General features: G+C 41.2%; 6 protein-coding genes across 9 annotated transcripts; 1 reads left to right on the top strand and 5 right to left on the bottom strand.

Moving 5' to 3' along the window:
* Nucleotides 1–21,491: 21,491 nt before the first annotated feature.
* Nucleotides 21,492–28,541, bottom strand: trappc3 (trafficking protein particle complex subunit 3). The gene is made up of 5 exons (XM_030741564.1): nt 28,375–28,541; nt 27,551–27,648; nt 24,837–24,936; nt 23,105–23,287; nt 21,492–22,102 (listed from the first exon to the last, which is right to left on the bottom strand). The coding sequence occupies exons 1-5, from the start codon at nt 28,414–28,416 to the stop codon at nt 21,983–21,985; spliced, it is 543 nt and encodes a 180-aa protein (XP_030597424.1). The 5' UTR covers nt 28,417–28,541; the 3' UTR covers nt 21,492–21,982.
* A 1,014-nt stretch (nt 28,542–29,555) lies between these two features.
* Nucleotides 29,556–49,222, top strand: smap2 (small ArfGAP2). Of its 2 annotated transcripts, none has more exons than XM_030741457.1 (9): nt 29,556–29,934; nt 44,112–44,245; nt 46,984–47,148; nt 47,313–47,372; nt 47,605–47,662; nt 47,897–48,054; nt 48,177–48,357; nt 48,446–48,882; nt 48,955–49,222. In XM_030741457.1, exons 1-9 carry the CDS (start codon nt 29,829–29,831, stop codon nt 49,078–49,080), a joined length of 1,425 nt encoding a protein of 474 aa, XP_030597317.1. In that variant the 5' UTR covers nt 29,556–29,828; the 3' UTR covers nt 49,081–49,222. The 2 variants fall into 2 exon arrangements, with proteins under 2 accessions (XP_030597317.1, XP_030597316.1); XM_030741456.1 differs by having other exon boundaries at nt 48,443–48,882.
* An 8,169-nt stretch (nt 49,223–57,391) lies between these two features.
* Nucleotides 57,392–95,509, bottom strand: rims3 (regulating synaptic membrane exocytosis 3). Its single transcript, XM_030741260.1, has 7 exons — nt 95,357–95,509; nt 79,469–79,794; nt 59,916–60,057; nt 59,715–59,827; nt 59,137–59,238; nt 58,906–59,045; nt 57,392–58,319 (listed from the first exon to the last, which is right to left on the bottom strand). Exons 2-7 carry the CDS (start codon nt 79,731–79,733, stop codon nt 58,107–58,109), a joined length of 975 nt encoding a protein of 324 aa, XP_030597120.1. The 5' UTR covers nt 79,734–79,794; nt 95,357–95,509; the 3' UTR covers nt 57,392–58,106.
* An 8,163-nt stretch (nt 95,510–103,672) lies between these two features.
* On the bottom strand, nt 103,673–108,188 carry nup42 (nucleoporin 42). The gene is made up of 7 exons (XM_030741301.1): nt 107,941–108,188; nt 105,927–106,212; nt 105,760–105,848; nt 105,604–105,680; nt 105,300–105,386; nt 104,804–104,906; nt 103,673–104,416 (listed from the first exon to the last, which is right to left on the bottom strand). The coding sequence occupies exons 1-7, from the start codon at nt 108,101–108,103 to the stop codon at nt 103,893–103,895; spliced, it is 1,329 nt and encodes a 442-aa protein (XP_030597161.1). The 5' UTR covers nt 108,104–108,188; the 3' UTR covers nt 103,673–103,892.
* Nucleotides 108,189–109,301: 1,113 nt separating this feature from the next.
* LOC115788483 (gasdermin-E-like) lies at nt 109,302–114,936 on the bottom strand. The gene is made up of 10 exons (XM_030741517.1): nt 114,733–114,936; nt 113,306–113,541; nt 112,998–113,190; nt 112,577–112,754; nt 112,227–112,347; nt 111,382–111,531; nt 110,972–111,093; nt 110,609–110,729; nt 110,422–110,492; nt 109,302–110,211 (listed from the first exon to the last, which is right to left on the bottom strand). Exons 2-10 carry the CDS (start codon nt 113,511–113,513, stop codon nt 109,975–109,977), a joined length of 1,401 nt encoding a protein of 466 aa, XP_030597377.1. The 5' UTR covers nt 113,514–113,541; nt 114,733–114,936; the 3' UTR covers nt 109,302–109,974.
* Nucleotides 114,937–117,615: 2,679 nt separating this feature from the next.
* Nucleotides 117,616–143,438, bottom strand: LOC115788197 (oxysterol-binding protein-related protein 3-like). 3 transcript variants are annotated; one of them, XM_030741141.1, is made up of 22 exons: nt 143,350–143,438; nt 137,343–137,514; nt 136,879–136,995; nt 136,097–136,150; nt 135,889–136,002; nt 135,545–135,697; nt 135,345–135,435; nt 135,138–135,241; nt 133,841–133,930; nt 133,583–133,742; nt 133,313–133,437; nt 133,071–133,199; nt 132,410–132,503; nt 127,295–127,530; nt 126,084–126,221; nt 125,653–125,716; nt 125,097–125,175; nt 124,843–124,987; nt 124,223–124,367; nt 123,977–124,103; nt 118,946–119,068; nt 117,620–118,755 (listed from the first exon to the last, which is right to left on the bottom strand). In XM_030741141.1, the coding sequence occupies exons 2-22, from the start codon at nt 137,403–137,405 to the stop codon at nt 118,659–118,661; spliced, it is 2,448 nt and encodes an 815-aa protein (XP_030597001.1). In that variant the 5' UTR covers nt 137,406–137,514; nt 143,350–143,438; the 3' UTR covers nt 117,620–118,658. The 3 variants fall into 3 exon arrangements, with proteins under 3 accessions (XP_030597003.1, XP_030597002.1, XP_030597001.1); XM_030741143.1 differs by lacking the exon at nt 133,841–133,930 and having other exon boundaries at nt 117,616–118,755; nt 133,583–133,661; XM_030741142.1 differs by lacking the exon at nt 133,841–133,930 and having other exon boundaries at nt 117,617–118,755.
* Nucleotides 143,439–144,179: the final 741 nt, after the last annotated feature.

Genomic DNA, 144,179 nt, shown 5'->3' with positions numbered 1-144,179 from the left:
GTCTGGACTTGTTTTAAGGTTTTATTTTATTTTTTCTTATCATGCTATTTTCTTTTATGCATGGGATTTATCCAAACAAAAACATTGGAATATGTAGACATGATGTCACAAAGAATGAAATGGTAACACGGTGCAAATTCTGTCTGGCTAAATGTTTTTATCTATGACCCTCAAGGCGAGCATAAGGAGTACCACTGAAACTGCCTGTTATCGCTCCCATGTACAATAAAGGAAAAGCCCGCCCTTTGTCATGCCCACTGGTGAGGAAACAAATACAAAATAAAAGTTCAAAGTGTTCTGCAGACCAAAACAAACATATGGGATCAGATTAGCATATGAATGATTTTTCAGGTTTTGATTGGGAACATTCCATATAAGCATTTACATTTGAAAGGTACAATCCACAAAATACATCAGCTATGGGGGTAGGGGGGTGGGGGGGGGGGTGAAATAGGGTAAAAGTGGAGTCTCTCCAATTAGAAAATAGAAAACACATGTACTACAGCGAAGTTGCCAATGTGTTGTAAGTCTACAGACTTCAAGAATGAAAGCTCACATGACTGCTGTGCTATACATGTGCTGCCCATAATCACAAGGCTGAAAATTCATGTGTGTTTGCACTCATATACACACAAATCCACACACATTTATTTGCACCCCTTTGGATCCCATGCCATGATTAGCACCAGCTCAGCTTCTCTGGGGAGTTCAGCAGGTAGGGCAAACTCTCTTTAAGGGCCAGCCACTAAAATCTCCGGGGCTTTGCAGCGCATCATTGGCCCAGAGCTTCAAAACACAACCCAAATCCTGGAGATCACCCTGAGAGGGAACATCTGTGGACTGGGACAGGCTGCAGATAAGAACAGACTCAGACAGTGTGTGTGTGTGTGTGTGTGTGTGTGTGTGTGTGTGTGTGTGTGTGTGTGTGTGTGTGTGTGTGTGTGTGTGTGTGTGTGTGTGTGTGTGTGTTTGTGTTTTTGTTTATTTAAACTGGGCAAAAATGAAACTATGCAAATTCTAAATGGCTCATGGATATTTAATCAAATTTAACTTTGGCTGTTTTAAGCTGTAATGTATGTCATAATTTTGTTTGAACAATAAAAGGAGCAATAAAATAGGTGTATAAAGCACTTACAGATAGTTACATTAGTTCAGTTACATTAGAATTATATTATGTGATTGAACTGAATTAGCAGATCCTGCTTTAGGTACCAACGACAGAAGATGCTCACCATCACACCATCTACTTTCACTGACGAGGATTTTTGGTTTCATTGTGAAATCAAGTTTATTTGGTGATCAGGTGCAGTGAGGTGTTGAATAAACTGCTGACAAATTTAACCTGTTAAGAGAAATTATGGTCAATACTTGTAATGACTAACCTTTAAGGAAATGAATCAAAATTAATAAATTATTGCTTAGTTATAGCAAAACAAATTGTCCCGTATTTAGAAATAGGAACAAAAATACATTTAAATTTATGACAAACAAAGTTGAAATACAAGTGTATGAACATAAACTGAGACCTAACTATGCTGAAAAGTTCATATAAACACTGGAAAAACAAAAATGTCTAAATGATTGCAGTATTATCTAAAACTAAATGGAGAATCATTTCTACATTAACTGTGTTGTTCCATAACCATACACTCTGTGGAGGTATGGGGAAATGTACAAAGCACACAACACTAATACAGTTTATCTGCTGCAGATGGATTAAGAATAACAAAAGGATGAGATCATTACAAACCAACTTACAGATTATTCAGGATCATTGATCTCAACAATGAGTGATACTGTACAAAGCACAAAACAATCTCATTACACACTAGAAACAGTGTAAACTCAGAGGGAAAGGTATGTCAGGACAAATATTAATAAAGAGCTGTGGCAGAGAATCAAGATTTTGCTGTTCACTGTGTAAATAAAAAAATGATTACAAATCAGATCACAACTGATGTGGCATGTCCTGACGTAAAACAAGAAAGAAATAAACAAACAAACGTGTTTACAATTTTATTCCTGTCAAACTTCATTATTTTTCATAGATTAAGCTAAAAGTATGGGGACAGATTGTAGGTTTTTTGCAACAGGCTGCTAGTCCCTTCCGTTTGGATACCGAAAGCATCCACTCAGACGGCTTTTTGCATGCAACAATGTTATCAAGCAAGCAGGCTAAGATCAACCAGCTAGCTGTAAGTTATCTACACTTCATGAATCCAGTCATGGTTAGTCTGATTTAGCAGCTAGATCAGCCCCAGAGGTTAGTTAACCTCACTCATAAGACAGCTCATAATAATATGAATTACAGTAATCAGGTTTGTTTTTAGCTCACAAAAATCAGTGCTAAAAATGCTTTTCAAAAATGCACAATACACATAATAAAATGAAAACTGAAAAAATGTTGAAATACTGAAAAACACGACTGTGATGGCCACTGGGCTGGCCTTGTTTTCTTATTGCTGGTGTCTACCTTTTTCAGGTAACTACTGGGTGGAGCCCACCCAATTTCAGATGCAGCACACCTGAGCATGTCAAGCTCAGGTGCACTTTAACCTACGGGAGACTCCTTTTTGGTCCTCTTGGAGGCTGCTTGGCTGACAAAGTGTTTTGGTACATTCTCACTCACACATCCTCTATGCATTCAAACATAGGATGCACACTGACATGCCTGACAATCATTCTTTATCTTTTTTTTTTTTTTAATTGTCAAATTAATGTTTCGGTAAGCTGTAATTGGTAAAATATTTTTTTGTTTTAACACAGCAGCAAATTGTAACTTTAAAGTCTCATTACAAACAGACTAACAGATGTGAGCTGGATGCTCTGTAGGTGTCTCAGTAACTCACTGCTCTCTAACTGTCTTTCTGCTCTCCTCCACCAACAGGTTGCTCATATCTTCCACAGTGATGTGAGGTGGGATCTGTTTTTCCGCTGCAGTCTGAGGAACTCCCTCATTATTGCAATCTAAAAATAAAAGGAGATATTCAAATAAGACCACACTGTTTTGCAGACTTCAACATATTTAATGTCAGTTTTGGCTTGGATAGATAGTGGATCTTACCTGAGTCTTGTAGCCTTGAACATGCCAACATGTGTTAACAGCTGTTTCATATATAGGTGTGTTAAACAACACCTGGCATAGAAATAAGAAGTTACTCATCATTAGTTAATTTGATTCTCAGTTTGTTAGCTTTTAAAAAACATCAACCTCTTTAAAGTGTTTAAATGCAGTACAAACAAAAAGTCTCGCATACCCTGATGGGTTTGTAGATTCCTCTACTCGCTTCCATCGAAGTGCTGCTGTTGTGTATCGCAACAGGGAACAGTTTGTCAACTCAAAGATATTTTCATGAACAATGATACCTTCTTTTTTGTAATTTTGTACTTGTACACCACCACAGTGGATTCTGTGCAAGTGCACATTTTCAGCTTTAATTCAAGCGGTTCAATAAAAGTATTGCACTAATTGTTTAGGAATTATAACCATATTTAAACAGAGTCCCTCATTTTTCAGAGGCTCAAAAAGAGTAACTTCACAAAATACTTCTTTCCACCCTTAATCTTTACCATGATGCAGTTTTATTTGTCCTTAAACAGGTGGCAGGTTACAGAATGCACACATCCTTTTTGTGAGTTTGGTATAAAGACTTGGAAAACACACTTTGTGCTAAGGCTGCAAGTTCCCACTTCTCCCAGCTCCAATGGCAATAATAGCCAAACTGTAAACATTTACACACAGTGCAACTACTTGATTACTGTGCACGTTGTACAGTCAATGTCCACAAATCTACATCCATGTCTCCTACACATGCTGCGCCGGCAGCCAACAGTAACGTTGACAGCTTAAGCAGACTCAGTCTATTTGTTCCCATCAGGTGCGATGACTGGCAGGCTGAGGGGTTAAATCCCCAACTCCACTCTAAACAGAAAATGGGTGTATATTTAAACAGGTCACTGCCAACTAGCCAAGGAAAGCAGGTCTCAGTAGCCACCTCAGCAAACAGCTCAATTAAAAAGGATTTACCACTGATTTCTGGGTTAAAGTTACAGTGGAAATATTTGGAGAAAGCATTGCTATCAACATGAATTACCACTGACATGTTTGCATGTTTCAAAAAAAAGGGAAGGAACGCAAGCTAAACTTGGGGATACTTAAGAAAAACAAAATAGCAAGAATTGGAGAAATACAGAGAATCAAACAAATGCATGGTTAAGGTGAAAGTGTGGTGATGATTTTATGAGGGGGCCAAAGACTTCCTTGATATGCATTTCTCACTGGGGAGCATGTTGAAGGCTGAGTATGCGCTAGCATGTGGTTTTTCCAAGGCCAAGTTGATCCAGGCTGGCCCATCTCTTTCTCATGGATACATTGAGTTATACACCACTTCTCAGAGGGAGGGAGAGGCAGGGTTTTCCTGTTCATGTGGAAAAAAGGGAGGGAAGAATGAGTGGAGGTAACCTTAGCCGCCGAGGTGGCCCTCTGGTAGGGCCCAAATTCTGCTATTCTCCTTCCTGAATGTCTCAGCCCCTCTCACTTTTACAGACGCATACGAGCAAACTGAACACATGGGGCGAGGCACCGTGTGTGGGTGTTGGTTGGTAGGGTGGGCTCTGTACACAGAGAAAGCCTCTCCCCGTTTTTGACCACAGTTAGGGTACTTGCCAGTGGGTGTCTGGTTAAGAAAATAAAACAGTGCGTTGGCCACGTCCAGGCTCGTATATAAAGCATATGTCTGAAAACACAGGAATCCAAATTCCAAAGGCAGGAATTTAGCAGAGCTCTTTAGTTCTACTTCACTGCAGCATTTCGAGCCAAAGTGTGATTATCTCCCTAACAAATTGTTTGAGAAAAACATGGTTAAAGAGCCTGATTTGCAGCATTGTGGAGTATTGGATTTATCTATGACTGTCAGACTCAGGGTTATTTGTCTCTGTCTGTATCTGGTGTGCACTTTCTTTCTGCTCTCTCCATCATCATGTCTTGCTCTTTCCTTTTCACCCCATCTTTCCCTTTCTCCCTTTCTCTCCCACTCTGGGACACTGTGCAGGCAGCCCTCTGTATTACTGCTCAGGTCCCAAAGAGGGATTACTGAAGAGGGATGTGGATTCCATAAAGCGCTCAGCTTTATAAACGTCTCCCAATCCACATTCGGCACCTGGGTAAATATTATCCCAGCAATGCTGTGTTGACATCCTCAGAACTCATTCACTGTATGTGACTACAAATTTTCCATTTTGATCAGTGCTGTGCTGCTTAGTGTGTTTATTAGAGGACACATGCAGTAATGATAACGGTAGCAAATTAACCAGCTGAATTTCATAGTAATTTTTCACGAACAAAAGCATCAGATTTCTGAGAGAAGCCATCAATGAACTTTTCACATCTGGCTATCATAATGCGAAGGTTATTAACTGAGTTCAGTAAACTCTCAGTTTAAGACAGCAGAATAATTTCTCTGTATTTTTATTCTTAGACTGACATTGCAAGATTCACAGTTCAAAATAAATCTTATTCATCTTGGTGCAGCCTCTCAGTTCACCCGCTGTCTAAAACAGGTTCTTTTCCCTTTCAGGTCAACTCTGTTTTCATTGGCTGTAAATGGGCAATTTGAATAGCAGGTGGGTGGGACTACTCACATACAGATCTGTATGCCTGAGAAAGCTATATTAAGGATTTCTGCCCTCACTGACATCAGACAGAGCCAGTAGGTCTTACAGTTCAGCTCAGTCTGAAGACTGAGAGTTAGCTCATACTCATACTGTTGTACACTGACCTTATTATCTGCAACCATGGCCATGGCTAATATGAGCATCCAACACCATAACAGTATTTACACTATATGACAGAAAAGCATAAGTCTCCTTTAACTTTTTTTTTAATTGAATAAATGTCCTTGTTCCATATCAGAAACCTGAGCTGATGCTTTCTATAGTAGTTTAGAGTTGAAATTATGACAGGAAAAAATGTTTGAGTGTTTGGCTACTAAGCATACATATTTTGCTAATAATTTTTCAGTGGGGGATTACTGTACATCTGTTAAGTGGGCCATGTTTATGGGCTACATTTATGTAACCTAAGAAATGAAAGTGGGACGTTAATAAATTCATCTGGGAGTAAAATGTAGTTACTATATTGCAGCAGCTGAACACACCATTCAGCCTCTGCTTGACACAGTTGCTCTTGTATCTGAAAAAGGCACATCTTCTAAGCTCTTTAAAAGCTGAAAAGCTCTCTTAGACACCCCAGAACACCACTTTGGTACACTGAGAACTGGCGTGCTGTGTTTAGTTGCAGCTGCTAGGGTGAGACTGGACATTTGCCCCTGTCTGGAGCAATTTTTCCAGTCACACGCAGCATATTGTGTTTGTGAAATAAGTAGCTATTTTGAACTGAATCGGGAGGAAAAAAAACACATCTGGGGCTAAACCTCAAAAGTCACTTTTTTTAATATGTGACCGAGACAGTTTATTTGAGTTAGAAACGGTGCTCTGGTATGAACTTCGCCGACCACAAATACCAAAACTACAAATGATCTGAGAGAAGTTTGTGAGGATGATGAAGACAGGAGGGTATGGTATCTTATGGGTAACAGTACTTGTATCTATACAATGTCTGTTCTAATTATCACAGTACCTTATTTTGAATGGTTCCAATGATGTAATGAATTAGTGACAGCACATAAAAACTTAAATCACCATTTAATGAAGAACCATTCATGAGACCCAAACAACTGCAACAGAAGTATGTGACAACTTTGGCCACAGAAACTCTCCCCTCCACTTGGAATGAATTCTGTTCGATCTCTGAGTAAAAGAATGTGTTGCATTTTTAAGTACAACCACAGTCACGTTTTTTAGGATTTTATGATGCGAATGTGTTAACTCAGAGGCAGACTGCACTGTTAATCACTCCAGACTTGCTGAGGAAGCAAGCCAGTGGTAGTTATGGACAAATAGAAAGGGAGGAATGAAAGAGGAAAGTCTTATATCATTTTAAATGAGGATGATATTCCTTGATTTTTAAAGAATCTATAATTAAAGTGTTTAATAAATTAATAGCGTGTCATTGGCTTGCAAATCAAATGCATTAGCATCAATCCAAGCCCAATTTTAAACCTCACATGAAGTCAACAGATCTTTGTCTAGATTTAATTTGATCAATAAAAATTGTCCTTTTAGTTCAATCACAAAGCGAGGCCCAGAAGTCTAACATGCTCATTTTTAATGGGCTTTGGCAGTTCAGAACAAAAAGCGCTCGAGTTACCGCAGCTGCACTCTGCACGGATCAATTTGGGAAACCAATTTGGAAGGATGGATCCAAGATAGAGATGGGATCCAGTGGACTCGATGTGACCTGGACTACCTCAGCCAGTGCACACTGACAATGATGGAGAAGAAAAACAAAGGGCCAAAGGGAAGGAGGGAGGGAGAAGAATCGCAGAGGAAATGAATATCTTACAGTAACACATGGTGTGAAAGAAAGAAATGTCTTTCTCGCTGACCTCCTTGTGTTTTTCATTCCTCGCCTCTGCCCCCTCCCTCTCAGCCATCCTCCTCCACCCCTCACTTGTGCTCCATACCGATTGAAATATGCAAGCATAATAGTCTGGGAAATAGGATCAAGAGGTTTATGAAGAAAAGTGTATTTGGGGTTGGGGCTGATATGCAGCGGTAAGTACTATTTTCGATCAGCAAAACAGATTCGTGCACTGAAGGTAAATTGAAATTATCACACTGCAACCACAAAACCACAAAGAAAAAATTATGCAGAAGCTGAGTGTGTAACAGATGAGAATAAAGGAGCATATTGAAGATTGGAAAATTAATCAATGCTTTAGACTTGAATGACTTAATGGGCAGAGGCCAGTTTTATTGATTGCAGGCCTCATAAGCTTGATGCAGCTAGCCAAACTTTAACTGCTAGCTTGCCTGGCAGATGATATTTATGATAATACAGAACATGCTACTCAAAAAATATTCAAACAGCCACGTTTTTCAGACAAAAGAACATCGTGTGGCGACAAATATAGCAAAATCCCCAGTCTGGCAAAATTACTCACTTTAGTGAATGTTACTGATGATCTTCTCATAGCTTCAGACAGTGGACTCCTCTGTGTGCTTGGACTGCTAGCTCAAAGTGTAGCGTTCAAGACCACTGATCACAACATTTTACTACAGAGACTGGAATACATCATTGGGATTAAAGGAAATGAAGGAAGACGTGCTTTTTTGGCTGTAGGTGTGAATGGTAATCTGTCTGTATGTGTTAAATGGATGGGTGACCTTTTCAGAGTTGTAACAATTTCCACAGGAGGAGGATCCAAATGCTGGACACCAGGAAGCAGAAAAAGATTCCAAAATTCCTAATCTTTAAGTCATACACAGGGAATCAGATCAGACAGCATGGCAAACACTTCAAATGAGAGGCAGGAAAAAAGGCAAAGTCCATTAAACAGTGCAGATGTCACACACAAGAAGATAATTACAAACATTACAAACAAAAAGACACAGTGAGCACTAGGAACACTGGAAAGCTTGACTGCAAGAAGAAAAGTGAGGACTGCAAGGCAGGAGGTATATAAGGAGACCATTATGACTTATCTGGAAACAGGTGAGTCACCAAAAGGTGGGAATCAAAAACTAGAAGTACAATTAACTGAAACACACTTTTCACATCATGCATGCTTCTCTTATGCTACAGTCACTCTAGGGAAAACAGTACTTGGAGACCACGAAACAACCAAAATTATTGAGGATGTGTGCAATGAACTTGCAGTCTCATTGTCTGTGAAATGGCTGTTTAGAAGATGGGATAAGGTCTGCAAACACTCGCAATCAGTTGCCATCTTCAATGCAACTTTAGTGCATCAAGACAGCAATAGAATGGCAACAAGATGAAGACAGTCTGCTATCAGTCAGCTATCAGTTTGCGATTGAATGGGGTCAAGTTGGCAATTACATGCAATCTGTTTGTGATAATACAGCAATTAAGTGTTACTTTTGTGTAACCAGGTTGTTGTGTTGCAGATTTTCTGCCCAGGTCCCTCTTGAAATAAAGGAATAATGAAATGAAATGAATGAAAAATGATAAACTGGTGACCATCGCAAATCTGTTGCTGTCTACATACAGAGAAATTTACATTAAATAATTTCACATTCAGAGTCAAGCCAGAACCTCATTTGAAACTGTGATAGTTGCTGTGGGACAGATGCTGCAGGACAGCGATTTAACTGCAAAATGACATAGGCACCTGGCAACCTTGCTTATATTTAGGAATACAACCAGTTGGCAACCAGCTAGGTCAAGTTCCCTATTGCAAAGATCCACGTCACAGATGAGTTGCACCCAAAAGATGTGGACTGAGTCACACTGATTGCAGCATGTTTGCAATCTGTCTGCATTTATAAATCAGGTTTGCAATTATTTGCAAACCTTTGCCAATCAGTCTAAGAGTGATTGCACTCAGACCACAATCATTTGAAGACAGACTACCTCCCACCAGGCAATCATCTTGTGAGTGCAACACCATCAATCTCTGGGTGACCCGTTGGTCGCCACAACCACTTGCAATCAATCACTGGAAAAAATGCACTGCAATCACTGGGCAACCACCAATTTTTCCTAGTCACAACGAGGTTGCCGCCCTATTTTTATTCTACTATGACTGAGCAGTTAGTCAATATTATTTGAAAACACTGCATACATTTCCATTACTGTGCAGATGATATCAGTTACGGGTATCACTGGTGAAAAGAGGCACAGAGGTCTTGATGAGCTGAAATTTTCTACTTCTAAATTCAGACAAAACTGAAGTTATTGTATATGGGCCTAAAAATCTCAGGAACAAGGCATCTAGCCAGATATTTACTCCTGATTACAACTGCATCTAGTACCACTGTGAGAAACTCTGGAGTTATTTTTAAGCCACACATTTAACCTTGGACCGCCTTCTTTCTTCTGTGCAATATCATCAAAATTAGAAGCATCCTAGCTCAGAGCTGATGCTGGAATACTATTCAATGCATTTGTTACTTCTAGGCTGGACTATTTCTTATTTCCAATTACTTCCATACCATACTTAAAACACCCCTGAAAAGCCTCTGGTGTAAAACTTATAGGATGCAACAGATAAACATCAGTTAATGCCATGGGTAAATGTCATGTTATTTGCTAACGGCAAGGTCAGTATCAGTTCAAATAAACATGTTCAAACAACCTGAAAGATCTTGGGATCCTAGCTATCCCAAGATCCTTCACAGCCTTAGATGGTCTCTACAGTTTCACCTCAAATCTGGTTTAGGTAATAAAGGTAGAAGGATGATGGCACATCTCCCCTCTTCTGCATTACAGCTTTGTCTGCCTTCACTCACCCAGAAGGATAATAGACACCAATTATCTTGCACCACTGATTTCGTAATTACTTTATAGGGATCACTGCAACACACAGATTCCCATCAATGCTTGTCAAGAGAAGCCAATCAGATCCCTAAATTAGACTGAAATTATACACCTAGCAGGGACTAATTGCTGAATTGCTAAACTTACAAAAATCTTCTTTCCAAAACCAACAAATGTGGTTCATAAGTGATAGAAACATCCTTGATGGTCTTGATAATGTCTAGCTTGTTCTGATTATATCTTCTGATCATAGTATCATATTATCCCTGCAGAGTACTTCACTCTCAGATTGCAGCTTACTTTGGGTTGCAGAATTTATAAGTAAGCCAAAGCCTTCCAGTATCAGGGCCCCTTCCTGTGAAACCAGCTCACAGTTTGGTTTCAGGAGACAGACACCCTGTCTACTTTGAAAGTTAAGCTTAAAAGTTTCCTTTTTGATAAAGTGTGTAGTAAGGGTTGGATGAGGTGATGATGAACCATCCTTTTGTTATGTTGCTATAGGCTCAGGCTGCTGGGGGACTTCTTGTGATTCACTGAGCTTTTCCTCTCCACTTGCCTTTTTTCACTCCCCATGTGTTTTTATACCACTGCTGAATGTCAGTAACTTTTGCCTTTTCCCTCTCATAATTCATTAGTCCTTGTCTCTCTATGCTCGTCTTTTTTTCTCTTTCTCCTCACCCCACAACTGGTCGGGGCAGATGGCTTCGCCTCCCTGAGCCTGGTTCTACTGGAGGCCTTTTCATGTTAAGAAGGAGTGCTTCCTCCCCACAATCACCAAGGGGGATCATAGGGGATCGTCTGATTGTTGGGTTTTCTCTCTAATATTGTAGGCTTTCTAACTTGCAATATAAAATGCCTTGAGGGAACTGTCGTTATAAATTGGCATTATATAAATGAAACTGAAATGATTTGAAACTTGTCCTAAAGTTTAGCTGCAATGGAAAACAACTACAAAGTTAGTTTCTGAACTTTACTTAGTTTAGATTCAATCTAAACTCTATTCATGATGCCCGATGGGATATCTGTTTGTGAATGGAATCAAAATTCAGCAAGCACCCCTGATCAGGGGCTATTGTTAGGTAAATCAGGCAGAGACTGACTGACCTAAGTTGGCCTCAGATGACGACTTACATTTCCTATGCTTGGTAGACAGGTCAAACAACTGCATCCTACTTCCTCTTCCTACAGGCATGGACATTCCTCCCACCTCAGTCTCCAGGTGTCCTAAAATGGAAACATCAGACAGGAAGTACTGTTAACATCCTGGTATTTGAGCGATTTGATACTAGGTTTACACAGACTGTATGTGTGCATACCCAGACACACAGAAAAGTGAAGGGATTTTCAACCACTTTGGAAAATTAAAGTCACTCTCTGTTACTTGGCCTTTAGGGCACAAGTAGTAAGGGTGGGTCCATAGGTGGTGTGATGTGACTCTGCACACATCATACCACCACATCATTTTGCTTTTGACCATGTCACTCACTTCCATTAGTGGCCAAAATGTGAAAATGGAAACATCAGATGGAGTTTTCCAAGCATGTTAATTCTTGCTTCTATTTTAAGGTACAGTGTACCTTTTCTAAATGAGGGTACACAAGTCTATAAAGAGGTGCTAATGAATGACTCACATTTCGTGGAACCCTCCACTACGTCTGTCATTCTTTCCTTGCTGCGTCCACACCTTGCACCACTGATTACTGACTACAGTAATTCTGTTATTTTCATCACTGCAACAATAAATAATAATCACAGATCATGCTAGCTTTCTCTTATCACTGTGTAAGATTTTGACAACTCCTTCACCAACCCATCTGTCAGTCTTTCCATCACCAGTCCCACACTCTTCCCTGTTTAACTATTTCTGGGCTCAGTGATTTAGGCAGATGAAAGTATCTTCTAGGCAGTGTCTGTTTTCCATTTTTGTTTACGCAATAAAAATCCTCTGGCTAAAGTTGCTTGATGTAATTCATCATAAGTTGAGCAATACCCTGCAAAGTGAAAAATGTTTAAAAAAGGAAAATCTCATGAAGGTGAGAAAAATAACTTTCTAAAAACAGTTTAAATGGTTTGTAACATTATAAGGTATATGTGATGAGTTTGAATTGGAAGTTATACAGTAATGAGCCAAAACAACTAGCACAGTTCGTTAAGGGTCCAGTGTTTAGGGTTTAGGGGACTAAATTAGATCCAAATGTTTCATGTCCTTATCCATAAAAACAAAAATCTTAACTGGTTTAGATTTGGCCACGCTTCCTTTCAAGGTCATGTTTTCATCCACCTCTGAACCATTTCCAGTTCTGCTGCTATTTTCAGAGTGCTCCATTGAAGTCCTTTTTTTACTACTTGCGCTTGAACATTTGCAGTTTCACCATGGATTTCAAACTTCTGTGTCTAAATAAGCCAACTTTTATTTCAGTAATCATTACTGCTTATCCAAGCTACACCGCCAAGACCAAGTGGAAGAGTCCCACTTGTCCAAACCCAAAGACAGCGCTTAAGGTGAGTGAACCTGTTTTTTTTTATCATTATCAGTTTTGAGGATATTCAGAGCAAACCAGCCAAGCTGGTTGTAATCTGCAACCTCATGAGTAGATGCTACTAAATTCTACACACTATTCTTAAGGAGTTGTAGCCTCTGGTTGCACTGGGCTCTATACAAAATGTATATTATTTTGAGCACAAAGGTGTTGAGTGGAGCATCATGTGTCACAAGGAGCACTGTGTTAGTATTTTGGCCAGTAGTGGTGGGTCAGGGGTCACTGAGGTGTGAAGAAGATGAGGGAAATGAAACTGACAGCAGTTTGTTATTGCATAATTACAGCTATGTTCAACCCCAGATTTCTTCCAAACACATTCACCCCCTGAATTATTATTTTATGTAGGTTTTTTTTTTTTCCTCTCTTCACCGTTGTGTGCCAATCTCAGTTATATTCTCCACCGACATGTTTTCTCAGTCAGTGTTATTTCTAATATGGTTAGAGCTGGAAAACCAAACAAAGCCTGACACAGCACTCAATCACCTGGTCTGATGATGTCATGATGTCATAAGTGTCCCACTATGACTGTGGTCCCACCTTCCTCCCAGCACATGTCAGAGGTTGGTGAGCCATGTGCATGTGTGTGTGTGTGTGTGTGTGTGTGTGTGAGCAATCTGTGACATTTTTGGGGGGCTGAGTAGTGACAGGGCTAGTTTTTAAGTCTGCCTCCCCCCCTTCACAGGTTGTAAAACTGCTCCAGATCATGCTGTTCTGGAGCTGGATGTGAATGGGGGTTATGTCTCTGAACAGTCCACTCTTTGAGCTCCCATTGCCAGGTTCCCCCCTTGCAGATCAAACCATTCATGGTGGAAGTGTCGTCATCGGACTGATTGGTGCTCCTGGCCTAACGTGTTAGAGTACATTTTGCTGTTCATCAATCAAATCTAGCTTTCCATTACAACCAAGTAGACCTGAAATTTGGTATTTCCGCTTAGTCTTCTCAGTAGCTGAGCTGAGTATATAGACTGTGCTACATTCATATTCCACTGACAAGTTCAGCACTTGCAGTTTTTTAGAGATTCTTATAGCCTTAAAGCCTTACAGAGCTGCCAGTAGCAGCTCTGTAAGGCTATACTTTGGCCAGCACTTGAGTGTAAAGATGCTGATGTGTGTGTGGGTAATGTTTACCATCAAGACAAAAATGCTCCATTGACATATTAAAGCGGTAGTCATGTAATTAAAGCATTGATTTGTGGCGAGCATCTTTGCTGCTTAGGAAAAAATTCTGGATTCCCTGTCATGTAGACAAAGCCATGATCTAGTTACTCATGCCAGATAACCGGACTGCTTGAAAGAAAGTGTCATCACTTTCGTCTTGGACGATCCATGTCCTAATTTTTCTCACAGCGTCATCTATTTGCGCTCATTCACATCTGCCAAGAAGCAGATAAAACCAGAGAAAGAGAGGGGGGGGAGAAGAAAAGAGAAAGAGGAAAATTTTTGAATGTTGGATGCCCCCTCACAGCTAAAGTCATGCTTTTGCCTTCCAAAACACATCTCTGAGGACATCCAGGTCTCATTCACTTAGCCCCACTGACTTTTGTGTCCACTGAAAATGTCTCCATGCTGTGCGCTGTATACTGAGTGCAAAAGAAACCAAATGTGGTATTCTGAAAACAGATTGTTTTTGCGATTATGTTACACTGCCCTTTGTTTCTGTGGAATACAATTTTGGTTTCAGTTAGTACGGTTGAATTTCTAAATCAAAGCAACACTTTGATAGAATTAAAGGAGGGGAAATAGGAAATAATTATATGGTCTCAGAACATATTACCAAACATAATAGGTTGATGTTACAATGGAACATGAAACCACAATGTGCTCAAATGATGGTGGCTGAAAATGCTAACAAACACAGAGAGAATCTCAACTGGTGACAATCAACTGCCCCGCTGTTTACTGAAAACAGTGAAACCCCTCTGCTGACACAAGGCCAGCTTCTGGTTTAATCTATCCGAAGAGAAAACATTTAATGGCTCCATGTGGGGTTGTTTGGTGTTTAATGTGTGGTTGTAACATCACCTATTTTCTTTTCCTGTTTCAAAGCATATGACGTTCCTTTAACCGGATAACCGATGTGGATTCTGACAGTTGGGGGCCTGGATGCTGACCTAGAGCATGAGAGGCCCGGAAACCATCCAACAAAATGCTACACAGCTTTGGAGAACGCCCTCCCTTCCTACTCACTCCATCCGTCCCTTTGGAGCAGGACCTTGTGGGTAAGATTTACAGTAGATCTGTGCGCCACTGAACCCAACTTTGGCCAGCTAATTGGAAAAAGGTTTGTACATTATGGCCCACAGAGGGTCCTTTCAGCACCTCCACATTGAATGAGTCAGGAAATCACAAAGGACGGCGCACAGGTGAAGCAGATGTACATATGAGTGTGTAAGGATATATCCTCTACAGTATGCATGCATGCACACGAAAACATCACGTTTTCAAAACCATAAAAATTAAGAGCTTTTGGCACGCTGCTCACATTACTGAATGACATGAACAAGAAAAGAAGAAAGTTGAACTTTAAGTTACATGTTTGGCACAAACATTGCCATTGGAGAATGCACTGACGGCATGCCAAATATATGTATGTGTGTGTTGTATTTGAAGGAAAATAAATACAGGCAGGTATACATGTTGAAATACAACTCATTTCCTATACTGAAAACACTGTGTATTTATGGACTGCTCCACTGAATGTGTGAGGGCTGCATCTTTCTCAGGCAATTTAAATTCTACAGTGTTTCTAATCTCATTTTACATCTGATTTCCATTATGGATCAGTGAAGAGGCACCCTCTGTAAATACGGCCCGTTGCATAAGTCCCTCATCACTCCAAGGCCTTTGTGTCTCTGTCCAGCAGGTGATCAAGAGGTCTTCAACTTGGCAACAATAGAAAGACTTTGAAGACTTTACAGTTGGGAAGATACACCATGACAGACTCCAGCAGTAATGGGATTGAGAAATATTACACCTGATGAAAATAATACCAATAGTGACAGTGCAAACAATAGTCTGGTCTTGTCATTTATGACAACAGGTTGATGTCCCAAAATGATTATTATACCTTGAAAGGTTACAGTTTAATTTACCATAATTGAGAAGTTAAATATTATATAACTATTATTAGCTACACTAGGAGAAACATGGAAAGGTCCTCCACTTTGTTCCTAAATACAAGCTGTTTTTCAAAATTATTCTCCCCCCAGATGGCAATAGCTGTGGTGCAAAAAGACTTCTGGTCCTATAGAAGTCTGTGGGAAAACAGCTTTCTGAATTGAATTCTGTAAGCACTTTTGTGATGAGTTTATGGACTCATTATGAGTTTATAGATTCATTCAAAACAGCCTTAATCTATTTTTTATACTGATTAAAAAGATTAAGACTGTTTTGTAAATCTTGGTCATACTTTGATTCGAAAAGGAGAAATATCCATTGTACGCGGTTTTACAATCAGACCCATCCCACCATGTCACATCTGGATTTTTGAAACCAAGATGGTAGCGGGGAAAACTCTAATCTCAAGACTTCAAAACAGGGCTTCAGAAACCAATGACATACCAGTAGCCATGTCCGTCTTTTATACTGTCTATGGTTGGGTCAAAGTGTTACCGTGTCCTGTCTTTTTTGTCAGTACAATTAATGACATTTTATTATTTCTTAGCTGAAATGACAAAGTGCTAACATTCTAAAATAAGATAGTGACCATGATAAATACTGTGTGTTATGCACTAATATATTAGTGAGCAATTGTAGTGAGCATGTTAGTATCCTTGAGTTAGCATTTATCTGACTGTACTTCCTCATAAAGCTGCTAAGGTAGATAAGTAGTAATTTCCCAGAAAAGCCAAGTTTATTGTTATAAAGGAGGATTTAAAAAATGAACTAAAGTGTTCAAATGTGAAGAAAAAAAATCCAAATTTAGCCTGTAGAAAGTTGTTCAAATAGCTACAGTTTTTGTTTTGTTTTTTAGCTAATACAAAATGGCAGACATTTGCAAATAATACTAACCATACAGCAACAAGCTGTGAAAGAACAGGCATGTGTAACATTTTCAGCACAAAACATGAAGAAACACTGGCCTTATGTTATCATTTACAATAAAAACACATACATAGATTACTTACCTGTTAGCTTGCATTTAAGCCTACAGAAGCAATACAAATGTGCTGACTTATGTTGACTATAAAGGCCATGTTTTGTTTTGTTTTTAAGTATGAAATGGATGGAATTATACTGGCTGCAATTTGTTCAAGAAGGCCTGAAACTTAACATGGACATTTAAGACATCTACAATGCCACATATAAATTGTCTAAGCAGCCTTGATCAAGATATAACATTTGCTATTTGATTGCTCCATTTGCTATTACTATTAGATTTCTGCAAAAATAACACTTCCATACAATTTGCTCAACATTTAAACTGTATTATGCAATCTTGATCAAATGTCAGTGTGCTTAAATGGAGAGTCAAACTTTCAGGCCTGAAATATTTAGCCTGCATGAAAGGACATCCCTATCACTGATTGCAGGAGAGCCCTTGCAATCAACCTCACTTGTACCAAAATTCCTTCAAACAGGCAGATAATAAATGTTTTGCTGAAGATATAAACCTTAGAGCTTGTGTCGAGATTTATGCCTTGCATATTAGCATGGATATCATGCTTTGAAATATAGAAAGAGGTCCTGCTTGCACGATCGGAAGTAAGCTGCCCTAATTAGTGTACGGTCTGTTTTGTCACTCCAAGATATTAATGTGACACACACACGGTCAGCTCATACTTGGCAGCAGTGAGCAGCGACATCCCGTCCAGTGCAGCTGGTATGCAGCCTCTAGGCAGTCCTGCTTTTCAACTGAAATTATGTGTTACTGCCTCAAAGATTCATAGAGAGCTTACATATATGAATTTGGAGGAATAATGTCTTAAAGTGTAACGTAAGGTGCTGTTTGCCCTCAAGGTACCACTTGTTTTTTTGGGGGGTTGTTTTGTTTTGGTTTTTGTGCTTTCTCTCCCTCTCATTCTGCTTGCTTCATCTTAAAGCGAGGCTGTTCCAAGCTGGAAAGATCTGCCGTTGTTACATAAACTCCGGCTCGAGCAGGCTGCAGGGTCAAGTAAAAGGAAAAGAGGGAGAAAAACAAGAGCTGAAGAATATTGTGGGAAAATAAGGCCCAAAGATAAAAAAGGATCTGGAATGGGTAAAACCTGTATCATCAGGAATTTCTAAAAACCTCCTCTTCATCAGATCCTGGAGAAAAGAGGAAGAACAAAAGAGCAGGAGGAAATTGGAAGCAGAGTGAAGGCAGCTTAGCAGCTCCTATCCAAAAAGCCTGGAAGAAAGGGAAGAAGGAAAAACTGAAAACAAAGCATTAAATGGCTTGGAATCATCCAAGGCCCGCCTGAAACCCTTTCTGGAGCCAGCCAGGTCGCCGCTGATACAGAAAAGAGCTGACTTCAAACCTGACATGTCTTCCTGTTGAAAAGACAGAAACACAAATCTCTTGTAACACCGGCGATCCGTGATGTTATTGTATGGGTTACCTGGTGCTGAGCTATGTTTTTATTGTTGAGAATCGAGGGGTGTGTTCTGCTAGTTTTGTTTCTCGTTTCCCCCTTCCTGCCAGCATGCTTAATGACTCAAACATAACTCTGGGAAGCCTAATAAGTTCTCACTTTCTATTGGATGTATAACCCCTGCTAGATGACTGAACAAAGCATGAGTTATTAGATTTACAGGAAGTGCTCAACAGTTTGTCTGGAAGTGGGTGATGAATCATATTCCAAATAACTTGCAGATGCTGTAGCAGATCTCAGTGGGCACATGCTGTGACTGAATACCAAATCAACTTATAATTACCTCTCAAAACCGCATCCACATTTATTTACTGAGGTGTTTATGCGCATAAATCCCAATCGAACATCCCCTCAAACCGCTAAAATCACACAGAACAACAGGGTGGTGTGTTTCTGTAGACAAGTGTAGGTCCTACTAAATATGCAATGACAACTCTTGTGTTTGCGAGAGCACCTTTTCAGGTGTGCCCTGCGGGGGTGCACGCTCATTAATTCAACCACCTCTTTCTACTGTTTCACTGCCCAGAAGCATTATTCAGTAAGTCAGGGTTTTATTTACCGTGAATACACTTGTTTGCTGACTCACTGTATTTTCTCCTCTTCAGAGAGTGCCGTCCATCCTGCTCTCATCTCAGCTCTTCCCACTGACCAGATGCAAAACACACACGCTCTGGAAACCTCTGAAAATCCTGGGTGGGTGACTCTTTAGTCAGCCTTTACTTCACCTGCGAGACAGCACGTTTCCCAGCAGATACAAGACATTCCCAAAAACTGCAAAATAAACAGGTTGAATAATGGAAACATTGAGAAAGTCAAGGGGGGAAAAAAAGGTGAAGGCAGAGAAAACGGGGGTGGAAATGGATGGAGTGGAGGTAGAAGAAAGGGATGCGGTATTCAATAAGAGCAGGTCCATTACCAGGCTGTGTGCTGGGCTTTACTGTCACAGCGTGCCTTCCACCATTTGTTTCCCATAAAGGCCACATGGAAATGTTTAGCTGGCTTAAAGCAGATCAGCGCACGCTGTCTCGGGCCCGTAACATTTGCTACTTGTATTCCAGGTCTGTCCTAATAAAGTTTTCTGAACAATATAGGCAGCTGCAATAAATAATATTAATAAATATTTTTGAAATGGAAGCGTGTCTGCCTGTGGGAGACCGTGAACAAACTGCCCGCATATTAGGAAACATCCATCTTTGACTGTTTAAAACTATGAGACAAAAAGAGCGTGTGTGTGTGTGTGTGTGTGGGGGGGGGGGGGGGGGGGGGGGGGGGGGGGGGGGGGCGGGGGTTAAATATGAATAGCATCATCAAAGTAGTTCCTTGTGGCTCAATGAGCCTTAAGTGCCTCAAACAACCTTTTTTTCTCTCTCTTCTGTGACAACATCTGCAGTCCTGCAAAGTGAATAGAAATCCCAGATGCTCAGGTCGTAAGGAGTGAAGTCATAACAGAGCACTAGTTAGTCTTCATACTTTGTTTAATGGGTAAAACTGTGAAAACAATCAACACAAAGCTCTCACCAAGGTTTGGGAAACAAAGTCGGCCATTTGCGTGATTGGTCCTTGTAGAAAGTATTACTGTAGCACCCTATGTGCAAGTATTGCGGTGGTAATAAATTCATCCTCACTTTGGCCTCCGTGACCAGCATGTGTCTGTGCATTTGTCAAGGTAAATTCCTGCAAGCATATGGCAGAGGGATACAGGTTTTCACAAGTACACAAACCCAGCTGTCCATGCATCCCTCAGGTATGCAGCTCCAAACCTGCCAAGTAATTTACATTGAGTTTCTGCACATATGAAGAAAAAGAAAAAGTTCCTGAACTTCTCTGCATCCAACATCCACATGACAGGCCTACAGGGTGCATAGACACATGCACGTAATGTGTTGAGAGCCTGCCTAACGGCCCGCCGAGTTTATTGATGGTCCTCTGCTTTCCATTCTTAATCCTTTTAAATGAGCAGTAACCCAGACAGGAGTAGGCAGAGGCTTAAGACAGTGCATAATAATAAGAAATCCCTCCCTTAATACATCTTGTAAAGTACAGAGACGACTGCATGTTGTCAACATTCCTCTCATCTTGAGCCAGATCAAAACTATTGGCACCAGACTGGATTGTCTTTCCATATTCATTATCTGAAAAAAAAAGCCCTTTTATTTATGTTTTTTTGCAGATCCAGCCAGTACTCCCACAAGTAAGGGAATGTATTTTTCCCCACTACATCCATCTTTGGCAGAAAAAGCTAAATGTACATCATTTAAGCCACATGCTAGTGGAGCAAAGCTAATGTACACAGCAGCCTCTGGTGGCTGCTTGGAGAATTTACTTCATGTCAACTGAATTTGTCATGGGCTCCTGTAATAGCACAAGTAGCTATAAAATAGAATGTGTAGGGCCTTGAGGTTTCCAGCAGCTAATGGCTGACAGATTTCTCCAAAAGGAAATCCCAATCTGACAATCTCTTCCTTTAAGTGCTTTCAGCAGACTCGTGAGTTTGGTACTGTTATTGTTCTGTTATACAATAAAACATAAAATATAAGGAATTAGAGAGCATTTACTAATGTTCTCATGGTATCCAGACCAGATTTTTTTTTTTTCCCCTTTCAAATGTGGGGCCAGGGATGGTTGGTGTGTGTGTGTGTGTGTGTGCGCACATCTCATGAATGGTTGCCTGTGTTTTCAGTTATTGATGATGTGTGCTGTGGATATAACTGAGAAGTTCTGCTCATTACTTGTAGGGGAGCCATTCACAGGTGTGACAACCACAACTGGTGACTTTTCTGCAGCCACACTGATTACTTCTGTGGGCCCTGAACAAACATAAGAGAGGAATTAAGGTCTGTTATTGTTTGCCAACTCCAAACAAATAACTTCAACAGTACACTGAAGCGTGTGTGTGTGTGTGTGTGTGTGTGTGTGTGTGTGTGTGTGTGTGTGTGTGTGTGTGTGTGTGTGTAAGAAACAGAGTGGTTAAAACTGTTCAAGGTCCCCAAGCAGGATTTAGGTGTCAAATCTCACAAACAGATGAGAAAAACATTGCATCAAATCTGTAATTTACTTGACATTATCATAAATTAACATGCCAGATAATTGGCAGCAATACAGTGATTTCATTTAAACAAAACAAACCAAAAAAAAAAAAAAAAAAAAAAACACAGAAAATGACCAATTCATGAGAAAAAGACATCTCTGTTAACATACAAGGCTGAGCATCAACAAGAGTCTCTTTAAACATGGGTTAAACATGGTCAGAGAAATTGCAGCTACGAGTCAATTGAGATCTTTTTAGTGAATCTTTCGGCCTCTCCGTCGACTCGTGGAGATGTTATGCTGCGAGGAAAGTAACACTCCTGTTAAAGTTTACCACGCAGTTTGACGGTGGGAATTAAGTTCATCTTTTAAAGTGTGAAAGTGTTCCGTGTTTAAATTAGTCCTCCCTCTGTGGGACACAGGCGATCTTTGTGTTTCCATCACTCGTCTCCCGCAGGGAGGTTTTCTTCAATCCTCTTAATGAACTTCATGCGGATTTCTGTCACACTGTCCCCTCTAAGAGTGTCCTGGGCAAATTTCACGTCCACCGCCATCTGGACCTAATTAAATTTGTAAAGAGTTAGTTATCACAACACGAAGGTGGACAGACTTTCATCCTCATTTGTTCATTTTACCTTTCTACTATTACTGTTGACATCAGAGGTTTACATACACACATCATGGGCATCAATATCACAGTGAACACCAGTGTCAGTGAGTTTTACACCGCCATGGACTGAGAGGGTGCCGACCAAGAAAGAAGCCCCTGCTCGAAAACTGACACTTTCACACCTTCAAGAAAAAGGTTTTATGGTCAGACAGTCAAAGATTGAGCTTATTGGCCACAATGACCAGATGTATGTTTGGAGGAGTAAAGGTGAGGCTTTCAAACCTAACACCACTGCACCAGCTGTCAAGCATGGTAGTGATATCATCATGTTCTTGGGACATTTTGCCCCAGAGCATGATGGATAAGTGAAGCAGGAGGGCTACATCCAAAACAGCTTGACAGCTGAAACTTGAACAATGATCCCAAACACACATCCAAACTGGTGTTGGAGAGGATAAAGGAGGCTAACATTAAGCTCCTGGAATGGCCCACCCAAAGTTCCAACCTCAATCCTATTCAAAAATTTGAGGAGTACACTTAAAATTAACTACCAATTCTGCCAAGAAGAGTGGTCAAATATCCGTCCAGAAGTATGCCAGAAGCTTGTTGACGGCTACCAAAAGTGTTCGGTCAAGCTGCTACTTGTTAAGGGACATTTAACCAAATATTAGTGGGGGTGTATGTATACTTTTGATTCTGTGTGGATTAGAAGAAACCCAAAATACAATTAGATGTAGAAGTCATTAAAGATATATGTTGTGCTTCATTCTGCAGTAGTAAAAAAAAAAAAATAATTAAAAGCCCTAAATTACCATGACATTCATGCCCATGATGAGTGCACGTAAACTTTTGACCACTGCAACCATATAGTCATTGCTTTATTATATTTTTCCATACATATCCGAAATGTGCTACAAACACAAAACCTTAAAACTTCTGAGGTTTATCTTACCATCTCCAGGGCTCCTCTGAGGACCCCACACAGAAGGTTGGAGTAGATTAGTGCACTGTGGTTATCTGGCAACTCCACAAAGTCTACCAGCGGATTATTCTCGAGGATAAGGGAAAACTCATCTCCTGCAGGGCTCCAGTTGGTCACACTGGGGGTGATTCCGAGGTACATTTTAAATGCAACCTAAAAATGACCAAGATATTAACAAAGGACAGATGGGAAAGAAATCAAAGCAGAGGTTAATCTACAGAGTAGATGATGGTTCACTGCAAACTAACTAATCTTTTAACTTACTCTGTTACTACTACTCCAACATTATTGTCTTACCCTGGCAGCTTTTTTTTCACTACATTAACCACTTACAAATATTTTCTGATTAAAAAAAAAAAGAAATTTAATTTGCTTCTCCATCACTTTGTCACAAGAGGGACAGCAGACTCTCATTCTCTGACAAATAAAATTTGAATGGAGCAGACAAAATCCCAGTTGCACCACTCCAAATAATTCCTACTTTAAGTAAGACTGGGCAGATTTGCACTCATATGTAAAATGTTTGCAGTCCTTATTCCAGTTTTTAACGTCACTAGCCACAGAATAATAATAAAAATATGATCCACAGCTGTAGAAAATCTATTGTGGCCACATAACAGACCTCTTCTGTATCTAACTCAAGAATGACTGAGGTGATTTTAGAGTTTACCTAGAGGTCACAAGATATCCTAAGGCAATCATTCACTGCACCTTCCAAACCGCTGTCCCACAGTGGTCCTCCGTTTACAGACCTGACCTTTCTCTTCACGACCATGAGCCAATTCCCTGAGCTGGACAGTTGTTACATCTGTGGAATGACTCCCTTTGCACACAGCAGTAACACCTCCAAAGCAACTCGAGGGCTCAACGAGCAGTCTGAGAGCCGCCTTCCTGGTCTGTCTGTGTCCTTTTGTCATACGGCGGTCATATGGAAAAACTGACAGCCAGGTGACTTAGTATAAAACCAGACTCGCAGCACTGTTGTCAAAGCATAACAAAGACCCATTTTGCTAACTTCCAGCTATTTTCACAGCTTTGCATGATTCACATATGAAAATAATTCTTATTTTTCTTTATTGAGTTCCTCCCTGCGTGAAGGAAATTGTTTTAGAACCTCTCCTTTTAAGAGCAGCATTCTTCTAATTGGCTGCCCATTGCTACCAGAAGATCTGAACAGCAGGTGGGTGGGCTTTCTGTGGTCACAGCCGGACCTGTGTGCCCGAGATGACATTAGGGATATCCTCTCTTACTGATATCATACAGAGCCAAGAGAAGGGAAGAAAAAAAAAAAAACTGAAACTGAGTGTTTAGAGCTTTTGGCACATAGGGTAAATGTAAATGTGTGACAAGAATAAGGAAAAGCTTGAAGCCAAGGACAGCAAACCAGAGGTGTATCACTGAATTTGTGTCACATTTCACAACAAATTTCCACACAAAATCGAGAGGAATGTGATTTTGGACCGAAGTTTAGAAAAATGCTTCATTCTACTCTTTAAGCTTTTCTTGTCCACTCAGTCGTATCATTTTTACTCACCCCTCCTGACACCCTTCTCTACTTTCACCCCTCCTGCGTTACGATGTTTTATTAGAAATTTTCCCTCTAATCTGTCCCTTCAGTCCCCCCTCCCTTTCCCCTTTTCCTCTGTCTATCTTGGGAGAAGTCCATGGTCACGCTCTGATTGGCCTGGAACCTTCCAGTTACCTTAGCAATGACATCGGCTGTTTCTCGGAAATCCTGACACCTGCCGATGCTGGAGCGCGCCAGGAAGTCCTCAATCAGACGCACGCCAATGTTATAACCCCTGTGGAAGTCAGAAAGTCAGAGAGAGAGAGAACATGAGAAGCCAAAAAAAAAAAAAATGCAGACAAAGTCATGTTTCCTTTTTATATTAAAGGAAAAATAGTTGGGGCAAATCACAGGCTAAACTGCAGCAAACCGTAAAGACAAGGCAGACAGCTTCAAATCCTTCAAAATATTTTTGGTTCACACACTTGCCAAATAATGACAATTCCGATTAAAGAGTCAAGACAACTTATCCCAGCAGCTCAGTCTGAAGCCAATGGGTGCATCCCAATCCTAACATGGTCTGTCTCTGACCAGTTGGATGGCATCTTGCAGAGTGGGCAGAGTGGATTTACTGCCTTCTAAGGCCAGGTAAGGCGAGCCTCATCCTGACAGCTCAGGGCTCCCACCCAGCCAGAGAAGCAAAGTACATGCAGTCCAAAGGTCTGTCAGCATGACAGGATAATTTGAATTTCTTAAGTTAGAAACCAATCATTTTTGTCTTAATCTTATTCTGGGGGAGTACTGTCTCCAGCTAGGCCTTTCAGGGATTATTTTCCTGTCTTAAAATTAAATATCTGCTTCTTCAAAAGACCCCATCCTAAGAACTTATAAGAGCAGAACTCTCTCTCTGTTCCAGTTTATGTCAAGCTATATTATGAACTAAAAATAGGAGAACGTTTAAAGAGTATAATAAAGCTGTCAGTTAAAGAAAGCCGCCCACGAGGCTAAAAGAAAATCCAAAAAGATCCATGTTTGAGAGCAGCCACTCAAAACCACAGACTCAACATATGAGGCAGAAGCACTCAGTGTTGTCACAGATAAACAATCAATGTACACAATACTAATACGCACTTCCTATGAGTCTTTCAAAATATAAAATTAGGTATGTGACATAAAACGTTTTATGTTTGTTACATTGTAGCTATGCAATGTGCTCTTGCACATATTTAGTGGTACATACAGGAACTTACCAACTACAGAGAAAACAAAGGGTGCATTAGCATATACACTCACTGCCCACTTTATTAGGTATACCTTTTAGTACTGGATTGGACCCCTTCTGTCTTCAGAACTGCTTCAATTCTTTGTGGCATAGATTCAACAAGGTGCTGGAAACATTCTACAGAGAGTTTGTTCCATATTGACAAAATAGCATCACACAGTCACTGCAGATTTGCCAGCTGCACACACATGATACAAATCTCCCATTCCACTACATCCCAAAGACATTCTATTGGATTGAGATCTGGTGACTGTAGAAGCCATTTGAGTACAGTGAACATACTGTCATGTTCAAGAAACCAGTTTCAGAATTATTTGAGCTTGGTGACACAGTGTTTTCCTGCTGGAAGCAGCCATCAGAAGATGGGTACACTTTGGTCATAAAGGGATGGATATGGTCAACAAAACTATTCAGGTAGGCTGTGATACGTAAATGGTGCTCAGCTGATACTAAAGGGCCCAAGTGTGCCAAGAAAATATCCCCCACATCACTACACAACCACCAGCCTGAACTGTTGATACAAGGCAGGATGGGTTCATGCTTTCATGTTATTTTTGCCAAATTTTGATCCTACGATGCAAATGTTGCAGCAGATATCAAGAGTCATCCTGCCCGGCAGTCTTCTGTAGTCCAGTTGATCCTGTGTGAACTGTAGTCTCAATTTTCTGTTTTTAGCTTACGAGAATGGCACCTGAGGGGTGTACTACGAAGCCCGATTAATAACTTAGTGAGTGTGTGGAACAAGAATTACAAGACCCACTAAACACCCCTTTTTATGTGAACGCACACAGAGCCTGAAGCAGAAAGCCCGGCTTCACAAAGACAGTCGACAAGCATCACCATGATACTCGATATCTCTGACTGGGGTTTTTGTTTTTTTTTCAGGCCAGCTAAGGCAAAGAAAGTCTGGCTGTGTTGAACTTCATTCATAGTATATTTTTCTGTTGTGGCCTTCTGCTGCTGTATCCCAGTTTGAGAAATATTGTGTGTTCAGAGATACTCTTCTGTTTACCTTGGCTTATTTGAGTTACTATTAGAGTCCTAACAGCTTGAATCAGTCTGGTCATTCTCCTCTGACCTCAAGATATTTTCACCCAGAGAACTGCTCCTCACTGGATATTTTCTCTTTTTCTGACCATTCTCTATAAACCCTAGAGATGGTTGTGCGGGAAAATACGAGTTTATTAGTAGTTCCTGAAATCATCAAACCAGCCTGTCTGGCACCAACAATCAAGCCATGATCTTTCTTCCCCATTCTGATGGTCGCTTTGAATTCCAGCAGGTCGTCATGACTGTGACTTCATGATCCAGATTTTGCGTTAAGGTGTACATCATATCACTGTATAAGCAGTGATAGAAAATGTACCCTCTTGTATTTCTAATTTAGTAATGCTTATTCATTTGTTTCACCTGGCAAGTGCATTTAACAGTATTGACACCATTTTCAAACGACAGCTGGGTGTGAACCCCAAAAGAGGATTTATCCAGACTTGAGTTTAATTCACAGTTTGTTAATCAAACTGTCACGAATCAAGCATAGATATCTGTCTGTTATGGTTACATAGATTCATCGCCTTTACTGCATGTGGAGCCAAAATTTGCTTCTGAGCAAGGAGGGAGTACTCACATCTTATCCAACTGTTTATTGACCTCCTCATCATTCTCATAGTCTTTACAAAGCTGGGTGACCAGGGCCCCATAAGTCAGTGTGAACAACTCCGAGTTCTAGAAGAAAAAAAGATAAACCACACAATTCTCATGTTATGTTTGCCCCGTGCATTTGCATGAACGAGATATATATAATACACACACTCTATGAACAACTAGAAGTTAAGAGATCGTTCCAGGACAGCTCGCTTGGCAGCAGTTATGAACCGAATTATTTGGCACGTTTTACAAATTTAATATCAACTATTAATCATTCAGTTTTCACACCAAACTCTAAAAGCTGTAAGAGCCCAATGCCATTATTATTACATAGCTGAGAAGATGGAGCCAAGGCTGACACGAACGGCAGCTGCGGCTCCTGCTCGGTAAACAGTATTTTAAAGCTGTTTTCAAGAAGTTGTCTTCCAGTTTAGTCAGCTCGGTGGTTGAATTTAAGATTTCCATTAATTTAAATGAAAATATCTTTAATGAATAACTTTTACATTTGCGTATTATGTTTTTACTATTATTATCTGGAAAGACTATTTAGCTTGTGTGCTACGACGGAGTCCACTTCCTGTCAAAGCAAAAGCCGGCATTATTCGACCCTGAAATACATGTTAAACAGGTATAAATATCTTTCTTATATCTAACCACATATGTCAGCTAAAAACGCGTAACTGTCAAGCAGCTCAGTTCACAGAGAAACGACTGAGCCAGTTGTTAATTTAGCCGTGCAGCCACGGTTAGCATCCTGCTAGCTAAGCTTGCTGTATTGCTGTTAATCCTGTGGGAGTCGCCTACCATCTTCTTGCTGTCTGTTGCACGGTTGGATTGCCTGGACATTGTGTCGGGTTTTACGGGCTTACACAGGTGGTGCGCGCGATATTAATCCTTTATTTATTTGATTCGGACTAAGCAGTTATTTCCGTAATCGCCTGTTAGTCTCACACGCTGCGACAAGCGTCAATGTCACCAGAGAGAAACGTGAACGTCCGGTTTTTCTTCAGAGTAAAAGATTTATTGCTGAAAAATTTGCCAGAAATGCATTAAAATTAAAGCAAACGATAGAATAAGGAACAAAAATTGTTTAAAAATACCTGTTGCTGTTACCGTCACATCCAGGTATACGCAGCCTCTTAGGTCTAATAGCATATAATACACTTGAATTTGAAAGCCAAATGCATCTTTTCCAGGAGTTTTGGGCTTATGTTTGACGCAGATTTTCAGTCAGCGTCCTGGGTAAATCGCTAAAAATTGCAAATGTCAAGAAGGCTCTTAAGTTAGTTGTTCTATGGAATTATTTATCTTCCTTTTTTATTTTATTTTCCTGAAATATAGTTTATGACTTGTCTTTTCTTTTTTCTTATGTTTTACTCTTGTCTTTTGTTGGATGCGCTTTTCTTTTTTCTTTCTCTCTTTTATGCTCAACCTTGTGTATATTTGTTTTATAAATAACTATTGTTAATGCATCGTTTGTTTGTACTACTGTTCATAAATAAAGTTCGTTATATTTAAAAAAAAAAAAGAAAAAGAAAAGAAATGTTTTTCAGTCGCCTTTTTCAGCTGCTTGTTACCGCCCTCTTGCTTCTTGGAGGGGAACAGAGGAGCGCAATTTCTTAGTCTCAAAAATATTCCTATAATTGACCACATGATGGCAACATAGGCAATATATTGTGAGTTTAAAAGCCTGTTTTGTAAACTAGTAACATTTCCTTACAAATAAAAAAATTATATTCGTTAAAAAGTATTTTTTAATAAATGTAATGACTATATATAAATATGACTGTGTGTGTGTGTGTGTGTGTGTGTGTGTGTGCGTGAGTGTGTGTGTGCGCGTGTGTGCATGCGTGAGAGAGAGCGAGAGAAAGAGACGGAAAGTGAGGGAGAGGAAGAAAGAGGAAGCGGGAGGGGAGTCACAGCGAGCGAGAGAGAGAATTTATTAGTGATAGGTAACAGATGTGCTTCAAAGTCAACATCACACTTTGAATCTCAGACATCACATGGCATCCTCCTCCTCCTGATTGGGGTATTGTCACTTCGAATAAGCCGCATGCTGGTTGGCTGAAAGGCAATCATCCCATCGTTGTGAAGCAAACTCTCTGCGCTCCACAGCGAGGAGGAAGACGAGGGACGGCGGAGCGGATCGCCTCTGCTCCCACTTTCATTTTTGTGAAGGGCTGTCTGGCAATAGCCGGCACAGACCGTAGGCGCTGTGGTGGTCCTGGTGGTAGTAGTGGTGGAGGAGGACCGGTGCGATGATGACGGGCAAATCTGTGAAAGACGTTGACAGATACCAGGCTGTCCTCAACTCTTTACTGGCTCTGGAGGAGAACAAATACTGTGCTGACTGTGAATCGAAAGGTAAGTGGTTTCCATCAGTGTCATGTTTCCCGGTTCGTGCCTGCATGGGCGCACTGCCGGCCCGTGAACCGACCCGCTTTGATCATTTACTACGCTGGAAAATGCGGCACTGCATTCACCATCCCTCGACCAATTGCATTGTACTATGGTGCAAGACGCGGGGCCACATCCTCAAAAGGCTGGAGCATGGCATGCAGTTACACCACGCCAAGATACCTCAAGTAATAGGATCTAAGAAGGGTTTACAGGGTGAGAACTACATCACAGGATGGAGCGAGAGAATGTGCTCATTAGTGAAAATGACTCCAATTATTGAGGCCCAGGCTGCCTGATAGCCGGTATGGAAGCTGCAGGGAAGCAGACACAGAGATGGAGTTGAAGACACCTGTGCTGACTTTGAGTCGCCCTGAACAGACTGTTCCTGCAGGCTGAGTGCAGACAGTGAAACCCAACTCCTAACAAAGAGGCACTGCAATGTATCTTACAATACACTGAGCTGCAATTCTTACTTACATTGCAGGGAAGGTTATTCTGTTGCTTGGTTTTAGTGGTGTCAGACTGTGTTTTGTGTGTCTAGCACGGTTCGTTTTATATACTGTAGACAAGAATCGCCATAACCAGACCGTGTCTCGGGTGTTTTATGTGTTCATTTTTGTGTAAACTCACGGAGGCCTTGAACTGTTTGCTGAACCTTTTTTTTTTTTTTTTTTTTTTATGCAATAGGGGTGGGTAAACACTGGTGTTTTGGTCGCAAATACACTCATCCAGACTCTGAGTCAACAAACAGTCTATTCAAAGGTTGTTCATTATTTAGTTTTTGGATGAGCTGTCAACAAGCTGATGAGGCTGCGGTATACTGGCTTATGTTAGTGAAAGAGCTCTTACATATTTTTCAGGAAACAAACTAGTTTTGTCTACATACAGGTTGTGTGGGTCTGGTGGTGGATTTCAGGCACATACAGATACAACCGGTGTTGGGATTAATGAGATTGTGTAGCTCAACCTCAGTCACTGTAAGTGTTTGAGGTGAAGCCTTCTGTGTACGTAAATCACTGTCTTGGTAAATACAATCTTCATGAACAATATGTGTAGACAGCTTCTAGTTTGAAAAGGAAGTAAGAGTATTCAGCATATATACAAAAGTTATTTATGCTGAATGCAGTATTTGTCTCATGGTTTGAAAATCCTCATGTATATACACTCAATCATTTTATTGAGCACACCTTGCTAGTACCTGGTAGGGCTCCCTTTTTGCTTTCAGAACTTCCTCAATTCTTGATGGCACAGACACAACACAGTGCTGGAAACATTTCCCAGAGATTTTGGTCCATATTGGCATGAAAGCATCACACATTTGCTGCAGATTTGTGGGCTGCACATCCTGACGTGAATCTCCCGTTCCACCACATCCCAAACGTGCTCTACTGGTGACTGCGGAGCCCATTTGAGTACACTGTCATGGTCACAAAAACCAGTTTGAGATGATTTGAGCTTTTGTGACACCAAAGCAGCCAACTTCTGATGTTACAATGTGATCACAAAGGGATGGACATGGTTAGTAACAATACTCAGGTAGCCTATTGCATTTAAACAATGCTCAGTCGGCACTAAGGTAAATGGACTGATGCTTATTTTGCACTTGTTTACTTGAGCACTCAAAGCGCTTTATACAATATGCGTCATTCACCCATTCACATAAGCACTATTTTCTACACGTAAGTGCTTTCTATCTAACATTCACGCTCCAATGAACACATCAGAGAGCAACTTGGGGTTCAGTATCTTGTCCAAGGATACTTTGGCATGCAGACTGGAGAAGCCAGGAATCAACTCTCAAAGCGGTCTGGCCATTCTCCTCTGACCTCTGGTGTCAACAAGGCACTTTCACCCAGAGAACTGCTGCTCACTGGATATTTTCTCTTTTTCTGATATTTGGTGGTTGTGTCTAGCAGATCAGCAGTTTCCGAAATACTCAACAACTGTGTCACGTTCAAAGTCACTTAATATCACCTTTCTTCCCCCGTTCTGATGCTCGCTTTGAACTTCAGCAGGTCGCCTTGACTGTGTCTACATGTCTAAATGCACTGAGTTGCTACCATGTGATTAGCTGATTACATATTTGCAGTAACGAGCAGTTGAGCAGGTGTACCTAGTGATGGGGCCTGTAAGTGTATAAAGTTCACTGACAAGTAAACAGCGTAGCGTAGTCCAGATAAGAAAAGCAGCATGTGAGATTACCTTAGTTCAGTGGTTCTCTAATTGTAGAGTGGGCTGCAATGGTGGGGAGTGGAGACTGTGCCACATTCAGCTGCCAAATGCAAGGAAAAATGATCTGGCATGCTGATGCTGGCATTTTTTATTATTATTATTATTATCATTATTATTATTTATTTATTGGTCATGTAGCTGCTAAAAAAAAAAAAAAAGCAACAAAGTAGATTTTGTTTTTGGACATGAAACCCTAATTAAAGTGGACCTATTATTCTTTTTTGTGATAGACATTTTTTTGTTTTGTTTTCCTTTTTAAGCACAACATTTGTACATTACTTTAGTAAGACACCATGCAATCACAAGGTCTTGGTTGTATTTAAACTGAAGAAGTCACCAGGTCTATAAATGTTAGCTTCATAATGCAGGGTTTTGTTAATGTTCCTCCAGCCTTTGGGTGGTCTTTTAAACAAGATATTTAGAACTGATGCCGATGTTGTTCAACTTCAGGCAACCACACCCGTGACTGCTCAGTAGACGTTTCAAAAACAGCACAGTATGATCAGCCTCCTGCAGCTTATTTACAGACTGTTTGAAGACTCAAACACAGACTTCAGAAGCCAACAGGATAAATGATGTCTTAGAACATCATTTTTGCATTCGCGATGCTAATTTTGACCTTTCTCGCACAAATCAGGCACATGTGGCGAAAGAAAGGGCATTTAAGTCAGCTGTACAAGTTTGATTACCAAAACTTCTCACAAACTAAAACTCGTGGCCATCAAGCATGCTCGTGCTGTGCTTTTATTGCCTCCATTCAGGCAACAGCAACAGCCAGAGCCATTATGTGTATGAGCTGTCCGTCCACCCCATGGAAACGTCTGAGAAATTTCTTTTGATTTGGCTCAAAGGCTCGTTTGGGCTCAAGCGTGAACGCGTTAGATTTTCAGTTTGACAGCTCAAGGCCCCTGCAGACCACACAAAAAAGAAGTTTTCTGCCAAGATTTCACACACTAATCATGACAAAATCTTACACAATTATCTAAAAGGGTGGCCACACAGGTAAGACACTTGCAGCAATGTGACAACCAGAAACTGTGGAATGGCAGTTAAAATTTAGTGACCTACAGCGACAACAGGAAAAATAACCACTGGCGAGTGAGGTCAGGTCAGGTTCTTTAATCTATGATTTTTTTTTTTTTTTTAAATATGTATTCCTAAACAAAACAATATGTTTTTACAGTAAATATGAATAAAGTATAAAGTATTAAAGAATAGCAAATATTATTTTGCTAGAAAATACATTTATTTTGAAAATCATCCTTAATGTATTGCTCAGTTTGAACGGTTGTAAAGTTCTCTCACCTGCTGTTTTTTTTTTTCTTGTTTTTGTTTTTAATGAAACTGATTAATGATTAAGCTGACTGTGATCTCAATTGATGCTTGAAGAGAGTTTATTTTACCTCTTTGCTGAGTAGCACATTTCTCAAACCTGTAAGTGCGCACTCCAAACCACACCTCCAGCACATTACTGCCCTCCCCTGCCCTCTCTCTCTTGTCAGGGTTATTTTTTTTTTTTTTTGTCCATATGGCTCGTGATGAGGTTTGGTCTAATCTTGTTTGCACCTGATTGCTGTTGCGTGTTCATTCCCTCCCTCCCTCGCTCAGGATGAACAAAGAGGAAGTAGTGGGACGTATGGAGCCAAGAACATATTTATACCAGCAAATGAAAACACACAAGAACAGCACTCTCAAACAATCTTCATCTATTATATGCTGCTCCGGTGGAACAATATCTCTGTTTCTCTGTCTGTTTCTCTGTGCTGCATGACATTGTGCGTTATCTGTTTATTTTTACCCCTTCCTCATAAAGTGACACCCCTCCAGTAAATCCTTGATGCTGCCAGGAAATAATAAAGAGACAGGGGGAGAGAGAGTGAGGCAGGGTGCATAATGTAGTCAACACTTCAACCTCTGGCTCCAGTCTCAAGGGGCTTTGTGTGTGTGTGTGTGTGTGTGTGTGTGTGTGTGTGTGTGTGTGTGTGTGTGTGTGTGTGTGTGTGTGTGTGTGTGTGTTTCAACAAGCATAAAAGCACACCTCCCTTATTGTCTCCATTGTACTTGTGTTTACTCGTACACTGGACCCCAGTTGCTGTGGCGATATCACCTGATGATGTCAGGCTTTCTACCTCTGCCATGAGCTCTCAGCCCCCTCCTCCCCTCAGACCCTTTTAATCTCACCCAATGAGAAGTCAGCAAAGATTTCTGTCCAAAAAAGAAGGTGATTTGACGTGTGAGTCCCCTGGCTGGGAAAGAGTACAGAGTCTCTCAGTACCAGAGAGAGGGTGGCACTGAGCTAGAGTACACAGCACATTACTGTGTGTACACCTCTCTAATACACTGCGATGGCCAGATTAAGCTGCAAAGGGCCACTGGCTAAATAAGCTGCTGCGTCCCCTTTTAACAACCCTGATCCTCCCATTACACCCGCAAATCGTATCACTTTGCAGAAGGACGTGTGCATCTACGTGTGTAAGTCTCATGCTAGTAACAGGATGTCAGCATTAAAGAAGGCCTCTGTCAGCTGAGCTGTAATGTTAGCCAGCTGCATGCTTCCTTACCAAGAAAATAGTTCATATCTGAAACTGCTCACCACAGCGTTTTGGAGCCCTCCAGTCATGATTTCTGCAAAGAGATGTTGCGATTGGGTTGTCAAAAAGTTTTTAACCATGTAGTTCCATTAGATTGAAAAGAAGGCACACATCTATATTGCCTCAACCAGATAACTTCAAAAACAGAATGCTGAAGCAGAGGAAAAACACATAAATTTGATTTTGGTGCAAACTATCCCTTTAAGAATGCTGACAACATAAGCCGAGCACCTGCATAAATATTAATACGATTGCTTCTAGCTTTGTAATTTTGTTCTTAGATTCTATTAGAATAGCTTTGCATGATTCACAGTCCAAAATTATCCTTATTTATTTTCTGGGCTTTGCAGCCAGCCTCTCAGCTCATCCTCTGTCAGAAACATGGCATTTTAGCGCATGTACTTGCTAATGTAACATGCCAGCTAACGTGTGCTAATTTCCTTCTTCCACCGCGAGAATTAATCTGATGTTCAGCATTTGTTCTGCATGACTTTTCTCCCAGATCTTTCGTGCCCCACCTATCCCTGCACCCCACAAATGGGGCGTGCCCGACTGTTTGAGAAACACTGCTTTAAAGCCACCCTGCCTTTTAGGCAACTTTCTTCTGATTTGCTGCACCCTCCCAAACAGAAGGTTTAACGAGCAGATCAGTGGAGTTTCTGTATTCACAGCACTAACTATGCATGTGCGGTAATTACAAGGGAACCCCCTGAGTAGACGAAGTAACCCCTTTATTCCCAACTTCCTCTGATTGCTGAGTGATGCCATTGTGCTTAAAGTCATAGCTGTGTGCCCAAGATAACCATATTAGAGATGTCTGCTCTGTTTACATCATGCAGAGAGAAGAGTAGAAAAAACTGCCTGAAACAGGACAGTTAGAGCAGTCTAGAGTACTTGTACCTACACTAACCATTATTTGAAACTTTGGCCATTTTTAACATGAGGATTGATGGCTGTAACAATCTATACATTACAGAAACACAACATGTATCTTTTAAGGTGTTTAAAAAAGATTTTGCCCATAAAAATATAATATGTAAAGAGGCTGGGTGGCTTCTAGTCGCCTGTGGCCCCTGAGTTCTCTGCTTGTCCTGGTTAGTGATGCAGTCTTGTACAAAGGTGCAGGAAAAACACACAACGGTATATTAATAAGGTCACACATCAGTCTGCTGGGGCTTTTAGCTGTGAATTTCCTGCACAGGAAGCAGGACAAATGTCAGGAGCAGCTTAAAGTGAGAGCTCATTAAAACCTCAAAATTATATAGCTGTAACCTTTACAAAGCTAAGTTATTTCACATCTATCCATCCATCCATTTTCTTCTGCTTATCCAGGGCCGGGTCGCGGGGGGCAGCAGCCCAAGCAGAGAAGCTCAGACTTCCCTCTCCCCAGCCACCTCCACCAGCTCATCTGGAGGGACCCCAGGGCGTTCCCAGGCCAACCGAGAGATATAATCTCTCCAGCGTGTCCTGAGTCTACCCCGGACATGGGGTATTTCACATCTATTATGATGTTAATGTTATACTGTTCCTCCATGAATTGCCACCTTATCATGGTGGAGGGGTTTGTGTATCCCAGTGATCCCAGGAGCTATGTTGTCCATGGGCTTTTGCCTCCTTGTAGGGTCTCCCATGGCAAATTGGTCCTGTGTGAGGGGCCAGACAAAGAGCAATTCCAACGACCCCTATGGAAGATACATCAAGGGAACAGCTTTCTCTGCCCGGGATAGGGTTACCCCCCCACCCCGGAGCCAGGCCTGGGGAGTGAGCTTGAGGAAAAGCGTCTAGTGGCCAGACATTAGCCCATGGTGCCCGTTGGGGCACAGCCTGAAGAGGAAACATGGACCCACTCTCCTGTAGGCCTACCACCTGCAGGAGGTGTCGTAGGAGTCGGGCACAATACATGTTGGGTGGCGGCCAAGGGCAGAGCCCCTGGTGGACTGATCCCCAGCTATTGAGGCTGGCTATCGGGACATAAAGTGTCACCTCTCTGGTGAGGAAGGAGCCTGAACTAGTGTGTGAGGTTGAGAGATACCGCCTAGATATAGTCAAGTTCACCTCAGCACATGGCAGCCAGTCTCCTGGAGAGGGGCTGGACTCTGTTCCAGTCTGGAGTTGCCCTTAGTGAGATGGGTATTTGTGTATCCCCTTGGCTTACTGCCTGTACATGAGTTTTCACTGGTGGACGAGAGGGTTGCTTCCCTGCGCCTTTGGGCCAGGGAACAGGTCCTGACTGTTGTTTGCACTTATGCACCAAATGACAGTTCAGAGTACCCACCCATTTTGGAGTCGCTGGTTCAGGTACTCAAAGGTGCTCCATCTGGTGACTCCAGACCTGGTGGGGCATGATGGGGAGGAACGGCCTGCCTGATCTGAACCTGAATGGTGTTTTGTTATTGGACTTCTGTGCAAACCACAGTTTGTCCATAACAAACACCATGTTCAAACATAAGGATGTCCATAAGCACGCGTGGTGCCAAGACACCCTAGGTCGCAGGTCGATGATCGATTTTGTAATCCTATCATCAGATCTGCGTCCGTATGTTTTGGACACTCAGGGGAAGAGAGGAACTGAGCTGTCAACTGATCACCACCGAGTGGTGAGTTGGATCAGGTGGTGAGGGGAGGACACTGGACAGACCTGCCGCACCTAAACATATAGTGACGGTGCACTGGTAACGCCGGGCAGAGGCCCCTGTCAGTGAGATCTTCAACTCCCACCTTCGGCAGAACTTCAACAGCATTCCAAGGGAGGCTGAGGACAATGATTCCAAATGAACCATGTTCCACACTTCCATGGTTGAGGCTGCTGCTTAGAGCTGCAGCTGCAAGGTGATTGGTGCCTGCCGTGGTGGTAATCCCCAAACCAGGTAGTGGACACCGGAGGTGAAGGGAGCCGTCAAGCTAAAGAAGGAGTTTATTGGGCTTGGTTAGCTTGCCCGACTCCGGAGGCAGCTGACGGTACTGGCAGGCCAAGCGAAACGTGAATTGGGTGGTTGGTGAAGCAAAACCTCGGGTGTGGGAGGAGTTCAATGACGCCATGGAAAAAGACTTTTGGATGGCTTCAAAGTGATTCAGGCAAACCGTCAGTCGACTCAGGACAAGAAAGCGGTGCTCTACTCACATGGAATGTAGTGCAGGTGGGGCGCTGCTAACTTCAACTGAGGCTATAGATGAGCAGTGGAAGGAATACTTCAAGGACCTCCTTAATCCCACTGACACACCTTCTGTGACAAGGGACATAACTCACCCATCACTGGGTTGAGGTCACTGAGGTGGTTACACGACTCCTTGGTGGCAGTTGGTGAGTTCCTGAAGGCTCTGGATGTTGTAGGGCTGTCTTGGTTGACACGCCTCTGCAACATTGCGTGGAGATCTGGTGGTGCCACTGGACTGCCAGTCCCCCATCTTCAAGAAGGGGGACCGGAGAGTGTGCTCAAACTATCAGGGGATCACACTCCTCAGCCTTCCCAGTAAGGCCTTCCAAGGTGCTGGAAAGGAAGGTCCATCTATTAGTTGAACCTCAGATTCAAGAGGAACAATGCGGTTTTCATCCTCGTTGCAGAATGCTGGACCAGCTCTTTATCCTCTTGAGGATATTCAAGTGTGTGGGGGAGTTTGCCCATTCTGTCTACATGTGTTTTTGTGGGCTTGGCGAAGACATTCGACTTGGGGTATCCTGTGGGGGGTGCTGCGAGAGTATAGGGTGTCTGGTCCGTTGTTGCGGGCCATTCAGTCCCTGTATAGCAAGAGCTTGGTCTATATTGCCGGCAATAAGTCGGACTTGTTTCCTGTGGGCATTGGACTTTGCCAGGGCAGACCTTTGTCACCAATTCTGTTCATAATTTTTGTGGACAGAATTTCAGATGTAGCCACGTGGCGGTAGGCGTCTGCCTCAGTAGCCTCAGAATCTCAACTCTGCTTTTTGTGGATGATGCAGTCCTGTTGCCTTCATCAGGTAGTGGCCTCCAACTCAGAGTGGAACAGTTTGCAGCCAAGTGTGAAATGGCTGGCATGAGAATTAGCACCTCTACATCTGAGGCCGTGGTCCTCAGCCAGAAAATGGTGGAGTGCCCACTCCGGCTCAGGGACGAGTTGCTGCCCCAGGTGGAGGAGTTTAAGTATCTCGGGGTCTTGTTCACGAGTGATGGGAGAATGGAGCGGGAGATTGACAGACAGATTCAGGGTGCATATGCAGTGATGTGGACGCTGCACCAGTCTGTCATGGTGAAGAGGGAGCTGAGTGTCAAAGGGAAGCTGTCGATTTACCAGTCAGTTTACATCCCTACCCTCACTTATGGTCACAAGCTTTGGGTAGTGACCGAAAGAACGAGATCATGGATACAAGCAGCAGAAATTAGCCTCCTCAGAAGGGTGGCTGGCTTAGAGATAGATTTGGGAGGGGCTGAGAATAGAGCTGCTGAAAGGAGCCAGCTGAGGTGGTTCACCTCCTGGGCGCCTCTTGTGTGAGGTGTTCTGGCCATGTCCTACTGGGAGGAGGCCCTGGGACACGCTGGAGAGATTATATCTCTTGGCTGGCCTGGGAATACTTTGCCCCCCCACCCCCCACCCCTGATGAGCTGGAGGAGGTTGCTGGAGAAGGAGGTCTGGGCTTCTCTGCTTAGGCTGCTGCCCCCGCAACCCAGCTCCAGATAAATGTAAGAAAATGGATGGCTGGATCTTAGGATACATTTTTGGTACTCTGGATAGTGGTTATTTTGATATCGGGAATAGCTCTTACAGCCACGCCAATAACACAGATGACTGTGATGCATAATAATCTCATTACATTACAGAAATAACCTTTTGGGGGGGTAAAAAAATATGTGGGTGATAAGTTAAAAAAGAAACATAAAAGCAGAACTAAAAGTTTGGAGTGTCTTACTCATCTTTTGATATGTAACAGTGTTTGGCCTCAATTACTCACCTGCAGGATCACAGTCATGATGTTTGCATGGTAACACAGATGGTGGGTGTGTCTTTTGTAAATTATCAATAGGTTCCATCTGCTTCACTCAGACTGGGTCACTGGGTGGCTCCAGGGTATCTGGATTGGTTTAGATGCTGAGGGGTAAGTGAGGATGAGACAAAAGTGTGCATATGAGCATGTGTTTGTGTGGCAGTGGAGTAGGGTGTGAGATCCGCTGATGACTGAGGCTCTGTGGGATTAACTGGGTGCATGCAGAGAGCACCATTTATCCTTGTGGGATATAGGCTAATGGGCCATATGTACCTGCTCATGCACAAGTGCGTATGCATTTGAGAGTCACTGGCCGAGTGTATGAGCCAATGTATTTGTGTAACATGTGCACCTGTGTGTTATAACCATAAGGATTTCAATAGGGTTTTTAATAGAGGTACGTTTAAGATAAGGGGTTAATGACTAAAAGTTGCCACTACGGGTGTGTAAAAAGTGTTCAAATACTGATAAAAATGTATGCAAGTGACAGTGAAGGTCATTACAGATCTCTGTATGCTCTTGCTGCTCATCATACCCACTGTACACCCCAGCAGGTCATCACACAGCTAAAGTCCACCATTTGATGACTATAAAAATCCCCTCCTGTTTGTCTCTGTATTTGGCTCTAACTGTCTCTGCCTTCTCCACCACTAATGGGCTTCAGCCTGCGTGTTTCACAACCACAGCCTTTTTTTTTTTTTTTTTTTTTTTTTTTTGCCAGGGTGATTCATCAGTTGTCTCTGCTTTTGGATGATTTGCCATGTAAAAACTGAGAAAGGGACTTATTAGTCAGACCTGGAGAATTTAATTAGACCTTTAAATGGTGTTGGCATTTACTCTTTTGATCACACCAAGAACAGAGGAAATGTATTCACTGCTGTTACTGAACGGTGGAGCAATCGACACTCACTGTGATGCCAGCCACAAAGAAAAACGGATTTGTAGAGATTGTTGGTTCAGTCTCTCCTTCCCTTTTTAGACGTCTCTTCCACCTACTCTCTTCCTACTATAGCTGTTCAAATCACCTGGAGGTGTGCAGTGCTGCTGGACAGACACACTGTATATGGGTTCTTACTCAAGCAAAGAATTGATTGGAACCAAAGAAGGCTGTTTCTGTGTGGTGTGCAGGTGTGATGTGCTTTAAATGTAGCCTTCACCTCTGTCCTCTCTTCTCCCCTGGCTCACCAGATCAGCACACTCCTATACGCACCTGAGGGCCATGACGCCAAACATTCGCAATACCCAGCTGGAAGCAGATTAAACCTTCACATTAGGAGCACACGCAGTTCAGGGAGAAAAATAAAAGGCAGTGTGTGGAAACAAGACACAAAAGCCACGCTGGAAGCTCAGTTGAACTGTATAACGGTGCTTTTAACTGAGCATATTTGTCCCATCTTTGTATGTTCCCTCATGTCAACTCTGATAGTTTCAGCAATCTTCCTCCAGGAATTTGCTGTTATCTGCGAGTCCCTATATTGAGGCGATGGTTGCTATTCTCTCACTGATGAATTCAAAAAATGCAGCGAAAAAGTAGCCGGAAATGCTCAGGAAGAATTGACGGTATTGAACAGGCCAGTCACAATAGCTGCAGCTGTGTCAAAGCAACGTGTAGTTACATTTCCAGAGAGGTGCATGTCAGGTTACGGCGTATGTTACATCATAAGGTTTCAGAGGGGTTCGCAGTGTTAACACAGCTACGGTTTAGTTTCAACACAGAAGTATAAATCCCTTGTAAGCAAGCACTATTGTTCCCTAATTAACAGTAAATAGAAATTGCAGCTGAAGCTGATTGTATTGACATTAATAAATAAAGCAATGTGTGAGATTGCTGACTGTTGGTCACTAGTGGGCATGCATGCTTCAGTTGTCTAGGTAACCCTCTAATGTAGGGGTGGGCAATTAATTTTCTTGATGGGCCACATGAGAAACTGGGACTGTTGTAGAGGGCTGCACCAGTAAACTACATCTTCTTCTTCCTCTTCTTTCAGTTACTCCCTTTAGTGGTTGCCACCTTATAAAGAGATAAAATTAATATTGAGCAGAATTGAGTTCAGCTTATTGGTGCGGCTCTCCACAACAGTCCCAGTTCCTCCTTGTGTGAGTGACATCAGTGTTATCCTTTGCTCCCATTGGTAGTTGCTTCAGTCGCTTCCCTCAAAGTTGAGAAAAGTTTACTCAGGACCCACCCACTTCGAGTTGCTAGACCAGAGTATTGTCATTTTACACTGATGCTCTGACCTATTGATAGAGCCCGAATTATTTATCCGTGTTGCATAGTTTGTCTACCAGAGGGCACTCTGCAACTTCCATGTTGGCAACACAAAACAGCCAGCTGATCTGAACAGTCAGGCAGAGCCTAAAAATAAATATAGAGCTACACACAACAAATGTTAGGGAAATCTATTTATGTTTTATGTGTCTGAACGAAAAAATATTGGCTGATACATCGTAATATCAGATATCAGATCACTGAATATTAAGTATCAGTATCGGTCTTAAAAATCCCATATCAGTCAGCCTCTACCTGTAGATGTAAAGTTAAGCTGTCAAAAAGTGTCTGCGCCAAATATTATTGTAATCCATGCCATAATTGCCAAGACAGTTGAGTCAACAGCAAAAAGATCACCCTCATAGTGATTATTGAGGAGAGGTCAGAGTGTCAACTAGGGTTCATCGTCTGGGCAACAGTTATTGAGACTCACATATTTTTTTGAGAGGTCTCAGTTAATAATGTGCATTGCTAACACTGGTGAAACAAGACTGTCCAATATGCAAAGAAAAAAAAAAAAAACATTGCTGGGAGCAATTGGGTGAAATCCCAGAAAACATGGGTGGAGAAAATAAATCAAAAGGGAGAAATGGAACTGGGTGAAAGAGATATGCGCAGACAAAGGAGAAGAAGAGGAGGGAGGCAGCCGTAGTGAGGAAGATAAGAAATGGCAGCCAGAGCACAGAGGGAGCATTAGAATAAGGGATGAGAAGGACGAACTAATTCCAGTGTTCAGGGTGTTCGACACAACTGACAGTGTCTCTGTCTTTCTCTGTGTCGCTGCCACTGTGTACAGTGGCTAAGCAGGCTTTGCAGAGTAATTCTACTATTATTAGCCAGGATGACAACTAATGCTGCAGCTAGACGATCAGGAAGAAGAGTGCAGACTTTTTTTTGTTTTGTTTTGTTTTTGTTTTTTTGCATTTGTGTTTCCCAATTTAAAAAGATTGAGAAAAGTGAAAACACACAGTGGCCGCCTCTTAGGACTACAAACAGAACTGTGTTCTTTTAGCAGGATCCATGCAAGACAAGAGGCTATTCTTTGCATGTGTACCCAGACACAGTGTTTCCGCAGAGGAAAAGAGGAAGGTTCTGCGTGTTTTCCCCTTCTCAAACTCCACTTCCCCTTTCATTTGCGTAGAATGGCCTTTTCTTAAACTCTGCACAATGACTTTGTCTGACGGAAGTGGAAAAATCCAAAGCTGCTCTTCCCCCTAGTGGCGTGAAGGTCACAGTGCATGCACTTAGCAGCAAGGTTGCAGGGGAAAGGCTCACAGCGGAGACGAGCAGAAGTGGAGGCAGAGAGTAGTTTGGCCAGCTAGAAGGAGCTAGGGTGGGGCGAGAGCAAAGAGATACAGGCAAGAAAAGAGGAGGAAGGCGATATGGTAAAGATGGGAGAGAATTACAAATATTCTCTTTGAAGCTGAGTGTAGTCCCTGAAGAGGATGGTTGCATATTTTGAGCAGAAAAATAGCCTGTCTGTGTTGTTTTTACACACACACAGTTGCCTCTTCAGGCAATGATCTTGACAGCTCTGCAGATAGAAGGAAGAGTCACAGACATGTTTTAAGCTTAAATGAACTAGTCTTCACAAAACTCGAGTGGATCCATACGTTTGTCAAAATTGTCTACTCAGATCACATTGCGCCCACACATACAGGCTCTTGACCAAATGAGTAATCATCCCTGCAGGTATCCAGGCCCTGAGTGTGTGTGATTGCTTGTGTGTGTGTGTATGTGTGTTTGTGGGACTTTGTACTACTCCTCTCGCCTCTCAGCTATGTAGGCTAACTCTCATATTGGATCCTATTATGTGTCAGGCCACCACATGACTTACACAGGATTAGATGTGTTCCCTGCTGACTTCAAATTCATAATTGAGGTTTCAGACTCGTCTCTTTATAATTGGTCTAAAATTAATCATAGTTTTTTTTTTCATGTTTCTTTAGCCTACTCACTTAGTCCTCTTTCTTTCTTAATCTAAATCTCTATTATACCTCTAGATTGACCCATCACCCCCACCCCTTGCATCGCTCCTCTGTGAAGACTCTCTCCTCTAAATATCATATCCCTCCCTCTCTCTCTCTTCCAGGTCCAAGATGGGCATCCTGGAATTTGGGCATCTTCATCTGTATCCGCTGTGCTGGTATCCATCGAAACCTGGGGGTCCACATCTCTAAGGTCAAGTCTGTCAACCTGGATCAGTGGACACAGGAGCAAGTCCAGGTCAGAGCTAACAACAGAATCTTTACCTGTATATGAATAAAAGGTCCACTGTCACAATATTATCATCAACGTTTCATCAAGCAAAAGATTCAAGATTCAAGATTCAAGAAGTTTATTGTCATGTACACCGCAAAACACTGTGGTTATGCTGAGCAATGAAATTCTTACTTGTGACTGCTTTACAAACAATTGAAATAAGCAACTAAGTTCAAATAAAATTTAAGAACTAGTATATTAGGAAAGTAAAAGCAGAAAATAAAAATAAATAAATAATAAAGCAAGTGCAATATATACAGATATATACAGATGAAAGAAAGGCAGGTAATCACAGTTTGGTAATCAGTCAGTGGTTCAGTAGTCTGATGGCCTGTGGATAGAAACTGTTTTTTAGTCTGGTTGTTCTTGCTTTTACACTCCTGTAACGTCTGCCAGACGGCAGGAGTGTGAACAGTGTGTGCTGTGGGTGGGTGCGGTCCTTGATGATGTTGTGTGCCCTCTTTATTACCCGGGTATTATAAGTGTCCTGTAGTGATGGGAAGGCAGCTCCACAGATGAATTGTGCTGTTTTGATGACACGCTGGAGAGCCTTCCTGTCCTGACTGGTGCAGTTTCCATACCACACCGTGATGGAGTTTGTCAGGATGCTCTCCACAGTGCATCTGTAAAAGTTGCTGAGGAGCTTAGGGGATAATCCGAATTTCCTCAGTTTCCTTAAGAAGAAGAGTCTCTGCTGAGCTTTCTTGACAGTCTGTGCTGTGTTGTAGGTCCAGGTGAGGTCTTCACTGATGTGGGTGCCAAGGAATTTGAAGGTCTTCACTCTCTCCACCTGAGTCCCGTTGATGAATAATGGAGCATGCTGGTCTCTTCTCTTCCTCGGGTCAATAATCATCTCCTTAGTCTTCTCTGTATTTAAGGAGAGATTATTTTCCTGGCACCAGGACACCAGCTGGGCCACCTCTTCCCTGTAAGCTGCTTCCTCTCCCCCAGTAATCAGCCCAATGACGGTGGTGTCGTCAGCAAACTTGACGATGGAGGTGTTGCTTTGGGAGGGGATGCAGTCGTAGGTGAAGAGGGTGTACAGGAGAGGACTGAGCACACAGCCTTGTGGGGTCCCAGTGCTCACTGTCTTTGTTTCTGATGTCCTGGTACCAACTCTGACTGCCTGAGGTCTGTCTGTAAGGAAGTCCAAGACCCAGCGGCAGAGGGAGGGTGGTATTCCAAGGGTGAACAGCTTTTCAACCAGCCTGCTTGGGATGACAGTGTTGAAAGCTGAACTGTAGTCTATAAACAGCATTCGAACATAAGTGTCCTTATTTTCAAGGTGTGAGAGGGCTGTATGGATGGCTGCATTAACAGCATCATCAGTTGAATGGTTCTGACGGTATGCAAATTGCAGGGGATCTAATGTGTCCGGAATGGATCCTTTAATATGGGACATGACCATCCTCTCAAAGCACTTCATTACAAGTGAAGTGAGTGCAATGGGACGATAGTCATTCAAAGAGGTTGTGTTGGTTTTCTTGGGGAGGGGCACTATAGTGGTGGACTTGAAGCATGTGGGCACAGATGATTGGGAGAGGGACAAATTAAAAATATCTGTAAAAACCTCGGCCAGCTCTGAAGAGCAGACCCTCAGAGCACGGCCAGGGATGTTGTCGGGGCCAGGTGCTTTTCGGGGGTTGGTCCTCCTCAGGGCCTTGCACACCTCAGTCGATGTTACAGTGGGTGAAGAGCTCTGTGTTGCCTCCGGTAGTAGAATCTCTCTACGTTGGATGGAGTTGAGGGTGTCAAAGCGAGCATAGAACTGGTTCAACTCATCTGGTAGGGCGTTGTTGCAGGCTGTGATCCTGCTGTTCCTCTGCTGAAAGTCAGTGATGTGTTGCAAGCCCTGCCACATGCGTCGGGAATCAGAGTGTTTGTAATATCCCTCCAGCTTCAGTCTGTACTGCCTCTTGGCTTCCCTGATGGATCTACGTAGGTCATATCTGATCTTTCTGTAGCCCTCCGTGTCACCAGAGGCAAATGCAGTTGAGTGTGCATGCAGCTAAAGCCATGATTTTTCTGATTTCCAGCTTAGGGAGGGAGTAGTTTGGATTTGTAGTCATTAATGAAGCCATGTCACCTGTGAGAAAAGCCATGGGTTGCAGAAGCCAGGTGAGGGGCATCCAATCAGAGGAAAGTTGGCTATTAGGGAGTGGGGCCTTTAAAGAGAGGGCTTGTTTCAGACTGACTTTCCATTTTGAGTCTTTATGCTAAAGCAACACAAGTTAATCATGTGCTGGCTCTATCTTTACATTTAGCATAAAAACTTAAGGGTGGTATTAGTTTTCTTTGTAGAAAATGTTGTTTTCTTATTTTTATTACAGGTGGTCTAATAAATGTGTTCGTGTTTTATATGAATATATACAGACCATATCTGGCAGTTGGTATTTTCAGTATGGTACAGTATAATAGAGGCTTTTCCACTGCTGAGTAGCCACTTTCACATTAGTATGCAGCTCATCTTGTCTGGATCTGATAGACAAGACAGTCAGCGTGACTCTTCTCAGTGCGATGGGATTTCTTTGGTCAGCACTTTTTCTTTACTTCTCTACTCTCACAGTAAAGACTCCTGCTCTCTCACATGACTACACTTTATTTGTATCACTTGAAATGCAAGGACACCTTGGATATTGCACTTTAACGTTACAACATTTCTTTACAATGAGTCTCGTTTTCTCCTCTGTTTGTGTCCCCAGTGCGTTCAAGAGATGGGAAATGCCAAGGCCAAACGTCTCTACGAGGCATTTTTACCTGAGTGCTTCCAGCGTCCTGAGACAGACCAGGCTGCCGAGATCTTCATCAGGGACAAATACGAAAAGAAGAAATACATCGATAAAGTCATTGACATCAAGATGCTCAGGGTGAGTCCGCACAAGCAGATATAAACGTTTGTTCTTGGGTCTCCAGCAGAATCTGCAGAACGGGTTTAGAGAGGGAATTTGTCTTGCTTCTCTTTTCATCCTATCTTCTACCCTTGAGCAACCTTAAGCGTCAGCAAACAAAATCATTTCTTTTCTCTGTGCAGAAAGAAAAGAGTTGTGACAACATCCCAAAAGAGCCAGTTGTATTTGAGAAGATGAAATTGGTAGGTACATCACTCCATTCTGTGTTCATACCATAGTCCTAATTTAAAGATGTCAGAGTTGGCGTTCTGGCCTTTGTTGTCTTGGTTTTGTTGACTATATTGTAAAGCTGCTAAGTTAATAACATTTCCTCAAAAAGCAAGCGAGTGTGAAAAGTAAAAGTATCTCCGTACAGGCTCGTTGATCAATGCAGAACTGTTGCATTAATTATATTGATTTTCTCTGTTGTGGCAGAAAAAAGACATCAGCCCGAAGACAGATTCCCAGTCTGTCACAGACCTGCTCGGACTAGGTATTCTGCCTCATACACCTGCATGCATACGCTTACACAGAGTACAAAAAAAATCAGAGCAGCAGGAAACTGCTGTCTTAATATAGAACTGCTTTTATGTTGCTAGTCTGCATCCTAAAAAGCAAATAAACACACCAGACATCTATTTTAGGACAGAGAGTTGGAATCTTAATTAGATGAATTGTTTTGAGCATCGATACCTGAAAAGGTTATTATCATCACCACCTCTGTTAGATGCCCCAGCTCCAAGCCCTGCGGTGTCTAATGGTGGAGGATGTGTTCCAGACAGTAATGAGAGCCCAGTGGTGTCTAACGCAGCCCTGGCACACTCTGCCCTGGATCTCTTCAACTCCCTCCCAGCCCCCTCCTCTGCTTCCTCTACAAAAAGCACGGTAGTAGATAAGACGCTGTGCATACCGTATACTGCCGTGTTTTTATTTGCTTCTTTTTCACCTTTGCTTACATTCTGACAGATTTTTATTTTTATCTTATGTCTGTTCATGTCACCCTCCAGCCTGTTTCCAGCGCTATGCCTCAGAGCAGAGTGACTGCCTCAGTGCCTGAGAACCTCAGCTTGTTCTTAAACCCAGCACCCAAAGCAGAGGAGGGCACTGTCAAGAAACTATCCAAGGACTCCATTCTTTCCCTGTATGCCTCCACTCCCTCGGTACATGCCAGCAGTATGGCTGCACATGGTGAGAACTCAATAGATCTCTGTCAGATCTGGATATTTACAGTCATATAGTCTGATCATCATTACTGGTGTCTGATTGTTCTCAGCAGGCTTGTACATGAACCAAATGGGATATCCAACACACCCGTACGGTTCATACCATTCTTTGGCCCAGGCAGGGGGAATGGGGGGCACTATGATGACATCACAGATGGCCATGATGGGACAGCAACAGAGCAGGATGATGGTGGTGCCACAAAACAGCATGATTGGAATTCAGCAGAACTGCGTGATGGGGCAGCAGAATGGCCTGATGGGCGCTCAGGGCGTCGTGGCTCAGCCTAGCGGCGTTGTGCCGCCACCCTACATGACAGGAATGATGGGACAGCAGCAAACCGGAATAATGGTACAGCAGCAGAACAGTGTTATGGGACAGCAACAGAGTGGGCTGGTGGGACAGCAGCAGGTTGGGGGTTTGGCCACATTACCCCACCAGCAGGTTTACGGGGTCCAACAAGCCCAGCAGCTACAGTGGAACATCAGCCAGGTGTGTGTTTTTGGGTTCTGAGAGTTGTGAAAGCAGTGAGCGTGCTTCTAAAGTTTGCTTCGTGCCTTTCAGGTGACTCAGCACATGGCCGGCATGAATCTTTACAACACCAGCGGCATGGTGGGATACAGCGGTCAACAAACGGGAGGTTCAGCAGCTCCAAGTTCGGCGCACATGACGGCGCATGTGTGGAAATGATCTCGTCTCTCCGAGAATCGATGGAGCGCCAACGACCCGCAAAAAAAGAGAGGGAAAAGCTGTGGATCAGACTCTCCATAAAACATTTTTTAATGCAAGGGAGGAGGAGGAGGAGACTGATGTGGAGAAGAAGAAGAAGAAGAAGAAGGTTTGAGAAACCACTACTACCTCTCTCTCTCCTCTCTGGCCGCGCTTTCTCTTGCCGTCTCATGCATAGCCATGTTCTGCAGATTTCCATGTTTGCCTTCAGGACCTTTTCATATGACGACCAACAGGGTTCCGAGGCCACTGGTTAGGACTCCAGAGCTTTCTTTGTACCATTATGAGAGAGGGCGTGCGCGCAAAAATGTTTGAGGGCGTCAGCAGCTGTTGAGGTTTTGGAGAATTTTACCATTTCATATTTAATCAGATAGCACTGAGGTCAGGCATTGGGGTTAGCCTAGCTTTAAAAGCTCAAGCAGAGTGAGATAGAGCGGAAGCTTAAATAGGTGGCTGATATTTTAAATGTATTAACCCCTCATTAACAGTATTTACCCAGCTGATGGAGCTACATTTTAACAGCAACCATACTTACAAAGTGGGACAACTGCAACTTTATTCAGCCAGTTTTGAGGTGAAAATTTCGAGCTTTATAGAAGCTGCTTCTAATTCAATTAAAAATCCTTAAAAACATCTAAGCTAGGCTAGCCTAACAGCCCCTTCATGCTGCATGCAGGAGACAAAAACATGTAACCATTTTTAACCCGTCCAACAATATTTAATCCAAGCAACAAAGCCTACCTAAACAGCCCTTAATTATGATGTCTTCATCTCAGTTTATAGAGGGCTTCTTTTTAGAATCTATAATCTTAACTTTTAAGTGTCAAAAGTCCTGAACTGGATTTTGGGAGACCAAAGATCAACACTAGCTTTATTCTAAGTGCACAGTATTCCTGTATGCTTTTTCCTGTTTAGCCACTTAACTAGTGATTAGCAGAAAACAAACAAACAAAAAAAAAAACAGTTCAGCAGTCCAGCATTACCATCACTAACCACTGTGCTGTTCTTTCACCAAGGCTTAGGGACACTTTTTAAAAGAAGTATTTGCATGCAGTGTCATCAGCGCCCGCACACCTCCAGTTAAGACTCTACCATGTATATTAGTGGCCTCAAATAATGTTGAATGTCTGTAAATAGGAAGAGAAGTGGAGAGGTGGGAGTAGAGGCGGAAACTTCAAGGTACAGGTCGGCCGTGTTTCAGATGCTTCCACTGAATTGCATGAAAAGAATGTTTATCTAGCTCTGATTGTATGTACTGTACTTCCTGTCTGTTCAGATTTGCGAATGTGTCTCTGAATGTTTCTCCCGCTGCCGTACGTCAGTCTTTGACCACAGCCGACACACAAAAAAAAAAAAAAAAAAAAAAAAAAAACCAGAAACAAATCTCAGTAAACACGTGCTCTGTATGTTCATTTTTGATATTCTGCGTCAAGAAATGTACGCTCTCGAACATCCGCGCCGTCAGGTTGGGGGAAAACTGTGAGCAGGCCGATGCTTTTTCCAGGGTTTTTTTTTTTTTTTTTGGGTGGGGGCAATTTGACCAAACCACATTGTGAGGCGAAAAGTGATTGTACAACCACAATCTGTCACATCTGTTTTAGCTGCCGCTTGTGTGCTTCTCCCACACAAAATCATCTCTGTGTCCTGATTTCTCTTAAAAGTGTTGCTAAATCTGCCTTTTCTGATGAATGCTTATGGAAATACCATGTATTTCTTTAAAAAAAAAAAAAAGTTTTTTCTTATGTTAAACCACTTTGGTGTCAAGCTGCTGCTTTTCTTGTAATGGGTAACAATATAGGAGGTGCCTGCGTGTGGCACAATAGGACTGATTTCAAACTTATCTCATTTGGCTGGTGGTTCATGACGGCAGTAGTGTGACAGCAGCAGTCACCTTTTCCACTGAGGGGAGCATTAATATAGGAGAGAATCTTCCAGCACAGTAACAGCAAATCTGCCAGTCAACAGAAGTTTCTGGAAAGGCAGTAAAACAAATTAATTTTCCTTTTTTGTGTGTGTGTGTGTGTGTGTGTGTGTGTTTGTGTCCAGTATGTTTTCTGTGAAATAAAAGCAAATAAAGGAATTTAACTTTTTATGTACTTGTCGATCAAGATATTGTATATTATGATTCTTTATCAGATTATCGCCACACATCATGTTTCTTAAACAAGATGTTATGTGTATTTAGTTTGCCATCCCCCCCCCCCCCCCCCCCCCCCCCCCCTTACACAACTTCAATAAAATGTAACAACGTATATGTGACATACGATAATTGTCTCTGCAAAAACATATGAATAAATATTGTTTTGGTTAAATTTGATGTGTTGTAATGATTTCAGGTTTTTAGCTGTTCGTTACCAGGCCTTGTCTCTAGTCTCTTCTCTTTATTCATTATCACCATCAACCCACACAAATGCCTGATCATGTGATTCTTCTGCATGAATTGTTTGCATTTTGCAGAAAATCACCCATCATACTTGATTGCTGCCTCCAAAAAGAAGGACTCCGGCTGCATGGAGTTTGCTAGTTATGATGACTAGAAGGATGACTTTCCTTTATGATAAAGCTTATAGTTAGGGCTGGATCAAGTGACCCCCAAACCACCCCTTAATTATGCTGCCATAGGCCTAGGCTGCTGGGGGGTTCCCATAATGCACTGTTTCTTTTCATTCACCTTATTTACTCTGTTTATACTTCACTCTGTATTTAATCATTAATTATTATTAATCTCTGTCTCTCTTCCACAGCATGTCTGTTGTCCTGTCTCTCTCCCCTCAGCCCCAACCAGTCATGGCAGATGACTGCCCCTCCCTGAGCCTGGTTCTGCTGGAAGTTCTTCCTGTTAAAAGGGAGCTTTTCCTTCCCACTGTCACCAAATGCTTGCTCATAGGGGGTCGTTTTGACTGTTGGGTTTTCTCTGTATTACTGTAGTGTCTTTACCTACCTACAATGCAAAGCGCCTTGAGGTGACTGTTTGCTGTGATTTGGTGCTATATAAATAAAATTGAATTGATGTTTTTGTGGCCAGAAAGGTCACAGAGTTCATGGTAGTTTGAGAAGAGAGATGTTAATGTTGCTCTGTATTCACAGGATTTGAACAACAGTAAGTAGCCTTCCTTATGAGCTCTCCAAAAGCAAGTAAAACTGCAACAGTGCAATTTTCTAAAGCTTGTTTCCACTGCCCACTAGTGGCCAAAACCAAAGTGTTACTGTACATATTCATATGTGGCTAATTCTTGAGACAGGCCACACTCCAAAGCATAACCTGCTTCATTGTCTATTTTAATCTACATCGGGCCCTAATTTAAAAGATCATAAATTCAGGAGGAAAGCTTTTGCTGAGGTCATAAAGTGAGCGAGCGGTATGTTTTTTTTTTTGTTTTTTTTCCCCTCAGACTTCTATACAGCTGACTTCTTTTTCCATGGGGGTACAGGCCCCCTGCTGGCCACCAGAAAGCATACAGCTCTTCTTTTATAATATTACCACATTGACAGATTCATCAAAGATAAACAACTAATGCACGACTTAAGATTGTAGGATTGAAAACACTGAAAAGAAATGTCTGTGATTCAAATAAACTTTATTGACTTTGCGTCCAGATGTCAAAGGGCATGCAAATACAGGCTTCTGAATCCATTTTTTTTTTACTCAGTTTGGTTCTATTTTCTTACAAAACTACGTGCACCTTAAGTAATCAATTTTGCAACGTACAAACCACAAAAATACCGGTTTTACATTATCAAATACTGCACATAGAAAACATTTACAAAGCACGGGTATAAAATTACAGCTCCCTTTGTTTCTCTTCTTTGCCATAAACCGCATCCTTTCATCAGCTGCTCGAACACTCCTCGGTGGAACGTTTAAGGCCGGTTCGGAAAAGACAACCGCTAATTTACCAAAAACCCAGCGATTCCAATTTAAATGGGCTTAGTAATCCGTAATTTAAAAAAAAAAAAAAGAGAGGCATGAGTTTACTACATGTGCTTTGGGAATGTCAGCGTGGTGCATTCAATTATTACAGCTACCCTCATTTAGAGGCTCCACGTTAAACCATTAAGTTCAGGTTGTGTTTTTTTATGGGGTTTTTTTTTTTGTGTGTGTGCTTTGCCAGGTTTGATAAAATAAGGGTTGTCTTGATAACGGGGTAGGGGAGCTACTGCGGCCTTAATACAGTCTGACAGACGGTGAAAAAGGACAGAAAGGTTACTAAGTGAAGTTTTTTTGCTGTGATTATTGACGCGAATGAAGACACACCTGCTATGGCCATCAGGTCAGCGGCGACGTCGCTGGAATGCATGCTTCTTTAAAGAAAAATGCAACTTTAAAAAAAAATAATAATAAATTGGTTGATCGTGAGGGCTACTGTCATATAGCAGTTATTCGCAGTGCGCTGCATGCTTTTGTTGCGTTGCTTCTAGTGCTTGAAAACGTGGTTACACTTTATCTTATTTGTGGTAGCTCAGCTGATATCGACACCACATCCTCAGCTCAGCTCCAGGTCATGAGGGTGAAGGTGCTACGGCCAGTGTTTATTGCCGGAAGAAATACATCTGAAAATGTAAGGCTAGGTTCATGCTACTTTAAGATACAGCGTTTAAAATAAAATAAAAAAATGTTTGCATCTCTTTTGATGCTGTTCTGGGTCTAATCGTCCTCATCGTTGTCACTTATTAGTCTCATCGTGATCATACCATCATTAGAGATTAAATGCAAGATCAGAGTAAACATGCGGCAAATATTTTCTAGCTCATAGTATAAATATAACAATTCCATCGGCTTTATAGATAAGTCTTTAGGGTGGGGGCAGGGGAGCGATCCTTTCTGCTGGAAACCCATCGTGGCGATTGAAATAAATAAAACTGCATTTCGCCAGACAGAATTCATGCTTGTTTACAAACACAGAGCTGTTCCTTTAAAACGCAAACCATAAGACATAGAGTATACAGTACAGTAAAAGTAGGGCCCCACCCCCCTCCCTGACCAGGCGAGGTCCCCTGGAAAGTCTTCAAAGAGACGGTATAGCAAACAAAATGACAAAAAAGTTACACTCCTCCTTGGTGTAAGGGTTTAGAAATACATTCATAAAACTATACATATACACATAGAGAACTTTAGTACAATATTCCAAGCAAAATACATTTTGTCAAAACTTTCGGCTGTGCGCTACAAGAGTGAAGCAATGTCTCCTACGCAATGTAAGGCCATTGTAAACTGAACAAGCCCTCATTTTTGCAAAAAGAAAAAAAATCTAAAGGCAGGTTTTGCCCACGCTCTCCTCCTCCTCCCCCTCCTCTAAAATAATACCTCTGTCCTTAGAAAAATAAAATACACTTTCAATATAGTGCACAAACAATGATTCGAGTATACCGAAGATGTGTTATTAATGTTTTATACACAATAAATTTGGGGTTTTTTTAACAGCAAGTTTGTGGGAGCTTTACATTCTAAGCATTCACATCCTTCCCATTCAAATCTCGCCTGGGCCACGTTGACTCGCTGTCTTAAGTGCGTGCTTCATGCATCTGCATGCCTTCACATTCAAAAAGTCTACGCATTGCTGCAACCTACCTGATCTCTGTCCCACCATCCCTGCTGCTAATGAGGCTTCACCTCCCTTTTTTTTTTTTTTTTAATTCTTTTCTTAAACCTAGCAAAGTTAATAAATTGTGTCCAAATAAATCAAATGACCTTGTGTGAGACAATGATCATGTGACACTACGGTGTTTTTCTTTTTTTTTTTCTTTTTTTTAAAATCAATGGTAAGTTCATATCTGAAAAACCCTGATCCTTAGATTTGATTCATTTGTGGTCCCCAACCTTAAAAGTGGATTATCAATCAATATCTATGCACTTTCTCTCTCTCACTCACTCACATCTTGCTGCATTGCCACTCACTATGCTTCACACAACACAATAAATGCATCTCATTAAAAGACATACACCCACAGTACACTTTAAAGAAAGGCAGTATTTAAACGTTTCCTTTTGGTTGCAAGAATCAAAGGATTTGGACAAATGTGGCTCTCCATAAATACACTGCTTATAAGATATATAATACATCTCTTTGCATTGTCTATTTTTGTCCTACTTTCAGTCATTAGAATGCTTTGGGGATAATTGATATACAGCAAAAGGACACACACAAGCTCCATAAAGACTTGGAAAAATATTAACAGTATTTTGAGAGTTTACCAAGGACTGAACAATCAGCAGGGAAGTTACACAGGTCTATAAATGTCATGATCTTTTTTCAGTATTATTCAGTTTATTTATATAGATTTTTTTCTTTTTCACTTCTTTCTTGTCAACCAAGTTGTGCACACTAAAAAGAAAGTGTGCAAAGAAAGTGTCCATATTTGTATATTATGCCTGCTGTCCACAAAAAAAATAAATACAAATTGATACATAAAACTATTTCATACTCGCGTCCACACCAGTACGGATCCATCAAGGAATAGCTCCAAAACACAAAACAAATTGGAACCCAGACCTTGACAATACCACTATAAAAAAAAAAAAAAAAAAACCTTTGTATATATATGAGGGGAGGATTTAAAAAAAAAATCCTCCCAAAAATTCAAGAATGCCAGAGATCCCTTTACCCAAAGTTCAAAATGCATTTAAATGAGAATTGTGTTGGTCTGAGGTGCTGAGAGACAAAACGCCTCAAATTTTCCCTTTTTTTTTGTTTTTGCAGAAAGATGAAGAGAGGAAATGAGCTACACAGAAAATACACATGGTGGTGATAAAACCAGATCCAGAGCTCATAAAACACACAGAAGCTTTGAGCAGTCTGTAGCTCGAGACTGTGTTTTTGCACTACTTCAAATACGACCTGTTTTAGTGTGTATACAGGGTTTGGTGTTGGTCTGAACACAGATAGATTAAAAAAAAAAAAGACATCTTCACTTTAAATAAACCAGTAAGAAAAAAGGACCTTTTTTTGGTGTGCTACTCCTCTGCTGTCAGTGAAGACTGATCACCGCGGCTTTAACTAGAACGGCCATCAGGTCACACTCCTGCTTTTTTTTTCCCGTGCAAATATCCCTATTAGTTAATGCAAAGTGGATTTACGGGAAACCATGATTGGAAAAGGTTTTCTCAAATAAGACAATGTTAAAAGCTTCCTTTTGTATGTGGCCAACAAGGTTAAAAGTGACAGCTTGGACACATGCCTTTATGAGGCCTAAAGCCCGCAGCAGAAGTCACCTGGATCAGCTGTTCTAGTGCACTCGAGTTACATTTCCATGCTGGAATTCAAAGATGTGCAGTGCAATGTGTCGAAATGAAATGCACATAAATTAAGTAGTCAACCACTGCGAGTTCAGCATACATATTTTCCAGTAAAGTGCAATTTGAAATGCAAACAGGCCACCTGACAGGAAATGTATAAAATTAGAGAGCTGAAGGTGTGTTACTGCCATACTGCACCTGAAACGAGTAAAAATACCATATACGGCAGGTTACCGTGTACGCTAGTAAAGTAATACTGGCATAATAGTCGGTTATCACAAAGAAATTCGATTCCTGTTGACACATTTACAAGAGGTTTAGTTAGCGTCAAGGAGAAAGTAGGAGGGTTAAAGGTTTTACCAGTTGTGTGCGTGTTTGCCTGTGTTCGTGTGCATCCGGCCGTGTCTCTGATCAGAAGCTCGCCACCTCCCTGCATCCTTCATCAAACAGGATGACGACAAAAATGGGGAAATCGACTGGAAGTCGGAACAAGTCCAGGTGCTGGTAGACAGACCCCTCTCCTCCCCCCGGGCTAGAAAGCGGTCACATTTCTCCGAACGCCTAAAGTGAAGGCAGGGATCATAAATGTGTTCATCCGCAAACATGCGGCTGGCTGACTAATTTGTTCTCTTCTTCCGCAGATGGCGATGGAACCAACCCCGTCGTCCAAAGCCCCATCCTTCTCCCCCAACTCAGTGCAGTGCTCCCTTCTCAGCACAAAATAAAGCAGCACTACACTCCTGTTACATTGGTCAAGGCAAGCTAAATAAAAAGATTTAGGGCACTTTAAAATGCCTCGCAAGCAAACATGCAGAATGCAGCTGACACATATATAAACACAAATAAGTCTTTAACTATCTATTTTGATATATATCTATATATAAACTCTGCCCTGTGAAAATTATAGAATAGCAGTGTTGCTACCTCACATAATAGCCATTATGTGAATATCCAAGCCTGTTACCCAGGTATGTTTATGTGTTTGGCCAACTGTTCCCAGCTTTTGTGTGTGTGTGTGTGTGTGTGTGTGTGTGTGTGTGTGTGTGTGTGTGTGTGTGTGTGTGTGTGTGTGTGTGTGTGTGTGTGTGTGTGTGTGTGTGTGTGTGTGTGTATAAAGTGTATCTTCTATTTTTTTTTGCATTACATCTAAGTCATAGACTCTGCTACATATCCATATTTTATATTGTATACTAGTTCACCTACTACTTATAGTAATAATAACAACAATAACAATTGCTTTGGTTTTAAAAAATAAAGTTCTTTTTCTTAGTTTGGCATAGAGAGTTTAGAAACTGGCATCGGGATGTGCCCTGGGATGAGCTGTGCCATGGAAATCTTGGACTGCAGAACACGGCACCCGGTGAATCCTGGTTTCGTGGTATGAAATGTTTGAAACAGGTGGGTGAAAAATGCTACATGTTCAGGTCTACGTGTCCTCTCCGATTTGGATCTGCTAATCATTTAGCCAACTAACACTGACCAGTGGGTGAGAGCATGAATGACGATTGAGAGGATATTCCAGTAAAGAATATGGCAGCATGTTGAGAGTGCATGTGTGTTAATGTGGGTGAGATTGGGTATTTGTATGTATGTCGAGTATGTTGTCCTGTGCAGATGCATCTCTTTGTGTATGTATGCCTACCTGCCTTGCACTTCAGATATATTCGTCGTGTATATACAGTACGTGCGTCTGTGTCTGCATGACTCTTCCTTGTGCGCGTGTGTGTGTGTGTGTGTGTGCTGTCCTGGGTGTCTAGGTGCATGAAGGGCTGGTGGCACTCTCCAGGGAGGACTGAGAGAGGCGTCTGGTGAGGGGTCCGATGCTGGGGTCTGCCAGAGAGGAGGTAGGGAACAGCTTGTACCAGCCGCTGACTGTGGCAGACAGGTCCAAGTCCTCCAGAAGGATTTGGGCCATTCCCATGAAGCACTTGTGGTCCATACGCCCATAATCCCCCCACACTATTACCTGGAGAAGAAACGACAGTACATTTTAATTATTGATTTCCTGTGCCGTGGAAACTTTTATATAAAACTGCAACTGTTTCCCATTTTCCTAACAAAATATAAAGAAATGAGGTGTGGCTTTTGCACAGTACTATTAGCTATACTCGTCAGTGTGAATGCACTTATGCACTCAAAACAGCAAGTGTCAGAATAGAACTATGTAATAGATTCACGTCAGTTACAGTCTGCACTAAGGGGTGTTACAATAACTCGGTATTGACAATGACTGTTAACTTTAACAGTAAAAGTTAACAGTCAATTAATGTGTCAGTAATGCACTTAAGATAGTACTGTAAATAAATGCATGATTTTCTATGCTTTTGTACAGTTACAGTTAGAGACACTCTCATCAGTTTCATGCACTTGTAATTTGAATTTTAAAAAATTTTTACACACTCCTGTTTCTAGAAAGTCCATGAAAGACTTTTCAGTTCTTCAAAATGACTGAAGTGACAGAGGGTGGACACTGATTCGAGAAAAGCGTCATTATTGGATGTTGGAATGGTCAGCGGAAAATTAAAAAAGGCTAGAAAAAGAGAATGGCTCACCTGTAGGACTTTGCCCTGAGGACTCTCATCAAACAATAGAGCCTGCTGGTAGGTGGGGTCCAGATTCTTCTTTACTACTTTGGTTTTCTTCTTGGCCAAGCACATTCCATTCTCTAGAACATACACCTTCACGTAGGTTGCTGAGGACATTAAAAAAAAACCAAAAAAAAAACAGTGAGCCTTGTGCATGTGCTGCTGAGCCCATGAAAGTTTTCAGCAATAAGTCAGTACCTGGTATGTTCTTGGAGCCTGGTTTGGGGATCAACCCTCTGGCCTGGTTGACCTCCACCTCCAGCTGTCCTCCTCTGTCTACCATGCCTACATGTACATCCCCTATACCACAATAAAAAACAAAGTTTCAAATGCAGCAGAGGTCTGTGGTGCTCAGCTAACCATCAACTGAGAGCTTGAATTGCAGCTGCAACAGTCAATGTCCAACAGCAGAGGGCCACACAGAACTACAAGACTGTCTTCACGACCAGGTACAGAAGAGCACACTGCTCTGTTGAGTTGTTTTCCAGAACCAGTGACCTTTACATGAAAGATTTATATCTCACGCAAGAATAACTTCATTCGTACTGAGTTATTGTGCAGTACTTAAAGATGTAGCTGTGCATTTAAGTGAATGTACTGTATGTTGCAAAATGTAATAGATGACAACGTCTGAGTTTCTGATTGATAAAGAATTAACTGACTGTTATATAACAGAAACAATAGATGACATTAACTAGATTTGTATGACAACAATAGGTGAGAATGTGGTGGACTGCACGGGGAAAGCTGGTGATACTGGTCTTCGACACTCTTACCCATTGGGGGTGTAGCTAATGTTTGCCGGCCCACGATCTGAGCGGGGCCTAGTCCGTCCAGAAAATCACTGAACTGGCTCTCAGGCCCCAGGCGTGTGGTAGGGAAGACAAACCTGTGAGAGAAGAAACAGAATCGTGATGGATGAATGGGTATTGTGTATACGGACGAGTGGATGGATAAACTGCTGGACGGGCACGCACGTTCCATCAGAGCTATTTGAGTTAGTGCTGCCGTCGGTTGAGTCCTTGCTGCCCTGCCGTGTCACTCGATTCCTCATCTCGACGGCGATGCCGGTCTCCGTGCTCCGCCGGATGGTGCTGCGGAGCTTCTTCGTCCCGCCGTCTGAAAAGAGAATACAGAGGTCACAGTCCCTTCTTTAAATGCCCTTATTAAAACAGGATAATCCGCTAAGCAGAATAATCAGAGGAAGTCATAGAGCTGCCTGATAAGGAAGTCAGGTATTACACAGGGCCGACGGCTGCACGATAATCCACCTGTGAAATTATGACCTTTTACAAGCTTAAAATATAATATACTTTCTAAAGCCTCAAGTTAGGTTTATACACATATTCTCAGTTGCACAAATGCTTTCTTACTTTATTTAAAAAAATGCCCGATGTTTATGTTCATGTATTTTTTCGTGTGTATACAATGTTTTCTTTTTCAAAGCCTCCCACCACAAATGAGAAGTTTGCCTTGAAAACACACATCCCTCCACTCTTTATTATGAAGCAAGGCCACTCAAGCGAGAAGGCAATCTCACCTAATATCCACTGGGATGCCCCTGTGTTACCGAAAAATAGCTCCACACCACAGGTATTTACTCCATAGTCCATTTTAAACAAGCAAAGCCCATTTTGCAATGGCTGTTGTGACTAGGGAGCGATAAACCTTTAGGGGGAACTCCTGAGCCTTGGCTTGTAAGGCAGAAACACACACAAATTGGCAGCACGGGGAGAGTAGTGGGTGGTGAGGCAAAAGGAGAGGTGAGAGGCTGAGCTCAGAAAGATGAGGAGAGGAGGGGTATTAAGGCATTACAACTCCTGCTGACGCTAGGAGAATGAGAGCAAGCCAGAGAGTGCTAACCCCAGAAGAAGCTTTCAGGACATCATCCCCTGTAATGACACACTGTATCTCCCTGTGGCTCGGGTTCGGGGACGTGACATTTAAGGTTGTGCAACTCTTCGCTTCGCTTTTATCACTCCACATCAATATCCTTCTTGCAGCATTAGCCAGAGTTTTATCAAAGAGCTGATAGCTGCAGGCTAATTTCTGCTCATTTTTCAAGCGAACATGCCAAAAATTCGCTGATTTCTGCTTTAAAATGTGGAGACATTTTTCTTTTCTTTTCCATTTATTAATCTTGAGTTCTCTAAGTTTTGTTTGGCGAAAACAAGAGATAGGAAGCTGTTACCTTGGATGTTTTTATATAATATAGATATAGAGCCACAAAGATCAGATCCATTGATAATAAAATGAGCCATTTTCACCCCTCATATTTGCTTCTGTGAATTCATCATTACTGAGCAAATGAATTACACTTTTTACCAACTAAAGCAGAAGAAAATGATGTTATTTTGGAGTTAATCAAACAAACAGATGTCCACAACTGTAAATTATTTATGCAAAACTAAAAGAACACAGGTGCACTTTTACACGGAAATGAAGTGGACAGTATTAGCGCATTCACTCCATTCACTTCATCCTCCATGCAACATGTGCATAAAGTGTCTGCACATGAACAGTCTGGCCCACACGGTGACAGTTTAGTCACACAGGAGGATGAGAAAGCAGCTGTGAGCTGTCATGTCAGCAAAGCTTGCTTTTTAAAGACCTCCACAGCGACTCTGACTAATTTCTGGGTCAACCCTTTGAAAGGGGCTTTCTGGCCAAACATATTTTTAAAAAACCTGCAGTGCAGATTAAAAGCGTTCCCCTTCTTTGAACATGTTAATTATGAGGCAAATCACTGCTTATCAAAGCAATAACAAGAGAAGTAATGCATCACAGAGCTCCTCATGACTGCAGCTGTGGTTGCTGTAGAAACATGTATATCTCCCCTGTATAGGAGCGTGGACATATAGCACAACGGTGCGGTGAAGGCAGCGCAGCAGACTTTACAAGTGGTTCCTTACTGCTGCCAGTTAAGCGAACACCCAGCCACCTCACTTCATTAGCCCGAGCATATCCACTGTCATTAAGCATCCTCACCATGCCAGGCTCATTACCATGACAACACCCTGCATCATCACCACCACTGTGGAGATAAACAGACAGCAAACAGAGCCACTTGATGAGAGTTTTGGGGGTTAAAATGATGATGATGACAGAGAAGAACAGATCTATCTATCTGCTCGACCTCCTCTCGCTCTTGGTTAAGCAATTCTTAAAATAAAGTGCTACAGATTACTGAACGGAGCTCTAAAATTGAGCTGAAAATAAATCGCGGCGCATCCCACATTATCTAAAATGCTGTTGATGTCTGCAACAAGCTAAAGAGATGCGAGTCAGGCTGAAGCGGACTAGCATAAACCTTTTCAAAACTGCTTCATATGTGGGGCTCTAAAGAGGACAGCGGACAAGCGCTGACGAGAGATGGTTGAAAAGGAAGATGAGAATGATGGGGTCCCATGAGTGTTGAAGATGAGGAGAGGGGTGCTGCCTTCTGCTGCCTTCTATTTATAATCCTGCAGTAAAGAATGTGTGTGTGTGTGTGTGTGTGAGAGAGAGAGAGAGAGAGAGAGAGAGGAAGGGAGGGAAAGGTCTGTGTGTTTTGTAGCACGACACCCAGACAAACTCCATGCACTCCTGCTGCCATGACAACCCCCGCCCTCGGATCTGGACCTCAGACAATGCCACCTGAGACAACTGGCGCCATAGCGACAGGCTCATCCGCCGTTGCTTTTTCAAAGAAAAACATAAGAATAGTAATGATTTCTCGAGGAAACACTTGACTGGAACTTCTGCAATAACTTCCTCCGCAAAACTTCACTCACTCACAACCAAGCCGCACAAGTCTGCCGATGAGTATGTTTACATCTTAACATAATCAGGCTGCGAGTGTGACAATGCCTCTGTCATGATGGTGAGCAGATTCACGCACACAAGTGGGAGATCTCCAGTGTTAAACTATCAAGAAGCTATTCATTTAACTTCATTTCCACACTTGTTACTCGTTTGCCTACCGGGCCCTCCCCTCTCATGAAAACAGCCCCCTCCTCAGCGTGAAGCAGTGATCTCTTCCTTCCTATTTAATCCCCTCCTCCTCCTTCCTCGTCTGCTCTTTCCCTCCATTTGTTTCCATGGCAATGCCTTCTGCATTGCACCAAGAGCCCCGGCCGGCATGTTCGCTCATAAGCCTTTCCCCCTTACTCTGTGTCTTTCTGTGTTCATATAGTCCACTCCACAAATCCTCGCTCTTTAATCGAGGCTCCCCTTCTTTTCCTCTGTCTGTCTTTAAGTCATATTCCTTCTTTTATTGGTCCTTTTTCCCTCCAGCTGTTTGTCTGCTCTTTATCTTTCCCCGTTTTTACTATGCACTCCTTGCTAACGGATTCCTTTTCTTCTTTTTTACTTTATCTGCCTTATCTGATATCCTGCTTCATAATCAGTGTGACTGCATTTTCTCCTTCCCTGCTGGTGAATTGTTATACTTTTAACATCAAAAACACACACATCCTGGAAGAAGTAATTAGAGGCTGTCTGACATGTATGCCATTTGAACAGTTAAAATAACAACATTACATAAGTTGTTGTACTTTATTGCACTAGAGTAGAGGGTTTTCGGTCCCTGTGAGCTACAAAGCAGTTAAAGTGTCTCCTGTTGGCTTCACTATGATGAGTAATACCTCGCTCCTTAAAACAACCTCATGAATCTCGCGGAAATGCGAGAAACTTTCCTTCTGAGCTGCTTGTGTTTGACTATCATGGCACAAGAACCAGAAGTGTTGGGGTGGAAAGAATTAATAGCTTCAGTGCTGAAGATTAGCAGAAAAGGTGCGATTGCTTAAAAATGCCAACAATGCAGAAAAGAGCCACACACTGTGACTACATGCACACTCACACATGACAATATAGCTTCTGAGGGTGTGTGTGTATGTATGTGCGCGGGCGCGCGTGCTCAGTAGATCATTAAAACTGCTTTGACATTTGGAGAGCACACTGATGAAGCCGTTCTCATTATATGCTGTAATACAGAATGCTGTTTTTAGACTCCCAGGCTACGCCGACATGCCTATTGGATGCACCGGTGACGGCAACGATCCACCATGCATAGCAACAGTATCCAAGCATGGGTGTTGGAGATGAAGGATATGTTGTGGCATATTTACCACCAGACCCCAGCTAAATTTGGACAAAGGGAAGATTCAAAGTAGAAGCTTAGGTAAGACCAAGAGGTTATAGAGTATATATGAATCAGAGATTTAGAGCCATATTTACAGTTTACACAATTCATGTATCATATGACACATTTGTAGTTGTTTCTGCAGCAGGCATTTCATTCAGCATGAGTCAAGTCAGGAAATAAACTTTATTGAGCAAATGAGAAACTTAGATTAAGTTGGATGGCTTTACCCTTTGGGACATCCCACAATCTAACCCTCTAAACGTGTCCATTAGGGTTCAGAAATCATCAGTAATCATCAACGGTGTTCTTTCCTCAAGGCCAACCACCTTAGGAAATTAAAATCCTAAAAATTAAAACTTATCATCAGTTTGGGATTAGCGTACTACTTTTGGCCACAGGCTGTATATAAAAGATGGACCCACGTGAAGCCACCCATTTATTTTTTGACTACTGCTTTAAAGCCTTGAGTCTGGCATTTTGGCCACTGCCACCATGTTGAACATATCTGGATGAAACAGTGAAGTGTCAAGTTATCAGCTAAAGCTGGTTGGCTTATTTAGCAAAAATTGTCTAACAAAAGCAGATTTCTCCTAATTAGTGCCAACATAGAAAAAAAAACATAATAGAACTTAAAGCACTGATAAAAGTGGAGATTTCCTAAAAGAATGATTAATACAATAAGTGCACAGTAATGTATGGTATTTGTCAGATAATTTCTTAAAGAAAAATCTAAAGCACCTGAAGATAAGTTAGCTAGCAGCTATTCTGTTTGCACTAGTGACAGTGTTAGTATACTTCTGATAATCCTTTAAGTCCTAATACAACAGACATTTTTCACAGACACCATTTTGATAAGAAATAGTAGGTAAGCACAAGCACAATCTTTTTTCCTTGTTATGAAGGCAACGTTTTAATCAGTGTGAAAAGTAGCACCTGTGTTTATCTACGATTTCATGTCAAATTGGCTGACATGAAAAAGTCTACCTACACAAGTATGACATATAAAAACTCACCACCTGGTGAATGAATGATGACATTGTTTTAAAAGACCAACACCCACAATTCAAAACTGTCCCAAAAAACTGGACAATCACACATGGCGATCTTTACGGATTTTTGGTGGTCTTAGAACCAATTTCAATTGGCCATTGGAGGTTCTACAGTATTTGCTCCAGTTACAATTATAAAAAAAGAACTGAACAGCAGTTGGTTGACTGGCCAGTTTCTATTTGTGAAATGTAACCAAACCAAATCCACTACTTTGGTTTTGTTCAAAGGTATAAAAACCTTCCTTCCAGTACCTCCAAAGATCAATAAATAACATAGCTAAGGTTTTAAACTTCAGGACATCATAAAAAGTGATGAACAAATGAACAACACGTCATTATTTATTTAACAGAAATGAAGTCAAAATGCAGAAGCATTGTGTGAAAAACTAAGTGTACCCCATTCAGTAGCTTGCATAAGTACCCTTAACAGCAACAACTTGAACTATCAGTCTCTCGCGTCATTGTGGAGAAATTTTGGTCCACTCGTCTTTACTACGTTACTTCAGTTCATTTGGGCATTAGTTTATGCACAGCTCTCTTAAGGTCCCATCACAGCATTGAGATCTGGACTTTGCCTGGGCCATTGCAACACCTTGATTATTTTCTTTTTCAGTCATTTTCTTGTAGATTTGCTGCTGTGCTTGGGCTCATTGTTCTGTTCTATGACCCAATGTTGGCCAAGCTTTAGCATCACACAGATGTTCTCACCTTACTGTCCAGTCACCCCCCCAAATCAAGCCCAAATCTTCACCCCTCTACCATGCCTGATAGTTGGTACGAGGTGTTTGTGCTGATACGCTGTGTCTGGTTTTTGCCAAATGTGGCACTACGTATTAGGTCAAATATCTCCACTTTGGTCTCATCTGTCCAAAGGCCATTGTTCCAGAAGTCTTGTGGTTTGTTCAGATGCAACTTTGCGAACTTAAGCCATGCTGCCATCTTCTTTTTAGAGAGAAGAGGCTTTCTCCTGGCAAACCTTCCAAATGAGCCACACTTAGTCTTTTTCTAATTGTGCAGTCATGAACTTTAATATTTAACATACTAACTGAGACCTCTAATATCTGAGTTGTAGCTCTTGGGTTTTTTGCAGTTTCTCTTAGCATCGCACAGCCTGACCTTGGGTGAATTTGCTGGGATGTCCACACCTGGGAAGATCAGCAACTGTCTTAAATGTTTTCCACTACTGAATAATCTCTCACTGTAGAATGATGGGCTTCAAATTGTTTGGAAATGGCCTGATAACCATTCCCAGACTGTAGGCCAGCATCAGTTACTTCCCTAAGATCACTGCTGATGTTTTTTCTTCTTGGCATTGTGTTAACACAAACCTGAATGCTCCAGACCAGCAAACTGCTAAAACTTCTGCTTTTATAGAGGCGCTCACGTTTGCTAATCAAGTACATTTGATTAACAGCACCCAGTTGCTACAGTACCTATCCTCTTAGTTCCTATGGAAGCAGTAAGAGTGTACTTAGTTTTTCACACAATCCCTCTGCATTTTGGTTTTATTTTCGCTAAATGAACAATAAAACGTTGTTCTGAGGTTGTATTTACCTTATTTTAAGATCTACTATTTTTCATTATGTCCTGATAGGTAAAACCTTACAACTGAAGAAGGATGTAGTTTCTTCATTTTGGCTGTACAGGGAAACCAGGACTCTCATAAAGCCTCTGTGATTTTTCTATTTAACAAGCGGGGGTTTTTCCTATCTTTATGCTAAGCTAAGCTAAGCTAACTGCAAGATCTCATCTTAGTCTCAGCAGAGAATGAAGTATTTCTCATGTTAAACCATTCATTTAAGGGCACATTAGCTGTTTGACAAAAAACAACTATAAAACTAACATAATATAATGGCAACAGTTCAGAAAGTAGCATAAAACCTATTTACAGTGCAAGTAATTAGGTTAATGATCATGACTTCTGAAAATTGGTTTTCTCAAGTTGTATTAACGTGCAATCATAAGCTTGTTTTTTCTTTTCTTTCTTTTTTTTTTCCCCCGGCTGCTTTGCCATGTGTATATTTTTGTCCTTTCAATAAAATCGTTTTCTCTGTAATTCGACCATTTATAAAACTCTGCCAGCATCCTTCTTTTCTAAGTCAGTTATTTAAGTCTAACAGCCTAACAGAGCATGCAAAAACAAATAAATGTGGTGGAGAGTTAAGTGTACCCTAGACTTACCCTGTCTTTAATGATAATGCATGGGAATTAAACAAATCTAATTTCCCGTGTGTGTGTGTGTGTGTGTGTGTGTGTGTGTGTGTGTGTGTCTGTGTGTGTGTGTGTGTGTGTGTGTGTGTGTGTGTGTGTGTGTGTGTGTGTGTGTGTGTGTGTGTGTGTGTGTGTGTGTGTGTGTGTGCACTGTCATTGTGTGTGAATTGCATTAACAGTTCAGGCACAGACATAAGCCAGGGAGTGGTCAATGTGAAGTGATTAGCATTTCTCAGCACCAGGTTGCATAGGAAATGATTTCATGAAATCGAAAACCCTTCATGTGTGGCAGGATGTCTGTCAGTGAGTTAATATGCCACACAGGCTCTTGTCTAATAGCAATTAATTACAATGAGGAAAAGCGTAATCTAATTTAGATGTAATTTCCTCTTGATGACTTGACTCTGTGGCTGATGATCAAATGGTGGAAGATGGCAGAGCTTTTTTTATATATATATATAAAAAAACAGACGAAATAAATAAGGTCATATTGGTAGGGAAAAACTGCCAAAAATAAATAAATAAATCACAAAACGTTCTGCAGCTTATTAAGCTACCACTAACACACCTAGCAAAACATGTAGAGGACAGAACAAAAATGACCTCAAACTGCCTTTTCATAAATTATGCCTAAAATTCTACTAGTGGGATGAGATACTTTAATTTCCTTCTGATCTAACTGAACTGTTTTCCACATTTCAGCTAGTGTACCTTCAATAAAAGTGGAATTATGAGAGCAATAACTTTGCATGAAGAAAATTTCATTTAGGTCAAGAAAATTCCCCAAACAGCTTGATCAGAAGGGGAGCTCTACATCTAGCTTACAGATATTTTTACACTCTTGTTTAACAGAAGATAACATTTCAGTCTAGAAATTAAATCGCTTGTTGAGCGCTTCCTGCAGTGCAGCAGCAGCAGCCTCTCTGTGCCATGAAACAGAATTAGAAATCAATCTGCCTGTATGTTTGCCTGAGAAGGAAGCAGAGCTGCGTGCTGCTACTATGCACCAAAAGCTGTTCTCCCCATCCACCTTCTCTCACAGCACCACACGGCAGGCAGCAGTGGGCTCGCAAATCCTCTGTTAAAGTGCAGTGTTTACTGCACTCTCGAATGATACCTTATATATGGGTATTTTCTACATATGGACACATTGACATCATGACCGTTTGGGGACATTTAATGAGAAAAGCCTTACATTTTGGTAAATATGTTTTTTAATGCACAGAACAGCAAAATAAAATACTACACCACTGCACCACTGATCATCTCTGTGAGCAAGTATGAAGCTACAGCCAGCAGCTTAACACACATGCTGGACAAACACGTGTGAAACAGCTAGCATCGCTACAGCTTGCTTATTAACATGTTATACACTCGCCAGCAACTTAGGTACACTGACTAACAGCTGACAGGAAGGCAAAAGTAAATCAAGTATCAATACACCAAGATATGCAGAAGAGCATCTCTGAACGCACAACACATTGAACCTTGAAGCAGGTGGGCTACAGCAGCAGAAGACCACACCGTGTGACACTCCTGCCAGCTAAGAACAGGAAACTGAAGCTACAGTTCGTGCAGGCTCACCAAAATTAGATGACAAAAAAATGGAAAAATGTAGCCTGATTTAAAGAGTCTCAATATCTGCTGGAACACTCAGAAGGTAGGGTCAAAATTTGAAGTCAACAACATGAATGTATGGATCCATCCTTCCTTGTATCAGTGGTTCAAGGTGCTACTGGTGGTGTAATGTGTGGGGGATATTAGTACCAATCTGTCAGTGATGACACAAAATAATGATGCAAATAAACTGCAGTTCAGTAAAGTACAAGTGGAAGTTTTTATTCTCATATCCACATTGGAAATAAACACAGTGGTTTACACCACACAATGAAATTAGTATTTTGCCAGTCTCGCTTCACACGGCTATAAAAATTCTAATAAAACAGAAATAAAGATCCAAGAAATTTACAAAAGAAAGCGCAAGCAATAAATGTGCAACCAAGGAAACAATGACATTAGTTTATTGCTCAATTCTGAGTACACTATTCAATGTTTATTGCTAATTAAGCAGCCAGTTTCCACCACAGCCTGACTCTAGATAAGCAGAAGAAAACAGATCTCAATAAACAAATGTATCAAAAGCTTCTTGATGCTAGTTGTGTCAACAACTACAACCATAAATCTGTATTCTCCAACCGGTTGGCGACTGTTTGCTGGCAGTCACTGTCAAATTGGTCCCCAAGAGCTGTTGCACCGACAACCTCCTCTCAACTGCTTTGGTTGCTAGGAGTTTGTGCCATACCACAATCAATACATTTTAAAAGGTGCAACTTTTACACTGACGGAAAAGACTCTCCATTTCCAGTTTGCATCACACTTTTCACAGTTTCACTACCTCTCGGTGTGTAGCATTTGCAGAAAAGTGCAAACCAATTTCATCCCGCATTAATCAGCCATCTCCATCACTAGCAAACTGCAAATGCACATTTTTACCCGACCTGCGGCTGCTAAGGGGTTGCTGACCTGTCTTTAGGCCTATGTGATTAAGGCATTTGGTGTTGTCAAAAGACGTCTAGCCTCGTGGACAGGCCTTTTTCCAAAGTCTATAGTATTTTAATATAGTACACGGGGGAAGAAACCATATTGCCCTGCATATCAGGTGTGACAAGCTAAGCCCCACCCAAAAGCCCTCCTGTAATTTGAAAAACGCTGGCAGATATGCTGCATCTTAATATACAGACAGTGCATTAAATATCAAAGTTGAATCAGATTGCATGCAGTGTGCTTTGAACCTGCATGTGCTTTACATGCAGAAGCTACACTCCCACAATAGCAAATATACAGTCCCAAAGAAAGAAACAGTGGAATAGTTCACCAATGTGTCTCGCTAAGAATAGAGCATGGCTGGGTTGATGGGTGAGATTGCAAAAACTTGACAGATGCTGTGTGAAAGTGAGAGCCAAAGAGATGGAAATGAATCAAGGAAATAAAAAAGGGTCGGGGGGGGGGGGGGGGTTAGAGGGTTAAGATGTCGGTGAGCTGGGGGAAACACAAGGAGGACAATGGAGAAATAAGAGACAGAAAGAGGAGAGTTTATTGGTCAGTTTAGCTGCGGTTTGGTAGCCTCCAGAAGCACCAGAGGGGAGGAGAAAGCTTTTAGAGGTGAGAGTAATGTTTCAGGTTGTACATGAGTATGTGTCAGGAGACCCAATGACACAAGCAAAAGGAGGTGGTGGAGCAGGAGCTGGAAACTACAACAAAGTAGCAGTTTCACCTGAAATAGCAGCTTGAAAGATGCAAGGACTTTTTCTTTGATTAGTCACAACGGATAAGAATAGCAATCAAGTGAGTCATCCACAGAAATAGCTTTTCATTATGAAAGGCCAGCATGAGTGTTACTACAGTTCAGATGCTGCAGAGACTCAGCAACTTTCATTGTGATTATTCCAACAATTCATAGTCTTTGCTGTTGCTCATTTTGTCCGAGCTTTTCTGAGCTAAAGTGACATTTAAGAATCCCCCTTTGGAGGTGAGTTTTCCCTCTAAGGATCTAAATCACTGTAAGCTTTCCAACACGCATCTGCCAAAATTCCTAATGTGTGTTTCCTAGGTTTGACTCAGAAACTGAGCTGAAAGTAGGGCATGAGTGAGTCACCACAAAAATACCCTCAGAACTGAAATGCAAGGTCTCTTTAATCTACTGTAGTATAGTTTAGAGGACACACAGAGGCCGGCCGCTTTAACTTGTGGACAGTCTGTGGCCTTTAAGTGTGTTGTTGCCGGGCTTGTTTCTCTTGTCAAAGCACTGTTGAGGGCTTTCATGTTCCAAAATATATATATATATATATATTTTTTTTTTTTTAAATCATTATTTACAGGATTAAGAGACAGTGATAATTTCCTTTCAAAACATTTTCAGTAATGAGTGAGGAAAGAATAATGAAAATTAGAAGAAAAGACTATAAACTAGCTGGAAATAGAACTCCTCAGAAAAGTGTACCCTTTGCTATCTCCCCTCTGCATCACATCAGCCTGTCTGCCCGAGCTCTTTCACTGTGGGGGAGCACAGTGTTCACATTATCAGTATTTAGCAAACCACTATCAGTTTATGTATTGTCTGGTGTTCAGTGACATAAAAACCTTTTTTGTTTCAAAGAAGATGATGCTTGTAGTAATTTCGAAAAGATGTCACCAAACCGCTGACTGAACTCTAAAATACTCTACACAGTCCTGTAAAAAACTAAGCTTTAGCTGTCAGACAGATGGCCTCACGTTTGGATACTTTGGTATATAAAGGGGCTCATGGTCAACTCAATGACTGCAAGGTATCCAGGGCCTGTGTAGAACTGTCAAAAAAACTGATACTCAGATACTAATCAATAATAGAAATTGCTTATTTGCAACAATATCTACTCCAACAGTGCTATCTTCGCCTCCTGCAGCTGAAGAACTACACACAGCCCCTCCCGCTGAACTAGCAAACCTTCACAAAACTGAACTAGACAGCTCCCGTTTCACCGATGTAGAAATATTAAACACTGATCATAAATGTTAACCTGACCAGTGTACATCAGCCACTGAACTATTAGCAGTCACCTGACACTCTCATTAGCCGTCTGTTATCATTAAGGTAGTGGCTAGCAGCTAACTAATAAAGTCATAACGTTGATGTGGATGGTAGGCAGTTATCAGTCCTGCCTGTATGCAACAATAATAGACTGTGTTAACAGAATAACACAGTTATTTGTGTCTGAAACCTGTTAAGTTTCTCTTAAAATCCCGGATTAAAGCTGAAAAAGTCTGTCAGCAACAAGACAGAAATACTAGTATTGTGACAACCCTAGTTCTGTCAACGCTGCTGCCACCGTGACAGTTGGTATGAGGTGTTTGTGCTGATATCAGGTGTTTGGTTTTCACCAACCATGGTGCTTTGGTCTCATTTGTCCAAAGGACATCGTTCCAGAAGTCTTGTGGATTGTTCTGATGAAACTTCTGATGGAAACCTAAACCGTGCTGCCATGTTCTTTTAAGAGAGAAACAGCTTTCTCCTGGCAGCTTTTCCAAACAAGCCATATTTGTTCAGTCTTTTTCCAACTGTACTATCATGAACTTTAACATTTATCGTGCTAAAAGACCTGTAGAGTCTGAAACTCTGGGATTTTTCTCCGAGCAGTAGCTAGTCACACCAATATTCAAGTGTCTAACGGTGACTTGATTTCATTATAGGAGATATGAAAGCTTGATTGCTTAAGTACATTTTGTCCTACATTGAGAAACAAAAGCTAATTTAACTTAATTTAAATATTTGTTCTTTTTTTTGGCATACAACAACACAGTAAAATTCACAGCCTGGAGGAAACACCTGTGTTATTTTCCAGAAAGACAAATATAAAAAATAAGTCAGAACTACTTAACATTACTGGCAATGGTGCAAGTCCCTTTGCATGTCTTTCACAGCCTGGAGCTAGAGTTATAGACAGCCAACTCAAAAATATTTTTCTGACGACAGCATACCCAGAAATGTGGTTGCTATTGGTCACAGAGCGTAGCTGGAATCATTTTAATAAGCAAAGGAACAAGTATTCTCTTCATGTGTCAAACATATTTCCTTTTCTGTCTCTGTTTCTTTTCTGTGTCTCTGGTGTCCTTCCAGCAGGAGCTGAAGCCATAGAAATAAACACACAGAAGTCGGACTTAAAAAAAAAAAAAATTATTAAAAGGGAGGTTGAGGAAGCAAAAACATGCATGCTGAGCTAAATGGAGCGGGGAAAGAGTGAGGTATTTTACACATATACAAGCTGGGAGCAGGGGCTTTCAGTGGGACACACAGACATGCATATCTATGCCTGGTTTCCTTTAATCTAACTCTCCTGGTGCACTGCATCACATTATTGGTGCTTGATTCTCTGCAAACCACGTCCCTCTGTGCAGACAGACAGTGCACTGGGAGTGCGCTGCTGGCTCTGTTTTTGCAGTCGTGGATAAACCTGCTCAGAAGATAAGACCATGTTCAGCAGAGGAGTGACTCACCCAATAAACCTGGGAAACCATTTGCGTGTGTGTGTGTGTGTGTGTGTGTGTGTGCTTTCTCCTCACCGGTACTAATAATAGCAGGTAATAAATAGAACGCAGACAGAACCAAAATGCCATCCCCAACACTGTTACAAAACCCAGAATAATGAGACAGTGGGAGTCGGGGCTTTGAATGGAATAACATGAGGAACACTGAGATGCATTATGGAAGAAAAACATACACCGTGTTAGTAGGAATGCATGAAAATAGTCTATATCAAAACTAGAGAGCTATACATGGCAGCAAATGTTATACAACACCCCACAAGGGTACTGTACCAACATGCAGGAACTCACAGTATGTAAACTTATTTTCTATTCTGCTAACTACTGCAGCAGTTAGCGGAATAGAAAATAAGTGTAAGTAAAAATAACTATAACAACTGTTAATGTTCATACTGTATATTCTTTTACTGCATGTTTAAAGAGATAATTGCTCAAACATTTCAGCTGAATGAAAATTATCCATTTTGAGCTCAAAATAAAGATGTGACCCCCTTAAGTCTATTTCATGGAAACACCTAAGGGCATGATAAAATTGCACCCATTAAGACTACGAACTGTCAGAGGTCTCAGCTGTTGTCTGACAGTGCTGACACGTCTTAGAAAACGTCCTTGTCCTACTTTACAAATCTGAAATCAGTTGATTTATAAATATACTTAAATGCATTGGGTTGATTCCCATAGGCAGAATAGCGATTTAATACATTCACAGATATTCTATTCTTTTTGCATTCTTCACTAAAACTAATTTTGCACAGTTTGTTCTCATTCTCCACCTTATTGTGATTTGTAATATGTGTGTGTCTCAGCAATCCTGAGTGCTCTGCCTCTGGGAAATTTATCTCAAAGCAGGTTTAACCAAGTGGACTGGTCTCAGATAATGGGCCTGATGAAAGACACAACACCAGCTCTCTAACTTAAGGGGCTGTGTGTGGCAACACTGATCCTATATAGCACTTGTGCTTGGAAAATTACAAATAGCTGCCAACATCTCGCCAAGAAGTTTCAAGTGCCTGTATGACCAGTGACAAAAGTCTGCTGGAAGCTGGAGATAATCTGTGGGGAACTAAATCCAAAATCTATCTGATAGCATGGAACTCCCCAACAATGCATGTGACACCCAAACTGTATATCTGGGATATTAGAAACACATATAGGAAAAGTTAATAGCACACACATGGAACCAAAATCAAAAAATGACCAAAGGCAATTATAATGGCTGAGCTGGAAGCAAATCACATCCTTATGGTAGCGCTAAGACCGATTCCTTTGGAAAAAGGAAAAGAAGACCCGGATGACGATATGCAAAGTTATGACAGAGTTTGCCAAGAGGCAACAAAGTGGTGCAGTTCTGAGCAAGAAGGCTCCTGGTTCAAATCTCCTGGGGTCTCCATGTGCCTGTGTGAATTCCCTCCAGTTTTCTCCCACATTCAAAAGACAGCCTCGTTAGGTTAATCAGTGATTCTAAATTGGCCATGGGTATGAGAGTGTGTGGCTCCCCTCCTTTTCGCCATGTGACAGCTGCAAACCTAAGCATTCTGGATGCATGGATGGATGGATGGATGGAGCTTAAGATCAACCAAACATGGGGCACCTTGGTGCCATGGGTAGGGGAAATTTATATGAGCCTTATGCTTTATGTAATTTAGGAATGCAAGAAGTGTTTGTTTTTATGCTCTCTGTTACGCGTGTTGTATTATTACAACCCCAATGGTGACTTCTACAAAAACATAATAATTAGATGTAATGAAGTCTATTTTGGCAAAATTTTAAAAACCCACTAAGAGCCTCAGAAAAAACTAAGAACCTCAGATGAGGTTCTTAGTGAGCTGATGTTATCTGGAAAACAGATAAAAATAGATGCGCTTGAACACAACAACAAGGATTTGCTTGCATTAGACCTTACCTTAAGAGATTCTGCTGATGGTTGTAAATTGACTGGATCCAATTCGCAAAATGGAGCAAGAACATAAACTGCAGAAACTCTGACACAGTAACACCATAACCACATCACCTCCTAATAGTACTTTATTGGTGATATGCTGACATATTCCCCCAATGTCTCCACTCAGTTTGTTTTTTATGTCTTTACATTTTAGTGTCTCTATCAATTGCCTCTGTGGTAAGTCACATTCTTTATTATCCTCCTTCACTGTGTTCACGTTTTTCCATATGAACGGTTTCATTTGCCGCAGCAAAACCATCCATTTTTGTTACAAGATAACAAGAAGGCTGCTTGGGATCTCATATTAAAGTTACATAAAAAAAGAGCACGATACCTTCAGAATGCTGAATACAATATCCAATAAATCAATTAATAAATCGTTTAATGAAATGACTTCCATTTCCTTTTATCGTTCATGCCTCCAAAGTCTAAATTTACTTCAATATTACATTCCTTTTTTTTTCTTACTCTATAACAAATAAATCTGTGTGTTATTGGTTATTAGATGGCCAACCAAGCGGAGTAGGGGCTGGCAGCTAGGCTGTCCTGTCTACCCCTGTGTCATTCCAAACATGGAGCACCGAGAGCTGACCACACTGGGTCGGTAATGACTGCCACAAAGAAAATAAAGGACCCTAATCAAACCCGACCAAGCGGGAAGGAATGTTTGCTTGTCACTCTGTTCATTCTGTGTGGGTCACATGTCTAATTATCTGGATCTGATAGGTCCTTCTAGCTGGTGTAAAATATGAGGTGGGGACACATTAGGGAAGCCCATTTTAGTCTCACTGGTTCACTGAGTAAACAACCTTGTTTTTCTCCAGCAACAGGTTTAAAGTCTTTACCTATTTAAGCTGTGAGAAACAGGCAAATTCTTAGTAGAGCAGTGACATAATCTTGTTTGGTGAATTTTACGTAAAAGGCCTAGACAGCGATTCAATTTACACCTAAATCAATTGGAATGTTGACTGTCTGTGTCTGGGCCTACCTCCGGTTATTCAGTTTGGAGATGCAATGACCCAATTGCTTCTGATACTCAGGATATCTATCAATAGTAAGTCGCAATGCAACATCAGTTCTCTCTTTTCCCCAAATTTAAAATCGATATAAACACTGATGCTGCTGTCGCTGGGCTTTGCGTCTACAAAGCTGCAGCTGAGTCAAGAGAAGTCATTCTGCAAGCTTCTGTAAGATGGGTTACACACATTTTACCTGTGTGTAACCCATCTCTCATGCCAAAGTGACACTTTATAGGTCAGTTTATCAGCTTGGCTGCTAGTAGTTTATTTTTAATAAGTCTGTGGTCATACTCTAAGCCACTCTACTTCAGAACATTTTTTTTATAGGACAGAAACAGATTTGCTTATTCAAATTTCATACTGAAGCTCAGCTCATCAGAGGTACGCTTTACAAATTCATCTTCTAACTTGTTGCCAGCGCAGCACAGGGATAAAACTACTTAAACTCTAATGCGCAGATGTGGTATCGATGGAAGAAGAAGAAAGAGCCATCTATGATACTGTGATTTTGTTCCAGGCACAATGTGCCGTTCTGGCAGCTGAGAACATCTAAATTTAGACACACCCCTCGTCTCTCCCCTTCTTCTTCTCTACCTCGTCAGCCCCCTCCTAGCCTCCTCATCTGCACTTTCCTTTTGTTGTGCTCTCTTCATCACCACAAACACGACACGAAAGCCCCCGTGGTGAAAATATCGACAGTTCTCCCTGCGTCAGACAAGTGTCAGCTGTGATGAGTGAAGCAAGCTCTTTGTTTGTGTGTGTGTGTGTGTGTGTGTGTGTGTGTGTGTGTGTGTGTGTGTGTGTGTGTGTGTGTGTGTGTGTGTGTGTGTGTGTGTGTGTGTGTGTCTACTGAGCCCTGGTGCAACAGCTATTTTAAGCTGATCTCAAAAACAGGTAATAACAATACAGAATTTAGGTGAGTGCATGCGTATGCGTTTATCTAATGACTGCTTTCTTCTTATTTATCCTTCAGCATAAGCTGTCACCGGAGACAGAAAGAAAAGTGTAACAAAGCTGGTTTTGTTACACTTTTCTTGATTCAAATAAAGGCCATTTAAGAAGTGAACCGAGTGACTGAAATGACCTTGGAAGTTTTTTTCCTTTTTTCGCTGAAATACGGATTGCCTGGTTTGACAAATATGCAGTCCTACACAGATCAAGATGAGCTGCAGCCAGAAAATGAATATCCTAAACCCTGAACTAAGCCTGGCTGTCATACAGTGTTTAAACACTGACCAAAATATGTCAGTTAAATAAATATGTCAAATTATACCTTACTGGAAATGTCAAATGAGTTAAATAAAGGAACTGTATATAAAAGATGGATGTAGTCTGTGTCTGAAGAGTTAATATAGACGTGCCTCAAACCTGCATGTTTTCTTTGAGCTTTACGCTAATTTAAAGCCAGAGGTCTAAAAATAAAGTGTTCTGCTACTGGAAAGAGGTACAAAAAAAAATTACGCACACAAACCTGACATATTTTACTTTACCAAACAAAACTAGATGTGATAGATTTATATAACAAAACAAATGTCACGTACTTGCATCATTTTCCAGTATGTTTATAAATTCACCAGACACTTGTTTTCATAATTTTCCTCATAACTGCTTTGATCTTTCGCTCTTCCCGGGGCTGCTGGCCTGTAGCTGGATCTGAGCTCTGGACAGCCACTTTGCTTTTGTAAGCTTCTTTAAAATGTCCCAGTTCAGCTGGATGAAGATGATTTAAACGTCTGATTAGGCCTGTTTTTATGAACATTTTCATGGTGGTCCCCGCACAGTTTACTTTGACAAACTCTGTGTTTTCACTCAGAGTTAAGAGCTTCCCACACTAACAACAAGTTTGCATGTATCGTTAGTGCGCGTGCGCCGCTGTGTTACCCATGCATGGAACGGACCGGCTCATAATCGGACATTCATGAGGCTGAGCGGCTTCTGGTTAAGGTTGAAAATTATTAAAAATAAAATAAAATGTACAGTACTGGTACAAATACAGTGCTAAACAGAGCAGCAGAGAGCCAGATGTTGCGATACCTTTCAACACTCAGAATTAGACACATATAGTGTACAGCCACAAAGCGAACAGGCAAGAAGAAAGAAACATGCTCACACAAACACACTGTTGTGTAAAAGTTACAGTTCGATGTGCTGAAAGGAGAAACAGAATGCGTAAGAGGATGTGAGGAGATAAACACCTTGTTTTATTTTGACAGACAGAAGAACGAAATAAAAATATTCCGCTGCACTCAAATGAGACCCCTCCTGCCCAGACCTCCCAGCCTTTACAAAGTCTCAGTGTGTGACATGTTTTTCTTATTTTCCACCAGCAAAACGTGGGTTTGTGTTCACTACTGAGGCGCAAAGTGAGAAACACTTTTCTTGCAGCTGAGCAGAGTCTGTAATTATACACCGCAGGAGACATATTAGAAAGTAATGCCACTACCAAACAGTCATCATGCGTACTTGCTGCTGTTCAACACACAATGATGTTCACAAATGTGCTGCAGCCTTTTAAAAGGACTAATTACAATATTAATACCTTAAAAGAAAAAGCTTGTTGAATTAAATATTGTAGCTATTAGAATTAAAGAACTGACAAACACCCTTTAGAGTGGATTCGGCTTATGTTATGTTTATGTTAATGTGTATAGACTGTAATAATAATTATTCTTTTATAATAGCATTGGTGTCATTTTAACAGGTGTAGGAAGGTATTTAATCATTTCAAGGGAACAAGGAAATTTTAGCCATGTTAATGCCAATCCAGGAGGATAAAAATGATTGAATATACTCCCTCTTCAACATTTGTTTAGAAATCAAGAACCCAGATTTTAAAAATAAACTTTATAGACCACAAGAAAAGGGACAAATGAGAGACCAAGATTAGAAAGGCAGAAGAGGAAACTAACAGAAGGAAATATATAGATATATAAGCTGAGAGGATGGAAGAAAGGGTGAAAGGGGAGGAGAAAGGGGCAAAAACAGTTACCTTTACCTTGATTAAATGGTGAGAGAAGTGAAAAAAAGAAAATATATACAGAGACACAGACTGACAGAGGCCTTGAAAAATGCAGAAGCAGTTGAGTAGTTCAGATTGTAAACTGACCTTGCTGATTGAGCTGCTGTGTACTCTTGCTCCACTGCGACAACCCCACAATGGCCACCATCTTGGCGCCCAAACTGGAACGCCGCTTCTTAGTGCCAGCCAACGATGCCGAGTCTGGGACCCCACTGCCGGGGCTTTTCTCCAGGCTGTACATGGCCCCCGAGATGCTGGAGGAGCGCACCACGTTCCGGGCCGCTGTGCTCAGCCCGCTCAGGCCGCTCATCCCACCCGGGCTGGGCACCTCCACGGAGCTGCTGAGCATCATGGTCCTGCTGGACTGGAGGGCCGATGGGCTGGGGGGAAGGGGCTGGAAAGTTGGAGCGGGGCTTGACAAAAGAGACAAGAGAGGATTAAAAAACAGTAAGCTACTGACAGGAGGGTGAAAGTGGGAGGGGGAGAAAAGCTCAAATAAACTGGCGCCTCGATTCGAAGTGTTTCTGATAAAATACAGTGTAACAGCTTGTCTTACAGCTGCAGCAGCTCCCTGGGACTGAAGGACACCAAGTTTAAATTTCAACCACAGTTTGTTTTTAAATTAATACCACCCCAAGACACACACACACACACACACATAGACTTACTGCAGAGGCAGCAAAAAATGAGTTCTTACAGCATAAAAGACAAAAAGTGAACTACTCAAAAAACAAAATAGTTTAGTTAATAGTTCCAATAGTTTTGCAAACTGAGAAAACAAAGAACACAAAGGTCAGCAGGCGAGGACAGTGCAGATGGCAGCAGACTGTCCAAGTGAGGTAAACTATACCTCCGGCATCACACACACACAAACACACACACACAAATGCCAGGACTGGCCTGCTGTTGAGGGGTGACCCTGTCAGCTGGTATTTGTCTCCTGTGTTTTTTCGGAATCTTATTATTATATATTTTTTTGTCTGACCTTAAACAGTGACAGATGATAAACTCCAGAGCCAAGTCATCACTGGCTGGCTGAATCATGGCAGCGTGCGTGTGTACTCGCTCAGCAAACTTTGATCAGCTTTGTAATATCAAACTGATGGGCACAGCACCTTTTGTGCTGGCAGAGGTACAGTTCTACTTATAAACCTTTTTCATGGTGAGACTGAAGCTATTAAATGGGATTAAGCCATTACTTGCACCTGTGGTTGTGTTAAATCACCTGGCCTTCCAAATCCACTCCTTACTTTTCTCTCTCCTATCACAGGAGCGATCATACAGAGGCTAAACTCCAGCCTGGAGACACATTAAATATGCAGATGCACTCTGGCCAAAATCGTGCTTTTATACGCCTCCTAAATATTTCTCGTTCTTCACTGCGCTTAGCTCGTTGTTGCAGCCAATTTTTTTGTTACCTTCTCTTTTGCTTTATCACAAAAAGTAAAGCACTGCTGTATTTTGCTGACTCAGAACTTACTTAACAAGAGCCTTGTAAAATTTATATCACATATCCCACTCAGGTAGTTTGCATGCCTAAACATACAGTAATATGACTGAAGTAGATGAATGAATGAATGAAGTATACAAGTAGATCCATACCTATCAAGTCTCCTGTTTTGGCTGGGAAACTACCGTATTTTACCCCTCTGTCCCGCCATCCTCCCGTATTAGTATTTTCCCATAAATTTCTCCTATTATAATATAATCATTTTTAAAAAAGCATTCCTGTGCCTCTCCAAACTGAATTCTTCTGTCAGTAGCCTCGCGGGAGCTGCCACCTGCACCAGCCTGGGTGGCAGTTCTCGCGAGGTTAGTGCAGACAGCGGGAACAAACCCGGTACAACAACTGGACCTCGGTTGGGCTGGTGGGACGGCTCACAGTGAGCAGTGGAAAATTTCCCTTGTTTTTAAATACAAAACTTGACAGGTATGGTAGATCACGACCATGTGGTTACAAATTGAGCTATATTTGAATTTTGGCATGACAACATGAAGACAATGAAGTTAGTATGATGTTTATCATGCTGCAGAGCTGCTCCATTATGGCAAAAATCTGTCAAAATTACATAATTTTCACACAGCTATTGGGCTTTAAAGGATGGCTCTCCCCCTGAGCCTGGTTCTGCTGGTGGTCTCTTCCTGTTAAAACTGAGTTTTTCCTTCCCACTGTCACCAAGTGCTGCTCACAGGGGATCATTTTCTCTCTAATATTGTAACAGCTTTACCTTAAAGTATGAAGCACTTTGGGGTGGCTGTTGTTGCGAATTGGCACTATATAAAAGAAAATGAACTGAACTGGATTGAATTTGCCTCCCCACGACTTCATCCACTTCCCGAAAATGAAAATCAATTTGAGCGATCACAGTTTGAACACACTAAGATCCAGCACACATCAGAGGTACAAAGGGAATTTTTAGAGGTTGATCTAAAAACAGACACTTGAAACATTCCAGGGGTGCATGAGAAGATAATCTTAAAAGAGAGATCAGGCCAAATGTATGTATATAGACGAGGTTTTTGATTTTTATAGAGTAGAATCTGAGATTTTTGGTCTTTTTCTTATGATGCAAAATGCAAAAATGAACTCAGCACAATAATCCTTTATCTCATTTCAGTCATACTTATTAGAGCAGCAGAATACAGTTAGAGTTTAATGCCCAGGCTACAAGCTCGTCACTCCCCACAGTTATACCACAAAGACAGTGGTGAATGGGGAGTTGAAGCAGTAATGCAGGGCAACAGTGGCACTTACATGTCAGAGTAATGCATATTAGTGGGTTTGGAGCAGTGTACTGTAGCTGAAGCTGCCTGCACGAGTGACCTTGCACACTTTGGTTGTTGTTGAAAGTGTTGGAAGCCAAAATTCTAACTGATAATAAAACTCGATTCACCACCCGGCCCTACCATGTTCACCATCCAAGTTTAGTATGCCACAGTGTGCTAATTAGCCTAATCTGTTGCTATAGGAGAGTTATGCGGACATGCATTGTCAGTAGAATTCATCATTTTTTTTTGGATTTTAAATGTCAGTGGAAACATCATGGTAATCCTTCTATTCATTATTGCCAAAAAAAGCAATGGAAATTTCCATCTCTAGAACCGTCCCATATGTGTGGCGAAGAGACTCAGCCAGTCATCACTGAAAATGATGCAAAACTGAGTTTGCTATTAAAACGTCCCCTTGCTGGAAATCATTATATATATATATATATATATATATATATATATATATATATATATATATATATATATATATATATATATATATATATATATATATATATATAATGATTTGTAATGTGCAAATTGTAATGTGTGTGTGTGTATATATATATATATATATATATATATATATATATATATACATACACATTACAATTTGCCCTTTACACATCTTTGTAACACGATGACTGTAAAAAAAACAAAAAAAACAAAAACATTTACAATTACCAGAATAGGCAAAGTGGATAATTCTGAGGAACAATGAACTGAGGTAGCAAAGGGCAGATTTTGGTATTTTGTAATGAAATTCATAACAATAAGCTGAGGAGGAGGAAGGCAGTGGTCTGCATACTCTGACATTTGTTGCTGAGAGGAAATAGAGGTGGGGGTTGGAGTAGGGGCTTGAAAATAGAAATCCAGGTGAGCATGTACACCCTCTATTTTCATCTCATGTCTTTCTCCTTTTCCCTGTCCTCTCCATTCTCCCTCTTTTCTATTCCAGCCCATGTGCACTCTCCTCTGGTCCTCTGTGGGGGGGGGTAAAATGAGTATAGGACAGGGATAGCGAGAAGGCTGTGAGAGATAAATAGAATAACTGTGCTTTCAGAGAGGACGCAGAAGAAAAGTGAAGGAAATAGAAGGGCGAGGATTGAAACATGGAAGGAGGAGAGATGCTTCATAATGAATGGACAGTGAAAAAAAAACTGCACAATGCTGTGCGAAATAATGGAGTGAGAGGAGCGGGAGAAGAATGTGACACTGATAGTGGCAATAACTGAGACGTGTATCCCATCCTTCCTTTTTCTTTATAATGAGATCTTCTAATCTATGTGCATCCATCACATGCTCAAATGTGACACAGGCTATGAAGCACACACTGTGTGTGTGTGTGTGTCTGTGTGTGTGTGTTAATGTACTAGATATATGTTTTGCACTAGCAACAAACAATGGTAAGTATGTTTGTTTCTTATCCACAAAGCAAAAACTTGAGTTTCATTGAGTTAGGAACATAGGTTGTACATACAAAATTGACATAGCCACTGGTTCTGTAAAGTGCAGCCAATTCAGAAACAATTTAAATCTGTATTCATTCTAGTAACCAGCGGGGGGGGGGGGGGGGGGTACTAATCTGGTGGCGTCACTGTGGCTACCTCCATCTTTTATATACAGCTACGGTTCAGAATCGGTCAATGTCTCCTGCACTTTTTCACTTACTTAAACTGCACCTTAAATATAGAGCCGTGAGACGTTAGCTTAGCATTGCAAAAAGACTGCAGAAACAGCATACCTGTCTCAGTCCATATATAGTAAATCTGCCTACCAGCAGTTCTGGTTGTCTCCAGTGGTTTCCTGGCAACAAAGTCAAATGGTTTGGGATACCACGTAACTGCTACCCCCACACTTTGTTTCAACTGTCAAACCTTTGTTGCATACCACACATCCCTTATTCTTCGCTCATTTCCCATCTGTCAAAAAAAAAGAGAAGGAACATAACCACCCAAACAAAAGAGACATAATGACTTCTCTGGTGAATCTTAAAGGCCCTAACAGTCAGATCCAAATAGTTTTCAGTCTAGAAGACTCAAAAGCTACTCACTCATTTTTACACAGCATCAGATGTCATCAGTGCAATTTCTTAATCTTAAAAAGGTGTTTTGGGCTTTACTTTTCCTCTGACTTCTTCTTTGAAATGTAAATGTTCTGTCTGTTGGAGTGACCTGTCTTGTGCTGCATGAACAGAGCTTACAAATCTATATTCTTGCATAACTCAGCTTAAAAACGACAACAAAAACAGACAACTGTAGTTCAAGTTGGGCCAGCAAATATATATTAGTATAGTCATATGCTTGATATTAACGAATGCTACATTGAAAAAAAATCCCCTAACCATCTAGCATTCTCTCAGTCTTTCAACCTCTAATATCTAGGCTATAGTGTCACTGCTCAACATGCCACTGTGTACCTGCTCCCATACAGTGTTTTGCTCGACCTACAGGCACACTCAGAGCCCATCCATCCTCATCTCTGTGCCAGACAGCTCCCTCGCCATATGTCTCTGTGCTCTCTAACTTCTCATCTCAAAGCTCATTTATTTCTCCTCCTGTCAGCAAATCGCCCTCTCCACCTATCCTGGTGGCTCTGAGCTCACCCTCCACACCTCCACATAACCCATCTCCAACCCACAGAACCCCTGGCAACATGGAGCCTGTTTCCCAAAATGTTGAAATGTTTCACAATTCACAGCTGATTCTGGTAGTTAAATGGGTGGAAAAAGCCCATAAAAAAACAAAAATGCAAGCAACATGGACTGTACCTGTATCTGTCATTTATAAATCACAGATCCACTGCATGTTTTGAGTCTTCCCTGGTTTACATTTATACTAGCTATCACAAAACAGTGTAAAGAACCAAAAACAAAACTTGACTGTTTGCAGTCAGCATAATTGAGCTACTAGATGAAAGCCTAGTGAAACAAAGGACTGAAAAAAAAAACAAAAAAAAAAAACACGATCTCTCTTTTCTCTTCCTCTCGTAAATGCCACAACCTTGTAATTAGATATGGCTGAGCAATCCATTAATGGTTTCTTTAAGATTGATTTCTGCTACGCAGACTACATTGGCCGTGCAGTTAATTAACTTGCAATTTAGCAGCAATGTAGCAGCAGTGTAGATGGAGAAGATTTACAGTAGGTGTGAGCGTGCTATCAGGCGACTCACATCTCAACATAAATTAGCCCTGATAAACAATCTTGATTTTGTTTTTGGTTTTTTTTACCTGTTTTTCATTTTAATGCTACTACTAGTTACTGCCTCTACTTATAGCTTTTACTGTTCTGAGTTAGTTTGGCGAAGCCTGACGCATCTTTGCCAAATGCTTTTGGCTGTGATAAGCTGAATTTTCCCACATGGGACAGTAAAGGCTAAAGTGAGCCAGTTCACAACTAAATTAACATGAGGGAATATAAGAAAGTGTTGATCATTTGATATCAGTCTGATGCCATCAGATGATTTAGAGCCACACAACAAACATCTTATTCTATGAAAACCAGATGTTAACCATAAAGAGCTTCTGTTACTTCAGTTGAAAACAGCTGTCCTGGCTGAAGGTCATGTTTTGGGTTCATTTCATTATAAATTAGGGAACTGTGCTGCTATAATTCTATCGAGGAACAGTAACTGATATCTAAATTATATATACAAAACAATACATGCAAATATGCAGGTAAAGCTAATAAAAAACATCATCTGAATTTCAAAAAGCACGCAAAATAAAACCAGTACCAACATATTCTTCTTGTTTCCATCTCCATATTTGTATTCTTGAACTAAATCCCATAAATCACAATTCAAAATAATCCTTTTTTATCATATATTGGGTCTTCTTGCAACAATGCCATTCTTGAACTGTCTGAAATAATCCATTTTAGCTCCTCTCCCTTTAAGCATATTTTCCTCTGATTGGCTGCCCCTGGCAAACAGAAGGTTTGAGCAGCAGGTGGATCATCCATCTGTGCTTGCAGCCAGAGCTGCATGCCTGAGATGAGCATCTTAAGAATAATTCCTCCCGTTTTAACGTAATGCAGAGCCAGGAGTTGGAAAAACTGTCAGAATTTGAGTCTTTACTGTGGTCTAAAGAATGAGTTTTTCACTTGCAGGGATTACTTACACATACGTTGACCTCATTTTTTGAAACTCTGGCCATGTTTAATGTGAGACCATGTTTAATGTCACTTTAAACTACTTATTAGTTTCTTTACCAGTTGAAATGGCCTGTCTTGATCATACACCTCCTTTGTACATCCTGGTTGTGTCCAAGTAATGCAGAATGTGTGGAAGAAATTCAGCACACAAGGGCAGGCACGCGCTGTAAAGCACTTCCTGTTGAGGCTACTGTGGAAACTTCCCAGGTTATGATACTGTATGTGTCAACCCCAGTGCCTGGTGCCATTGTACTTGGCCTGGTGCTATTTGTCTGTGAGTGTGTGTGGGTTGGGAGGGGTACTGTATCTCTGTGATCATAAGGGGTCTGTCAAGGCGAGAAAGCAGAAGGCCGGTTATACAGCTACACACACACACACACACACACACACACACACACACACAGAGGAGAGAGTAAGACTGCCAGGCTGTGGGAAGACTCAGAGCCAAATGGATCACACACAAAATCACACACAGTGAAACCCAGCATAGTGCAAACACACATATGCTGTGCTGAATGTACGTGCCAGAGTGGGGCAGAAGACAGCCAAGGTATTGAATGACAGAGGGTGTTGACACTGATGTCTTGGCTGCCTTAACTGAACTAATATCCAAATCTTCTGTAAACCACTCGGCTCACACACAGATCTGACTTCTTCGGTCTTACTTCGACCGAAAGAGTACAGAGTATCAGACAACACGCTGATCAAATAAGTGAGAGCACTGCTCAATATTCACAAATTTCCATTTCACACTTTGCAGAGCAATATTATGCCTGATGCACACAGACACAAATCTGAATCAACTGCTAACAGCCATGAAATGAACAGAAAAAGGAATTCATAAGGAGCTTTCGCTTTGCCTCTCCCGCTGGCCCAATCAAATTTTTATCCAATAAAATCTTTAATGAGTTGAGTCACAAGTCACTCCCTCTACATCACCTAGTGACAGCAGACATAAATTCGATTCGTCTCACCATGTTTTCACACAAACTGCTTGAATCATGTTGGATGGAAGCAAAGGTTTGCATTTTCCTCTATCGCAGCTACAATTACAGGTCAAATTAGCTTGTCGGAGGTTGTTAAAAATGAAACGCAGCATTTAAAAGCACACATCTGTACCTTGTGATGGTGCAGTAAACAAACAGATGGGATAACACTGTGTCTTACTACCATCAGGCAAATATCAGCCCATGACAACTATCTCTATACAAAAACATTTTTAATATAGATGCAAGGGCCATCAGGGGGCAACTCCTCTGGTTGCAAAAAAGAGGTTCAATTGCATGGAAGTCTGTGAGAAAATTATACTACTTCTCACTTAAGCTAACAAGCCAGCAGCAGCATCAACTTATCAGCTCTGCCCCCCTTCAAAATGTTCAAAATATCAAAAAAATGGCTCCAATCGGCATTAAAGTATATTAAATGTTCATTTATTCATTCCCAGCTTCCTCTGTTTTGCAAACTAATTCTTCCATAGCTGAGCTACAAATATTAGATTTTCTTTGAATAAAACACCTTGTCCTGGATTCGAGCCAGAAGCCTTTTAGATAAGGTTCATATCATCACATGTCACCCCACAGAAGTCTCACTAGCTCACAGGGTTTCTCTCTACACAGCACCGTGGAAAATCTGGTGTGAAAACGAGACACACTTTATCACTGTGCTATCTTCTTTACCCCCCCTGTGGTGACACAGATTAAACAAACTCCTTTTAATCATTATGTTTATTGTAAAAGCTGTTTGGTAGAAGGCAGTCCATTTCCTCTCTGATTCTCTTGCTGCGCTACAAAGGTTGGCCTTAAATCACTCCTCGCTTTCATCTCTTGCTGCAACCTGCAATCTGTCCAGCACCGGACTATTCTCTTTATACTCTCTCTTTCTCTTTTCATCACCATCAAAAGAAGGATGGCAGAGTTACTCAGTCAGCAGCAGGGGAATGGAGAGCCAGCAAAAAATAGAAAAATAAAAGTCGGAACGGCTGGGCTGAAAGGAAAGTGGGTTAAGAGGGATGTGATGGATGAGACGGGGAGCTTTCCTGACTCATGGCCTGCTTTTGCTGGTGACTAATGTGGCCAGTGACATCTTTCTCACTACCCCTCAGCCCCCACACCCCTATGTCTCATCCCACCTGGGACACTAGTAGCCTGCCTGGGGCAAAGTATCACACAGGATCTCACCGAGCTTACCATGTCAAATCACCAAGTTCCAGCTTAGAATGCTAGGGGTGTGTTTTGAGGTGGACAGGGGCTACAGCAGGTCTGTATAGAGCTAGCCAGGGTTAACTAGAGCCTACATCTTATTTATGGCTAAACATCTTAAAAGGATGTGTGTAATGGGACGCATCCTGCAGGAAGAAAAGATAAGAGTTACATGTTTATCTCTCACCTAGCATATACTTTTAAGACTTTCTTTATATTCCTCTCGCTCCATATGCTGTTTCATACATGACCTAATTTCTGAATGTTTGCTTGTTTTACTGATATAATTGATCTCTAGGTAGACTAGAATGCTATTTTCAATATTACTATATTTGGGGTGAGGTGGGGGTATTATCTGCAGCTGCATCCATACTGTGGTTTCCCAACTATTATAAAATGCAATTATGCTGTTTTAATAAAAAAAAAAAAAAAAAAACACAAAATGACAATACTAAGTTTCTTCCAAGGTTTACAACAGTTTCAACTCTTCTTCTTCTTCTTCTTCTTCTTCTTCTTCTTCTTCTTCTCAATGTGTGTCAGGTGGCACTCAAGGGCCGAGGCCCTTGGGGTTTGATCTTCGGTTGCTGAAACTAGCTCTTGGGACACTGCATCACACACTTGGGACGCTTGGGTGGGGAAAGACCCTGAGCTAGTGCATGAGGTTGAGCGATAACGGCTAGATATAGTCAGGCTCACATCACACAGCTTGGGCTCTAGAGCTAGTCTCCTGGAGAGGAGATGAAAATGTAAATCCATATGGCATCAGGATACCCTATGTCACAGGTTGATGATCAATTTTGTAATCACTGCATCTGATCTGCAGCTGCATGTCGTGGGTGAAGGGAGAAGCTGAGCTGTCAACTGATCACCACCTGGTGGTGAGTTAGACCAGGTGGCAGGAAAGGATGCTGGACAGGCCTGGGTTGCCCAAACATATAATGAGGGTGTGCTGGGAGTGTCTGGCAGAGGCTCCAGTCCATGAACTCTTCATCTCCCACCTTCATAAGACAGCACTCCGAGGGTGGCTGGGGACATTTAGTCAGAACGGACCATGTTCCTTCTTTGCTGCAGCTGCAAGGTGGCTGGTACCTGTCATGGCAGTAATCCCTGAACCAGTTTGTCACATCAGAGGTGAAGGGAGCCATCAAACTGAAGAAAGAGTCCTATCAGGCTTGGTTACCCTATGGGACTCCAGAGGCAGCTGACAGGTACCAGCAGGGTAAGTACAGCTCTGGCAGTGACTGAAGCAAAAACTCAGGTGTTGAAGGAGTTTGGTGAGGCTTTCAGTCAGCCTTGAAGTGATTCTGGCAAATCGTCAGGTGACTCAATAGGGGAAAGTGGTGCTCTATCCACACATTGTATAGGGCAAGTGGGGTGCTGCTGACTTCAGCTGAGGACATATTCAGGCAGTGCAAAAAATAGTGGAATTGAGGATCTCCTCAATTCCACTGACATGCCTTCCAAGGGGAAGCAGAGTCTTGTGACAAGGGGTATGACTCGCCCATCACTAGGGATGAGGTCACTGAGGGAGTTAAACAACTCCTTGGTGGCAGGGCCCCTAGGATGAATGAGATTCACCCTGAGTTCCTTAAGGCTTTGGATGTTGTAGCGCTATCTTGGTTGACATGCCTCTGCAACGTTGCATGTAGATCAGGGCGGTGCTTCTGGATTGGTAGACTGGGGTGGTGATTCCCATCTCTAAGAAGGTCGGACTGGAGGGTGTGCTCCAACTACTGGCAGATCACACTACTCAGCCTCCCTGGGAAGGTCTACGCCAGGGTATTAGAGAGGAGAATACATCAGATTCAGAACCTCAGATTCAGGAGGAACAATGCAGTTCTCACCCCGGTCATTTAATGCTGGATCAGTTCTTTTATCCTCTCAAGGGTATTCAAAGGTGTGTGGGGGTTTGCCCAACCAGTCTACTTCTGCTTCGTGGACTTGGAGAAGGTATTTTATTGTATCCCTCAGGGCATCCTGTGGGAGGGGCTTCAAGAGAATGTGGTACCAAGCCCATTGCTATGAGTCATTCTGTCCCTGTACAACCACAGCAAGAGCTTGGTCCACATTGCCAGCAATAAGTCAAACTCATTCCAGGTGGGTGTTGCCCTTTATCACTGACTCTGTTCAGACTCTTCTGGACACAATTTCTAGGCATAGCCAAGAGGCAGAAGGCTTTTACTTTAGTGGTCTAAAGATCTCATCTTGGCTTTTTTGCAGATGTGGTCCTGTTGGCTTCATCAGATAGTGGCCTTCACCTCACGCTGGAATGTGAAGAGGCAGAAATGAGAATTGGTACCTCCAAGTCTGAGGCCATGGTTCTCAGCTGGAAAAGGATGGAGTACCCAAGTACCCACTCCTGGTCAGGGACGAGTTGATGCCCTTAGTAGGGGAGTTTAAATATCTCGGAGTCTTGTTCACAAGTGAGGGGAAAGAGGACTGGAAACAAATTGGGGCCACATCTGCAGTGATGGGGACTTTGTACCAGTCTGTTATGGTGAATAGAGAGCTGAATGTGAAAGCGAAGCTGCTGATTTGCCAGTTGATCTATGTCCCTACCTTCACCTATGGTCACGAGATCTGGGTAGTGACCGCAAGAATGAAATTTCGGATACAAGCAGTAGAAATAAACTTCCTCCGAAGGGTGCCTGGGCTCTCCCTTAGAGATAGGGTGAGAAGTTCAGTCATTTAGGAGGGACTCAGAGTAGAGCCACTACTTCTCCACACTGAAAGAAGTCAGTTGAGGTGGTTTGGACATCTGAAAAGGATGGTGCCTGGGTGAGTTGTTCCAAGTATGTACCACCGGAAGGAGGCCCCAGGGCAGACCCAGGAGAAGCTGGAGAGATCCCAAGGACAAAACTCCCAGATACAAGCTAAGCAACATAGTGTATGCTATGCAGAGCAGTGAGGACTGCTCAGACCTCTACATTGGAGAAACCACACAGCCACTTCACAAACGTGTGGCACAACATAGATGAGCCACTTCAACAGGACAAAACTCAGCTGTACTTCTGCACCTAAAGGATAAAGATCACTCTTTTCACATTTTGGACCAGGAAGACAAATAGTTTGAAAGAGGAATAAAAGAAGCCATCTGTGAACCACCATCACTGAACAGAGGTGGTGGCTTACAATACCAGCTGTCAGCCACATACAAGGCAGTCTTTAAATCCTTCAACCACCACTCACACCTTACTTCAGGTGACCTCAGTGGGTCACCTGAGAGAGTGGGGCAAGGTCACATAGTGGTTTCACCTCAACCCCCTGATGTTAATGACCCATGCCTTTTTTCACACCTAGGCACATGTGATGATGCACATGAACAATAGTGGGTCAATGATCACCTCCAAGGGGACAACTGTCACTAGAGTTTAAATACCTGGGACTCTCCACCATTTGGTTTTAGAACTGAAGAAGCCTCTTTGATGAGAAGTGGAGCGACTTAAAAAAAAAGTTAAATAAGTCCAGTCGTCTTTTTTCAAAGCTCCAGAGGCTAGCTGTCTATTATGTTATCATTAAGGTAGTGGCTAGCAGCTATGGCCAGTTAATGAAATAATAACATTAATGTGGGAGCTAGACAGCAAAAGTTATTACTCCAGCCCGTAATATTAAGAGATGGTGTTAATTTAACAGGATTACACAATTATTTATGTCAAAGTGTTATGTTTCTCTTAAAGTCCCAAATTGAAGCTGAAAAAAATTATCAGCAATTAGACAGAAACAGTAGCAGCCTTCCTTTGCTTTTTTCAGCTGTTCCTTTATTCGCAAGGGATTGTCACACCAGATGGATCCACATGTTTGATTTGATTTTGGTGATACGCTGGATACCCTCCCTTGGATTTGTGGCGATTGTGTTAAAAACTACACTATAGTGGCAGTGTATCTTACAACTCTTTTTGATTAGCAACAAAAATATCTGACATATACATGCCTTACAGTTATGTTACTTTATTTATTTTTTTTTTTGCATTGTTTCAGACAACTTTAAAATTGCATTGTCACTGATCTTATTGTTTTAATTGTTCAATATTTCTAAATAAATAATAATGCCTCTTAATTTTTCCCCATTGTGTTGTTACAGACTATGAACCAAATGGGTGTTTTTGTATTATCCCAGAATGTCAGTATTGATGATTTTCCATAAAAACTATTTTTGTTTTAATTTTTAAATGACGTTTTATTAAAAATGGGGGGGGGGGGGGGGGGGGGGGGGTGTTAACTATTCTTAATAACTATTCTTTCAACCTGGACAATTCCATGTCCTGAAAATTTCAAACTTCAAAAATATAGGTCAAAAACCATTACCACATCCATATGGGCTGACCTCTTCTGGATGAGATTCAGTACAAGTATGCAAAATAATCTTACATAAGATCCTAGTTAAATCCAGTTTGGAGTGGGAGGTGATGCGCGATACCGGCCAAACAATAATCATCAGCCAATCACAGCCACTCTCTTTGATGACACATACCAGTTGGCTAGTGAATTATACCCCACAGATGGCTGTCCACGAGTGCACACGGCAACATACGGTGCAACAAAAACACATAATAAATAAGCATCCAGACACGCACACTGGAGCCTGTTCATTACTATGATAAGTGTCTAGCCCTGCCTCTTGGTTGCTTTCATTCGATTTTCATTTCAAAGAGCACCAGAACCAGCAGTGGGGAGCTACAGATCTGAAGTGTGGTCAGATGTGTCAGTACATTTTTGAGTGTGCGTGTGCTGCACTGCACTTTGCCTTTGCCCTTTCCAGCTATCAGCTTTGAGTAGTGTGTGTGTGTGTGTGTGTGTGTGTGTGTGTGTGTGTGTGTGTGTGTGTGTGTGTGTGTGTGTGTGTGTGTGTGTGTGTGTGTGAGCAGAGGCGCTTTGATGGACGATGATACAGTGCACAAAAGTCAGGCTGGCCTTTGGAGTAGCCAACTTATCTGATAGTATGTGATGCATCTCTCCCCACCACTCAGACTCAAATGTGTGCACATTCATACAGTTGTGGTCAGAAGTTTACATCCACTCGTCATTGGCATGAATGTCATGGTAATTTTGGGCTTTCCGTTTTTGTACAGCATACATCTTTAATGTCTTTAAAAAACATTAATCAACACAGGGTCAAAAGTATACATACAGGCTCAAATGTATACATAATACTTACTTAAATCTTTTACTAAGTGGTGCTGAAGATTCTACAATGTCTTTTAACTTATATATATATATATATATATATATATATATATATATATATATATATATATATATATATATATATATATATATATATATATATATATATATATATATATATATATATATATATATATATATATATAATGTAAACATCCATATATATATAATGTAAACATCCATATATATATATGTAAACATCCAAGTAAATATTTCACAATGTGAGGTTTGTGTCCATCCCTGATTTGTATCTCAAAGCTGCTCAGAAAACCACACCCAACCAAATGTGGAGTAAAACTGTGACAGGAGTGCATGACTACTTCATAAATAGACATGTGAGCTAAGTGGCGGCTGTTTGTTGGATATAAAATGGGATGAGTGATCCCTTGGTTTCTCTTGTATTGGTAGGGAATGATGAATTTCTCAAAAATGGCTTCTGTGAATGTGTGAGTTGAAGCTAAATGGAAGTACAGAACAACAGTTTTCCACAGTACAAGTTTCAGTCTTTTTCAGGCTTTATTCACTCAGTTGTGTCTCATTGGATTATTCAAAGAATCAAGCATGAGTCAGGGAAGGATTTCAAGAGTTAAGCACATGGACAGTTATTCTTTTTCTCCTTGAAAGGGGCTGAAAAAGAACACTCCTTTAAGAGCCAATTAATGCACTTACTCCACTCTCACTTACACATGCTTAACACTAACAATTACAGGTGTCAGAAATATCAAACAGCTTTCAGACTATTCTCTTCGCACGATCGAGAGAAAGTCAAAAGAAGCTCCGGAGTCACGTGTTTCAGTTTCCTTCCACAGGTGGGGAGCACACTCTGAGCTGCCAGTATGGTGTTTGCTTCATTTGTGTGTGCATACACACGCACTGCAGCCATCTGATACAACCTCACACCTCAGCGTGCACTTGGCAGAGGCAAGGGGCAGGCATCTTAAAATATGCTCATTTTCACTCGCACTCCCTCCTCCCTCTCTGTGCACTGTCACACGCACTTAAACAAACACCATCAGAAAGGGGGGAGCGGTGTATAAACTAAATTATCCTCAGGCACCTTTATGCCTTTGACCCCATGCAGCCCTAAAGAGATCACCAGCAGAAGTGCACAGCTGACCTATGACATGCCTGCACTTTCTCCCTACATGGCTAAACCAGCACAGACAACTGGTTTCGCATCTCTTAAGCAAACATTAATGTAAACTTATTCTAAATTGGAAAAAAGATTAAAGCAAGAAAATTGCATCTATGAGGATTTAGGTCACATTACAATCTCTACTACAGTATTACTGTGCATCATATATGCCATCTCATATTACTATATCAGTCCCTTTAAACGCTTAATGAGATTAAAGTAAGAGATGGCATGAACCTGTAAGCTGTATCCTGGCATTGCTACCAAACAAAGATGAGACTATAAAAGAGGAAACCAAGTATTTCCAGCTGATATGCTACCAGTCATCTAATCTCGAGCCCACCACCTCCAAAATGCGTATAGCTCATACATTGCAAGATTGAAGCCAGTTTAAGATATTTGAGTCATGCTCCCCTCATCTGCTCAGATATTAATTGCATTATTCCGATCATCAGTCCATTGGCGCTATCACTGCCCTGCGCAGATTGAGTACTGCGAGCCCTGCAATTAAAAACGGAATCAGTGCACTTACCACTTACAGCAAGGAGCGGCGACGGCAAGGTGCGGGGTCGGAAGTTGTCAAATTAATGTTTGCTTCTGTCGTTTTTGTAAGTATGTCATCGTTTGGGTTTTATTTTTTGCTGTGCTGACGGCGGCTCGCAAGACGGCTTCTCCGCTCTGGTGATGCTGGTCACACGGCATGCAAGGCGCGGCGAGAGACGCGCTGCTGTGGTGAAAGGAGAGGAGGGTGGGAAGGAGGGAGAGCAGCGATGGATTACAAGCAGGCCCGGCTGCTTTGAGAAGACAGACAAACAGCGACCACGCGCGGCCATGTGTGGGAAGAATGAGCAGAACTGTAAATCTTGTTCACCTGTACAAAAGTGTCCACCTGTCCGCAGAGTTGCCATTCTGGTTCATCTTTGCCATGCATCACTTAGGCCGCAGGATGTAGCTGTTTTCAGACTAGGGGAAAAAAAAATGCATTTTACATTTTGAGAAACAACACAGTTTTTATGAACCAATAATAAAACAAAATGATCCAAAATGAATTAAAAGCAAAAGCAAACTCTTTAGTTAATAATAATCCTTCAAAAATTGCATTCATTCAGTTTCCCTCAACATTTTGCCTTTGGTCATGTAAGCCCACCTGCAGTGGACCTGTTGCCCATCAGTGGGTATGGCCTCATCAGTTGAGCCTCACAGTTTGACGAGCAGTGTTTTAGCCAGTGTTCCCAGATGGTAGGTTTACACAATCTTAAATGTTTAAAAGTTTAAATTAAAGCCCAACTGGTATGTCAGTGGGATGATATTATAATCCGATATTAAATATTTGCTAATATATGTGTATCAATATTTATAATGGCCAGTAAATTCAAATTAATGTTGCATAGTTTGTCCATCAGAAGGCACTCTGCATCCCTTTGCAAGGCAACAAACAATAACCAGCTGATCCAAGCTGTATGGGAGCTGAAGAAAATTTCTTTTATCTCAAAATTTCGACTATGTTGCAAAAAACTTGAAATTTCAAGTTACTTAGAAAGTCAAAATTTAGAGAATTTTTAAATAAACACACAAAAAAATTCAACTAAGCTGCAATTAGGCAGTTGTTTTTTTTTTTTTTGTTTGTTTGTTTGTTTTGTTTTCCAGTAGCAGAAACAAGCTTCCACAAAACAGAGATGGTCAATGTATAAATCAGCAATAACTTGTTGTGACAATAAAACAAGTTTATTTTTAGCCTGCATTATTAAATCATCTTTGTATTGGTTCCATTGTGTAATGGTTTATGTATTTGCCTAACAAGTCAAAGAGTGCTGGTTGAGTTCTGGGAGAAGACACAAATCCTTTTGTTATTGCATCAGGAAGAGCATCCTTACACTGGTAAGGGGAACTATGTGAGAGTGCTGTTTGTAGATTACAGCTCAGCATTCAACACCATAGTTCCCTCCAGGCTGGTCTCTAAGCTGCTGGACCTGGGCCTGGGCCCATCCCTGTGCAGGTGGGTTCACAGCTTCCTGACCAGCAGACCACAGGTGGTACGAGTGGGTCACCTCACCTCATCCTCCCTCACCCTCAACACTGGATCCCCCCAAGGCTGTGTGCTCAGCCCTCTGCTGTACTCACTATACACCCATGACTGCGAGGCCACGTCAGAGTCCAACGTCATCATCAAGTTTGCTGACGACACTGCTGTTGTGGGACTAATCTCTCACAATGAGGAGACAGCCTACAGGAGAGAGGTCTCCCGCCTGGAGAACTGGTGCCAGGAGAACCACCTCCTGCTCAACGTCAGCAAAACGAAGGAACTGATCGTGGACTTCAGCAGGAAGCAGCAGAGGGACTACCATCCACTTGTCATCAGTGGTGCTGATGTGGAAAGAGTGGACACTTTCAAATACCTGGGAGTGACCATCTCACAGGACCTGTCCTGGACTCATCACATAAACATCACTGTGAAGAAGGCCAGACAGCGTCTCTACCTCCTCAGGCGGCTGAGAGACTTCAAGCTCCCACTCAAGGTGCTCAGGAACTTTTACACCTGCACCATCGAGAGCATCATGCGTGGGAGCATCACCACCTGGATGGGAAACTGCACCAAGCAGGACTTCATGGCCCTAAAAAGGGTGGTTCGTTCAGCTGAACGGACCATCAGAACCACCCTCCCCAACCTGCAGGACATTTACACCAAGCAGTGCAGGCTGAGGGCCATGAAGATCCTAAAACAGCCCAGCCACCCCGGACACTCTCTCTTCTCCCTGCTCCCATCAGGCCGGCGTTACCGCTGCCTGAGGGCTAAGACTGAAAGGTTGAAGAAGAGTTTTTACCCACAAGCCATCCGTCTGCTCAACTCTGAGCCCTAACTGGACCATTATTGCACAATGTAAATATTATAATTTATAAGTGTGTATAGTGTATAGTATATAGAGTATAGTGTATAGTGTGAATTACTTTTTTTTATTTTTATTCTTCTTCTTATTTATATGTGTGTGTATATATGGTTGCAGGTACAAAATACATTTCACTGTGCATTGTACTGTGTATAACTGTGCATGTGACAAATAAACACTATCTTATCTTATCTTATCATATCCACGTAAAAAAAACAAAAAAAAACTGCCAAATCAAACATGTGGAGCTACTTGTTGTAGCAACCACTTAGGAATAAGAGAGTTTAGACAAAATTAAATACATAAAAGTAGGTTCGGTGCGCGTGCACCTGGGTGCATTGAATCCACTCTGGGTATGTGTAAAGGTTGCCTTTAAGTGACCAGTGTGTGTGTGTGTGTGTGTGTGTGTGTGTGTGTGTGTGTGTAATTGGCTGCCAGAATGCATTACTCTTGAACGTGATGCAGCCCATGGATGATTAAAATCTGCTAAATATGAACTCATATGTTGGTGGGGGTCGAATAGAAGCTTCTTTCCACCGCTGAAAAAAAAAATGCTAGAGCTAAATTGTGTTATTACCTCAAAATTTTAAATTATTGCTCTAAAATTTTCAACTTACTGACTTCCTTGATATTTTAAATTAATTCTGAGCAACTCAAAATATCGAGATACGTAACTCGAAATTTTGACTTACTGACACCAAAAAAAAAAGAAAATGGATGGATGGATGGATGGATGGATGGATGGAGCATATAACCTAGTTTGCCAAGCTAGATAGCAAAGAAAACACCAAGTAGAAAAGAGCTGATTTATAACATGCATGATGGGCATTATATTTTTACCCATTTATTTCTATCCACTAACTTACATAGCTACCTAAACTTCTGGAAACTTGCAATCAAACATTTGAGAACTATAAGCTTTTGGTATGCAAGCAAGCATCTCTGCTCTGTACAGAGCACAGAGGAACAAATAATTAGCACCTAAAGGTAAAGTTTGTTCTTTTTGTTTGGTTGGATTTTTTGTTCCCCTCCAACAGGAGTTAGTTAAGAACAAAAAGCAGCTTAAAGCAAAGAAGCCATTTATCTTATAAGTGGCAGGTATGGATGTTACAATCACCATGTCTTTGGCCAGCAACATTCAAGCTCACCTGTTTGCTTTTCACACATTTTACACCAATTTATGGTATGTGGAAAGAATAGATTTTTTTTGTCATATAAGTACTGCCAGGTAGAAATATAACTGCAAATGAATGTTTCTCTGTAACTGCTGAACGTGTAAACAAACATTTACCTGATGAGCTAAAAAGGTTATATGTTAATGTTCTTCTCACAGTACTTTTTTTTTTTTGAGTATTAATCATATCTGGTGTGTTAAATCCATAAATTAGGAGTTTTCATGCAGTGATTGGTCTCTGGCAAATTCACAGTGGGGACTAGACTCCAAGAAGTTGCAGTCTATGGCTGTGAAACAGTTAACACACATTACAATGTGAAAATTAGCGACTTTTTGATGTGTTGTTATTCTTGCAAAGAGCAGCACGAACTTTGCCACTCTTTCTGTTTTGCTAAGTTAACAGTCTCCTGCCTGTACAGCCTCATGTTTAATGGACAAAAAGAGAGTAAAATCAGTCTTCTTATATTAATTTCTACAAGATAACAATAGGGCATGTATGGCAAAATGTCAAACCCCTTTATTCTGAAGGGTCCTAATGATTTCTCTGTGTTGTGTTTTGTATGTCTCCTATCTCCTAAAGCTATTTAATCCAACAACCTTGTCATAGTCTTGCCTGCAGAAGGAAGCCACTTTTGAAACGTTAGATTTTGATTTCCTGAATCGTTTCACTGAAGGGTGTGAAGAAAACAGTTGCTGTTCCTATGCAACCGAGCGCAATTCAAAAAAATGCACCATGATCTTCACTGGAAAGTATTTTGAATTTATGTGAAATATAATAAAATTGAAATGGCTTTATTGTTTCCTTTTCCACTTAGTGAGTGTGCAGCAGTGTCTGCAGTTACAATTGATGCTATGGATGTATTTTCTATCCAGCATTATTGGATCTCCAATTCAATATTTGAGACTAACCCAGCCTCAAATCCAGCATATACATGTACAGTATATTCTCAGAGTCTACAGTTCTTACTCTGATTGTGTTAAGGAGAAGACACTGATCCTACTATGAAACCATAAACATCCTCGGCACAGAAACACAGGTCCAGATCTGGACCTATAAAAGTGTATTTGCAGGTGAAATATGTGACACCAAGGCCCTGCGCAGTAAGCCACTCAGATAGGCATAAATCAGAAGCCTTTGATCAATGCCTTGTTTCCCATAGGCAAACTGCTGTGGCACAACACAATCAATTCTACCTCTGGATTCATAGTTGCAATCACTAAGCCTTGTTCTCTGCTGCAACAGTGGGGGGGGGGGGGGGGGGGGGGGGGGGGGGGGGGGGGGGGGCAGGAATCAGGCCCCATCAAACATTTATAGCAGCTCTGGATTCAAATCAGTTCCTTTGCAATCTGCAGAGAGGCAACTGAAGCATTTGGAGGAACGTTCAGTGCTGCATCAGCTGAAGGAGAGACCACAGTGGCTGTGCAAAAGCAATGGAAACAGTGTGCATTTAGGTACTCTATAATAAAGGGGAAAAAATGCTGATTTGGAAAATTCAGGCAGAAGTCATAACTCAAAGGATCCACTCAGAGCTGCTACATACACGGCTGGAGTACAGAGTCTAAAGAAGGCATTAACCAAACAGACAGCTCCCATTTCCCTTATCGATAGGTGTGTTAAATATATTAAAGCACCATATACTGTGTACATCTGGTCCATGTTGCTGGAGTCAGCTTACAGTCAATTGGATTACAGTGCACGCTGTGTTGTCTAAGCAGTGATTTCATGGCAGAGTTGGGCAGTTTGAGGGCTACTGGTTGGACAAGCGCTCCAACATTATTATGATGTATTCCAGAGTGAGTAAATGTCACCTATAAACCCTGTGTGTGTGTGTTCAGGTATCCACAGACTCATCCCCTGCATGTACCATCTACTCTCCACTCATTAATACATTAATGTATTAATTAATACATTAATATGCATAAACACAAGCAGGAGCAGGCTGGCAAGCTGATGGCACAGCAGTTAGTGATTAAATCTGCTTATCGGGCGTGGAGAGGAACAAACACAAACACTTTAAAAGTCACAGGACTGCAGCATAAACACATTTCATTGGCATAAGGGAGCAAGCACCTTTTCATGAGATCGTGTCTTTTTCAGTCGTTCATTAATCAGTTGAATTATTTATCATCTTCTAGCAGGGGGTGTGTGGGAGGTTAGTGCTGACAGACAGAGGAGCAGAGGGAATTACTGTGTTGCACACTGTTGCTCACAGTTAATGTCCTGTTCCTATTTATAAGCATGCATAAAGCTTTTATTAATTATATCCACGGGGCCTTTGACCTGGCCCTAAAATGCCGACATAAAGGCACACAGAGACAAACTCGGCTTCACCTCCGACCGACGCTACGCACTCCCTGCTCAGGTCAGCAGAGTCAGAGCAGCAGAATGGCTTATTGGTGTGGCTGGATTACTCTTATTGTGGTCCCACCAAGTGCTCAGCACCTAATAAATACATTCTGAATAGCTCTGTTATCTCTGAACTGCCACACTTTGCTCTCTTATAGTGGATGCATGCCTGAAAACATCAGTGACAGCATTTAACCCATACGTTATGCTGATGGAAATTAGGGCTTACGTTGTGACACCATCTCCTGACTGATGAGTGTAATTACAACTTTATGGACATAAAGTTGCTGCAAGAAGAATTCTGAGTGAAATATTTGTATTTGCCTTTATTTTTCCAGGAAATCCAATCAAGAGCATGGCCCCGGGTTGTCGGCGCCTTGGGGTTCCTGGGCCGGGCTGGATGTTCTGGCGTGGGTGTTGACCTGCTCTCCTGGGGGCTGTGGGCCGGGGCAGCTTGGGCTTCTCCGGCGTGGGGGGGGGGGGGGGCTCTGCGGTATGTCGGGCGGTTCTTGAACCACATACACACAGACACTAACGCAATCACAGCATAACGAAATTGTTGTTCTTATACAACCATGCTTCATTTTGTTGTTCCTTTTCCACATAGTTATTTTTCCAGGTATTGCTTGTTTTGTTTTTTTGGCATGTTGTCTTTTTTCTTTCTTTTGTAGTTGCAGCAATTGAATTGTTTTGGTAAACTTAGTGGTGCTCTGTCCTCTTTTTCTCTCTTCTCCCCTTTCTCTCTCTCATTTTTTTTTCTTTTTTTCCTCAGCCTGTCAACTGGAATTACACAAATAAATAAACAAAATAAAAACACAAACATTAACAAGAAAAGCTTATAGAGACTCTATAGAGCTTATCTTGGAAGAATGTTTGGCACAACAGTGCATTCGGATCACGATTCTGCTTGCAAACACTGCCAGACATGACAGGCTTTATAAAAAAAATAAAAAATAAAAAAGAGCATGGCCCTATTCCAGGAAGCATGTTCAACAAACTCTGAGTTTAAAAACAAACACTGAATTGATCAACTCTTGAGTTTCCTGTTCCAGGATAGCTGATCAGAGTGAGTTCAATCAATTCTGAGTGTGTTCCCCCTGAGTTAGCGCGTGCTAAGAGCAGAGCCTCCATGTTAATCCAGTGCATCGAGGAATACACGTGTCAGTGTCTTAAAAAAACAGGAGAAGAAAAGAGTAATTTTAATCTGCTTGGCCTGCTCTGTTATCATCACAGGCAGAATAAAAGTTTGACACAAAATAAATAATTTCTTGCATTCTGTCTGCTGTCATCATTTACCCAACTTGAATTTTCATCAAATGAAGCTGAATCCTAATTTTACATTTGATTTTTTTTATAAACCTAATTTAAAACTGTTTTTGCTACAGTTTACAACTATTTCATTGTTTAAATAATTATTCAGTAGAAATTTAAGCTATTAATGGAATATAGCAACCTCACTTTATTTTTTTAATGGAGAATTACATCATTTCTGCCATTACTGGATAAAAATGAGGATTAAGAGAAAAACTGCCTGTTTAACCATTTCTAATCTGATCTAAGATCAGCTTCACTGATAGATGACGACACTCTGACAACCACAGCAGAAATATTGCCATGAGTTACTGTTAAAGGCCAGAGTTCAGTAATAGTTTCACATTTAACTGAAGAAATGCAGGGCAGCTTTATCGAAAAATGCTAACACTTTATAAGAAATGTCTCAGCTTCACAGATTTGAAATATTTCAGTACAGGTTTGGGAGGATGAACTATTTTAAATAAAAAAACGCAGATCGTGTTGGGAAAATTAAGCCATTATGAACGCATCCAGACCGGATGAGCTGGGAAATGACTGGAGCTTGAATTGGATCTGGGCCTTATTCAGTCTGAATCCCTCGGATCCCACGTGGACTCGGGCAAGGTTTGCTGATGTTATGGAGCCTCCGGCGAGTCATCTAATTCACCGATTTAGGTGATTTTCAGTGGAAAATATGTCGAGATGCATACTCTAAATTTCAGACACCATAACTTTCAAAATGTTGACAGCATTTACATCACTTTAAATATATTTAGCCCAATTTTCAAGTCTTAAAATTATAAAACTGATAACTGACTCAGAGTTGAAGTTCACTCTCTTTCTGGAACAGAAAACCAGAGTTTCCCTCATCTCAGGGTTAACAAACTCAAAATGTTTTTAGCTAAACTTGCTTCCTGGAATAGGGCTCAGATCTCTCATACAGGAGAAACCTGCCTGAGGAAGCAGCCATATCATAACATATCATATCATGCATGCATAGTATGTTGGAACTTTATGCAGATTAAAGTTTACTTGTACTGATGTGCCACATTTTATATGTTTGATCATTAAAAATTAAAATAAATATAAAAAAAAAATCTCCACAAACAGTCAAAGGTAAACAAATTCAGACCAATGCAACCCAAAAAAATCACTCAGAAGTAGAACTTTATAAAGACAAAAGACAGCTTTTAAAAATACAATCTGTTGGAGAAGTACACGTTGTATTTAAAAATTGGACCAAATCGAGTTTTTCCACCCAAACTGATCAGAAGTGTGAAATTTATTTGCACAAAAGAACTTCAAAGAAGAAAATCACATTTGATAAATTATTCTCTAGTTTAACAATCTACCCATATTCTCTGTAGTATCATACCGCTAGCAGGTCAGCAGGAGGAGGTTTCAGCGGAATCTGTCCCAGTGTGAATCTCTTAGCCTTGAACTGATTCAGTTCCTCCTCAGTCAGTTTGCTCTGAGGAGAAAACAGACTGTCCGATGCCCCCCCAGCAGTCCCAGTTCCTGAAGTGGGTTGAGTGGCCTCAAATCCTGCAGTCTTCTGCACAAAGGTACTGCTGCTTCCTGTTGCGGCAGGGGCTACAACCCCGAAACCACTACCGAACCCTCCCCCGGTGCTTGCCGTAGAGGGCAAACTGAATCCAGAGGCAGATCCAAATCCTGAAGCGGCTGCTGGTTTGTCCGTGGAGGCGAAGGAGAAAGTTGACGCTGAAGGTGCAGACGAGGATGCAGAGCCAAACCCAGAAGGATGTTGTGTAGCAGCTGCTAAAATGCTACCAAAACCTGTTGAAGATGACTGTGTCGATGCAGAACCAAATCCACTATTTGAAGCAGAAAAGCTGAAACCGCTGGCCTGGACAGGTGCTGGGGCTCCAAAACCTGCACGAATAGAAGGATTCAGTTATCACAGGGTGATGGATAATTTTATTAACAGAACAATACAAAACATTCTATTCTAAAAAACCTACAAACTTAAATTTTGATGCATTATGTTGTGGACTTCACTCCAGACAGACTCTTGACTGAATGCTGAAATACTACACTGCATGTAGTCTCTGCAGTATCTGCTCAGGCATCATACTTATTAGAAAAGGGGAATACTTCTAAGTATCAGTAGGTTTTCAAAAGTTTGAAAAAAAGATTATTCAGCTGAGTATTACATGGCTTTTTTTTATAGCAGAAACAGTCACCTTTTAGGTTAATATAGCATGCTGAACTATCACTTTAACCTTTAACAGCTACAATAAAATGATCCTTAATCTTCACCTTTGCTTCCAAAGCTGGAGGTAGAGGATCCAAATCCAGTTGCTGACGTGGAGCCAAAGCCACCTGAAGATGCCTGAGGTGCGGTGCCGTTTAACTCTGCAAGCTGCAATGAAAATAAGGAGTGTAAACAACAAAAACACTGAATTAAAAACCCCAAAACAGATGGGAGAGCTGCTAGTGTGAAGTCAGAATGTCTGCACTAAATCTAAACCAGGTGTCTGATAAGTCCAAAGGAAGGGTAGAAGGAAATTGTATTAAAAGAAAATGTATCCCATTGACCACTGGCATTTCCACTGCTGCACACTGCTGATGTGTACAAATCTGTAGGAATGCTAACAGTAAACATATAAAACACATCTTCACATTTTATTTCAAGTCGCATTAGGGAGTCCTTATGGACTTTGGAATAGCAACAACCAAAGTTATCCATTTCTGTGTTTGTGACATGTTCAGTGGGAAGGGGTGTTTATATAGTGTGCGTATGTGTGTGTCTCACCAGCGCTGCCCGAGTGGCTGGATTCAGAATCTTTAACTCCTTGACTCTGCTTTGCCACTGGCTGAAAAGCTGATTGACACCGTTCATCTAAGCACACACACAAGAGAAATTTCTTATACTCTTAGAAATTATTAAACACATTTAACATTTTGCCTTCAACGACTAACTAAAGCTTGGCTAAATCAAGTTCATGTCATCGTGCTTCTATCCAAGAAGATGAATCCACAGAACAAAGAATCCTCTTGATTTTATTAGTGACCCAAAGACAAACAGAAATGACGTTACTGAGGGACGCTCCACTTACGTAGCTCTGCAGATCTCCTGAAGCTCTTGTGGAGTAGTACTCCAGCCTGAGTTCTTCAGGAGAGAGATCGTTGAAACCTGTAGACAGAACACAGGAACCACGTTCAGGTCCAGTGTTTTAGTTTGTAGAACTACAAATCACAAACCTGATACCTACCAGATATAGGCGTCCTGAAGCTACAATAACAGGAGAATCCCCACTGACCAGACTTCTCCCAAACATCCATGTCCATCTGAATGATTTCCCTGGTTGACAAAAAAATGTAAATTAATCCCCTGTGACAGATAACAAAGTAAAAAAAAAAAAAAAAAAAAAAGACTCACAGTTTTTTGTCATCATCTTCTTCACCAGCTGTTTCTCCCGTCGTTGCCCTTCCTCCTCCCCCCCGGCCTCCCCTGTCAAAGTTGCTGGGAGTATCAAGAGACGAAAATCTGTTTTGAGTTGAGAAACTAAATTCGGAACTCTTCACGTTATCTCTTCTTCCTCCACCACCACCACCTCCTCCCCCTCCTCCATGACCCCAGTCGTCACTTCCTTGAGAGAAGGATGAAGGCTGGATGTAGCTTCCTTTTTGCTGGGAAGGATTCACCCAAACTCTGTTTCCAAACCCTGGAACCAAAATACAAACCAGTGTCAATCAAAAAAGAATGACGACTGTGCTAAAATCTTAATAAGTTAGGATACTATTACTTCCCACAATAACAGTTATATCACAATTTAGTGATTCTGCAATGCTTGATACACAGCAAGATTTTTTTTAATAATAGAGCAAGATGTCTATGTAACATGAAAAGAATTTGCACTACATAGTCAAAAAGCACTAGAATTTGTGTAAAATACACTGCACTGTGCACTATCATTATTATTCCATTACAATGTTTGGTCAGTTCAGTTTATTAGCTCTCTGGTTAGCTTTACCCTTGACTTTCTTCTTTACAGCAAGCTGGTTATTTGCTTTACATTCATTTATTTGATAACCACCACCATGATCTCATGAAGTGGTAACCATGAAATTTAATTGATTTGGAACGTGACTGAAAGGAAAACAAGCGGCTTATGACTTGTGTCTGACAAGTTGCTAACCAATGAGCAAATTCAACATACCCAGGATATTTTTCTGTAACTTATCTCTTGCCCTAACATTTGCAATCAGACTAAGCAGTCACACAAACGTGGTTATCAACTCGATAAGTTAACCCAGGGTTTATCACTCTAGCTACAAGCATGTTCCCATGAGAGGGGCAGCACTGGCAGCACAAATATGCACATCTACTGGCAGCAGAAAGAAGACAACACTATAATATTAGAAATCTATCAAGAGGTTGCACACATTAATACACAGTGACTACAAGCAGCAGTGTATGAGAGGAAAACCAGTACACAGTAGTTTAATATTAAAAGGGCTGTATGCACATACACACTTTAAGCGATTTGGCCAGTAAGCTTGGAAAAAAAAAAAAAAAAAAAAAAAGAGCCCCATCCTGCAAAAGCCCTCCTCCTCTGTTAACTCTTTGTACACAGAACACAAGGTTAAACAAGTGTTTGTATCATTCTGCATGCACACAAATCTGCATGAGAGGGCACTAAAAGATCTTTTCACACCACGCTTAAGTATCAGGACAAGTTAAAGTTGACCTTCTCGTGCATTAAAGTCCAAAATAATGTATTTGAAGTTCCTTTTGCAACGTTTTGATTTACTCAGTGTGAATAAAGCACAGATAATGTGACCACTGTTATTTTCCTTAACATCTAATAATGCAGCGGTGCTGTCACACAGTATGGCTTTCATTGTCTTCCAGTAATTAAGAAAATCCAACATGCTACAGATTATTTTGACGTAAAGTGTGCAAGTGTATTTTCTCTCTTTCCTTTCTTTCCAGCAGTAGCAGTTGGCTGGTCAGTTAGGGCTCTCCAGCAGTCAGATGACAGTAAACTTGTTTTGTTAAGAGACAGAGCTATCCCAAGTCCATCATATCAATTTCAATCGCACCTATTTTGCTTCTCTTGTTGCATAAAATGTTCATGTTGTGTTCACGCTGGTGTAATGAGCCCCATCTGAATTTGTGTTTATGTTTAGCTGTTACGTCTGCTGCCTTCTTACCCATGTCAGCCTCGAAAATAACTTTTTCAATCCAATTTACACCGGGATAACAAGTGATTATATAACAGTTATATTATTGCCACGAAAAAGAGAATATAACAAATATATATAAATAATGTGGTTCAAGTGTTCAGCGAATACTTGTAACTAAATAACAGAACTAAATAAGCGAGAGAAACTGTACAAGAAGCCTGCTAAAGAAACCGAAAGCAATTTAAACTCATGTATGTATTTACCTCCACTTCTAGACTGCTGCTGCCCAGGGGCGCGGCCGCCGTAGTTGTTGTTGTTATAACCTCCACCTCCTCCACCTCCCCTGCTTCCTCCTCTCGGGTGCTCATTCCAACATTTTTCGCCGTACCGACAGCGGCCCTGAAGGAAGAAGCTGCACACTGGCATTTCCACACGGTGCTAAAGGCGTTTTTCTGGACGTATAAACGCCACTGCTTCCACTCGGAGGTGTTTTCCGAACGAGGTTGAGCTGCAGTCGCGCGAGATTTACGTCACTGGTCACCCCACGTGGTCATATTTCCTTGTGGCGTCACAAAAAATGCTGCTAACCCGAACTGAGTGGGAGCAGTGTGTCTTTACCATTTTTTTTCTTTTAAATATACAAATATTTAGTTTTATTTCACCTAGTTTTATAAGTTTGCAAAATTCTTTCAACTATTTTTTTAAGCATAGTTTTTATTTCTGTTAATTATACTGTCCTTTAGGCCTGACCATGGCTCCACAAACTTGTCAGGTATGAAGCATGCATTCAGTTATACCTCCTGCATACGAGGCTACACCAAAGTGGCACGCCTAAGCTACCTACCTGTAAACACAGTTGGAAGTGTTACAGTCTTATGTGTGTGTCTGGTGTGAACAATGTGAAACCATGGATCCATACTGCCAGTATCAACCGTTCAGGCTGCTGATGGTGTGGTGGCTTAGTACCAACTAAGCATCGTTAAAACTCTACGGCCTACCTGAGCATTGTTGCTGGCCATGTCCATCCCTTTATGACCACAGCGTACCCATTTAATGATGGCTGCTTCCAGCAAGGATAATGTGTCATGTCACCAAGATCAAATCATCTCAAACTGGTTTCTCAAACATGACGATGAGTTAAATAATAACGAGGAATGTTTCCAGCACCTTGCTGAAGCACCTTTGCACATAGGTCTGGAATCTGGTATGCGCATGTATTAAGAGACATTAAAAGACAGGTGGTGTAGACACATTTATATAAAGCTGAAAATGCCGAGTCAAAGTGCTTACTGCACTGAAGTGTCATAAAAATAAGTAAAAAATTACAAATATAATTAAAAATAGTGAGAATGAGAGTAAGTGTCCACACAAAAGTCTTTCTTCCAAACGGCAGCATTACACACTCATATTTATGATTACAACATCAAAGGCTTTGTACTTTTATATATTTTAAAGATAGTTTCAAAAATACTGTAAAAGATGATTGTGTAAAGATTTTCAACAGAGAAATCCCAAAAAGCAATGCTGTCCCTAAAAAACTACAAGAAAATATAATAGTCTATTTTGCATCATATTTTGCATTTATTTTGCTATGGAAGACACAATTCATGCAAAATGACACCTACATGCAGAGCTTATTAATATAGTGTTTCTTAACAATAAAACAGAAACAAAGTAGCAGTAAAATCAGGACAAAAGGAATGTCATAAAAACTCAATGCTCGTACAAAAACTTTTTTTTTTTTATCAAAAGTCAATACTGCTTTTTAACACAGTGCAGATTGTTTTATCAAAGTCTAGTCTTCAGCAGAATTATTAAAATAAAGCTTTCTTCATAAATAAAAGAAAGAAAGAAAGAAAGAAAACAAGTTTAATAGTATTAACAAGAGCAGCAATACGAACCGGTACCAGTAAAAATAAAAATCCTGGCAAGAATCGGCATTTAACATGGCTTTCAACGCATAGATGCAGAAAGGTTATTTATATCGCATACCATTGGTATGCATCAAGCTTCACTTTTTTATGTTAACCAAAAAGCTTAAAATCATGTAAACATTTTTTGAGTTGAGAAATTGTTTTTTAAATGCAGGTTTAGCAATGTTTGCTTTAAATAATAAAAATATATTTAGGAAAAATAAGTTTTCTTCTGCAGTGTAACAAATATAAAACGATATTTAAAAAAGCAGTAATGCTAATAATATAAAGAAGCCTCGTAAAAAACTATGGAACGCTTGTATGTAATAGAACTTTACAATAAAGAAAGAAATGGTGCAGGGAGTGCACATTCAGACGCTAAAACTATTGCAGTGCATTGCAGAGCAAATGCAATCCATGGACGCTGAGAAAGAGGACCACTGGGAGGACTCCCACGTTATCTCTGCTTTCTATCCACAGCTGGTCAGCGTCTCTCCTCAGCTTCACACCGGCAGAGCAAAGCAGCTGTTCTGCCAGCTGAAAGGCCTGGTTATCCTGCAGCAGGGCTGGGAGAGACTGAATGGAGAGAGCATTGCAGCTGCTCTTCTTGAATCTGCATACCTGGAGAGATAGATGGATGGATCAATAAAAAAGCTCTTTGTGGAAGCATGATTGTTTATAGGTTTGAATTCTACTTTATTAAAGAAATAGACACATAAAGCTGAAAATAGCTTAATAAATACTGTAAAGATCATGTGAGAACATTAGCTATGGAACTATTAATGAAATCACCACCAATGGAACAACATATCCTAAATCAAAACAGCTAACCAGTGTGTTGAAGGCCTGCAGAAAATCTGGACAGCTCTTGCTCAGAAGTTCCAGAGTTTCATCGGGCAACTCTATAAGCACAATAAACAGAATGGATGACAAGATTAAACTCTAAAAAATATATTTATACAGTACTGTTTTGTGTAACTGTGTGTGCCATTCTCTTTTGCCTGTAATTTCCTCTCACCTTCCAGGGCACTGACCAACAGGTGTGCTGCATTTAGGGTGCTTTCAGTGTGACTCTCTGCGCTGGCTTGCTCTTCTTTTGTGGTCCCATTGTGCTTTCCATTGCGACACAAATCCTCCAGCTGACACAGAAAAAGAGGGTTTCAGATGAGAAATGGAGAAAAATATATACATAAATATTAATTTGAACAAAAATACATTGTGGTTTTGGGATGCTGTGATCTTCAGTTACACATTTATATTCATGACTGCTTTTTTTTAGCCAAAAAAAAAAAACAAAACAGAGACAGACTATTTTCACAGACTGGGTAGCGGTCACCACAAACATCTGGTGTAGGCTACGGGTCATGCCACTTTCACTCACCACAAGCTGCAGATATGACAGAGCAGGTCTGTCCTTCAGAGTTTCTTGGAGCTTCTTGAACAACGGCCATCGGGTTGACTGGGGGAGCTCTGCCAGAGGAGAAAGGTCTTTTTCCTGCGTTTCTGCGAGAAACCAGGAAATACTGTTTGCTTATATCCGTCTGGCAGCTGACAGTTTTAGTCCCAGTGTTTGCTACTGAGGAAGGTCAGCTCAGCCACAAAGTTTCAGAAAAATAATCACCAAACGCAATTATGAATGCAACGTTTCACTGTAATTGCAATGACAGTTGCAATGACGGTTATATTTGGAAGAAAAGGAACTACTGTGTTTTGCTTCCTCATAACATTTTTTTTTTTTCCAATCAACAAATAACTGCACGAATGTATGAATGAATGAATGCATGGACAAACCATTATGAAGGGCAATCAGGGGGACTTTCTGTGGATCCTGCTGCTTATTGCACTTTCCATCCACTGCGCTAAAGGAATCCTCGGAATGCAAGGACATCGAGATGGAGTCTGACTCGAAGCCTCCTATTGTGCCAGGCTTTAGACATAAATCTGAAAAATATAGACATGTGAGCACACGGAAGGTAAACTGAGGTGAAATAAAAAAAAAAAAATCACTCTATGTGAGTGGATGGCAGCTACATTTGTTACTATAAGTGCAATGACACCTTTGGGAATAAAAAGCCAAATTGATTTCTTTATCTTAGATCCACTTTGACAAGCATGCACACCCTCATTAACCTCTCCTGTCTCTAACAGCAGTACCTGCAGGCACAGATTTCACATAAGCAGCAGGGGGAGGCGGGCAGAGGTCTGAATATATACTGAATTGTGGCATCAGTCTTATAAACGATTATTCATCCACTGGGATACTGTAAGTTTTTAAAGTTAGGGGTGTGGCTGCTTTGACCGACAGGTGTCGCCAAAAACTGCCTGATAGGCTTTACTTCCGCTAGTTCCAGTAACCAAGCTGAACATCTTGACCATGTCTGGTTGTTGCTGCTGAATTTGGAGCAGCTCAGACTGCTGACATTCACTATAAGCCTTGTTGTACCGTGGTGCAGAGTACAATCACACAAATATCAGTAGGATTACTTCAGGACACTGAAGTGAACGCTCATCTGTGCCTAAAGTAATGCTGTCATTCTCACTTTGATCACTACACATGTAGTTTATGCCCCCCCCCCCCCCCCCCCCCCCCCCCCCCCCCCCCACACACACACACACACACACACACACTCACTCACGATATTGTCCGTCTTTTTTAATCTCCAGTTCCAGGATGCTGTACGCGATGACTGTACCAGAGGGGATCTCCATGGCAACATCGCTGTCAACCTCAATGCTGTTGCTATCCTTCACACACACCTGAGAGCACACATACACACACATATTGGATATAATGGTCTGATTAAAGGACAGCTGACTGATTTCATTTTTTTTTTGTTTTTTGTTTTTTTGGATGACATCCCTAATATTTTTAGGGCATAAACAGAATTTCACTAATTTACAAGATATATAATGATGATAATATATATCTGATAAATTTATTGAAAAAAATCTCACAACATGATTAAAAAACCTTTAAGAGGCCTACCTTAACAGAGCTCCCCAGCATGCCCACCAGCCCGAGCACCCCCTGAAAGGTGCACTCCTCCACTTTTGTCTGGGTGATGGAGCAGGGGCTGGTGGTGAAAATCCTCTCCTTCACTAGTGCCACCACTTCGGCCCGCTTCTCCAGCTGCTGAACCAGCACATGCTGCATGTCCACTGACCTGATACAAAGAGAGGCCGGTCTTAATGATTACAGGTGGACTGATCCTTGTCGAGTGGAAAATGACATTGTTGATGTGGCCGCTTTTACACAGCAGTGATCTGAGGTGTTAAACGTGTGATGCGTAATGTCTAACCATATTTATAAGGAGTTCATTACATCAGCAGTGATGACATCATTTTGTTACTCTCTGATGATGAGCTGCATATGTGAAAACATTGAAAAATAAAAGATTATATCACACCTGTTGCTAGAGTCAAGTAGTAGCTTCTTCACATCCACTTCCTCCTTCTTCAGCTTCCCAAAACATGACTGGAGCTTGGTGGTGCCCCGCCCCTCCAGTTTGACACTGGCAGAGCCGGCTTCTGGGCCCAGCTCACTATCAAAAGTAGATCCATATGTCCCCTTGTAGGTCAGGAATTCTGACTCAGACACTCCTGATAAAACATAAGGTGTTACGCAGACATCTGCTTTGTTGAAATGTGTCTGGAAATCAAATGGCATGGGCGACATTTTTCCTTTAACACCCAAAGTTTCCATGTGCACACCTACCAGGTGTGAGCTCCTTGTTTCCCAGCAACAGGTCGCTGAGGGTGAAATCTGTAGGTTGATACTTGGGTCTCTGCCAGAACCAGCGCTTGCGTTTGATCACGAGTGCCATGGGAACCAGTTTGTGTGAGTCATTTACTCGGGACACGTGGATGAGGAGTCCATCGGGGTCAATCTCATGGACTAAGTTGGCAGTGGCCTTGGAAAACATGCCTTCGGAAGACGAGCACTGCAGACAGCTGGATGAGAAAGACATTCAAAGTTTCAGTTTGGGCTTATTTTCTCAACTTTAAGGCAGTGGCAGCAACCCTGATCTGCCTTTATTCATCAAACTAAACGACTGTAGGTGATTTCCAGCTGGTATTCTCCCCACATTTCCCCTTCTTAAAGTTGATAGAAGACTGAGAAGCCTGTGCGGGGGTGTTGTCCCGAAATAATAACAAATCAGTGACTCATCAGGCATAGAGGAAGGCCCCCTGCATGTGAGGATACCAATTTGACAACAAAAACATGAGCATACACAGACAGCCCCATTCACTAATACCACAGTCTCAGCTTTCATTGTTTAAATATTTACAGTATCTGGATGTAAGAGGGGGGCTTTTGTCAAGGAGGGCAAGGAGAAGGCTGCACATGATTGGATGTCTGAGGAATGTTAAGCAAAAAAGAACTTGAGCTGGAGGAGAGCGAAAGAGGCCAGTTAACGGTGGAGCTCAGACCTCTGAAAAATCTCCCCTGGGTAAAATTAAGAATGCCACCCACTTCCAAGCTGAACATTAAGATAAACTAACCCTGACTTGACATGGTTTCAGTGTGTTGAGTCATGTGGGCTAAATTATTAAGCAGCTGCGTAACGTCACCTGGGACTGTACTCTTACCCCAAACTCGCACTCCAAAAGCTCACGTGTGCACTTTGAATATTTTATGTTTCTTTTGTTTAGTGTGATCTAGACCCAAGGAAACAAGGGGGGGTAAAAGGAATAACTATGCATTAATAGTATACTTTTATTAAAACATAACCCATGTTTAGTTTTCCTATAGAAATATATGTCTTGATGAGCAGTATCACACTTCAGTTTGCGAAAGCGCTAGTATTCCTATCATAGGCCCAGACTCCACGACCACCCCCATCCCCACGTGTGCCAAGCAATTTCCCGGCAGCCCACTTTTTCTAATTCTGGCTGGAGCTTAAGCCTCGCGCGCTGGCGTAGTGGGTGAGGTCACCTGCGCACGAGCCTCAAAGACGCATGACTTGGATGAAGAATATAAAAGAGGCCAAAGGCGCAACAATACTTTCTGACCGCAAAATCCCAACGCGCAGAACACACAGGTCGGTTAGACTCGACGGACACTAGAGTCGTTCTTAGTCTTACCAAGTCTTACTACGTAATACAGATCGATATTCAGAAACTAAAAATTAAAGTTATTACCTTTAATGATCTTTCACTGAGTCTCAGAATTGACTTTGCGCGTCAGCTGTCACTCCTGGAATGTCACCGATGTTGCCATGCGTAAAAAGTGGACCAAAATATCCCAAATAATCCGGTGATAGTTCACACAGAAAGTTGTTGCAATATGTGAAGCGAACCCCGATAATCAGCACCGTCCGGCGAGAGCTGGAGTTGAATGCTGAGAGGACAGTACGGCTGGGCTCTATTTCACAGGAGGGGATGAAGACCGCCTCCTCCTTCAACTCGAGTTGATTATGATCATATGAACAAACTGGGATGTGTGTGTGTGCGTGTGTGTGTGTGTGTGTGTGTGTTTCGGGACATGAGCAGACTTGCCTGATTTTTTAATTTTTTTTAATCGTTAATCTTGGAGTGGGGAAACTTTTTTTTTTTCTTTTTTTCATTCATACCATGTTGCCAGTACTCTTGTAAAACGGAGCTGGTTTACAGTGTACGTTCATTCACAGCAGCCAAACCACATCCTACCTTACTCAGAGCAACACCTCCGCAGCTGAATAAAAGCCACTTTAAGTGTTTATTTCTGGAAAGAGGTAGAATATTAAGCTCAAAGAGCCATATGTCAAAAGAAAATGTTAAAAAAATATTGTAGGCATGCAAAGGCTAACAGGGCGTTATGGACGCACACATATTCACACTAACAATAGCTGGTTCTAGGCTACTGTAACAGGCGCTCTGATCAGGAGGTTGAACTTTCATGAAAGTAATTTCGCAGGGCACCACAAAGTGGAAACCCTGAAGTCACTGTTTCTTTATTGGAAAGATGAAAAGCACCAAACTAGCAGCAAACTCTCTTTATCTTTCTTTGTAAGTCAAAACACATCCCAGTCTCATCAAAACCAGACTAGAGTCACACAGATTCTCTGAAAATGATAATAAACTTTGTTTTTATGCTTAGATTGAATATATTTAATAGCCAATTTTACTTTTAAAAAGTTGACAAATTTTTGTAGCTTTTCTTTGTTTCATTTTTAAAAATTAATATATTATTTATTTTTTCTTATTCGCTTCATGACTTAAATAACATTTCCAATTTTTCCAGTGCTTCAGTGTTTTATAATGATGAAGTTCAGTGCAGAAAACAAGTCGCCTACATTACATATTATTAACACATTATTGTTCTAATTTACTCCATTATAAAATTATTCTAAATTTAGGACAAAAACCACCACGTGGGATGAAATACTAGAAATTCTGATTGCGTGAAAGCAGCATCACTTTTAATTTGTGTACAGAATTTTGGATATTTGTTTTTAATCAGAACATTAAAAAAATACATTTTAGAAATGTGCTCTATTCAAATCTTCATTTAAGTGTTATGAAATTTCAAACTTTAAAGTGTAAAGTTTTAACTAACAGATATCACCATAATATTACTTGCATTATTTTTGTTATTTAGGTATGACTTAAGTTTATTCACCTACTGCGAGTGCAAATATTACTCACTGTAAGATCTAGCACATTTTCAAATGGAACAACAGACGGGTGTTTTTTTTTGTTTGTTTGTTTTTTTAATGTTTATATGCTTTCTCTTAAATCTTGACTTTCAGTTCCTTTAAGAGTCAGGTTGAACTGCTTTACTTAGAGGGACAGCCTGCACAGGGTTGGGTCATTCTGACCTCCACTGATCCCTTTAGCTGGCAGAAGGGTGTAACCCATAAAGGTCCTCTTTCCTCTTTGGCAGTATAGCTGATGATGGAGGCAAAGGCATCCCTGCTTTTGTGGCCAATTCCCACTGGTTTGTTCACATATTTTCATTTTGCTTCCAAGTTCCCAAAAAAGTAAGACTAATTACCCAGCGTTGCCTGCATTGCTGGTTTGGAGTGGATGGTGTTATATCTCAAGATTTCAAGTTTGTAAAACAGTACTTGGGTCACTGTGGCTTTCCACAGAGCCTGAGGATGCCAAAGAGCCGATGAAAGTGGCAAGATGAACGCTCTGAACCTAGTCATCTCACATCCAAGACATCCTGTCCCCACTGCTCCTGAATGTGACCTGTTTTTTCCTCACATTCAAACTTTTTTCCAAAGTAGGGCTTCCACTTAAGGGTATGAAGGCCCATCTCTGCAGATCAGCTTGACTGTGTGTTAAATCCAGGCAGCCCTACTAGCTCTCGATATTGTCCGGGATCCCAAACAGATTACTGAAGCCACAGTAGCAACCATGTCTTGAAGGTAGCTGTGGATTTGTGTGTGTGTGGTGGTGGTGGTGGTGGGGTATTGAAGAAGTATTTAGAGAAATCAGTTTTTTAAAAATCCATATTATATGACATACATATATTATGGTACTATAATAATCCTACTATACTACACAGAAATAAGAAAAAAATTCATCATCATGAGTCAAGCTAAGCAAACTCCAGTGAAATATCTTCACAGGTACACTATTATTTATTAGGTACACCTTGTTAGTACTGGGTTGGACCCCCTTTTCCCTTAAATATTAATGGCACAAATTCAACGAGGTGCTGGAAACATTCCTCACAGATTTTGATCCATATTGACACGAAAGCATCACACAGTTGCTGCAGACTTGTCGGCCTCACATCCATGATGTCAATCTCACATTTCACAGATACAGAACATTCGCCAGCTGCAGCTTCCCTCGGTTTCACAGCGCTTTGTAGGTAGTTTGATCTCATCCTGCTATCACTCTCCTGACTCGGGGGGGGGGGGGGGGGGGGGGGGGGGGGGGGCACTAAATGCCAGACACAGTTAGTGACTACCTGATGAAAACACATGAGCATTTGGCAGCTAAAGCCTGAAATTCTGATGCATAGACTACAAATTAAGCTTAAAGGTAAGAATGGTGATTTTACTGCTTCATAACTGCTGAGTGTCTCAAAGAGCAACTGTTTGGTAACAAGTTTACTACATAGTATTCTTAAGGTTAGAGGTCAGTGGTGTTAACTTATTTTGATCCATCCTAGTGGCCAAAAACATACTGCAGGCTGGGATTCACTTGAAGCCTGCACAACCCTGCAAATGAAAAGCAGGTCTGCATAATGGATGGAGAGACAGTGTTCCAGCAATAAATAAATACATTTGAGTACTGTACTTCAGAACATGTGCAAACAAACAATCAATGTGCCAAAATGTCATCAAATTAATCATCAAAGGATGTAACTGCTAAATTATATTTAATTCATAATTATTTCAATGAACTTTTTTTTTTTGATGACCATTTGAAGAGACTGGAAGTGAGACAAACAAGAAGCTGTGAGACGCCATAACTTAACCATCCCTTGTAGAGTTTATTATCTTCTTTCAACATGAAGTCTTATTGCCATTTCCTCAGTGAAAAACTGTATACACAGCCCCGTGATACTCATGATAATAAACAAGGCAGCATACTGAAAAAAGCTCCTGTTCTATAATGAGAATCTCTGATCAGGCATCAGCTGGAATAATCAGAAATTCTTTGAGTCACGATGTTGACTCGATGGAGGAGCACATGAGCAAGGTAAAAGCATTTGCACAAGTTCCCGTCCAGCCCTGACCTTCCTTTGCTCTCCAGATAAGAATCATACTGACATCATTAAACATTTTTAGTTTGAATAAAAGTGCAAAACTGCTACAGCAGCTCCTTGAATGCAGCACTGCAATAAAAAGGCACTTTGGTGAAAGCTGAGATGCAACAAAACAAACACATATGGACCTTTAGTCTACACGTACATGTAAATTACAGTTACAGGAGGGGAAGAACAGTAACACACTAATAGAGGTTCTATAGATTGTGCTCAGTCCAAAAAGAGGAAGCAGGTAGTCAGTGTGGATTTAGGTTACAATGACAAGCAGGTCAGGACACTTAGAGGCTGACCTCAGTTCAGTTTCAGACGTCCCTCTCTATAATAAAGTGAACTAGAGAGGTTTAGTTAAATCCAAAGGTCACCACAAAACAGGGAAGTCCATTTTGCTGAATCCAGGATCTTTCCGCAGCTCCCAGTATGTGTTGTTGCTCACCCACCTGTCATCTGTAGACTTCCTGTCAGCACAACACAAATTAAAACCTTTTATTATGATTGACAGAATTATGTTATTTATTAAATACAACACCACCACCACAGTGGCTGCTGTGGAGGTGATCTCTGCTCATGTGACAGAAAAAAACACATGCAAACACTATTTCTGATTGCACACAAAGATCCTTACAAACAAGTAAAAGAACAGCATACTTGAAAAAGCGTGGCTGGTGTGTCATGCTGTTGTCCTCCAGCACTTTCCTCCTCTCCCTCTGAAGCCGCTCAATTCTCTGTTTCTGCTCCTCAGCTCCCTCTACATTCCCCTCCTCCAGCAGCCTGGAATAAATATACAGTGAAGACGTCAGGGTGGGGGATCAGCGCAAATTTTTTCCTGCTGTGTGTCAGTGCCATTTCCAGCCTCTTTACTCCACACAAAAGAAAAACTCTGGCTTTCAGGTAGTATCAGAAGTGGCTGCAACTGACTTAATGCCACTTATGACATCACTTTTTAACAGCTGAGTGACGCTGACACCCCACACACAAAATTCCAGCAAATAGACTGAGCGATTAAGTGCTTAGTTTGTGCTAGTTTGTGCCTTTAAAACTAGCGTTTGTGCTGCTTTCGTTTTTGAGTTATTAAAAATTATTTTTTAAGTCATCCACAGGTCACCATCCCCCCATCATACTCCAAAACAAACCAGAGTGGTCTACTTTTTTAGTGCTTCGTTTGTGCTGGTTTGTGCCGTTAAAACTGGCGTTTGTGCTGCTTTCGTTTCGGAGATATGAATTATTATTTTGGCCGATAATGTCACCCCCCACCACCACCACCACCACGTTTTTTTAAAACGTGTGTAAAAATATAGTAAATAATAAAGTTATATACAACTATTCTCATTAAAAAGCAGGAAAGACCTCAGGTAGTTTTTCTGTACAACTATTTGCAGAGCGAACAGAAACAACATTTACCGAACGTCCTTTTCTGCGTTGACAACATCCGACAAATTCACACTGAATGAATTGGTGACAAGAAAGTGCTGAAACACAACGCATAACCAAAAAAGTATTTACAGCCTGCAGCAGGTGATTCATTGTCTTCTAATTAGGTAAAGACATGTGATCGCCTGACAGTAAAACATAACACTGACCGGTAAGCAGCACAAAAGAATTAAAGTACCGTATTTTTCGGACCATAAGGCGCACTGCATTATAAGGCGCAATATCAATGAACGGGTCTATTTTCATATTACGCACAAAGATACGGTCCAGCACAGATGAAAATAGGCCGGGAACATGTAGAATAAAATTCATCATCGTTTTCTGCGGTTTACTGCGAACGGTTTCTATTTTTGGAACAATGTTTCCACTTCTTGTTGAATTCATCTCCGGCGGCTTTGGCTGCTTTCCACACCTGCTGCGCCGCACTCTCAGCTTGTTTCTGTCTAATATCGTCAGTAGAGTCATTTTGTGAATCGATGATGGACTGTTTTACAGAATTCAATGAGGTCTTTGAACTGATCTGCCAGACCGGAGGAAATATCGCTGCAGACCACACAGTGATGCAGTGGTGTGGATTCCTCGGCCATCGGCGGTCAGACAGCAGCGCTCAACTATTTGAAAAGCGTACGCTGGGTGTCCCCCCCCCCCGTTGTACGCTCTGGAAAATGTCGATATTTATTAAACGTCCGTCACCAAAGTCGCACCAAACGTTTCGACAGATTTTTGAGCGCAGTGTACCACATAAAATTGTTTCAAGGTCAGTAAGCACAACAAGAATTCTTACATAAGGTGCACCGGATTATAAGGCGCACTGCTGATTTTTGAGGAAAATTAAGGATTTTAAGTGCACCTTAAAGCCCGAAAAATACAGTAAAGCTAGATTTAGTTGATATCTTTCGAAAAATCTCAAAGAGGAAAATCAGACAGTATTTTGTTATCCTAAAATTAACACATAACCCTTGAGCGACATTCTGGTCCACACTCCATACCAGTCGGTGACGGTAATGCACCAATTTCCTTGCCCGGGGGGTGACATTATCGGCCAAAATAATAATTCATATCTCCGAAACGAAAGCAGCACAAACGCTAGTTTTAACGGCACAAACCGGCACAAACGAAGCACTAAAAAAGTAGACCACTCTGGTTTGTTTTGGAGCATGATGGGGGGATGGTGACCTTTGGATGACCTAAAAAATAATTTTTAATATCTCCGAAACGAAAGCAGCACATACGCTAGTTTTAACGGCACAAACCAGCACAAACGAAGCACTAAAAAAGTAGACCACTCTGGTTTGTTTTGGAGCATGATGGGGGGATGGTGACCTTTGGACGACATAAAAATAAATTTTAATAACTCAAAAACGGAAGCAGCACAAACGCTAGTTTTAACGGCACAAACCGGCACAAACGAAGCACTAAAAAGTAGACCACTCTGGTTTGTTTTGGAGCATGATGGGGGGATGGTGACCTTTGGATGACATAAAAATAAATTTTAATAACTCAAAAACGGAAGCAGCACAAACGCTAGTTTTAACGGCACAAACCGGCACAAACGAAGCACTAAAAAAGTAGACCACTCTGGTTTGTTTTGGAGCATGATGGGGGGATGGTGACCTTTGGATGACATAAAAATAAATTTTAATAACTCAAAAACGAAAGCAGCACATACGCTAGTTTTAACGGCACAAACCAGCACAAACGAAGCACTAAAAAAGTAGACCACTCTGGTTTGTTTTGGAGCATGATGGGGGGATGGTGACCTTTGGATGACATAAAAATAAATTTTAATAACTCAAAAACGGAAGCAGCACAAACGCTAGTTTTAACGGCACAAACCGGCACAAACGAAGCACTAAAAAAGTAGACCACTCTGGTTTGTTTTGGAGCATGATGGGGGGATGGTGACCTTTGGATGACATAAAAATAAATTTTAATAACTCAAAAACGGAAGCAGCACAAACGCTAGTTTTAACGGCACAAACCAGCACAAACGAAGCACTAACCGCTCAGTCTATTTGCTGGAATTTTTCACGTGGGTGGGCTGTCAGCTTCACTCAGCTCTTAAAGCGTACCATTGGTAGTTAATTACTCGATAGTAGCTGCATTCATGTTAGTGACATACAAGGGCGTAACTTTGGGTCCAACATTGGGGGGGTTAAGCTATTTATTTATTTATTAAATCATTTAGTTTTCTAAAAGGATTCAGGAGATTTTGGGTTAACTTGAAATGTATTAGAAATACATTGTAATGCTTTTACTATGTATTTATTTAACTTTATTTGTATTTACTCTGCACCTTCAACAATTAAGAAAAGGCTTACATTTTTCACATTTCCTCCAACAGTAACAAGTATCTTTCATGACCCTGTTTTGTTTTACTACCAATTTTGCAGCCCCTCATTCCACTTTTAAATAAACTGTTTTAATTTGGCCTGCCAAATATAATAAATAAAATATTTTACAGCAGTCTGTTCTCCACTGAGCATGTGAGAGTTTAATGCAATCTTTACTATTAAACACGTTCTGTAGAGAAAAAGGTTTTAACTTGATGTGTTTAAAATATAATGAGTCTCATCCTGGACCTTTCTGGGACTCTCATCTTCAGTCCTGTTATCAGTACTAATATTAGTCATTACTAACTAAATACATAAAATATTATGTGTGTGTTCACTTGAGTAAAACTATATACTTGTTTAATGAGTTTAGTTTATTACATATTACAGGTATTGTACTGTGTGCCGCATGTGTGCAAATAACCACTTTTATCTTCTTTATCTTTGACTCGTTGTCAGATTAGGAGGAGCAGGTCTAACGGAGCTAAAATACCTGAACCGGTATTCATAGTGTGTCTGATACACAGCGGCATAGTTATTAAATCATCAGCTAACAATACATTTACCTCATTTTTATTTTTCCGCTTTTTTACAAGGGGTGCTGTGCTCTTCATTTATTCAGACTACACCCGCTGCCCAGCAGCTGCTTCCACAAGCGAAAGCTGCCGGTTGGTAGAGAAAGCGAGTTGGGTGATACCAAGTTTTTGTGGGGAGAGGGGGGGGGTTACATTACCAAATGATTAAACATGCTAGTAGTTTACCTAAAATTGATAATGAATAAAGATGTTATTCATGTAAGATGTTTTTTGTAAAGCGAAATGATGTGACTTTATTGGGGGGGGGTTATAGTGATTGGATCAGATTATTGGGGGTGTCATAACCCCCCTATCCCCCCCACAAATTACGGGCATGGTGACATATACATATTATATATGTAACATAAAGAATGTGGTAAAGTTCTGGCCCACACAGCAAATGAGGAGTTTTCAATAATATCTCAAACTGGTAAGCTAAAATTATACCTTTATTGCATATCCTTGGGTATTAATTTGAACAATTCACTCCAGATAAAAACAAGATGGGAAGCTGAAATTAACACAAATATACTGCAAGATAGGTGGGAAGAAATATGTACAGGAGTACACCTGATAACCAACTCCAGACACCAGCAATCGTGGCAAACATTAGTGCAACACAATCAGTGACCATACTTCCTATGAGAATATTTTGGGAAGAAATATGAAAGGTGCTCAAAGAGATGTTGGTATTTTGGGGTCAAATGCCAAAGGGGACTGAAAAAAGACCCAAACAAATTCTTCCAGGAGCTAACAGTGGGAGCCAGTTGAGCTGATCCTGACTAAGTGAACTGATCTGGGTTAACTCAGATCAGTTCACATGTGGCGCGGCCAGGTTGAAGACATGAATCACGCTGGTTTTCCCGTTTTGACTTCTTCCACTCCAGTACCACTGCTGATGCAGAGGGTTTGTCTGAGTGGTGACACCTATCATTCAGGAGTATAGCGCACCCTCGGTGTTGGTGATGATGGCTGTGGTGACATCGTAGTTGACTCGTGACACAACCAGTGCGGTATCCAGCCTATGTTTAAAAGACAATCTCTCTCTACAAAGAAGGACATACATAATCCTCTTCATCTTTCTGTATCTACACTACTATAGCTGTTGCTATGGTTATGTTCATCTCTCTGACTTGTGCTGCTTCACACCACATGGGCAAAACCAGACTTGGCCCACAAATTCATGGGAACAAATGGTCAGATTTAAATCCATCAACACTACAGGATCATCTATTTGGAACTTCATTGTAATCAGGACTAAAAAAAATAAATGAGCACAGGGATTCTAAATGGACAGTGTTCGAGTCTGTCCACAGAAACAAGAGACAAACAGTGGTAACCTCTGGTCCGGCCTGAAGCGTGTGTCTGTGGGGGGTAGCAGAGGTCTTATGGTAGGGTCCAGCTCATTTAACTCCACTGCAAACTGGGTGAAGCCATAGTACTGTTCTTGGTTCACTGGCATTGAATCTAAACACAGAGAAACACATAAAAATAAACAGCTCTAATATTACATCCAGGTCGGCTTTGCGGTTCGACTGGAGTGGTGCGGAAAGTGTGACCGACATTTCCAGCGATTCTTCACTTACTTGCTCTCCAGATACACGTGGCAGACGGTGGGTCTCCTTGAAACACTGCTTCGTGCCATTTTCCAAAAATGGAGTGTACCACTTTTCCATTTGAATCTGTAACCACACCCTCTATTTCATTCACTGTAGAGCTCCATGTTCTTGCCTAAAAAGGAAATATTTGTATGTTTAAAAAGAATAATAGGAGAAATATATATATTACACCCTACAAAAGCAGACATTATTCCATACAAACTATGCAATAAACATTCAATGAATCTTGTTAAATAAAAAAAATGCAGCCGTATTAGTTTTTGCTTTTTTAAGTTCAGTTTCTCGTTTGTCCAGTAGATGGTGGTGTTTATGTACATAGTGTAGAAGGACTGTTGCTACTGCTCCTGTTGCGGCTTTATGTGTAAGTAATGGGAGTTTTAATAGGCAGTAAGCTTCTAACAAATGTGGACAAATTTTAAGAATCTGCTTAGATGATGATGATGGAGATTTGAAAGAAAAAATAAAAATCACTGTAAAATTCTAGTCAGTGGATCTAAACAGACAGAATTACATGAATTTGGAAAATCAATAATCCAAACATTTGTTCCAATAATAATGTCTTACAAACCGTATTTATGTTTCCTAACCTTAACAAATGTAATTTTGCACTGGCACACATTGCTGTTGATGTTCTTGATTGCCATCTCTCCGTAGTGTTCGATCCAGCGCTGGCCGCTCACGATGTTATGGATGCAGGAAGTCACTTTGTTCCATTCGTAATGGTCCCCAAACCTGCAGAAAACACACACAATGCAATTACTCTGCTAAAAGCATGTGTTGTTTAGCCTGCACAATGCACAACTGCACATACACATTAAAACAGAAAAAGTAAAGGACCTACCCAGGTAGTGTGACATGTGTGGTTCCCATGGGAACTATTTCCATGGATTTCCCCCAGAATTTATTTTTCCATCGAACATCTGGACGGAAACGATCGCAAAAACAGCAGGTGAGTGTTGTGACGACACAAAAATCGACAAATTATCTGATTTATATATCTGGAAAGCGGCTTCTCTGGTCGCTTCTGTAAACAATAGTGTCTTTTAATGCAGCTTCATGTGCACTGAGGGGAATGCAAACGAGGCAACAATCTGTAGTTTCATTGGCTACCACAGGATGCTCAGTTATTTTTAACAACACACCAGAATGTACCAGAGCTTCCACTTAGGCTATATTAGTATAATCAGTACAGTGCAAACATATTAAGCAGATAATTATCACATGATGCAAAAGTACAAAGGTACAAAGTGGCACCAGTTTCTGCCTCATATACAATCTACAGCATGCAGCAAATACCCAGGAACAAGGTGTGGGAGCTCTGATGTAATCTGCAATAAGCCCAGGCAGACAGAGAGTAGATGGGGGTGTTTATTCTAAATAGGTTCTCTGGAGCTCACCTTGCCAAAAGGTGAAGTTCTTTGAATCAGAATGACATGCTGACACAGGTGGGTGATGACTCAGCTGGGAAAGAAAAAGAAAAAAGGTCCGTTATTAAAAGTTTGGGTCTTGAAGGTGAAACATGCAACTTCTTTTGCGAGCTATAAAACCATTAAAGCACGATCACTGCAGGGCACCTTTTCACTAACATTTGCTGCTACTAGAGAAGAGTCACGAAGAGAGCGGCATTCTTCCAGTGTACAAGATTTCCACAGATACCCCTAACAGACAATCTAATAAAGGTGTCACAAATCATTTGACATTTACATTAACTTAATAACTTTGAGATGATATAACAGCTTCAATCAGCAAGAATGTTTTTGTGTGTTAAAGGTTTGTGTGCAGACTGCAGAGAATTCAGTGAGTTGAGTGCAAAGTGTGTGACCTCTACCTGTTCAGCTATAAACCTGAAGCCTTTATCAGGCCTGTCACACTCGTACGTCTCTCCCAGGACGGGGTTAAAGGGTTTGTTTCCTGCTCGATAATAGCTGGATGCATAGGAAGATATTGCAAAGGTAGCAACATATACCTGCACAGAAAAGGAAGAAAAAGAAGGATCAACAACTTACATGTGGTTCCAAACAAGAACTGAGAGATGTTCACACTAGGTCATTCTATATAAAAATCAAATCTGAAAAACATTCCCACCTGACCCAGTCAGAATCAGCCACACGGAAAACTGAAAAATCCTATTTCTATTTCCTCAGAATGACTTTTTCCTATGACCAACTTTGAACGTCAATATCATGAGATACATCACAGTCCTAATAGCAAAAATGATCCCATTTAATGTCTATGAAACAGTAACAGAAACAAGCGCTGGTGTGTCCTGAAGGTCAAACTTCAAAAAGTGAATTTGGATAAACTTTCATGGGTCATAATCACCATATTAGATGTGTGGCTGGTTAAAACAACCATATAGCATATTAAAGGTCTCCTGTTAAATTACATTTTGATACAAGAAATCATTTGGTTGCAGTTTTTAACAAAACAAAATTGGTGTAAAAAAATAAGAAAAAATAAAGCACCGCATTTCAACCTACCCCTAAAATTTTCATAGTATGAAAGTCAAATTTTGCATAGCTTATTTAAGTATGTTAAAGCCACTGTATAAAAAAAAAAGCTTGAGAGTGGAGTGAACCAGGAAAGAATTTTCCATGGAATAAGCCCATAATCTGTTTCTGTGAAAATATAGCTTCACGTCTCAGATTGTGAAGATAATACTGTGTATATGAATGTGTCAGGGTACAACTGTGTGGCAGAAACTAACTCTGCTTAAATTAATCAATGTATAATTCATGTGTGTGTGTGTGTGTGTGTGTGTGTGTGTGTGTGTGTGTGTGTGTGTGTGTGTGTGTGTGTATATATAGTTTGACTACAACTTAGTAACTTCCTCGCAACTAAAATTAATTGAAGGCTCGAACAAAAGCACACATAGAGAAAAAGAAACAGAGTGGCTGCCAGTTCCTCTTTTTTTTTTAACATTCCTGTCAGAGGACTTGAACTCAAACCTCTAAAATGTGTAACACTCTGCATGAAGGAGACTTTCTAAAGTGAATACGAATGTGGATGTTTTGCATGTAATCCTCACTCCCCACTCACCATGCGCTGGTAGGGGTCTTGAGTCTGATTAGCGGTGTCTAGCAGGTCGCTGTACTCCAGCTCCTCACACAGCCTCTGCAGAGTGTTGAGTGGCTCATTGAGGTGCACGGGCATGGCAACCTTTGACAGGTCCTTACCAATGTTGTTTCTCAGGATGTTCCACAGGCTCACACTGTTGGCAGGGCAGGGAGAGGGCAGTGTGGAGCGTCGATGAGCCAGGGTCACCACGCTGCTGACTACAGAAAAAAGATTTCATAAGGAAGTGATACAGGGGCAGAGGCAGATCAATATGTATGCTGTTTAGAGAGACAATTCAATTCAATTCAATTCAATTTTATTTATATAGCGCCAAATCACAACAAACTGTCGCCTCAAGGCGCTTTGTATTGTGGGTAAAGACCCTACAATAATACAGAGAAAACCCAACAGTCAAAAAACGACCCCCTATGAGCAGCACTTGGTGACAGTGGAAAGGAAAAACTCCCTTTTAACAGGAAGAAACCTCCAGCAGAACCAGGCTCAGGGAGGGGCAGTCATCTGCTGCGACTTGTTGGGCTGAGGGGAGAGAAAGACATGCTGTGGAAGAGAGCCAGAGATTAATATCAATTAATGATTAAATGCAGAGTGGAGTATAAACAAAGTAAATAAGGTGAATGAGAAGAAACAGTGCATTATGTGAACCCCTCAGCAGACTAGGCCTATAGCAGCATAACTAAGGGATGGTTCAGGGTCACCTGATCCAGCCCTAACTATAAGCTTTATCATAAAGGAAAGTTTTAAGCCTAATCTTAAAAATAGAGAGGGTGTCCTGAATCCAAGCTGGAAGCTGGTTCCACAGAAGAGGGGCCTGAAAGCTGAAGGCTCTGCCTCCCATTCTACTCTTAAGTATCCTACGAACCACAAGTAAACCAGCAGTCTGAGAGTGAAGTGCTCTGTTGGGGTGATATGGTACTATGAGGTCTTTGAGATAAGATGGGGCCTGATTATTCAAGACCTTGTATGTGAGGAGAAGAATTTTAAATTCTATTCTAGATTTAACAGGGAGCCAATGAAGAGAAGCCAATATGGGAGAAATATGCTCTCTCTTTCTAGTCCCTGTCAGTACTCTAGCTGCAGCATTTTGGATCAGCTGAAGGCTTTTCAGAAAGCTTTTAGGACAGCCTGATAATAATGAATTACAATAGTCCACCCTAGAAGTAATAAATGCATGAATTAGCTTTTCAGCATCACTCTGAGAGAGGATGTTTCTAATTTTAGAAATATTGCGCAAACAGACAGATGCTGTAAAGTTAACTTCACTGTTCCTTGCTTGGAAAGAGCTCTTTTTTGTTTATATGTTAATATGATTATGGGTGTAGATTGCAAGCATATATACACTGTAGTGCCAAAAGTATTCGCTCACCTGCCTTCACACACATATGAGCTTGAGTGAGATCCCATTTTTAATCCATAGGGTTTAATATGAGGTCAGCCCACCCTTTGCAGCTATAACAACTTCAGCTATTTGCTTGACCATTCTTCCAGAAGTGCATTTGAGGTCAGACGCTGATGTTGGATGAGAAGGCCTGACTCTCAGTCTCTGCTCTAATTCATCCCAAAGGTGTTCTATTGGGTTAAGGTCAGGACTAGTCAGGTTCTTCCGCATCAAACTCACTCATCCATGTCTTTATGGACCTGCTTTGTGCACTGGTGTGCAGTCATATTGGAACAGGAAGGGGACATCCCCAAACTGCTCCCACAAAGTTGGGAACATGAAATTGTCCAAAATGTCTTGGTATGCTGAAGCAATAAGAGCTCCTTTCACTGGAACTAAGGGGCTGAGCCCAACTCCTGAAACCCCCACCACCACCAAACTTTACACTTGGCACAGTGCAGTCAGAGAAGTACCGTTCTCCTGGCAACACCACGATTGCTAATATGACCCAGACTTGTCTATCAGATTGCCAGATGTAGAAGTGTGATTTGTCACTCCAGAGAAAATGTCTCCACTTCTCTAGAGTCCAGTGGCAGCGTGCTTTACACCACTGCATCTGTCGCATTGCATTGTGCTTGGTGATGTAAAGCTTGGATGCAGCTTCTCAGCCATGGAGACCCATTCCATGAATCTCTCCATGCACTGTTCTTGAGCAAATCTGAAGGCCACATGAAGTTTGGAGGTCTGTAGCGACTGACTCTGCAGAAAGTTTGTGACCTCTGTGCACTATGCACCTTAGTGTCCGCTGACCCGATCTGTGATCTTATGTGGCCTACCATTTCATGGCTGAGTTGCTGTTGTTCCCAATCGCTTCCACTTTGTTATAATACCACTAACAGTTGACTGTGGAATATTTAGTAGTGAGGAAATTTCATGACTGGACTTGTTGCACAGGTGGCGTCTTATCACAGTACCACTCTGAAATTCACTGAGCTCCTGAGAGCGACCCATTCTTTCACAAATATTTGTAGAAGCAGTCTGCATGCTGGATTTTATACACCAGTGGCCATGGAAGTGACTGGAACACCTGAATTCAGTGATTTGGATGGATGAGTGAGTACTTTTGGCAATATAGTTTATATAAATGTGTGGAGGACCCTAAGAAGACCAGGGAAGACTAAGGTTGGTGCAAATGGGGACTAATAAAAGAAGGAAAAACTTGATTTGGGACTGAATGATTTGATTGAAGAATACATTCCTTCTGGCTGTGAAAACATTAAACAGCATCTACAGCAGTGAACAAACAATGTATTAAGAAACATCGCACTGAGTTTGTAAACATGTCTGGAAGTTGGTGTTAATTTTCAACATATTTATGCACTGAAAACTGCCTGCACAAATGCAAAATAGCTGACATTTTCATATCAATAAAAAAAAAATGGCAAGAAACCTTACTGATACCAGACATTCTCATAATTAATTTGATGCTGATACTTCTGGAAAAATGTGCATAGAATCCCTGCCTCTCTTTGCCACAGTGAGATACCGTACTGTGCAAAAGTCTTATGCCACCCCTCATTTCTTTATATTTTGCTAGGAAAATGGGAAATATGTGCAGTGATTTATTGAAACAGCATGCATGGAAATATAGCATTTCAGTAAAACTGATTTTGTACAATTCCATCAACCTTTAAAGTCAATAGTCAAGTCAAGTTTATTTCTATAGCACATTTAAAAACAACAGCTGTTGACCAAAGTGCTGTACATCTAAAATAATCAAAGTTTTGAAGCAACAACTGTAAAGGCCCCACTCTTCTGTGCTGTAATCTGGACCTCGGGACAGCTAGGAGCATTTGCTCAGCAAACTTCAGTGATCTGGTGGGAATGTGCACACTTGAAAGATCAGAGAGGTGAGACGGTGCTAACCCATGCAATGCCTTAAAAACAAATAATAAAACCTTGAAGTCAATTTGAAAACTGACTGGCAGCCAGTATAGGGAAGTTAATATGTGGTCTCGCTTACAAGTGCCAGTTACTAACCGTGCTGCAGCGTTTTGGACCAGTTGCAGTCGGCTAAGTAGTGGCAGACTGACACCTGAATAAAGACGATTACAGTAGTAAAGTCGAGACAAAAATGAAGGTATGGATAGCTCTCGCCACGTCTCTGAAACAGAGGAATGACCTTACTTTTGCGAGTAACCGGAGATGGAAGAAACTAATTTTAATGATAGCATTAATGTGTTTGTCAAAAGTTAAATTTCTGCCAAAGATCACTCCCAAGTTCCTGAAAAAAGGCTTTATTATAAGTCTTTAAAGAGCCAAGATTATAGAGGTCAGGAGCACCAAACACTGTTCATTTAAGTTAAGAAAATTTAAAGCCATCCATGTCTTAACATCCTCCAAACAATCCAGTAAGGCCTTCAGAGGACTCATCGATTTATGTATCAGCAGCAGGTAGATCTGCGAGTCATCTGCATAACAATGAAATGACATACCGTGTTTTTAAAAAATTGAGCCCTGGGGGACCCCACATGAGAGCAGGCTTTTTGAGGAAGATAACCCCCCCCAAACTAACTGTAAAACATCTGTTGGTGAAAAGATTTAAACCATTCCAGTGCAGTCCTTTTGATTCCAACAAAGTGCTCCAGCCCAGAGATAAGGATGCTATGGGCTTACATATCAAAGGCAGCACTGAGATCTAATAGTACTAAAATGGCAGAATCCCTCAGAGTCAGTAATAGTTAAGAGCTTATTTAAAACATTTAGAAGACCAGTTTCAGTTCTGTGCTGTGCTTTAAACAAAGACTGAAATACTTCAGTAATACCATTTTGATCTGAAAAGGTCGGGAGCTGAAGGACAACTTTCTCCAGGATTTTAGAAAGATTAGAGATTAGATTAGATAAAACTTTTATTAATCCCTTTAGGAAGATTCCATGAGGGAAATTAAAGTCGAAAGAAAGGGCAATTTAGAAATTGGTCTGAAGTTGGATAAAACTGTTCAAGGTTTTGTTTTTAAGAACAGGCTCCACCACAGCAATGTTTAAAATCAGCAGGTACACACCCAGACGCTACATGAGCAGCAGCATTGGGAGGATTAAGAACAGAGTTAATAACGCGAAATAATCTTGTGGGACTCTGGTGCATTCTAATAGAGTCCTGTTGGGGTATAGAGGGTTAATTGACCAAACAAAATTAAAGGAGTCCATAAGATTTTAAACATCACTAGTCAGCGATGTACTTAAGCAGCAGACACAAATATTTAAAATCCCATAGAATTAAAACACTATCATATCTCAGCATAATTCCTGCCAAGAATTCAGAGAAGGCTTGGATAAAATCCTCGTTGTGTTTCGGTGGTTGGTAAACAAACGTGCACAGCACCGGAGTGGACAGTTTGATTTCAAACAATTGCAGTTCAAAACTGGAGTAAGAATCATTTAGTAAATACTTTCCATCAACTTTGACAAGCTCTCCAACACCACTGGCTGAAATACAGCCCCAAACCATGACTGAGCCTCCACCATGTTTTACAGATGGCTGCAGACACTCACTGTTGTGCCTTTCTTCTGACCTCCTCCACACATGCAGACAATGACTTGAATCACAAATTACATATTTTGATTCTTCTTTCTATACACAGAGGAGTCATTCTGACGTCGCGCATATACACAGATGCACAGTTTGTTGCTGTATCACTTACTGGAGTTGTGTCTCTCACTGCCCCCCGCGTTGCTGTAGGTATCCACGGAGACGCTGTCACTGACATCACTGATATAAGAATCATCATCGGACGCCTTGAAACAGGAAATCAATGATGAAAGGTCAGTGAGCTACCGGGATACAGAATCAAAAGGACAAAAACACACATATCCAGAAAGTCATGATCTGGACAGAAGAGAACATTTTAGGAGTGATAGGCCTCCACAGAAACTGTTTAGGCTGTGCTTTTTTAAGTTGTTTATCTAATGTGTCTGTTATGGAGCAAACGTAGACCTATTAAGATTTTCCATATTTTCTGTCATATATATATATAAAAAGAGTTATAACAGTGGACAATCATGTTAAAGAGGGCCTGAAATTCAGCAAAAACTCAGGCTTCTGGCTGCTCTGAACACTCAAATTTCTGACAGTTGATCCTATTCAGGCAGGGGATATTCCTAACGATCATCTTAGGCACACAGCTCTGGCTGTGAGCATAGCAGGCCCACCCACCTGCCTTCTGTTTGCAAGGAGCAGCGAATCAGAAAAACTTGGTCTTGAAGAGAGGGGAGGTAAAACGGCTTGTTGAACTGGCGCTACGCTAAGGCTCAGTATAAAATTATTAAGGATTACTTGTAACAGTTAATCTTGTAATGTCTGACCTCGTTCTCAGAAGAGGAGGAGGACAGGAGGTACTCCTGAGCATCAAAGAACTCCGTTATGGATTCTGAGAGAGATCCTTTGCTCTCACTGGAGACCTGGTGCACCAAGGAGTGGGGGGCATCAGAATCCTGATTGGATAAAAAGACACCAGGTGAGAAAAATTAGACCAGTGGTGACAGATTGTGGATATTTGTGAAGTAATTATACAGAACCATAGGTTTGGAGCCAAGGTGTCACTCACTGAGGCATAAGCAGTCTTTAGACCGACAACATGAGGTGGCTGGGTGGCCTGCAGGTCAATAGTGTGTCTCAGCCTGTCTCTCTCTGCTACCAGGGAACTAAAAGCTGATTTCAGTTTGACGTGGACTAGAGAAAGGCAAATGTCAGAGACAGAAAAATAAGCAGGGACACAGCAGATGCTGAGTTGTCATGGAAACAATCTTATCATACAGCAGCAAACACACAAAAAAAGCATATTTTTCTGTCTACACTACACCAGGAAGAGACTCACTGCTGCTGGCCAGTCGGCAGAAGTCCTCTTGTAGATGTGAAGCATCTGGAGGTGAGTCTGGGGATTCAGGAATGACCTCCTGGGTGTTTAGATCAGCAGTGGAGAGATTGGGATTGGAGGTATGAAGGCGATAGGATTGGGGGGAGATACAGCTTGGAACCTGACAGTCAAATGCAAAGGACGGTGAGACATGATCTTCCCTTCATTCCCACTATTTAATAATGCTTCAGCAGCAGAAAAGAAAAGCAGGGTGTGAACCTGTAGTGTGGCTTTTGTGTCTTTGCCATTGTTTTTGGACCGCCACCTCCTTGGCCTCTTCTCCTTTTTGGGGATGTCATAAGTAGCTGCCTGTGGCGTCACAGACATATTTTGAGATAGCAACAACATTACTTTGTTCTTAAAATAATTCCAACATCAGGGTTTCCACCACTGTTTTATAGGCCCAGCATCCCATCTGGCCTAACATGACCCTCTGCCATACCTGAGCACCACAGATTTCTTTTTTAAGACAAAAGCTACTTAAGGTAGCTTATGCTTCTGCCAACCATTTTGACACAGCTCAACAAAAACAGACCTTTAAAAGAGTGAATGAAGAACCGGGGAATGGCTTTAACTTAATACTGTTATACCTGTTAACCCAGGCAGTGTACTCTTAATGTCAGTGCCACGCCTGGATAAGTGGGGAGGAAGGGCATCTGACATAATATCTATGCCAAAACAAATATGCAGACCAGAAATATGATCTGCTGGGCGCCAGGGTAGCTCAGGGCGTGAGCAGGTGACCATGTATGCCGCTTGTGGCCGGCGCAGGTTCGAGTCCTGGCATGTTGCCATTTGCAGCATGTCTTCCCTCGTTTTTCCGCCCCGTTTTCCTGTCTATCTCCACTGTTGAATAAAGCCGAAAAAGGCCAAAAAAATATCTTTGAAAATAATTTTTAAAAAAAAGAAATATGATCCACTGCAAAAAGGAGCAGCTGAAAGCCAAAGTAGAAGGATTTCTTTTTATGCTATTAGAGGGATATAAACTCTTGTGTATCTTTTTTTTCTCCTCCTGTGTGCAGAGTCGCATATATCCACATTTAGCAATTAGTGTTATAGTGGCATGAATCAAGTACAAAATTAAATTAGTAAATTGTACTGAATTTACTCTACCCTTCCCCACACCCATTAAAGCTGCCAGCTCTAACAACTTTTCTGGTGGAAACCCTGTATAAGTAAGATAACCGTTTTTCTTATTAATCTCTTTGAACAGCCGGTGGACATTACAGCTTTAACAATATTTCCCACACATAAACATGTACATATTTTTAGAAATTCAAATTATCATTGTTTTAAATGTTATTTTCTCATCTGTAGGCTAACCACCAACTCTTATTGTGACGGTTCAGTGACTTCTAACTGCTCAGCCCCACCCCTTCTCGTCTATGTTCCCCACCGGCACCCTGACCAAGTTGCTGTTGTGTCATGGTTTCTGTGGGAAACACTTATTTATTATTACGAATAAGACCTCCACCCTTTGCAGTAATGTCAACTTAATCCAAGTGCCTGTGCTCACTTGTAGTCCACTGATGGCTGGAGCTGAGTATGTGCGGTGCAGGACCTCCATACTCTTCAGCAGCACGTTCAGTTCCAGCAGATATGATTCACAGTCATCCAAGTCTGAATGAAAGAGTATTGTTAGATCAAAGTTTGGGTGCAGGCAGGCACAGTGATGCTGTAATAGACTAAAATCAAAACAGCAAAGAGAAACAGACAAATCAACCTTTGCAGCACTTGTCCATGTCCTCTGAGGAGTGGAGCCAGGAGCTGATCTTAGACTGGTGGACTGATGCCTGCTTGGTAAGAGTTGCCCTCTGTTTGAGATGGATGAGAAAGGATGATACACATAATCTTACAAAACACATCCCAAAGGCAGACTTGACTTTTTTTTCCCCCCTACAAAAGACCACTGGGGCAACTTACTTTTCTAAGCGAGTCATTAAGAGAGGGGGAGGATGTAGCATGGGGGTGGAAGAGATGCTTCTCGTGGGGATACATAGCTATTTCATTCTGCCGAAACAGACGGTGATGACGCAGCTTTGACACCCACTCCTCAAACAGCTCCGGGGACTTCACCTAGAAGCCATAAAGTCAAGTTAGCTTGAAGAAAACTTAAAGAACGAAAGCTTCTGTGGATGTCTTTGTATGAAATGCACAAATAAATCAAAGAGAAGGCCTGCCGAGATTGAGGTATTTGCTCAGGAGGATGCATCTCAAACAACAATATGACATTCATGTAGAATTCAACTCATTTTCTCAGGAGTTACCTTCAGGTGATAGATGTTGTCTTCTGTGTCCAAATCAATGCACATGGCTTTTTTCTTGACCGACATGACAGAGAGGCCGACATCTATACAGCCATGTAGTTTCCCCTTTTTCAGCTGTGCAAAAAACACTTGCAGTTAGCATTTAGCTTGTGTGCTTTTTATATATAGAAGATGGACAGACAGATGGGAGTCATAAGATGATACCTACATCAGTTTCCCGCTTTCCGTACTTCATGACGCCTTTCTCCAACAAAAAGTATCTCTGTGTGGGGGAGAAAATCAAATGAATTATGTATCAGGGCCTATAAATTACTGGGTATATAAAGAATTAAATACCAACAAAAACCCAGTAAAGACACTGTTGTTTTGCACAATAGTCCGCTTGACCCTGACATTTAAATTTTACAACTCAAGTGAGATAAGTGACTCACATGATTATGGATCATCATCATGACATAAACAGGTTATGGGATCACTGCAGTTTACCAATTAAAAAAAAAAAAAGGGGAGTATGGTGACAGAACTTGAGGCCTCTTTATCAGATAAACTGTGGTCTATTTAAAGGGGCAGTTCCATCATGTCTCAAGGAAAAAAGTTTCCAGGTATTCATGATTACAATCACTGAGATCAGAGGGGGGGGAAGATGAGTCAGGCTTACAGTTTAACCAGCTGGGAATAAAAAGAATGGAAAGAAGGAAATACAAAGAGCTAAAAGAGTAGAGAGTAGGAAATGTGGAAATAGCCTGAGGTATTAAAAGATAGCAGGTCCGAATACTAATACCAGTATGATACTCGTATGTATCACAGAAAAAGTATGTAAAACCTTGTGTTCTACTGTCTGGCCACACTTGTATCAAAATCAGTCAAATTTGGAGTAGTGCAAGACTCTCAAATAAGCTTCAGTAATGAGGCAGAAGAGTGTAAGAGGCGTTCTGTAACAACAAGCAGTGTTGCTGTCTGATGCTTTAAGAAGTCAGGCGAGGCCCCCACCTTATGCCAGCCCTTCATGGGCCACTTCCTCCTCTTGAGCAGGAAGCCCCCCTGCCTCTCAGGCTCCTGGATGCTGGCAGGAACCCCCCTGAGCCCTTCCACAATCTCCCAGTTATCCTGAAGGACGATACAGGAGCAATAAAGCATGTGACAGTGAATGTCTGTGGTGTGCGTATAAATTTCATTATCACAGGAGATATTATTCTTATGAAACACTCTGACTGCAGTTATTGTTCAGTTTGAACAGTGTGGCATGCAATTTGTAGGAACACTGAAAATTTGGTCACAGTGAACAATAATTAAGAACAGAAGCACTTTCAACTGTTTGACAGTAAATACACAAAGAAACCCAGTAATAATATTTAACCTGTTTCACAGCCTGAAGGGCACCACAGTGCATGGTGTATTTGAATTTAACAAATCAAAAGTCACTCAATATTAACATGTACGGCTGTAACACGCACCTGGTTGCCGTCATGCTTAGAGGAGCCGCTGCTGTCACTGTGAGTGGGTGACGGTGATGTCATCTTTTTGCGCCTCGACAACCCTCTGCCCTTGTGGAAACCTTAGCAACAGAGATCACAGATGAGCCGGGAGCATCACGCTGACCTTTGAAGGCCACTGCAACATTCAGCACTGCGGAGAGCAACACACAGGTTTATTTTAAAGCAGAACAGAACAGCAGCAGCACGGGATCTGTAATCAGGATGAGAGGAAAAAAACAAAAAAAAACAAAGCAGAAGAATCACTGACTCACTGTGCGTCTGACTGACTTTGAAATCCCCAAAGTCCAAAGTAGCTGTGTTTAACGGAAGCTATCCATAAATATCCAAGATGAAGTCATTTGCATGGGCTCTCTCATGCTCACTATAAATTAATTCAGATGTAATAAGCTGTGCACACAAGTGTTATGATTGAGTCCCATTGTTAATAAAGAAGCATGTTCTAGGTGGATTTTAAACACTATAAATGTCAAACTTGTTTTCCATTAAAAAGATAAGATGAGCCCATAATGATAAGATTGGGAAACCATGGAACATATGAGTAGTACAGGGAGACATTTCATAGTCACATAGTCAATATTTAAATCATAACACTAAGTGTCCCGTATGGAGTATGACATCAGTTTAGGGCAAAAGTTCAGACCCTCCCTTCTCTACTCTGTATGTATTAGGTCCATTATAAGTTTGCATTTTTAAACAGCATTACAAAAATACCTGAACTCATCATCACTGTTGGCTGATGTTTACGGTCCCTATGTCGCCAAACTAGCCATCATAAAAAAAACAAAACAAACAAACTTGTTTTGCTTGACAGGTTTGTGAAGTTTTTCCTGATGCTTTATAATCACAGAAATATATACGCTCACACTCCGTGTGATGTAACAATCATTCTTGTCCAGGGTGTACCCAGCCTCTCACCCTATGACAGCTGGGATGGGATAGGCTGTCCCCCCCATCCGAATTGGATAAGCGGAAGAGGATGGATGGATGGATGGATGGATGGACCTCAAATGGCATGTTCTAAACTTGCTGTATTTATGGTACTCCCTTCAAGCGCCGATCATCTCAAAGCGCTGTCTTTCAGTCGAAGTTCATTGTGCATGTGAAAGGGAAACAGTGAGGGAATGCCTCTGGGGTTAGCATGTGACTGAATGCATGCAAATATGTGTAAGTGTTTGGACTTGCTGCTAGCTGCAAACTGCAAAATCTCTGGTGGTTTGAGTGAGTGTGTGTAGTCTGTAGTTCCCCAGTACCATGCTCAGGACGTGAGTCATCAACAGGAAAGAATGTGCACACTGCGCTTCGATACCCCCGGCACACCAAAACACGAGGCTAGCTACCATCAAAACACAGTTAAAAGCAGAATAAAACATATGGACAGCCCACTTTTTTCGCAGCTCTAGAGCACAGACTAAAGCATCAGACAACATATTTGAGTAGGCCTCAGATTATAAACTCAGGGAGCTAAGTTTAGCTCATCAATCTGTTCTCTTTGCACTTTTCAGGCATTGAAATACCTGGTATCTTGAGCTGCACTCACGGACATGAATCAGGAATTTATTGCACACACCTACTGCATACCACAGCACTGTAAATACACCTAAATGTAGTGTAAACAACAAAAGGTCCATTCAATCATACAACACCGCATTCAGATGTATAGCAGGAGCTCAGGGCCTCAATAGTGAGTTTACAACGTTTGAGGCCCGGTGCAAGGCTACATGTGCAATATGTGGTGAGTACGAACAGAAGCATCAAGCACCACTTTACATAACAGGCTTAACCTTGCCTGCCTTCCATTCTTGTCATTTCTTTCCTTTCATAGAAGCCAGCAGAAAAGTTTGCAATAACACACAATTCTTTAAAGCAAAACCTCAAAAACTGCCACAACATGCAAAAGCTCAGTATTCATTTAACAGGCCTTTCTGACTTATATGAGACAAGTCCCTGAACATCCCACTGGGTGCTCTACTTAACTCAGCTGACTGGTTACAGTAGCACTGTATCTCACCAAGGCCTCTGCACTGTAAGACTAGAAGTGCTGGGGTTTTACCTTCGCTGTTATGTAATGTGAGTCAATCATTAATGGCCCGACACCTTGTAAGTGATCTCTTAAGAAGGAAAAGGGTCATTCTTGTAGCAAGGGATAATGCAGCAGAGTCACAAGGTTTTAATGGGGGTATAAAGGCTTTAAAGGGGATGGAAAAGTGACTGTTTCCTGTGTATGTCTTTTTTTAAAGCATGTGTAAGAATTCGTGATTTTGTGAAGAGTTGAAACAAAAACAAATATAGACCATAAACATTTAGCAGCACAAGAGCTTCCTGGTCTAACAGCAACAATAAATGAATCTGACTGAGGTATGTTGGTGTTCTTCTTCTTGTTTTGTATTTCCTGCCACTCTGCACTTCAGTAAAAAGGACCTACAGGTCCCTACAGTGAGAACAGTTTATCCCCTAAACTTCAAGATTAGCCTTTAAAACAGTTTCATGTTGAGTACAGACATGCACAGATTCAAGAGACAAAAGTCAGAGGTGTAAATACAACAACGGCTTATTTTTCTTGTAGCTGTTTCCACAGACTGTACATAAACGATGGATGTAGTCAAGGTGAAGTCACCCATTGGTTAATGAAGTTCTATTGCGAAGCCTCCAGAGGGCACTGAGGAAAAGCGTGATCATATGGTAGAGGTCTTATTATCCTTTCTTACTCTAATGGGAAACAGTTTACAAAACATTCATGCTGCAGTCAATACAACGTGAAATGGACACTAAAAATCCAACATCTGCATTGGCTTGACTCTTCAGACCCGAAAGCTATGTCCATCTTTTATATACAGCCTATGCTTTTACCATTCTGAGAAACTAGCAAGAGGCAAAGCTTCATCAAATGCCCATAAGACTACACCACTTGTCTTCACTCAAAATATTCCTGAACAATTTAAAGTATGTTTTTACAGGCATAATTCAAAGTCTACAAGAACATTTTCCGTTTTGAGCCGAACTACAAACAACACCGACTACATACATTTGTAGAAAAAACTCTGACTTTTATAAAGAAACGCCTTATGTGATTGCTCACCAGTTTCAGACTGAAGCTTGAGAAATTGTAAGGCTGGAGTTTTCCGGTTCTGGCATGGTAAACACAGACGATGACTTACCAGCCAATCCATCTGCTTTTTGCAACACATTCTTGCAACACAGTTTGCCAAAAACCTGACAGCCCGCAGAGTTTTCATATATGCTCCCCATTTCTCCAGAAATTAAGTTGCTTCAGAAGTACTGGGTTAAAGCTGTGCATTATTATCAAACATAGAGCTGTATGAGACGATTTAAACAGATTCACATCCTGCATATTCATCTAGCCATTTCAGACATCAACACCCAAAATTTTGTGACAAAAATAGATTAACCCACGTGTGAAGGCATATGGTGGAATCGGGTCATGGCAGCAGCACTTAGCTTATCTGACCTTTGACATCAAGTCTGATTGTGTGCACGACTGATACCACTGACATTTGTTTTTCCCACCTGAAAGAAACACAGTGCCCGTTTCTTGTGTGCAATTAGAGAAAAAATAATGTGGGTAAGAACGAGTGATCAAAGCAGCCCCAATATGCCACTCAACAGTCAGCGATTATTTTTCATGTGCAGCTAAAAAAAATGGAGAATGAGAACAACTGTGCCCTTAGATTCCTGACCAGTGTATTTATAAAGGCTGCATCACAAAAGACATCTCTCTGTCTCCTTCCTGCCGAGACAAGAAACACTTTGTGTTACTGCTCAATCACTGGTTGCTATGGATACCAAAAAAAAAAGGCAAAGGCAAGAATAAAGTTTGTTCTTTATGAAAAATCTGAGTATATAAAACACCAGACTATTTATAGAACCTGCAATATTAAAAGGAGAAAACGATTTCACAGGAGTCTCAGTGCTGACCAGCTGGCTGGCATGTAATAGGATATAAGATCCTTTAACTTCATATATCCACAGGTGGGCTATTCTCAGACAGACCACTTGGTGTTTTAGTCTAACAGGAGTCGTCTGTATTTACCAGCTTTAAAGTGGGTGTTGTGGAAAGGAGAAAGTGACACAGAGATAACTCAGTGAGTCGCGTAGGCCTTGCAGGATGTTTACACCCAAATATGTTGCAGCAGGAAAAAACATTTTAGCTGGACAGCAATCAGCTGATTGACAGACTTACAACTGCCTCCCTTAGAGCAATAATCCTCTGGCCTGAGATTCTGTGCCAGGAGAGCCGACTGGAACAGCATCACTTGGAGTAGGAAATTAATATCTTGCACAAGGGCACTTCACCAGGGCAGATGCATGCCAAAAAATGGGTTTGAAAACAGACTGCTGCATTTACGGACACTCTCTTGCTGCTAATACGCAGCCTGGGGCCTGAGGAATTACTATTTTTATACATTAACCAGCCGGCTATTTGTGAGATTAACAGATTAGATCTCTAAAACGACAGAAACATCCCAACAAGCAGGGTGACGGTTTTTTTAAAATGCTGTATTTTGCCTTACTAACCTTGAAGTTGGAGAAGCTGGTATTTGTGCTTAGAAACATTTATCAATTTGATAATTGATCAACTTTTCAACCAATACTCATCTGCCCACTGGGTAAGTCAAACAGTCACTAACAAAAGATCATTTAAAGGTTCTTCTATAATGATGTAAAATTCTGGCTCAATAGCGATGTGTAAAATAATAATTTGACATCCAATGAGGACATATCAGAATTGGCTGATATATCAGCCTTGTTGACAGATATCAATCCATTGACAAGATAAAACTACATTTGCCAAAATAATGTATCTATTATGCCACAAAAGCATCAAAATATATAGTTCCTTTTCCTTTCAAAACACACCCCCACACACACACACACACAACTTTTCCCAACCAGTTTAGCCATGTTAACAAAAAACCTTCAGGGCTGTGGCGGTGTTTACATTAGCTTGAATGCTGGACTGGCACTGTGTACCCACAGGCAAATCGTGAATGGCACAGTGATAGCGATGCCATGATCACTCATGCATAAAATGATCTTATCTGGGGTAGGAGGTGCAGGGCCCAGTACTGATTTACAGTTTAATTAAAAAAAAAACAAAAAAATAAAGCACCATAAAGTCCTGGAAGTCTCATGACCATTTCAAGAATTTAATGATGTGGAGATGTGCAAACAACAATGATTTTCATTATTAATTAACATGCCAGATCATTTCTATTCAACGTTAAATAGGCTTTTGTGTGTGTAGCAGATGTGTAATATCCAGTTTTGGTCAAGCCAAGTCATCAAAATATATACAAGTATATTTTCTTTAGTATAAGTAAGGAATTAGTTGGATTCTTGCTGAAAACAGTGTGAAATGTGAACACAAAGCCACTAAAGAGATAACTTTATGCCCATATTAAATCTCAGCTTCACTACAATCTAAATATTTGATATAAACAAGTTAAATAAAGTTTAAAAAAAAAAAAAACTACCTTGATTTTGATGACTATGATGTCAGAGAAGCAGCCAATGCGGATTGGTTAAACCAAATATTCATTCATGAGGACAAACTCCATGGGAAGCAGGAACCACAGGTGTCCCGTTTAAGGGCACAAGACAGCAAAGCTCAGTTCCTGCTGCCAGCACAGCAACGCAAAGTTGCCAGTGTAAACAAAAATTACCAACATATTCCATGTGTTCGTGAGCTCAGCGCTCACGCAGCATCTCTAAGACGCAAACACCAAAAAGAAACGCTATAAGTATGTCTTTACACACCAAACTGTGAAGAGCAGTCCATTAATAATTCTATCGAAAGCGATACTTTACTTGAGCCCCGAAACCCTCGGCGACAGGAGCGCTATCAACTCTGCCGTTTTATATTAACGAAAACAAAACAACAACAACGGTAAAACACAGGCATAAATAAACCCAAGCAAAGTGTTTTAATAAAAAAAGAAATGCTTACAGTTCTGTGGAATAAGCTAGTGCATCTTCCCCCTGTAGTACAGAGCTACTGCTCCTCGTTTTACTGCCAGTGTCGTGGATGGGGAGGGGCTGCTATGTGGACAGGAATGACCGACGACCCTCAGAGCCAATCGAAATCGAGGATATAGACGAGGCGGGGCTTTTTTTTTTTTTTAAACCAGCGTGACGTACACATACACCTCCAACACCAAATGAAGAGTCGAGGTGAGAGTTTAGCATCAGGATCTGTGTGTTTTATGTTAGTACATCATTTTAGGTTTATGTTTTATTCACAAACTCCCCCTGTGGCTTTAAAATATGTGGTTTCTTTACCTTTTATTATCAATAACCAGCAAATTAGATGGCTGCAAGAGTCAAAGAAAATAAACGCAAGGCCTGTACTTTTAATGTAAATGCTCCCAGATAGCTACAGCTATGACTACAACAATCTTTTATTGATTACATGTAATCACTTGAGTTTAAAAAAATGTTCATTACAGTTTCCTAAAGCCCAAGTTATATTGAAACTTTCTTGTTCCGCTTGATTAATGCCAAAAAAAGCTAATTATTATCTGAAGCCAGGAAATCTGTGGCATTTAAAAGCTATAGCTGTAAAGCTGTAACATTATTCGCTCAGTATTTTCCCACCTATCACCTATCTCAGTCTTTCAAAAGTATCACCAGCTATGTACTGTAGCAATCTTATTGCAACGCATAACTGGTGACAGTGTGCATTGTAAGTGGCTTTTTGTTTTAAAAATAGAAGCCACTAGGTGTGGACTGTGGTTCTTCATAATTCAAGTGCTTCATGACACCATGCTCAGTCCAGTG

This window comes from Archocentrus centrarchus, chromosome 11 (genome assembly GCF_007364275.1).
Source record: "Archocentrus centrarchus isolate MPI-CPG fArcCen1 chromosome 11, fArcCen1, whole genome shotgun sequence".
In the NCBI taxonomy this organism is placed as follows: Eukaryota; Metazoa; Chordata; class Actinopteri; order Cichliformes; family Cichlidae; genus Archocentrus; species Archocentrus centrarchus.
This window is presented reverse-complemented; position numbering and strand designations above follow the sequence as displayed.

Excerpts from the sequence above, each read along its gene's own strand:
- LOC115788197 (XM_030741141.1), bottom strand. The coding sequence starts at position 137,405 with ATGACATCACCGTCACCCACTCACAGTGACAGCAGCGGCTCCTCTAAG. Across the intron at positions 133,931-135,137 it reads CAGCCATCAGTGGACTACAA|GCAGCTACTTATGACATCCC; the intron begins GTGAGCACAGGC and ends GTGACGCCACAG. Across the intron at positions 133,743-133,840 it reads ACACAAAAGCCACACTACAG|GTTCCAAGCTGTATCTCCCC; the intron begins GTTCACACCCTG and ends TTTGACTGTCAG.
- rims3 (XM_030741260.1), bottom strand. The coding sequence starts at position 79,733 with ATGATGCTCAGCAGCTCCGTGGAGGTGCCCAGCCCGGGTGGGATGAGC. Across the intron at positions 59,239-59,714 it reads ATTAGCTACACCCCCAATGG|GGGATGTACATGTAGGCATG; the intron begins GTAAGAGTGTCG and ends ATTGTGGTATAG. Across the intron at positions 58,320-58,905 it reads CTCAGGGCAAAGTCCTACAG|GTAATAGTGTGGGGGGATTA; the intron begins GTGAGCCATTCT and ends TTTCTTCTCCAG.
- smap2 (XM_030741456.1), top strand. The coding sequence starts at position 29,829 with ATGATGACGGGCAAATCTGTGAAAGACGTTGACAGATACCAGGCTGTC. Across the intron at positions 29,935-44,111 it reads TGCTGACTGTGAATCGAAAG|GTCCAAGATGGGCATCCTGG; the intron begins GTAAGTGGTTTC and ends TCTCTCTTCCAG. Across the intron at positions 48,055-48,176 it reads CTTCCTCTACAAAAAGCACG|CCTGTTTCCAGCGCTATGCC; the intron begins GTAGTAGATAAG and ends GTCACCCTCCAG.
- LOC115788483 (XM_030741517.1), bottom strand. The coding sequence starts at position 113,513 with ATGTTTTCCAAGGCCACTGCCAACTTAGTCCATGAGATTGACCCCGAT. Across the intron at positions 112,348-112,576 it reads TGCTGGGGAGCTCTGTTAAG|GTGTGTGTGAAGGATAGCAA; the intron begins GTAGGCCTCTTA and ends GTGTGCTCTCAG. Across the intron at positions 111,532-112,226 it reads TAAAAAAGACGGACAATATC|ATTTATGTCTAAAGCCTGGC; the intron begins GTGAGTGAGTGT and ends TATATTTTTCAG.
- nup42 (XM_030741301.1), bottom strand. The coding sequence starts at position 108,103 with ATGCCAGTGTGCAGCTTCTTCCTTCAGGGCCGCTGTCGGTACGGCGAA. Across the intron at positions 105,387-105,603 it reads CAGGAGATCTGCAGAGCTAC|ATGAACGGTGTCAATCAGCT; the intron begins GTAAGTGGAGCG and ends GTGTGTGCTTAG. Across the intron at positions 104,417-104,803 it reads CTCCAGCTTTGGAAGCAAAG|GTTTTGGAGCCCCAGCACCT; the intron begins GTGAAGATTAAG and ends CTATTCGTGCAG.
- trappc3 (XM_030741564.1), bottom strand. The coding sequence starts at position 28,416 with ATGTCCAGGCAATCCAACCGTGCAACAGACAGCAAGAAGATG. Across the intron at positions 23,288-24,836 it reads CAGCCGATGTCATTGCTAAG|GTTGCATTTAAAATGTACCT; the intron begins GTAACTGGAAGG and ends GGTCATTTTTAG. Across the intron at positions 22,103-23,104 it reads TCAGAGGAGCCCTGGAGATG|GTCCAGATGGCGGTGGACGT; the intron begins GTAAGATAAACC and ends AAATTTAATTAG.